The sequence below is a fragment of the Cynocephalus volans genome, chromosome 4 (assembly GCF_027409185.1).
Source record: "Cynocephalus volans isolate mCynVol1 chromosome 4, mCynVol1.pri, whole genome shotgun sequence".
NCBI lineage: Eukaryota > Metazoa > Chordata > Mammalia > Dermoptera > Cynocephalidae > Cynocephalus > Cynocephalus volans.
In genome coordinates, this window is record NC_084463.1 from 4097925 (window position 1) to 4242103 (window position 144179).

General features: G+C 39.5%; 2 protein-coding genes and 1 long non-coding RNA gene across 4 annotated transcripts; all 3 read right to left on the reverse strand.

The window, feature by feature from the left end:
- Positions 1-553: 553 nt before the first annotated feature.
- SLN (sarcolipin) lies at positions 554-11128 on the reverse strand. Of its 2 annotated transcripts, none has more exons than XM_063093954.1 (2): positions 11038-11128; positions 554-1184 (listed from the first exon to the last, which is right to left on the reverse strand). In XM_063093954.1, the coding sequence occupies exon 2, from the start codon at positions 1108-1110 to the stop codon at positions 1015-1017; it is 96 nt and encodes a 31-aa protein (XP_062950024.1). In that variant the 5' UTR covers positions 1111-1184; positions 11038-11128; the 3' UTR covers positions 554-1014. The 2 variants fall into 2 exon arrangements, with proteins under 2 accessions (XP_062950024.1, XP_062950023.1); XM_063093953.1 differs by lacking the exon at positions 11038-11128 and adding an exon at positions 4776-4885.
- A 1538-nt stretch (positions 11129-12666) lies between these two features.
- Positions 12667-34621, reverse strand: LOC134375488 (uncharacterized). Its single transcript, XR_010023397.1, has 3 exons — positions 34573-34621; positions 34397-34461; positions 12667-12754 (listed from the first exon to the last, which is right to left on the reverse strand). It is a non-coding gene; the product is annotated as an uncharacterized LOC134375488 (long non-coding RNA).
- Positions 34622-59436: 24815 nt separating this feature from the next.
- SLC35F2 (solute carrier family 35 member F2) lies at positions 59437-104375 on the reverse strand. The gene is made up of 8 exons (XM_063095964.1): positions 104266-104375; positions 73887-74062; positions 71646-71773; positions 67346-67505; positions 66332-66488; positions 65731-65783; positions 64406-64560; positions 59437-59622 (listed from the first exon to the last, which is right to left on the reverse strand). Exons 1-8 carry the CDS (start codon positions 104373-104375, stop codon positions 59437-59439), a joined length of 1125 nt encoding a protein of 374 aa, XP_062952034.1.
- Between the last annotated feature and the right edge of the window lie 39804 nt (positions 104376-144179).

Sequence of the window (144179 nt, forward strand, 5' to 3'; positions counted from 1 at the left end):
TGTCTAGTTCATATGTCTCTTTTATAAACATCTATGTAAAGTTGTATTTTCTATTTTCTCTTTTTCTAACTTTTTAAATTACTAGCTCTCTTTGCATAATGACAATACCAAGCTGGAATATGCTCCTCTTAGGAACATGACTCATATTCGAGTTTTACTCAGTGTAAATCATTTTAAATATTTATATTAAAACAAACATGGAAGTATTATAGGATAGAATATACATTTCTTGCGAGTTCTACAGATGAAACACAAGATTTCAAAGAAATTTTGCTCTTTTAGCAGGCACTTCAGGCTATGTCCCAGACCTCTAGTGGAATAGATTTATTCTCCATCTGCCCTTGGGACTAGTATAGGGGGAAAGTTTGAAGAGCACTGAACCAATGGAATTATTTGAAATGTGACACTCTTAGTTGATTTGGTTTCAAATCCTCAGCAGTTGGAGCATCTTGGCTTATCTCAAATGCTAGAAATACTGTAACATTTGTCACTTCAATCCCAGCCAAGGGTCAAATGATGTATCCCACATGGAAGCTAAAATAAATTCTAAAGCTTGTTTTTGTGGTTGACTTAACTTTATTCACATGATAGCTATAGGGGCTGACAAAGATTTCCTCTAACATTTCTTCTGACGGGTTGAATTAGGGTTTGGTTGCAGACAGCCCGGGTTGAAAGGGATATGTGATGAGACAGATCAGGGGCTCGTTACATCCTACATCATCATGAATCCAGTTTAATTTTAACCTTGTGTCTTGCCTAACCCATTTGCAGCGAGAGTTGGAGAATAAATCTAATGCTCACTGGCAAGCCCTTGACAACCCTTGAGAGCAGCCTCTTTAAAAAACACAAGATCAATCCTAGTGCTGGGACAAGTCAGACATTGTGAGTGCAGGTCAGAGGTGCCTTGGGGTGCCAAGAATGGCATCCCATGACAATGACAGCAGTGCAATCTCAGGGCATACAGCAGGCAGCTCTGGAGTATCTCGGTCAATCCCAGCAGGGTGGCATGGCCTCTCAGGACTGATAGGACCTCACAAGGAGCCATATAAGGATAACCGTAATCAGGACAACGGTGAAGTTGAGACACAGCTCCCGGGTGGATCGCTCCATTCTCAGAGTGGCTTGGTGAGAATGTCAGGCAGACTTCTGAGGACACACTGAAGACTTCTGTTTGTCCTCACCTCCTAACAGAAAGGAAGAAAGAAAACACGGAACGATTAGTGAGCATTCCTATGAAACAACTCTTGTTCGTTCCTCAAAGGAAATAGAAGTGTTGTGGAAAAGAAAAGTATTGTGGGCTGAATTGTGTCCCCCCAAGAATTCGTATGTTAAAGACCCAGCCCCCAGTACCTCAGAATGTGACTGTATTTGGAGATAGGGTCTTTCAAGAAGTAATAAAGTTAAAAATGAGGTCATTATGTTGGGCCCTAATCCAATATGACTAACGGCCTTGTAAGAAGAGATTAGGACACAGACTTGTACAAAGGGAAGACCATGTGAAAACACAGGGAGAAGATGGTCACTTACGAGCCAAGCAAAGATGTCTCCAAAAAAACCAATGCTGCAGACACCTTGATCTCAGACTCTAGCCTCCAGAATGTCTTTGGGCTAGAACTTCAGCTCTTCCCTGCCAGCCAATCCTGAAGATTTTGGATTTGCCAGCTTTCACAATCACATGAGCCAATTCCTTAAAAATATATATACCCACACTCTGTTGGTTATGTTTCTCTGAAGACCCCTGACTGATACAGAGAGCCTGGCTTCTCTCCCTGATGTCATAAAGACCAACATTTTTGTCCTGATTTTTTCCTGTGATGATTGTGTTGATGCTCTTCATAAAATACAAAATATTACATTTTTGTCTCTTCAATTTCTGTGTTTTTGTTGTGTGTGTTTGCTTTGCTAACTTAGAGTATCAGCAAGCAAGGTCACCAAAATAGAAAATGTTACAGTTTAGTATTGTTCTTGCTTTGAATTACATATACGAGGGTCACACCATAATCTTTCAGGTTACAGGCTGCTGTAGGTCTTCTTCCAACCCTGGAGAAAGCATGAAATTGTTTCAACAGCTGCATGGCCTCTTACAAGCCCTGCATTGGGCACAGAGCCTACTGGGGTCAACCAAAAGTCCCTCACACAACGGACACTCAGTCCAAAGAGCAAGTGTTAACCTTATGGGTACTTCTGTTTCAACAAGGGCTTGTGCCAGCTATTTTTAGTCAGGTCCAGGATGTGCCTAGATTGTAAACACTTCAAAGAGCAGGGATGGTATCTTCACAGTGTGTACAGATTATACATGCAGGAAACCATACTATAAAAACATATGCAACTCAGTCAATCAAATCATTACCTTCAGTGACCAGTGACATAGTATAATTGGCACTTTGCTTATGCAATCTAAATGAAATTAAAGATTTCTATATTTTAAATATTTTAGATAATTTTAGATAACTATATATCTATATTTTAGATATTTAGGAGAAAATCTACTATGAGTGAAAAAGTTTGGCAGAAAGGGTGTTTTGTTTCTGAAAGGGTTGTTAGCAAGCTTCTGGCCTGAATGGTATATTTAACCATCTAACCTGACTGAATTATTAATTGTAATTACTGTATTTATTGTTCTATCAGTGGACCAAATTATTAATTGTATAAGTGCCAGCTGAATAATCATTTTTCATATTATGTAGGTTGTTAGATCTTAGTTTAAATATGGCCCATGATGACAGATTTATGTTTCATTTCCTTTTTAATACTTATCCATCTTTTGGCCATCAGCATGAAAGAAATAGTAAATTGCTAATGAAAATCTTTACAAAGATTTATTTGGAGGAGAAAGTTAACAGAAGAAAATAAATAGATAAAGGAAGAAGAAGGAATATGTCTGAATGCACATAAGAGCAGAGGGCAACAGCACAGTCCTGAGTCCAGTCAAGCAGCCTGGAGGCAAAGGGATGAGAATCAAAGACAGGCTCTTCCTCATGAACTTAACAATGAAATCAAAAACTGGTCCAAATGCCCATTTATTTGGGTAAGTTCTCAAGAAATGCAGAGATATACAGAAAAAATATAATACCCAGTTTATAACAATCAAAACAACCTAATTTAGGGAGAGCAAAATAACTGTTTCACCAACTCTGCTTATTAGATTAAGCTCTTAAATAAACGAAATCATGGATAGGTGTCCAACAAGAACATACTCAAGAAAACAAGGACAATGCTATTGAAAGCCATTCCACAGCTCTGTTCATGTTACCTTCACAACAACTCGGGCAAATTATTGCGATTTTTGTCATTCCCAAGATTACAGCTGAGAAACTGACTTTTAGAGAGAAGTTGTTTGTATAATGACACATAGCAAGTTAGAGGTAGAACTAGGACTGGCAGAATAGAACTAGTTACTAGAATTGTGGCCACTCCACAGAAGTGATCGCTTATTACTACAACTATTTAGCCTGGCTAAACAAAGTTAATGTAAAAGTTCAAACACTTTGGAAAACAATTTGACATTTTTTTGTTAAGGTTGAAAATGCTCATTCCCTAATAGCAATTTCACTTCTACCTTAGGTACTCACACACATATGCACCAGGAAACATATATAAGGATGTTCACAGCAACATTTTTACAATAACCCCAAACTGGAAACAACTCAGATGTTCATCAGCAGTAGAACAGATGATGCGTTGCGATCTATTCATCTATTTGAATACTATAGAGCAAAGAAAATATATAAACTCTAGCTACTCACAACAAGATGGGTGGATCTCACAAACATAATTGTTCGGTGAAAAGAATTTACAAAAGAAACCGACTATGACTCCATTTATGCAAAGTCAGAAACAGGGAACTTAATCATATTGTTTAAAAATGCAGACACAAATGGTAAAACTATAAAGAAAGGTAAAGACAAGATGGGGCAGAAAGACAGAAGGGGGAAAGGATCAGGAATGGACTTCTGAGGTGCTGGCAATGAGCCATTTCTTGACCTGGGTGATAGTTATACTGGCGTTGCCTTATAATTATTGTTTAAACTGTATATATTTATGCACTCTTCACATATTTGTTAGTCATCTCTGAATGGACAGGCTACCCATCGCACTTCTTCCTTTCCTATGCTTTACCTCTTACTATTTCTTGCACTTTAATGGTGACCTTAAGTATCTGTTGTTTTATGTGTTTTTAAATGAATAAAACATAAAGAGTTAAGGTGGGATTTTCAAATGAATCCAACTCAACCAACACATGTACCAACTGTAAGATGTGGACTTGACTTTGACATACACTTATATCCTTTACGAAGAATGAACCAAAGTTAGGCAGAAATCCAGATCAGCAAAATTCTTTTTTTCTGCTGTTAACCCATAAAGATGGTTTTGGCTTCATTGTAAACCTTCTCTGGAGTCAAGTTCACGCCATATGATCCAAAGTGATTGCCAGATGGATGAGCTAAAAATCTGAATAAATTGTACAGGAAGTTTGACTGGCTTTCTTTGAATGGAGACTTTGAGAAGACAGAAGACAGACTTTCTTCTATGATATGAAAAAAATGTTTTTAAATAGGAAGGGAGAAATTTGCCATGCAGAGGGAAAAAAAAGGAAATCAGGAATCAATTCACTTTACATCTTAAGAAATACTGTATACAATGGGCATTGAGTATTTCATTAAGAAATGTAAATATCTCTCTGCCTTTCTCTTTTGCAACGTGTATGCACAGACACACACACACACACACACACACACACACAAACACACACACACAATATGCTAGGCTGTTACCTGAAGAGGGTCAAGGACACACCCTGGCTGCGGTAGGCTTCTCTTAGCTGTCTCCAACTTGAGCTCAAACTCCTGCTCCCGTCCCAGGCTGTCTGCACTCCTGGACTCTGGGCAGGCCCTAAAGTAGTCCAGGGGAGGTGGCAATCACTCTGATGTCACTGATGAAACATCTCGAAGGAACAACCTCCTAAGGTTCGAGGCTATTTGTGCTCAAGGGAACATAGAAATGTGTTGACTAAGACTGTTCCTTTGGCCGCTGATTTGTATTAACACCGCAGGGACTTAAAAACCTGTTTCTAGTTGACTTTTAGTGCAATTGATGTGGATTTTAAATTTATCTTTTACATCTTTACGAATATCTTTAGCATGTCTTTAAGACATCATAAACCAAGAGCGATAGACTAATTTTAACAAATCTGTGCTGCATGTGGCTGCTCTCCCAGCTCAGCATATGAAGGTGTAAAAATGTGACTTATTTTACCACCTATTTCTTTAGCTATTTAAAATGTGAAGAGTTCTCTGCCTTGCACCCACACATGCACACACCACACAGTCCATACCACACAAATGCACACACACACACTCCAGAATTTAATAGGCATCTTCAGCTCCTTCAAAACTGACTTTAGTCCAAGCAGTGAAAGCTATCCCCTCAGTCACCTGCTCCACAGAACTTCCCAGCTAAGCTGTGTATTGCAAGTTTACACTTTAATCTACAGTTTCATCTGAAACAGCTGAGGAAGCCACAGCTTGTACAAGGGTACTTCAAAAAGTTCGTGCGAAAATAGAACTAAAAGATAATACGAATCTTTCCACGAAGATTTGAAGAATCCTCTTATATCTCAGTAAAACAGCAGTAAACTCCAACAGCAAAATTCAGTCATTTGGATAAATTGGAGGTGGAAAGAGAAAAGGGCAAAATTAGTGAAAAATGTGAGTTATAGAATATATCTGAAAGAAGTAAAGTTATCTAACTTTCAGATGTAAACACTGACTAAAATTAAACTAAGATGAATTTGTAATCAACAATCAGATGTTTGCAGGAAAATGGAGCCTCTGAAGTGTTTCACTGGCCTTGAAAGCAGATCAGCTAAGCACTTTGTGTTTGCTCAGCAAATCTTTTTTTTTTTTTAAGATAATAGAGTAAATCTCCCCTGTGAATTCCCAGTTAGGGTTCATAAAAATAATGCATTCCCGGGAGGCATAAACAAGCAAAATTCTCTATATAGTCGTGTTCACAGTCCAACCTGTCCTACCATTCCTCATACCCCAGAGACATTACTAAAAGAAAGACTTACTTTCTATTCCATTTCTGCATTTCAACATAAACCCAACAATATATCTTAATACAACATTCTGTCACCACTTGCTTTGTAAAAAGATAGCTTGCTGAAGTGACAGATAGTGTCTAATAATTATAGTACAATCGAACATTGGCAGTTATCTGTTGCCATCTGGCAAAACTCCTTGAATTTTAGTCAGATTTCTGTCTTTTGCCTCCAAGCCTCTGCCAGATTGTTTCAAATGCCGGGAATGTTTTCCTAGTCCCTTTTTTAACCACTCAAAATTATTTTTTGTCCAATTAAAAAAGTTATATATTTATCATAGAAAATTTGAAAATATATAAAAGTACAAAGAACTTTTAAATTACCTTTAATCTCACCACCTATAGGGGAAAAGAAAGCTTTACATTACTTTTTATTCATATGTTTGAAGCTGCATAGCCACAATCTCAAATTCTCAAGATATTTTTGGTAAAGGAATCTGATACTTGAAAAACCTTTCTCTTTCTTGATTCATTTAGAATCAAATTACTCATACTATACCATGTGTTGGTAGTGGTTTTATGGGCAAGCATTTATTTTGTACCTGTCGGAACATGAATTACCTCTACAATTTTTAAAATGTTAAGTACAATGGGGAAATGTTATCGTATCACCAAAACAGCTGGCCACTACTGTCAATGTGGTTGAACTGGTCAATTCCAACGTAACTGGGAAAATCCTACTGCTTATTTGACTGAATTGATGAGTCAGTTCAGTTTATCTCTCTGGTTGTCTCATTTAAAAATGTCAAAGGACAAAATTACAACAAATTTAGTTAAAGTTCTCAATTGTCTTTATCAGGATTCTAGAATCATTCCATAGAACAGAATAAGTGTCCCAATGAGCTGAGCAGAGGAGGTTGGTTTTATAGGCAGAAAAGGCTTAAGAAAGCAGAAACAAAGAACAAAAAGAGGATTGGTCATTTCAAAATTACTTTCCTTGTAAAGTGGGGAGAGGGAGATGGAATAATAGAAAAATAACAATATTTGAGATCAGTTTACTTCAGTCTATCCTTTTTGTATAAGGATTAAAGCAGAGGGAACTTCATTATAATGCCTATTGAAGATTTAAAGTGGCCTGTTTGGGAAATTGGCTATTTTCTCTCTCTCCTGATTTTTCAGAAGGTCAGACCACAACTTGGTTTAGATTTCATCGCATGGAACTTAGCAGAGATGACACCGTTTTGATTTTTAGTCTGGTTTTTGGGGGCCAAGTGCAGGAGCTTAGTCCAAAGCAATGGCCTCCCATAATTTAATTTAACAAGCATATTTAATGCTGTACCAGGGACTACTGTGCCCAGGATGTTGTCAAATCCCCATACTTCAGAAGCTTCTGCATATTAGTGATTTCTTCTGTGATTTCACAAGAGAGTGGGATTGAACTCAGAACTTAGCTTGTCACTCACTAGTTTGGCCTAACCCTCTCCAGAAAAATATGCAAGCCACCCAGAATTACCTGACAACTATTCAGAGGCCTAAGGGAGAGTTTAACCCTGAGGATCTGCAGGTTCATTGAAAAAAAAAAAAAAATCAACATTATTTTCTCCCATGTAAGAAGCTGAGAATGGCGAGATTTTAAAAGTACCAACACAAATTCGTTCCATACAATTAACCTTATTTAATGCTGTTGATACTTTTCATGCCTAATTCCCATGACTTAGCAGCATTCATTCCATACCAGCTTTCTTCCAAGGTGCTGTTCTGCACAATCAGTATGAGAACATACTAAATCATCCTTGATGTTATTTCTAAGCCTATCATTCTAGAATTTAACCAAGGGCCAAAAACGTCAAAAGTAAATAAATAAATAACCAACATTCACATCGACATCGGCACTGAAGCTCTAATTGATATTTTCTTCCCCACAACCATCACCATATACATCTTCAGGTGTAAAATATTACACCCTTTGAGAATTAATGATGAGCTCTCATGCCTGATTATTTACTAAACTGGTTTGTTTAATTTATTCCCCACTTCCATCTACCTTTTTACTTTGAGAACTGAAAAGTGAAGACATACGTCAGTACCTAAATGCTACACATTTTTGAGACGATGGGAGAATTCACCAAGGCCTTGATGAAAGGCGATAAGCTCTTCACCCACCACACTAATGAGCGTGATCATCACGGTGCCTTTCTCACCTTCACGTCTTCACATCCAGCGGGTCCTAGAGCTGCTCAGAAAGCAAGCAGCAGCTTTCTACTAATTCTTTCTCACTATCCCAAACTCATGAGTCCAAGCCCAGAGAAAAAGGAGATTCTACCTCTCAGAGTTCTCTCCATGTCACTGTTGCCACAATCACCATGTAAGCTGAGTTAAACCATGCTAGTTTTTTTTTTCTCCTTCATTCATAATCATTAAAAATAAATAAATAAATCACAAGGAACACCTTTCTGTTGGACAAGTACAAAATTTCTCTGTTCATTCGTGGCTAACGGAGAATGGGCTGAGTACCACTTAGTGTAAAAATCCTCTGAAAATAAACATATGTATAAGAGGTGGCTATAAATGGGATTGAAGCAAGTGTGAATTCTCTGACTCTCTCTCTCTTGCCATTCTTGTGCCCCTCGGACACTGCCCAGTAACTGTCCCTACAGAGTCGGGGAAGTGAACTGGGAAGGCCAAAGTCATGACCTTTGCTGTTACTCATGAGGTTGTTCAATTGGTATAGAGTGAACACTTTTACATCCAAACATTGTTCTAGGCACATAGGAAGTCATAATGACACAGAACAGGGCCACTTCCCCGCATGATAAAAGTTAGGAAAAGTGCACAATTAGGATATAAAACAGAATGAGAGAAGTAGCATCACAAGGACATCAAGAAATACTATAAGAGTCCCAGGGTGGGAGAGATCTCTTTCTCCTGAGATGCTGACAGATCAGAGGAGCTGCCTACAAAAAGTAGACAAAAGTGTTGAAGATGAAGTAGACATGCACAACCAACCAGAAGACTTGAGCTGAGCCTCAAGAGTGACAAAAAGTCTACTTAGGGATAAAATAATAATAATGATATTAATAATAACAACCACAACAGTATCAACCAGCACTTACTAAACATGTATCACCTTATTTAATCCCTACAACAGCCTGGTGAGGTGGATACAATATTTTCATTTCACAGAGAAGAACATTCAGACTCAGAGAGTCTGTATCTTCACAAAGTTCAAAGAGTTAGTAAGTGATGGAGCTAAGATTTAAAGGCATGCCTTGGAAGTTGCAGGATACAAAATCAACATATGAAAATCAGTAACATTTTTATACACTAACAGTGAAATATCTACTAGAAAAAGAAATCAAGAAAACAAGCCCATTTATAATAGCTACCAAAAGAAATAAAATACTTCAAAATAAATTTAGCCAAGGAGCTAATAGATTTCTACAATAACAACTACAAATCACTGCTGAAAGAAATTAAAGGGAATACAAAATGGTGGAAGGATATCCCATGTTCATGGACTGGAAGAATTAACATTGTGAAAATGTCCATACTACCCAAAGCCATCTACAGATTCAGTGCAATCCCTTTCAGAATACCAATAACATTCTTCACAGAAATAGAAAAAACAACCCTAACATTCATATGGAACAACAGAAGACCCTGAATAGCCAAAGCAATCCTGAGCAAAAAAAATAATAAAGCCAGAGGCATTACACTACCTGACTTCAAATTATACTACAAAGCTGTAGTAACCAAAACAGCATGGTACTGGCATAAAAACAGAAATGCAGACCAGTAAAACAGAATAGAGAACCCAGAAATCAATCCGAGTACTTACAGCCAACTGATCTTCAATGAAGGTATCAAAAACATACATTGGGAAAAGGACAGCCTCTTTAATAAACAGTGTTGGGAAAACTGGGTAGCCATATGTAGAACAATTTAGACCCGTACCTCTTGCCATATACCAAAATCAACTCAAAATGTTTAAGACTTAAATATAAGACCTCAAACTTTAAAACTTCTAGAAGGAAACACAGGGGAAACACTTCAGGATGCAGGACTGAGCAAAAACTTTATGAGTAAGACCTTAAAAGCACAGGCAACAAAAGAAAGGAAAAAAATGGGATTATATCAAACTAAGAATCTCTGCACAGCAAAGGGATCAGTCAACAGAGTGAAAGGACAAACTACAGACTGGGGGAAAATATTTGCAAATTTTGCATCTGACAAGGGATTAATATCCAGAATATACAAGGAACTCAAACAACTTGACAGTAAAAAACCAAATAATCTAATCATGATTGTGGAGCCCAGCAGCTGGGTCCGCCTCCATTATGTCACAGTGAGAACTGAAAGGTGCATTCTCTCAGCTTCCATCCTTACATGCTACCCATTCTACTACTGAGGCACCATACTCACCCGGCTGTGTCCTGCCCAGCTGTGGCCATTAGGCACCCATACTTGCCACGCTGCACCCAGTTCTGCTATTATACTTGCCCAGCTGCATCCCCACCCTACCAGACACTGCTGTAACCCCCCCCACACACACACCCACCAGACACTGCTGTAACGGAATTTTCCACCTTGTCTCTCCCCTGCTGTAATTTTCCACCCTGAGTAAAAACCAGAAATACAACAATATAAAAGTGACAGCCCCGCTGCATTTGGGGCTAAGCCTTTGTGATGATAGTCCGCTGAGCCGGTGCAGGCACATCAATAAACTCTGCTTCCTGCCACAAGCCTCAGTGTTTCCTGCCTCTCCCTGCATTTTGCAGTAACACACTGAAACACCGTGGGTAAAAATTCCACTCCGTAACTCTTTATTCTTTAACATTGAACCTCAACAGTGAGTGACACTGAAAAAGAGAGAGAAGTTCTCCCTGCACGGGTCATCTTACAGACCTCAGCATATCCATGGAAGCAGCCATGTAATGTCCTTCAGCTGAAGCATCCTAGAGCCTGACAGGAGCAGCAATACAGACCAATACTTACTTGCAGTTTATATTAAGCTCTGCAGGCCTCAGTAGCAGACAACAGCAGAGCAGAGAAGAGCTGGAGCAAAAGAGCAAGAAAATGTCAGGCACTACGTGATAGCTGACAGTACTTGTTCCTGAGCACATGTGGGCCACCCCCTGAAGTTGCTGAAAATAATCAGGAGGAACATTCTAGGGGTATGCTGTCTTGCATAATAGGTAGGAGCAAGAGCCAAAAAAAATTTGTGTTACTCCTATTTATAATAACCCATTTTAAGTCCTGGATTGGTGAGGTGACACCTGTTAACATCATTTGACTTGGAACCAATTAAATTCCTCTTCTCAAGTATATTCTGCTCTATAATAAGATTCTGCAAACAAATGGCCTTCTCTCACCACATTGAACATAGCTACTGAAGGGAGGGGGAAAGAAGCAGCCAAAAATATGTTTACTACTAGGCTAGTACCATCTGCCCTCAAAACACTCCCAGATTTCAGATTGGCTCTGTTATTTTTCTGATGGGAAATAAAAATTCAGTAGTCTTTTGATGTGCTGTTACTGAACTGTTCAGGGAGACTCTAGCCAGACATACCCACTTGAAACATTCTGTTCCTTAGTGAATTTGATCAAGGGTGTTTTCACTGAATCTCTTTGGAGAATCTGTCAGTCTGAATAACACAATTGCTGTAACAGCTAGAATAATAATGATCAGACAAAATTGCTTGCTGTTCACTACTAACGAGTTCATTTGGCTTTAGCCTCTGGCTATTAAAGGAGAGAGCACAGAGTCATAAAGAATCATGAAAATCCATCTCTGCTCTCTGTAAAGGTAAAGAGAAAACGAAAGTGCCTGGTCACAGCAACGTGGAAGATTAGCCGGATGCAAACTACAGGCTAGGTTTCCTTCTGGATTAGGGATGCGCAAACTCAGAGGGCAAATGGGCACTTGTTCGACAGGCAGGGGAGTAACCTAACCTTTTACACTTTTACAGTAAGAGTGAATGTGGAGTTGCCCAGGGCTAGTATTCCGGGAATTTGGGCAGCTTATCCAGAAGAAGTGGCTCAGGCCTACTCTATGTAGCTTGCGTTTCATTGGTTCTTGCCCCCATTGCCAGTGTAGAACAAAAAACCCCACACACACATCTCTCAGGCCACCCTGTGTCTTCAACAGGGTACACCTTTTGTCCTAACAAAAGACCCATCAGCTAACACTTTCTTCCTCCTCTCCTATTCTATTTTTCTTTTGCTAGATATTATAGCCCTTATCAGGCATTTACCGTCATCCTTGCAGTCCTGCCACTCCCATTGGATACCAACACACGCACCAGACATCCCTGCCAATTCCTCCACACACAGTCACATCAGCCAAGCACCACAACCGCTTGCCTTGGGTATTGGCCATGCCGACAAGGTTCTCTTCCTCTGCGGCCACCTACACTGGGTCTCACAGCTTGTGGCCATTGCAGGTACCAAAGTACACTTACTTGGAGCAAAATGGGGAGTGAGGGTGGGGAAGTATGCCTCTTTCTGTGTGTCACACCCTGTTGAAGAGTCCTGTATTAGTAAGGGATCTCCAGAGAAACAGAACTAATAGAATACACATAGCTACACAAGAGGAGATTTGTTATGAGAATTGGCTTACATGATTATGGAGGCCAAGAAGTCCCACAGTATGCCATCTGCAAGCTGAAGAACCAGGAAAGCCAGTGGTGTAATTCACTTCTAGTCCAAAGGCCTGAGAATACCTGAGAAACAGGAGTTCCAATATGCAAGGGCAGGAGATGGATGTCCCAGCTCAAGAAGAGAGAATTCAAAATTCACCCTTCCTCCACCTTTTTGTTCTATGGGCCCTCAGTGGATTGGATGATGCCTGCCCACACTGGAGAGGGTGATCTTCTTACTCGGCCCACTGATTCAAATGCTAATCTCTTCCAAGACACACCCACAAATCATGTTTTACCAGCTATCCGGGTATGACTTAAGCCAGTCAAGTTGACATAAAATTAACCTTCACAACTGCAGTCATGAACCTCATAATGATATACGTGGCCAATGAAGAACCACATATACAACAGTGGTTAGAGGAAGAGGCTAGGTGTGTAATAGGCTATACCATCCGGGTTTGTGTAAGTACACACACATGACGAAATCGTCTAATGCCACATTTCTCTGAATGTATCTCCGTAGTTAAGTAATGAATCACCGTGCTAAGGCATACTACCTTGCTCTCATGCCAGTCTCTGCCCAGACATGACTTCATAGGGAAGTTCAGCCAGGGAATACATAGAAATACTAAGCATCAGTTTCCTTGTCTCTGCATTAATTGTGTCTCAGGAGGTGCCTGAGTTCCCAGAGCAAACCACCTTCTATCAGGTCTGCTCCATTGCATATGGACATGCGCTGACAAATCTTGGACACACAGACTCAAGCTGAGGCCCCACAATATCAGTGTCCTTGCACAGATAAGTGCAGCATATTGTGGTTTCTAGCAATTAACTTTCAATGGGGATCCAAGTAGAAACTGGCTTCTCTGCACTCCATGTAGAAAGCATCTCGTTCCTTATTTGAGTGGTTTCTCTAGCTCCCAGATTAAGTTCTAAATCTTCCGAGGTGAGATCCTATGATGAACTAGATTCTAAACTCACTGCGCTCCTCTGCAGCAATTCCAAACTTGCAGTTCGTCTCTGACTTTGTCTCTGTGTTTGCATATGGCATTGCCTTTGGTTAGAATGTCCTCCTTCCTTCCTCCACCAGTTCCCACCGTTATTTGCTGATTAACAACAGTACTTAATTCAAGTGTCACATTCCCTGGTACTTAAGAGTAGGATAGATGGAACTCTGTGATCTATGCAGCCCTATTTAGTATAGATTTCAACATATAGTCCTCACTGACCTTTTTGTCCACTTTCCCTCCTGTATTAGTCTTGTTGCTTCTAACAAAATACATGGAACTGGCTAATTTATAAAGAAAACAAAATTTATTGCTTACAGTTTTTGGAGGCTAGGAAGTCCACAGTGCAGGGAACACATCTAGTGAGTTTCTTGGTGGTGGCAGCAGTGACCCAGGGGTCTCACGTGGCAAAAGATAGCAGAGGAGAGACAGCGAGTAACCTCCTCATTCTCTCCCTTTTTAAAGCCCTCAGAACCATGCCCCTGACCACCATTATTAATCCATTCAGTACTGCAGGGTCCTACAATCTAGTCACCTCTTCAATGCCCCACCTTTCAATTACCGTAATAGGATTTCCCACCCTCAACAGTCACAGTGGGGATTAAGCCTCAATGATGTTGAGGGGACATCCAATCTACAGTACCTCCTGAAGAAAAGGAAATATCTCTCTCACCTCTGGAGACTCAGTGTCTAGTCATGTAGTACACAGTCTGTAGTGGGTACTTCACAAAAAAGTTTGAATAAATATATGAATGAATGTAACAGCTTTGACTCTGGAGAGTCAAATGAATGTTTTAAAAATAAAACGTTCTACACTTTCTTCAGCCTATGTTCAGAAAAGATGGTGGTGTTTACAAGAGCTGTAGTAATTTGAACTACTCAGGATTTCTTGATCTAAGAATAGTATATTCTACGCTTCCTACCACTAAGCTGGTCTGACAGCTGTTTATTAGGTTGGCATATAACGTGCTTTAAAGGGATGGTTCTCTCTGCTGTTGAAATTGAGCAGCAAACAATGTAATTGTTGTGGATTTTTTTTTGAGAAAATTTAAAAATTTTAAAAAGCAAAAAATAATTAAAATGTTTCTACTACACAAAAATTAATAATTCTCAAAATATTTGTCATATAGCTTCATGCAAGGTATATTAAAATCTATCAAAGTAACTAAAGGTTTACACGTTTTCCCTCATAATTCTGAATGTTTTTATTTATATATTTGAGCCTTGTCATATTTTTACATTTCTGGTGAGATTTTTACCTATTTGAGGATACTTTTTTTCTTGTTGTTAAATATTTTTAACTATATTTTATATTATCTGGTTTAAATAATGCTGTACTAGCTGTCTTTTGATTAGTGTTCACCTGGTAACTTTAAATCCCTTTATTTTCAACATTTCTATATAATTTTATTTCATATGTATCTCTCTAAGCTGAACATATCTAAATTTTTAAAATTCAGTCTGTGTTTATATTCAAATGAGTAGTTTCAACCCATATATATTGATTTGATTTGATTATTCTGAAATGTTTCTAACAGCTTATTTTGTGTTTTCTATTTGCCACTTTTTTTTTTTTTTTTTTTTTCCCTTTACTGCCTGGTGTCATTAAGTTGTTTTTGTTGTTGTTTGTTTATTTGTTCATTCATTTGTTTTTCTCTTTATTGATTTGGAAGCTGTATATTCAATTTCTGTTCTTTGAAAGCTTATTATTATTTACACAAACAATTATTCATCAAGTTATCTTCCAGATTTATTGTCATACTCAGGATTCTTGCATCCCACTTCTTCCTTCTAGGTTCACTTTTCTTCTTACTAAAGTTCATCTTTCAATAGCTCTTTCAATAAGAGTCTGTAGATATTAAGCCTTTTTAGTCCTCATATACCTGAAATGTGCTTTCTTCAGACTTCCCTTTTCAACGATACTTTTTCTATCAAATTTTCTTCACATTTATTTCCTCTCAGTACTTTAAAGCAATAACTCTAACCCCATTGTTTTCTGCCTCCTAGTGCTATGGCTGAGGAGTCTGCTATTGATCTGATTGATGGATCATTGTAGGTAATCTGTCCTTTCTTGCTACTGATGTCTAAGATTTTAACTTCTTTCGTGGCTTTGCATTTCAGTCTGTCTTCCATATTTCTCAAATGCTCTTTTATTTTTCACATCTCTTTATTTGTCTTTGTATCCTGGGAGATTTCTTCTGTCCTATTTTCCAATTCATTCTCTCTTTGGTTCTTTCGGAATTACTATTTAGCCCATCCATTATATTTTTAAGTTTTATGACTATATTTTATTTTCAAGATTTCCAATAGTTACTTTTTAGATCTGCTTCTTCTGCTTTCATAACACCTAGTTTTGTTGATAATAATTTTGCTTTTGGCAGAGTTCGTTTGTTGTTTTTTTGACAATTTTAAACTTCAAGGCCTTTTCAGATTATTCTATTAGCTCTCTTTCCTTTGTTGTGAATCTTTTTATTTATAGATTCTGTTTTTTATGATACTGAACATCCTCATGTTCTTTTTGTTTGAGTTCATCTTCAGTAAAGGGTTTCTCCTGTATTTGCCCTGAATGTAGAGCAGTGTCAAATGTACCTCAGTCTTGCCTCACCAATTGTCTGGCCTCAAAACAAGTCATATACTACAGTCTTGCTTTGGAACTCCCACCGATTTAGGTTACCTAATTACAGCCACTGTATATTGTATAAGCTCAAATTCTAGTTGCACATAAAAACTTCTACCAGGCTCGGATAGCAGTAGGTTTCACATGGGAGGAGGATTTATTTCACTTGCCATTTAAACACAGGACACAGTTTGATATTTGAAAGCACAGAAAATGGTTGCAATGGATTGAATGCCCCCCACCACCACCCCCCACCCAAGTCATTGAAGTTTAATACCAACTGTAACTGTTGAGGGTGGGAAATCCTACTACGGTAATTGAAAGGTGGGGCCTTGAAGAGATGATTAGATTGTGAGGAACCTTCATAGTGAATTGTTTAATGGTGGTCATAGGCATGGTTCTGAGGGCTTTAAAAGGAGAGCACATGAGGAGCTATATCTCTCTCTCTGCTCTACCGTTCTCACCATGTGAGACTCCTGCATCACTGTCGCCACTAACAAGGCTTTCACCAGATGTATTCCTTGGACTTTGGACTTCCTAGCCTCTGAAACCATAAGCGGTAAATTTTGCTTTCCTAAAAATTACCCAGTTTTAGGTATTTTGATATAAGTAACAGAAACCGACTAATACAATAGTCCTTGTCTCCATATTGAAGAAAAACCCTGATCTCCATCCTCATCATGACTGGGGCATGTTTATTTAACTCTTGATCTCATGAAGGCATTGAAGTCTTCATCCTGTTTCCAGCCCCAGCTTCCTGAGAATTAGGTGTCTTTAGGTCCTGCTATCTCTGTAGTTTCCCTCTCTGGATTTATCTATTGTGGGTTTTTTCAGTTGCTTTTAATGTGATTATATGTATTGTTTAATATTTTATCTCTCATTCCTATGTATTTAGTACAGAAGGTGAAGATTTCTGCATGCACTCCTTCAGTCATGCTGACCCAGAAATTTTACTTCTATTTTTTAAATAAATTATTATTGAAATAAACAGCAAAATATATTTTTATAAACTTAAAAATCAGGAAAGTTGAACCTGACTCTCTGACCCTGAGGTTGAAAGATAGGGTGAATTATTTTTTATAACTCTCTCATTATGCTTTATATCATTATATGAACAATTGTGATAATTGCTATCATTATAGTAGCGTCTAATATTTTTAAAGTATGTGGCTTCAAAGCACTTGAGACTCAAAGTTTCTGTAGGAATAAGTGCAGTTTGCATTACTGTCTCTATTTTTTAAATAAGGAAAGGTAAATGAGCCATACAACTAAATGATCAACCCAGAATGGAATCTTACATTTTTATTTATTTATTTATTTATTTATCGATCTATCTGTTTGTTTATTTGTTTGTTTGTTTATTTTTGGCAGCTGGCCAATACCGGGATCAAATCCAGACCTTAGTGTTATCAGTACCAAGTTCTAACCAACTGAGCTAACCAGTCAGCCCCTGGAATCTTACATTTTATATTTAAAGCAATATTTATGGTCATTTAAAAATACATATTCTAGATTAAGTGGTCATTTCACTGCATAAATGATTCCCAATCTTGTAGAAAATATTTATTGGCAAAATGCATACTGACAAAATAGTTTAATAGTTTTAAATGAATTCACATTATATTAAACCCTATAGCATTTACAAATACTTGAAAAATAGTAATCAATATTATGTATTCAGTCCATAGGCTGCACATGGTATGAATAAGGATCACAAACCTTGGCAGCAACTCCATGACACCCAGGCATTGATCCAGCCTACAACATTCATGGAACCTCCTCTGTCCCTTAAAGTTTTATCAACAACACAATATCATGAAACCCTACCTAAACATCTCAAAGAACTAGCATAGCACTGATAGAATTTGATTATGGTTTGATAGCACTGATAATATTTGATTATTTGAAAATACATCATTCAATGGAAATACAGATATACAAGGGTATTTCAAAAAGTTCATGGAATGATTTGTATTAGCTTTTAATTCTATTTTTCCACAAACTTTTAAAAATACCCTCATATATATATATATATGTGTGTGTGTATCTACTACTGATCTTCTTATAATTCATAGAATGTAGTAAAACCAAAATAAAACCAAGTTAAAAGAGAAAAAAAATATTAGACAAGGATGGGGATCTATCATCCATCTTCCAAGGCTGATAAATCTTCCATTCTACTAATTACTGAAAAATGTTAGAAAAAAATGTTTTTCAAAGAAACCTGCCCCTGAACTCATTACAAAAAGAAATACCTTGCTGATAAAGTACAGCATTTCTTTTTATGAATATTTTATATGGTTATCAGAGACTGAAACATGACCTTGCTGTCACATCTTTTAAAACTAACAGAATAAACTTTCACAGGCAATTTGGTTGCAGCAAAATATAATTACTAGCTAGAACTATCTCCACACAAACTTTCTAATCAAATGGATAGCTCTCTTCTCTCTTTAAGAATAAAACGGAGATAATTTGCTTTTGTTATTATTTATCTTGACTAACATTATTGTATGCAAATAAAATTAACTTTTTATTATAAAAGTAATATGCAAAAATTGTGGATGGATGCCGGAGGAAACAGTCTGAAGTAGTGATGGACATCCCAGTGGAGGTTAGTGGGGGAGGAAGAATGTTTCACTCCTGGCTTTATCACTTCTAAACAGTATTTATCATTTTCTAAAAAAAAGAAAGATTAAATTCAGTAATAAAACTATATAGTAGAGACTAAAGGGAAAAAAAGTCTGTTCTCTTAATTTTTAAACTTGTTTATAATGTTCTGCTCTAAATTTTCATAGACTTCCAGAAGCTGTGAGTCAAGAGATTATTTTGTCCAACCTGTATTTTGTAGATGAGGACATTAAGGCCAGGAGAAGTTATATGACTTGAAAGCAAGGTCACATCTCTAATCACTTTGACCTGTATGTCACAGGTTAATATTAATGTACTTTGAATGGTTAAAAGGTATGTGGATTTTACTGATCCATGCTGACATTAGTCTGTATTTGGCATTTGCAGTCTTCTCACTCAATAAGAGATTTTCCCAACAGACTGATCCAAACTAATTCTCCCTTCTTATTCCCTTTCATAACATTTTGTTCTTTCTCTTTCTAGCACTTACCACAAATTTTAATTACATATTACTTGTGCTTATTTATTGTTTTCTCCCCCGCCATACTCCAAACTCCTTGAAGGCTAACCTTATACATGTTCTGTTCTGCATTATATACCCAGTGCTTAGCACAGTGCCTGGTATGTAATAGATTCTCAACAACATGCAGTCAGAGGGTCATGAAGTCATATACTGTGGGTTCTCTTTGCTGACTGTCCTTTCATGTGCACCCAAGTTATCTTGTCTTATTGAACATTCACTATGTTCTAGAATTTAGACAATATAAGAAGCACATTATATATGTATATATAGTTTAAGCTCATAAATTAGCTATATTATTATCTCTATTGTCAGATAAAAAAGACTGAGGCTGAGAGAGGTTAGGTAAATTTCAAGAGGTCAGAAACCTAGCAAATGACAGACACAGGGTTTAATCTCAGGTTTGGTTCCAGAGTCCATGCTATCTGCTTGCTAATTTCTTGTCTTCAATTGGGGTTTGAAATTCAATAATAGAAATAGCATCTCTTTACCATCAAGTTAAAAGTTTTCTGGGCTTCTGGGTTAATATAATAATAATAGTAGATCGAACACATATTTCTAATTTTAATCCCTCTCAAACTTCTACTAAAATGACAATAGAGGGATTTTTTTTTAAGGCATATGAGGACAAGGAGAACTGAGAGAAGAAAGTAGCAAATAAATGTTGGAAGCTATCCAAGCAAAAGGACAGGCATAACTGATTCAGCAAAGCTAAGAAAGCTGAATCCAAAACTGGTAGTAGGGAAAGCCCAGAGCCAACCTGATTTATACACTGTTCAAATTGGTGGCGGTGGGGATCAAGATCCGAGCTGCTAAAATAAAGAGAACTGGTTGAGAGCTTTTAAAGCAATTGTTAGGTTCCAAGATCCCTCCCCGCTCCCTAACCTTGACACAGCCAATAATTGCCTTCCCCACTCCCAAACAGAAGACTGGAGTTTTATTCCCTGAAGAGAATCCCTGGTCTGGGAGAATACAGGCAAAGTTGAAGGCAGAAGTGATTTACTGAAAAGGGGATTTAAAAGAATGTATATATGATTGGCGAGCTTTTCTCCCACCCCAGCCCTCTTCCCTTACTCAGCTCTCAGAAGAATGGAAGAGAGGCCTTGGCCTGAAGCTCCGGGCAGAAGGTTGGGAGAGCCTCTTCTGGGGAATTTGAGCAGCCCAAGGGGAAAGGGGTACTGACATTGGAGTTCCCCCAAAGAAACAGCCCCAACTTTTCATCTTACAAAGCAACATAGAGTCAACAAGCCTCCCTCATGTACTCAGAGAGTCTTATCAGTTTTTAGTCCTACACACAAACATTAACAGAAAATGTGGAAGTTGAGTCCAAAATAAACAGAAGAAAAGCAATTTGAAGAAAATGGGAATTACACAGGGAGAAGAAAATAAGCAAAGCAGAAAAAATTCAATTGGTTTCCATCTTCTTGTCAGCAATACTGAAAACTAGAGGGCAATGGAGAAATTACTTTAAAATTCTTAAGAAAAACTACAGATAACTTAGAATTCTATGCTCAGTCAACTATCAAACAAATGAAAGAGTAGAATAAAGATATTTTCAGACACCCTTGGATTCAAATAATTCACCTCCCGTAGATTCAGCCCCAGAGGATTGCTCCACCAAAATGAGGGGGTTAGCCAGGAGAGAAGACATGGGATTCAGGAAACAGGAGAGGCCAGGGGAATACCAAGATGATAGTGAATGGACATCTCAATTTGACTTCTGTGTACCCATACTAAAGGGCAACCAGTCCAGATTGGAGCAGGTCAGAAGACCATGAAAAATGCCTTTGGGTAAATGCAAACCACCAGGTAACCTGATGCATCTGAACATCTTGAGGGAAGTCTTAGAGCCTTGGCAAAGTTGGGGGTTGAATAAGAGATGAGTACATAGAAAATCAAGCAAACAAAGCAATGGAAATATTTACCCCTAGGAAAAAATTACAATTTGTGCAGGAAAGGAAACATGGTTGCAGTTTATTACATGGCTCAGCTATGAATAGCGTTTTCATCATCCTGATGTAAACAATGAATAATGTGCTAAGTAAAATTAAAATGTAACACTATTAAGACATTGCGGAAGGAGTAGTAAGGAGAAATAAATTATTTCTGCCACAGTGGGAAGTCAATATAATGCCTAATAAAAAGATTTCAAATACACAACCTAACACCACACCTCAAAGAACTAGAAAAACAAAAACAATCCAACCCCAAAGTTAGTAAATGGAAAGAAATAATTAAGATCAGAGCAGAACTAAATGATATATAGACCCAAAAAATGATACAAAAGATCAATGAAATAAAAAGTTGATTTTCTGAGAAGATAAACACAATAGACAAACCAGGGAGACAAGGATGGTTCAACATATGCAACTCAATAAATGTGATACACCACATCAAGAAAATCAAGGACAGAAACCATATGATTATCTAAATAGACACAGAAAAAGCATTCAACAAAATTCAACATCCCTTCATGATAAAGACTCTCAGCAAATTAGGTATAGAAGGAAAGTATCTCAATACAATAAAAGCCCTATATGACAAATTCACCTGCAATATCATCCTGAGTGGGGAAAAGCCAAAAGCTTTTTTAAGAATGGGAGCAAGACAAGGATTCCCATTCTCACCACTCCTATTTAACATGGTGTTAAAAGTACTGGGCAGAGCAATCAGGCAAGAGAAAGAAATAAAGGGCATACAGATAGGCAAACACAAAGTCAAACTGTCTCTGTTTGCAGATGACATGATCCTATATAAAAAAAAAAACCCATAACCTCTATCAAAAAACTCTTAGAGCTGATAAACAATTTCAGTAGAGTTGCAGGATACAAAATCAACACCCAAAAATCAGTAGCATATTTATTATCCAGTAACAAACTAGCAGAAAAAGAAATCATGAAAGTATGCCCATTTATAATAGTCAAAAAATAAAATACCTAGGAATAAAGTTAACCAAGGAAGTGAAGATCTCTACAAAGGAGGTACAAATCACTACTAAAAGAAATTAAAGCAGACACAAAAAGGTGGAAAGACATTCTGTGCTCTTGGACTGGAAGAATCAACATTGTGAAAATGTCTATACTACCCAAAGCAATCTACAGATTCAATGCAATCCCCATCAAAATACTAATGACGTTCTTCACAGAAATTGAAAAAACAATCCTAACATTTATATGAAACAACAAAAGGCCCCACATAGCCAAAGCAATCCTGAGCAAAAATAAATAAATAAAGCCAGAGGATTAATACTACCTGACTTCAGATTATACTATAAAGCAATAGTAACCAAAACAGCATGGTACTGGCATAAAAATACTGGCATAAAACTCAGACCAATGGAACAGAAGAGAGAACCTGGAAATAAAACCACAGACTCACAGCCGACTGATCTTTGACAAAGGCAACAAGAACATACATTGGTGAAAAGACTGCCTCTTCAATAAATGGTGCTGGGAAAATTGGATATCAATATGCAGAAGAATGAAACTAGTCCCATATGTCTCACCATATACCAAAATCAACTCAAAATGGATTAAAGACTTAAGTATAAGACCTGAAACTATGAAACTACTAAAGGAAACACTTCAGGAAGTAGGACTGGGCAAAGACTTTATGAATAAGACCCAAAAAAAGCACAAGTAACAAAAGAAAAAATAAATAAATGGGGTTATATAAAACTAAAAAGTTCTGCACAGCAAAGGAAACAATCAACAGAGTAAAAAGACACCTACAGAATGGCAGAAAATATTTGCAAACTGCACATCCAACAAGGGATTAATACTCAGAATATACAAGAAACTCAAACAGCTACACAGAAAAAAACCAAATAACACAACTTAAAAATGGGTAAAGGAGCTGAATAGACATCTTTTGAAGGAAGACATACAAATGGTCAGCAAGTACATAAAAAATGCAAATCAAAACAACATTGAGATATCATTTCACCCCAGGTAGACTGGCTATAATCAAAAAGATTGAGAATAACAAATGCTGACGAGGATGTGGAGAAGAGGAACTCTTCTGTACTGTTGATGGAACTATAAATTAGTACAGCCACTATGGAAAACAGTATACAGGGATGAATCCCACTTGATCAAACAACTGCAGATAGATCTACCATATGATCCAGCAATCCCACCTCTGGTTATACACCCAAAGGAATGGAAATCATCATGTCAAAAGGATACAGGCACTTTCACGTTCATTGTGGCTGTAAGTACAATCGCCAAGATATTGAACTAGCCTAAATGTCCTCAGTCATAAGTGAATGCTAAGAGAGAAAGAAGGAAGGAAACCACAGTGGTGTGTTAGACTTGCAGAGGGAGAGAGCAGACCTAGTGTTGCTTGGGGGAGAACGAGATGAGGGGGCGGGGAATTGGAGAGAGGCTGGGTGGGGAACACGGGGACTAATTGGGATTCACGGTGGTGGGAAAACGCTGATAGTGTTGATCTGAGCATCACATTTTGGGCACAGATGCTGATAGTCAGCTCTGTGCCCTGTGAGTATGTATAACAAATTAAATACATATATATTAATTAATCAACTTATAAAATTTAAAAATTAAATTAAAAAACAGAAATAAGTTTTTGAGTTCTTTCATGTTGACAAGTTTGTGGGCTTTATTCTTTAAAGTCAGTTAAGCCGGATATAACATCTTTAGCTCACGTTTTCTTTACTGAGCACCATAAAGATATTATTCCATTTTCTTCTGGAATAAAGAATTACTATCCAAAACTAAATATATATGTCTGTGTATATATAAATGCATATAAATATGTATATATGTATATACATATATGGTGCATAAAATTGAAAATTCAAGGAGTAATGCAAACACTGTATTTAGAAGTGTAACGTGTAAACATGAAATGAATCAGCAAAAAGGCGAGGGTGGCTGGGGGTGGAGGGATGAGATTAAAGTGAATGGAGAACTGCTGCTGTTTACTGTGAAGCTATTAATCTCTTTAAACTATTGCATATATAACTTAAAAATTAAAACAAACAAAATTAAAAGAAAAAATGTAAAGAAATATTTTTAAATGGTAAACTCTGTCCTTCCTCCATCTCTCCTCTGTCTCTAAAATTAAAAACCTTCTGCTGGTCCCTGCAGCCAGTCGTCTGGAGAATAGGGCTTGTTTTAAATACCAAGTTGCACTTGATCTCAGCCAAAAGGCCGAGAAGCGATAAGTTGCCACCCTGAGGACACACGCCGATGGCCCAGGGAAGGAAGCCTGAGGCAATTTCAGATCACCTGTGCTCATTCCAGCGGCAAGATGGCGGTCTGAAGGCAGCGGCAGCGGTGGAAATTCAAGACACAAGTGGCCCCAGGGACTGGAAGAAATCACAGTGCCTACTTGGAAAGAAGAAAAGGTAGCGACTTGGCCCAGCCCAACCCCAGAGCGGGCCCCTAGAAAGGTTGGAGCCACCGCGACTTGCAGTCAGTGACTGCGCAACGCTGCACCCGCCTGCGGAAGTGGCAGCGGCGGCAGTGGAGCAACCGCCGGCAGCGGAGCCGGCAGCAGTGGCAGCAGTGGAGGAACTGGCGGCAGTGGCAGCGGCATCAGCAGAGCCCTTGACAGCAGCGGAAGCGATGCCAGCGGTAACGGCGGCAGCGGCAGCAGTGGAGGACCAGCAGCAGCGGCAACAGCAGAGGAGCTGGTGGCGGCGGAGGCAGCGGGGGAAGCAGCAGTGGCAAGAGCAACACCCTGTGGTACCGCCCCGTCACTCAGCAGCCCGGCAGAGTCCAAGCTGACCAGAGAGGTGGCTCCCCGGAGAGGCCCAAGGCCCAAGGTAACCACACATGCAAGGCACTAGTGGCCAACTGAGTAGTCACTGAGGTAGCCATACCAAATTGGCAACCCCAGCAACATCTTAGTCAGACAATAGTGTCAAACCTGTGGACTGTGAAACCCCCTGCCACAATGAATAAACATCAAAGAAAAGATACCAGAAATACGAAAAATCAAGAAAGTTCACCACCCAGAGATAATAAATCTCAAGCTCTAGATCATATAGAACAAGAAGCCCTTGAAATGACTGACAAGGAATTTCAAGTGATAATTCTAAGGAAACTGAATGAGACACAAGAAAACTCAGCTAGACATCATGATTAAATGAAGAAAAGTATACAGGACCTGAAAGAGGAAATGTACAACGAAATCAATGCCCTGAAAAAAACGTAGCAGAACTTGCTGAGCAGAAGAAGTTATTCAGCAAAATAAAAAACACAATGGAGAGTTTAACCAGCAGGCTTGTCGAAGTCAAAGAGAGAACCTCTGAACTTGAAGATGGGCTATTTGAAATAACACAAGCAGACAAAAAAAAAAAAGAAAAAAGAATCAAAGGCATTGAAGAAAATCTGAGAGAGATATCAGAAAACCTTAAGCGCTCAAATATCCGAGTCATGGGTATTCCAGAAGGGGAGGAAAATGGAGATTGCGTTGAAAACATATTCAACAAAATAGTGGCGGAAAACTTCCCAGGTATAGGAAAAATCACAGATCTTCAGATCCAGGAAGCTCAACGATCTCCAAACGTATTCAACCCAAAAAGGTCTTCTCAAAGACATGTTATAGTCAAATTGGCAAAACTCAAAGACAAAGAGAGAATCTTAACAGCTGCAAGAGAGAAGCATCAAATCACCTATAAGGGAGCCCCAATCAGGCTAACATCAGACTTTTCATCACAAACCCTAAAAGCCAGAAAGGAATGGGATGATATATTCAAAATACTAAAAGACAGAGACTGTCAGCCAAGAATACTCCACCCTGCAAGGCTATCCTTCCAAAATGAAGGGCAAATAGTATATTTCTCAGACAAACAAAAACTGTGGGAGTTCACCACCATACGACCACCCTTACAAGAAATTCACAAGGGAGTACTGGGTTTGGCTCCTGAAAAATAACTACCACTGCCATAAAAATTCAAGAAAAATCTAAACCCACTAGTATAATAAAAATGGCATTCATGAAGAGAAAACAAACAAACAAAAAGGCTATCTACAACCTAAGGAACCAACAAACACAGAAAACAAACAGTAAATCAGAAACCAAGGAACAAAAGACACCTAAGACAACCAAACAACAATCAATAAAATGCTAGGAATAAATCAACATTTTTCAATAACAACTCTTAATGTAAAAGGCTTTAATTCCCCAATCAAAAGACACAGACTGGCTGACTGGATTGAAAAGACCAGTCTGCCTTCAAGAGACCCACCTCACCAATAAAGATTCACATAGACTAAGAGTGAAAGGATGGAAAAAGATTTACCATGCAAACAGAAAAGAAAAACGAGCTGGGGCCGAGCCCGTGGCACACTCGGGACAGTGCAGTGCTGGGAGCACAGCGACGCTCCCACCGTGGGTTCAGATCCTATATGGGAATGGCCGGTGCACTCACTGGCTGAGTGCAGGTCACAAAAAAGACAAAAAAAAAAAAAAAGAAAGAAAAAAAAGAAAAACGAGCTGGAGTAGCTATTCTTATATCTGACAAAATAGACTTTAAACTAAAAACCATAAAAAGAGACTATGAGGGACACTACATAATGATAAACGGACTGATCCATCAAGAAGACATAACAATCATAAATATGTACGCACCCAACGTTGGAGCAGCCAGATTTATAAAACAAACTCTATTAGACCTAAAGAAGGAAATAGACACTAATACCATAATAGCAGGGGACCTGAACACCCAACTATCAATATTGGACAGATCATCTAGGCAAAGAATCAGCAGAGAAACACAAGATCTAAACAATACTCTAGACCAATTGGACATGGCAGATATCTACAGAACATTCCACCCAACAACCTCAGAATATTCATTCTTCTCATCAGCACATGGATCATTCTCAAGGATAGATCACATATTAGGTCACAAATCAAGTCTCAACAAATTCAAAAAAATTGGAATTATCCCATGTATTTTCTCAGACCATAATGGATTAAAACTAGAAATTAATAACAAACAAATCTCTGGAAACTATACAAACACATGGAAATTAAACAGCATTCTACTTATTGACTTATGGGTCCAAGAAGAAATCAAGCAGGAAAATAAAAAATTTATTGAAACTAATTAAAATAATGATACATCATACCAAAACCTGTGGGATACTGCAAAAGCAGTATTAAGGGGGAAATTTATTGCATTAAACGCTCACCTCAGAAGAATGGAAAGATGGCAAGTGAACAACCTAACACTTCACCTTAAAGAACTAGAAAAACAAGAACAATCCAAACCTAAAGTTAGCAGACGGAAAGAAATCATTAAGATCAGAGCAGAACTGAATGAAATTGAAAACCAAAAAACAATTCAAAAGATCAACGAATCAAAAAGTTGGTTTTTTGAAAAGAAAAATAAAATTGACAAACCATTAGCATGGCTAACAAAAAAAAAGAAGAGAGAAGACTCAAATAACAAAAATTAGAAATGAAAAAGGCGATATTACAACTGATTCATCTGAAATACAAGGAATCATTCGAGACTACTATAAACAACTATACGCCAACAAATTTGAAAATCTGGAGGAAATGGATAAATTTCTGGACACACACAAGCTCCCAAAACTGAACCGTGAAGACGTAGAAAATTTGAACAGACCAATAACAATAAAGGAGATTGAAGCTGTTATCAGAAGGTTCCCAACAAAGAAAAGCCCAGGACCAGATGGATTCACAGTAGAATTTTACCAAACATTCAAACAGGAATTGACACCGATTCTTTACAAACTATTCCAAGAGATTGAAACGGACGCAAATCTCCCAAACTCATTCTATGAAGCAAACATCATCCTGATACCAAAACCAGGTAAAGATATAACCAAAAAAGAAAACTACAGGTCGATATCCTTCATGAATATACATGCAAAAATCCTCACTAAAATACTAGCAAACAGAATACAGCAACACATACGTAAAATTATTCATCACGATCAAGTGGGATTCATCCCAGGGATGCAAGGTGGGTTCAACATACACAAATCAATAAACGTGATACACCATTTTAATAAAATCAAACACAGGACCATATGATCATCTCTCTAGATGCTGAAAAAGCATTTGATAAAATTCAACACTCATTCATGATAAAGACCCTCTATAAGTTAGGTATAGACAGAAAGTATCTCAACATAATTAAAGCCATATATGATAAACCCACTGCCAATATCATCTTGAATGGGGAAAAGCTGAAAGCTTTTCCTTTAAGAACAGGAACCAGACAAGGATGCCCACTCTCACCACTCCTATTCAACATAGTGTTGGAAGTACTAGCCAGAGCAATCAGAGAAGAGAAGGAAATAAAGGGCATCCAGATTGGAAAAGATGAAGTCAAACTGTCCCCATTTGCAGATGACATGATCCTATATCGAACAGCCTAAAGCCTCAACAAAAAAAACTCTTGGAGGTGATAAATGATTTCAGCACAGTAGCAGGATACAAAATCAACACACAAAAATCAGTAGCATTTCTATTCTCCAATAGGGAACATGCAGAAAGAGAAATCAAGAAAGCCTGCCCATTTACGATAGCCACCAAAAAAAGAAAATACTTAGGAATTGAGTTAACCAAGGATGTGAAAAATCTCTATAATGAGAACTACAAACCACTCCTGAGAGAAATTAGAGAGGACACAAGAAGATGGAAAGATATCCCATGCTCTTGGATTGGAAGAATCAACATTGTGAAAATGTCCATACTACCCAAAGTGATATACAAATTCAACGCAATCCCCATCAAAATTCCAATGATATTTTTCTCAGAAATGGAAAGAACTATCCAGACATTTATATGGCATAACAATAGACCACGCATAGCCAAAGCAATGCTGAGCCAAAAAAATAAAGCTGGAGGCATAACACTACCTGACTTTAAACTATACTACAAAGCTATAATAACCAAAACAGTATGGTACTGGCATAAAAACAGACACACTGATCAATGGAATAGAATAGAGAATCCAGAAATCAACCCACACACCTACAGTCATCTGATCTTTGACAAAGGCACCAAGCCTATACACTGGGGAAGAGAATGCCTCTTTAGCAAATGGTGCTGGGAGAACTGGATATCAATATGCAGGAGAATGAAACTAGACTCATACCTTTCACCATACACTAAAGTCAACTCAAAATGGATTAAAGAATTAAATATACACCATGAAACAATAAAACTTCTTAAAGAAATCATAGGAGAGACACTTCAGGAAATAGGACTGGACACAGACTTCATGAATACAACCCCAAAAGCATGGGCAACCTAAGGAAAAATAAAGAAATGGGATTATATCAAACTAAAGAGCTTCTGCACAGCAAAAGAAACAATTAACAGAGTGAAAAGACAACCAACAGAGTGGCAGAAAATATCTGCAAAATATACATCTGACAAAGGATTAATATCCAGAATATACAAGGAACTCAAACAACTTTACAAGAAAAAAACAAGCAACCCAATGAAAAAATGGGCAAAAGAGCTAAGTAGGCATTTCTCTAAGGAAGATATACAAATGGCCAACAGAAATATGAAAAAATGCTCAACATCACTCAGCATCCAGGAAATGCAAATCAAAACTACACTGAGATACCATCTCACCCCAGTTAGGATGGCTAAAATCCAAAAGACTCTGAACGATAAATGCTGGTGAGGCTGCGGAGAAAAAGGAACTCTCATACATTGTTGGTGGGACTGCAAAATGGTGCAGCCTCTATGGAAAATGGTATGGAGGTTCCTCAAACAATTGCAGATAGATCTACCATACGACCCAGCTATCCCACTGCTGGGAATATACCCAGACGAATGGAAATCATCAAGTCGAAGGTATACCTGTTTCCCAATGTTTATCGCAGCACTCTTTACAATAGCCAAGAGTTGGAACCAGCCCAAATGCCCATCATCAGATGAGTGGATACGGAAAATGTGGTACATCTACACAATGGAATACTACTCAGCTATAAAAACGAATGAAATACTGCCATTTGCAACAACATGGATGGACCTTGAGAGAATTATATTAAGTGAAACAAGTCAGGCACAGAAAGAGAAATACCACATGTTCTCACTTATTGGTGGGAGCTAAAAACAAATAAATAAATTCACACACACACACACAAAAACCGGAGGGGGGGAAGAAGACTTAACAGCTATAATTCCTTGTAGTTGATAAGACTAGCAAACAGAAAGGACCTTGCTGGGTGGGAGGGGGGAGAGGGAGGAGGGAGGGGGGTTTCAGTAATGGGTCACAGTAATCAACCACATTGTATATTGACAAAATAAAATTAAGAAAGGAAAAATAAATAAATAAACAAATACCAAGTTGACTTAGGCAAATAAGCAGAACCCAATTAGACAAGGAAGAAGTTCATTTCCTTTCTAGCACTTCATATGAATCAGTCAAAAACTTGCAAGAAGTGCAAATTGCAGTTTTGCCATAAAACAAGCCCTTTAATGATTTATCTTTCACCTCCACATAACCCTGCATTTTTTCTACTGATCTCCATAAAAGCTCTGCACAATGGTGTGTGTTGATTTATGGACTTCCTCCAGCCTTTATTCCATTTTTATTTTTTCTTACTTTGTTATTTTCCTTAGTGGATGCCAGTGTTAATATTTGACCCATGCAAGGGGTGGTCAGCCAAAGACAGTCCTCAGTCAGATTGTGGCCTGAGACAGGTGGTAAGGCCCTGTCGGTGCCTTGGGACAGTCAGATTACATTTCCATGGCATTCTCTTGTAACAGCTGTGTGCCTTTGATCAGAACATTGAGAAACACAAACCCTCAAGTCTTCTTCAGTGCAAAAAACAGCCAGGACCCTGTTCTCCTGGATCAAGGAGAGGAGTGTCACCTACTTCACAGGACTTCATATGCAGTAAATACCCACATTCTCATGAGAGCTGCAGAGGCACAGGATGACATGTGTTAGTACAGAAAGAGGACCTCTGCAGGGAGTGGTGAAGGACTCTACAAGGGCTGTTTCCCTTTGTACCTGTTATATATCCTAGCACCTTCAACAGTACTTGGCACATAGTAGGGGCTCAATAAATATTTGTCGGATTGATTATTGAATAAATATGCTGCTTCTGTGTCTGGCATGCCCTTTACTTTTCTCAGATTGACACAGTCCTACTCGTACTTCAAGATACAGTTCATCTATCTCTTGTAGAGTTTTATTTGACCCATTCAAGCTCTTTCCACTTCATATAGAGGTTGAGTAGCCTTTATCCAAAATGCTTGGGACCAAAAATGTCTTGGATTTCAGATTTTTTTGGATTTTGGCATATTTGTATATACATAATGAGATATCTTGGGGATGGGACCCAAGTCTGAACATGAAACTCATTTATGTTTTATCTATACCTGATACACATAGCCTGAAGTTAATGCTATACAATATTTTTAATAATTTTGTGCATGAAACAAAGTTTGTGTAAATTGATCATCAGAAAGCAAAGGTGTCACGATCTTAGCCACCCATGTGGACAATCTGTGGTCGGTTGGTCACCATCATTCCTGACTGAATTTATATGCTACTGAGAAGCAATCATTTCCACACGTAAGTACGTAACAGCGAAAAATACGACATACCATTCATACAGTGAAAAATAATGTGTACAGGGTAACTGAGCAGCACAGCATCACCAGAATACCTGTATCAGCTGCTAAACAGCAGCACCAACAATCAACAGCAGGCTTTCAGTCTCCACCTATGAGGCTGTGTTTTGATTAAAAGGTTACTATACTGTGTGGGGTTTTTTTTTTAGGTGAGAAGAAACATCAGAAGCAGTTGTGGAATAAAGAAGGGGGTCCTGTAGGGATGAGGAGGCATTCTGCTGGATGAGTTTTTTAAATGTTTTCTCCAGAGTCATCTGCCTCATTAACAAGGATTTTTGTCTTAGAAATCTCTCTTTGGTCTTATAAACTAACATGATTTCTTCTTTTTTTTATCCATTTATTTATTTGTTTGTTTGTTTTTAATTTTATTGAATTAAAATTGATTATACATATTTTGGGAGTTCAACATTGAGATATGTTGATCAAATCAATATTACTAGCATACGTATTGCTACAAATCGTAATTATTCTTTATGCCCCTTGTCCAATCTCTCCCCATCCCCCTCTCCCTCCCAAACTGACATGGCTTCTTACTCTGTTATGAATGGATGCTGCTCCAGTCCTGCAATAAGCCCATTACCCATTTTCACCATGTCATTGATAGACACTTTTTCTGCAGTGCAAACATCACTTGTTGTATCACGTTAGTCCTCAAAAGGTTTCAGATTTTGGAGCATTTCTAATTTCTAATTTTCGGATTAGGGATGCTCAACCTGTATCTGCACTTTGAACAGATTTCTGCTGCTTGTTCTTGTAATACAGCATTGCAGTTACTTGGGTGCATGTCTCTCCCTCCTGTGAGACTTATAGTTCCTTAAGAGCTAGGGGTGTGTCTTCTTTATCTCTGTACCCATGCTGCTTAGCATAGTGCCTGTATATTTATTCATTCATTCAACAGGATTTGAGCACCTGCTATGTTCCAGGCACTGAAATAGGCTCTGGGGATATAGTAGTGAACGAGACGTGAGCCCTTCCTACCCCCAACTTTATGTTGTATTAAGGGATGGAGACAATTAAAATAAGTGTAACAAGTGCAATGATGGGGGTGTGAGTACATGATGGGAGCACATGGGAAGGACACCACACCCAAAATTTGAGGGATCAGAAAAAGTCTCCTAGAGGATGCTTCCCAGAAAAACAAAGGATATCTGAAGAATAAATAGAAGATAGTCAGGAAAGGGAAAAAGATTGTTCCAGGAAATATAGAAAATATGAGGAATGGAAGAAAGAGAAAGAAAGAAGGAAGGGAGGAAGGAAGGAAGGACGGAGGAACACAATAATATGTTGAAGTTTCAGAAGGAAAGAATAGAACTGTGGTTACTAGAGGTGGGAAAGGAGGAGGCGGAAGAGGGGTTAGGGAGAAATTGGTTAATGGACACAAAAATGATATGTTTTGTAATGATGGATATGCTAATTATCCTGATTTGATCATCACATATTGTACACAAGTATTGATAGTCAACTCTGTACCCTACAAATACGTATAATCAATTATGTTTCAATAAAAAAAAAGAAAAAGAAGAAAGAAAAATGGGCAAAGGATATGAGTAGGTAACTCACAAAAAATAGGAAATCTTAATAGCCAAAAAACACATGAAAATGCTCACCATTAATCAAGATGCACAGAAGGCAATAAGATAACCTTTCACCCCAATTAGTTTATAAAAATTTTTAAGTCTAATAATAGGAAGTGTTGATGAAGATGGGACAACAGAGACCTCCACTTTGGGAGGGAATGAGACAATATCTAATAAAGTCAAAAGTGCTCTATGAATTCAGCAATGATCTCATTCCTCTTCTAGATATATATATATATATAATATTAACATATATGACTAATATTATATATGTGTAATAAAATATATTAAAGAATCTCTCACATATGTAGAGTCATGCAGAAGGTGATTTACTGAAGTACTGTTTGCCTTAAAAAAAAAAAAAGCAAATTTTAGAGTGTTATATAATGTTAATCATTTCTATAAAATAACTACATAATATTTATTAATACATATATATGACGCAAAAGTGTAAAAGCATAGACTGAATATATACTAAATTCATGATAATGGTTAACTCTAGGAAGGAGAGGACTAAGATAAGAGGGAAAAACAGGAACTTCAATTTTGTTAGACTTTTTAAATTTTTTCAAAAATCTGAATCAGAAACTTAAAAATATTTTTTATTTTTATACAGAAGATGAGGGATGCACTTTTAGCTGTTTCATTTAAGTCAATTAAACTAAATGGTGAACTAAAAAAAATTTTTTTAATTCCTTGTTCATTTCTGCACCAAAACAATTTTTCAAAACATTTTTAATAAGCCTCACCTTTCACATGGAAGCTTCAAATACTTCACCTTCCACCCAAGTCTTAACACCACCAATTCCTTCATCTGTTAATGGAAGAAAGGGTAGATTAGATCACTTCTAAGATTTCTTCTAGCCCTGACACTCTAGCCCTCTGTGAAATCTCAAAGGCTTTAAAGAGATTGTAGATGAGTGACCTTTTGTTGAAGTAAGTTCTGGAAAGGAGCTAGGAATATACGGTCACCTGTTACAAGGGAAAGAAGGCCTGTAACCTTTTTTAAACTGTGAAAGCTGCTTCTTTTCATGGTAGCCTCATCCCAGAGGCATTCCCCAATTAGTGTTCTATTTATTTATATTCTGGGAACCCTATCTAAATTCAGCTTCCACACAACGTTTTGTACAGTGATGGGGTCAGGATGTCCTGGTACTATTTCCTGCCCCCACCCCAAAGCAAAAAGCCTTGACATAAAACTTTATTGTCACTAATTCTTGTGTAGAACACTAGGCTTAGAGGTTTGGTGACCATATATTGAAAACAAAAGCAGAACCTGTGATCTGACACAGGTCTGATGACACGACAGATTATTTTGCAATCAGGATGGTCACAGAAAATCTCCAGTCTTATGGGAGACTGTAGTAACCAGTTAACAGGTTAGATGGGAACAGTGTGGCAGAACCAAGGATTTTGTACACAGTCAAGCTGTCCTTCTAGTGCACACAAGCCTTCCCAAGGAGTCTGCTAGGGATGTCTCATTTAACCAAGAGAGAATTGAAGGAAACTTCAGCAAAAGGACTGATAACGAGCATTTAATATGTTCATTGTAGAACTAAGAATAAAACAGTGTTGGGAAATAGGTAGAAGAATAGTATATGAACAAAATAGAAACAATGCAATTAAAATAATGGGAGGAGAAGAGATAAAGGGGAAAATTTTTAAAGTTGATTCTGAAAAAAGGGTGCCATCTTAAACTGAAAGCATGTGGTTAGTTTTAAAAAAGAGAACAGGAGGTACTAGAAAAGCTTTTAAAACAAAGATAGCTATTAGAACTAATAATAGAAACTTTCCTAAATTCAAAAAAAAATTTTTTAAATAGTAAAGAAACAGATTGCCTATAACACATACAATAATTAGAGCATTAAATAAATAGCAAAGTGGAGGAGAGATTCCAGGATATAAGTGAAAAAAGTAAAACGCTAAAGAGAATAGGTAGTGTGCTGCCTTTTGTGTAATAAAAAGAAGAGGAAGACAAGAAATATATGTGTATCTACTTTAATTTTTGCAAAAGAAGCACAGGAAGGGTAAGCAGCAAACAATGAAATTGGCCAGATACAAGGAGTGAGGAGAAATGAGGAGGATTAAAGGGGGGAACGATGCTTCTCTGAGTGCACTTGTGACTTTCGGAGGCATGTTAATCCTCCACATATTCAAATAATAAAATTAAATCAATGAGAAGGGATGGGACCTAAAACTGCATACAAACAGAAGCAAATGAACCCAACTGTATCTCAAACAAGTAGCATAACCACAGTAAGGGGCTGGGCTTGGGGGGCGGGGAGGACTAAGTGACTTTGAACACAGCACTTTGAGAGTGTGGGGGATAGCAAACAAATTTAATAGATTTGTTTTTCCTAGTGGTACGGATGTAACAATTCGGGACCTATTTTATACTTACTATAGGAATGAGTAAAGAATAAATGTGATTATGTTTGAGGAAGCCAGGGTTTTCACTGTGGAAGAAAGGAGGTACAATTATAGAGTGGAGGAAAGAAAGGAAGATCTCTGTGGAGTTGAATTAGCCCTGGAGGTCCAAGTATGAACTCATGATTTCTAAGACAAGCAAACATGCCAGTAGCAACGATCATTTCTACTGCCCAGATTTGGGCTGGTTTGCAGTAGAAGTGGCATTATCATACTAGAGGGAAAGATGGTGTTGAAAAAAATGGCTCATGATATGGACCAAAATTAACATGAATCCATACTTCACATCATAAAAGAAGGTAAATTCCAGATGAATTAAATAACTAAAGGTAAGTCCATAAAGCAAATAAGAAGAAAATGTAAGAAAATATAAACTAAGTGAGGGATTTCTTAAACAGGACCCAGAAGGCAAAGACCATATGGAGAAAAGTTGATGAGATTTGACTGCATCAATATCAAGGATTCTGTTCAACAAAGCACAAAGCACACTGTACCAGCAAGTGGTATGGTGACTGATTAGAATATATTTGCAACATATAAAATCAATGATGAATTAATTTCTAGGGTATACCAGGGTAACCTGGAAACATAGAAGAAAAAACATCCATTTTTTTTAAAAGGTGACTAATATGAATAGGTGATTCGCAAAAGAGAAAAACAAAATAACAAACAGATATATGTCCCTCAAGTCAAGGACTTTCTCTTCCTCCCACATGCCACATTTCCTTATCCTAGACATTGAATCTGTACCAGGCATTGCCTAAGTCTCGAATGCTTTTCCCCTAAAGCTTCCTATGACTGACTCCTTCTTGCTATTCAGGTCTCAGTTTCAATGTTATCTCTTCAGAGAGTTCTTTCCAACCCACTCCCCCTAAAGTAGCTCCATCATTCTCTATTATGTCACCCTCTCATATTTTCATCATATACCTATTATTCGGTGACATATTCATATTTATCTGTTAATTAACTCTTCTCTCATCAAGTTAGACCCATAGAGTAGGAAATTTGCCTGTCTTGTTCAACCTTTTATGCCCAGTGCTTACTACATAGTTGGTGTACCATAAATATTTGTTGAATTAATGAATATATTAATGTATGAAAAAGGTAATACAATCACAATTGCTGGCATAGTGAGTTTTTCAAACCAGGATGTTCAATCACAATCAAATGACTAATTAATAGAATCTTGTTAAGCAGTGTCAAACTTCAGATGGAGAACTGGACAGGATGACCATTTAATATACTCCTTCTAAAAATATTTTATGAGTCAAAGGAACACAGTTCCCTTGGATACCTTTGTTTTGACCACAGTGCCTAGAGCTCATTATTTAAGTCAAATGGCTTAAGCTGATTGAAACTCAACCTTTTTTAGGACTGTGCACATTCTAAAGACCATCACCCAGAGGGGCCCTGGTGTGAATTCCATCAACAGGAGATGGTGTTTGTGCTGAATGTTCCAGCAGGCAGAAATACTCTAACCATGAATCTTTGTGACTCAGGGTCACTGACAGTTGCTTTCCACTGCAAATCCTGTGGAGTGACAGTCACCACATGATAATGGAAAACTGTATTTTGTTAACCAGGTCCCATATGAGAAAATGTACTGAGTTTCTTATGATCTGTCTCAGGAGGAAGCAAGATGTCATGGGTACTACATGTACCATTTCAGCTACGACACAGAAGTCTTGATTTAACAAATTGTTGAATTTATTTCAACAGAGTGCTTACATGCTTGGAAAATCTGTCGTACAACTTCTCAGCGTGCCATGAGATTTCTAATGATCCATTTATGTAACCTTTGCTTGCCCAGTGTAAGATAAGCCTCATCCCTGTGGATTTACAGGAATGTCTGTTTATGAGGTTTTGTTTTGTTTTGTTCTACCTTTGATGAAGAGTTAAATTAAGCATAACCCTAATTCTTAGCACATTATCATGATCAGTTCATGCAAACCTTTTTTTTTTTTGCTTTATCTTATCTCTTTACATTTTCCCTTTATTCCTGACCCCAAAGTCTAACTCTCATGTATTATACATAATGTCCTGAAATAAGCATATATTCTCATGAAACTTGAGGTGTTGAGAGTGCGTGTACTTCTAATATAATTTCAATCTGTTTCTTACTTTTATCACTTCAATACCATTTCTAAGATATATCTATTCCTGCATGAATATCTATTTCAAAGCCTTTATTTCGATCTTTATTCACGATTTCATATGGATTATGCCCCCCCCCAACTTTTATGTATTAGTAGCTCGGTCTCCACTGTGACTGTTAAGAGAGTGGGAAATCCTGTTATGGTATTGCACGGTGGGGCCTTGAAGAGGTGATTGGATTGTAGGACCGTGCAGTAGTCGATGGATTAATAATGGTGGTCAGGGGCATGGTTCTGTGGGCTTTAAAAAAGGAGAGCACGTGAGAGCCTCTCTCTCTGCTCCACCATTTCACGATATGATACCCTGCCGTCACAGAAGTCGTCACCCAAGAAAGGCTTTACCAGATGTGTTCCCTGAACTTTGGACTTCCAGCCTCTGAAGCTGTAAGCAATACATTTTGTTTTCTTATAAAACACCCTGTTCCAGGTATTGTGTTATAAGCAACTGAAACAGATTAATACACTATTTTAATTATCCATCTGCTCGTACAATTGTTATTGCTACTATTGACAGAATTTTACTTTTTATATTATTTTTAAGTTTTTTATTACTGGTCCAGAGAGGAACAGTGTTGATTTTATAAGGTGACCTTGTATCTCACAATTTTGCCAAATATTTTTGTTAGTTTTAATATATTTGACTGTTGAACAGATTGGGTTTTGTCTCTTTCTTTTTGGTCCTTATACCTCTTATGACTTTTTCTGGTTTTAGCACTGGCTATTTCCTCTTTTTCTACGTTAAAAAGTAGTAGTGAACAAGGATATCCACTGCAGTCTTTTACTGCATTTGGATAAACTATGGTACTTCCACCCAAGGGGGTGATGTACACCTGTAAAAGGAAATGAGGACCATCTCTTATTTTGCTACAGAATAACCTCAGGCATATTTTGTTGAATGAAAAACAAGGTGAAAAACAGTTCTTCCTTTTATCTAAGAAAGAGAGGAGATGCAAATGAGAGAAAGAGAGAGAGAGAATTTGCCCCTCCAAAAACCAGGATTTGGTGCAAGCTAGAGCCAGCGCCTTAATTCTATGCTTCTGCAAATTTCCTGACCTGGTACTTTAACTCAGTAATTATTGTCAATATTCATTCTGCTAACTGTCATACCTGTTGATTCCATATTTCAAGATAATCTACTTGGTTCTTCTTGTTTGCATTTTGTTCCTGCTTCATTTTAACCAATATAATCTATTTCTTTGAGGATATTTGTTAAGCTTAGTTTAAAACCTTGGTCCATATCTTACATTAATTCTGTTTCCTCTAATAGAGGTCACTTGGGTGGTGCTCTTTCTCTCAAACACACTGGATTTCTCCATTATCTCAATATTTTTTGCCTCTGAGCTAATTTTCTCCTGGAAATGTATACCCAGAGTGAAGAGCTAAGGCCCAGACTCTTGCTTGCATCATTCCTGGGGAGTTGAGAGGGATGTCTGTTCCACATTTTGGACCTTCACCAGGTGACCCTGACTCCCATACCAGGTTATTTTACAGAAGTGACATAAACTTTTACCTTCAAACATTCCCACTGAAAAGATCTTTTCTTTCTGCATTGCAGTTGTCCAACCTTGGATGTATGGAGAGAGTAGAAAACACACAAAGGTGCCACTATTTGACTGTACCATTGTTATCCAACCACCCTGCTGTTATCCCACTGACACTTGGATCCCTGGGCTGGAGCTGTTACATTTCTGTTCTACAGTACATTAGAAACATCAGTGATCCACCCAAGGCAATAGACAAAAGAGCATAATTCAAGGTGCCCCAGCCCCACCATTCCACTGAGCTTCACCTTCTTCTACCCATGCTGAGTTTTCCTTCCCATACCAGGTCATAATCACTTTGCATCTCCTCCAGGGTTTATCATGGATTTTGCTTTAGTCCTTCAAATCCAAGTGCTTTCCTCTCCTTTCTGTGGTATCCTTACAGTTTAGTTAGAAGAGAGAGCCAGCAGCCCCAGTAATTCACCATCTTGTCTAGAATCAGAAGTAGCTTCTGTTCCTTAGCAGAACTAGTTAAAAGTCTCAACTGACCTATGATTTTCGGAACTATAAGTTTTACACATTTTGATTTTGCTTCTTCCACGCATTGGCAATTTGATTCGGGGCAAGTTAATTAAATTTCTACAATGTCTGCTTGCTTTATCCCATCTCATGTAATAACATGAAAATTAAGTGAGATAACATGCAAAATCATTTATGAAATATGCTGCACAAAGTAAATAGAGAGTAATTTAGTGGAAGCATAGTGTAGTCAAGTATCAATTCACTTTTGTTGCTTAGCAAACCATCCTGAAGCTTACTGGTTTAAAACAATTTAGCTCATGTTTTTGTGGGTTGGCAATTTGGGCTGGGCTCATTTGGGTGGTTCTGGGAATTGTCTACTGTCAGCCAGAGCCAAGGAGGTAACTGGGCCAAGTGTCTCTCTTTAACCAGAAGGCTAGCCAGGGCTTGTTCATATGGTGGCAGGCTGAGTTCTCAGGGTGAGAACAGAGGCATGTGTGGTCTCTTGAGGCCTAGGCTTTGAACTGGCACAGTGCTGCTTCTGCTGCTTGTGATTGGCCAAAGCAGGTCATAAAACTAGTCCAGATACTACCTTTTGAAAGAAGGAGGTGCAAAGTCACATTCTAAGCTTTGGATACAGAGAGAAAAACAATTTGTGCCCACTTTTGCAATACACCATAAGTAGTTAAGAACAGTCTCCAGAGACCTGGGTTTGAATGCTGAGTCTATCACTTAGTGGTTGTGTGACCTTGGACCATTATTCAACCTTTATGTGCCTCAGTTTCCTCATCTGTGAAATGAGGATAATTATAGCACATGTGCCATAGGTTTGTTGTCTGTGAGAAATGCCCTCACCCATGCAATGCCAAAGGATGGACACGGAGACACAAGGTACAGCAAAGCGAGACTTTGATGGTGGTCTTGCAAGTCAGGTGTCTGTTGGGTAGGCATGCTGGAAATGGTTAGGTCAAGCAATTTATTCCCTAGTGCACAAGTCTCTCCTCAGTTCCTCATTGGCTGAGTACTATGGGTTGTACAATCTTCCCAGACATCACCTAAGTTTTATTATTTCCTTATAAGGCATTTATTGTCCCCTTACCTCTGGCAGAAAGGGGTGGGCTCAGGACAAGTCCATGAAAAAGGCCCACAAGAAGTCCTGAGGAGGAAGAAGAACCAGGAAGTAAAAAGAACAAAGTGACCAGCCACCATCTTAAGAAGTCACCCACGGGAAAGTGCACTGTCAGGGTTATCACACCATGAGGTAGTCAAGCAACCCTTGTTAAGCTATTCTTGAAAATGGGGCCAGCCTGTGGATCACTTGGGAGAGCATGGTGCTGACATCACCGAGTCAAGGGTTAGGATCCCCTTGCCAGTCATCTTCTAAGAAAGAAAGAAAGAAAATTAATCACTTAGGCTATTTTCCCACATTGTCAGATTAAACGAACGAATGCTTGTAAAGTGCTTGAAGCAGTGCCTGCCACAAAAAGCCTACATGGATTTGCTCATTTTTGTTTCTGTTCTTTAGGTTTATCTTTCTCTTGCCTCTCTTCTTCCCTATCTGTGCTCATCACGTTTCCTCCTGCAGCAAAGGATCAATTTCCATCACCTCCCCTCTCCCCTGTCAACATTCTCCCCATCTCTCAAGGCTTTGCTGAAATGCTTCCTTTCCTCAGGACCCTCCCTTTTTCCTCTTAATCCACATTATGTTTTGCATCTTCTGCACTCCAGCATCACTCTTTATCTCTCTGACAGCAGTAGTTATATTCTGCCTTGCACAGATTGTATATATATATATATGTATGTATATATATACATATTCATCCAAAAAGTAACAATGCACTCCTACTATACTCCAGGCACTGGATATAGGGTGATGAACACAACAGACAGAGTCACTGGGTTTATCAGCCTACAGTAGAGGATACAGTTGTGTGTGTGTGTGTGTGTGTGTGTTTATATGTATATGTACATATTTGTCTCTTCTAGATATACCTCCTAAAGTCTCATTCATTCTTTATCTTTCACACACCCTAGCCACTGAAGGTACTCAAAAGCTGTTCATTGGATTGAAACATATTGAATGGAATTAAACTGTATTGAAGATTATCAAATTGACAGCATTTTATTTGGGGTCTCCAGTTAACTCTATTGTTGGTTGCTTGTGTCCTGGAAGAGAACTAAATTGCCTTTAAACCTTCAAATGTGGCCTCTCCCAAACCATCACCTCACGCTGTCCCTATTCAGGCCCTGAGTTTAAGACAGACATCTCCGTTTTCTCCAACTAAGGCCAGAATGGAAAGTTCCCAGAGTGAGTGTCTCTTGTGGGTTTTCAGAGTCTGTGTGAGCAAAGCTGCTTCTCTTCGCCTTGTGCCGCTTCCCGTAAGATGAAATCTGTCTCCATGACTCAGTGCTATAATAGACCCATGGGGTCACTGTCAGTGAGTGTGACATGACTGAGCTCTGACTCTGAAAATACCCTCACATCCTAAATCACAAGTATTGTGATGGCACTTCACTTTAAAGAGCCTCTATCATGGAGTGGTTTGAGAAGTCATTCAAAGTGAATTGAAGTAGTTTGAGAAGATAAAAACATACTTATTCATACAGTAAATATAAAGTAACTCATAAAGTTATGTTGTTCTCCATGATGGCTTTTTTAAAAACAGAAATTACCAAATTCCTTCAAAATATTTCTTCTCATTTTTTGTAGATGGGCCCTAAGCATATGTTTGATCTATGTATTTAATGCTCCAGAATGGAGCCAGATGTGTGTGTGTGTGTGTGTGTGTGTGTGTGTGTGTGTGTGTGTGTGTGTGTGTGTGTGTGTGTGTGTGTGTGTTGGGGTTGGGATGGAAAGTATCTACAAAAGCAAGGTAACTTAATCTGACAAAGGAAGGCTGGAATCCTGAAGGTCCAGGTTGACCTTCTCTCTCTGTGTGGACACCGTTGCTATGGGGAGTATACTTTCCTGGAAGACTTGGATCAAAGACCCTGGGGCTTAGAATCTCAGAGTGAAGCATTGACTCCAGAGAACCCTGGACAGACAGGGAGTTATTTCTTGCCTAACTGCCATGGAGCAGGGCTTCCTCTGCAGCAATGAAAATGGTGCAGGAATCAGACTTGATTTGTGGGGGTGGGGAGGCAGCAAAAGAGTCAGTCCATCTGCTGTGTCTGGTATGGGGGTCAGGGAGAGAGTGTGAAAGAGCTGGCAAGCAGTTTATCCCTTCCATAGAGAACAAATTTTCGGTTTCACAGATGGACGATAAAACCAATCTGAATGCAGTCTTAGACATCTTTGAGTCAGGAGCTGATGTTTGCAGTCCAAGCTGGGGGAATATGAAGCCTCCAAAGTAATACAATCTTAATCAGATAAATGTTCTTCCACCATTATTAATTATCAGGATGTCAATAACAGGATTCAGCTGAACAAAGTCCCAGGTGCCTGTTGTTCTTGCGCCAACTCAGATATTTTTCCAAAATTTTTATTTCAACACCGCCATCTAGTGTCCAGCTCCCCAATTTACCAAGCCTTAAGAGATCCGTTCAAGGGAATGTTATTCAATTCTCAGGAAGATCAATATTCTCCGATTTGGAAAGATGTCTAGGACATTTGTTGGGTGCAAAAAACCAAATTACAGGGCCGGCCCGTGGATCCCTCGGGAGAGTGTGGTGCTGATAACACCAAGGCCACGGGTTCAGATCCCATATAGGGATAGCCGGTTAGCTCACTTGGGAGAGCGTGGTGCTGACAACACCAAGTCAAGGGTTAAGATCCCCTTCCCGGGCATCTTTTAAAAAAAAAAAAAAACAAGTTACAGAATGGTATACACTATATTGTTCCATACATTCACACTGTGTGTATGCATTTGTGCAAGCTTTTTTTTTTTTTTTTTCCTAACCGGTAAGGGATCGCAACCGTTGGCATAGTGTCGTCCGCAGTACGCTCAGCCAGTGAGCGCACCAGCCATCCCTATATAGGATCCGAACTCGCGGCCTCGGCGCTACCAGCGCAGCACTCTCCGGAGTGAGCCACGGGGTCGACCCATGTGCTAGCTTTTTTATATGTGTATACGCATAAAGATCTAGAAAGATATTCTCCAAATTATTGATGGTGATTGTCTCTGGTTGGTGGAATTTAAGAAATTTTTTATTGCTTCCTTATTCTTATCTGTACTTCTTTTTATAACAACGATCAATCATTTATGTAAATAGAGGGGAAACTTAATTTTTAAAAAGACCAAACGAGTCCCCACAGTGAGAATCTACCCAAAAAAGATTCTTTTCTGAATGTAATTTTATTCAACAGATATTAATTGAGCATCTAAGTACAATGTATTCTTCTGATCTTCAAGTATGCTAATAAAGTCAGATCATGTCCCTCCACCATAACACTAGCTATCATTTATTGAGTGTTTACTACATGTTAGGCACTGTGCTAACCTCTGCAGTCTAAATCTTAAAATATGATGTTAAGTAATTTGTCCAGGACTTATGCTAGTAAATAAAAAAAAAAAAAAACCTAGGTTTGACTAACTCCAAAGCTCACCCTTCCCTGTGATGCTTCCCTGGGTGCAAGGTAGTGCTCAACCAATATTTCAGATGAATAAGTGAAAGATGAGGTCCCCCTCGTCCTCACTTTACAGAAGAGGGTCAGGGCCCAGAGACTTAAACTCAGTAGCTCTTCATGATCACTCAGCTAGAGGATGAGATTAGAAGCCTGACTCTCAAGCCTCTCTTACCCCTGCCCCACTTGACCCGTGGACTCGCCTACACTCAAGTGTATGAGAACTGCAAATGATTAGTGTGTTGGTCTTCTATTGGAGCCAACTACCACAAACGTAGCGCCTTGAAACCACACAGGTTAATTATCTTACACTTCTGTAGATCAGAAGTTTCCAATGGTTCTTGCTGAGCTAAAATCAAGCCGTAGGCAGGACTATGTTCCCTTGTCCTCTCTATGGGAGATTCGTTTTTGTGCCTTTTCCAGCTTCAAGAGGCTGCCTACACTCTTCTTCACAGACCCCTTCATCTTCAAAGCCAGCACCGGCCAGTCCAGCCACTTTCACATCATCTCTCTGACTTCTGCTTCCATTGTCACATCTCCTTCTCTGACTCTGACTCTCCTGCGTCCCTCTCTCACTTGTAAGGACTCTTGTGATTACACTAGGCTTGCTCACCAATCCACCATGCCTCCCCATCTCAAGACCCTTAAGTTGATCACATCTGCAAAGTTCCTTTTACTATGTAACATTTAATTCACAGGTTCCGAGGAATAAAATGTGGACCAAGGAATAAGATCTTGGAAGGGACGGTGGGGTGGGGGGGGTCATTATTCTGCCTAACAAGTTATCTTACTGATCTTTAGGGTTTTTACCTATTTAAAATTACAATTTTAAAAAAATGTACCTATATATAAGAACATGTCATCTGCAAACAAGGACAGTTTGACTTTGTCCTGTCCAATCTGCATTAGTCTGTCTTCACTAAATCAACAGTGAGGACTTGGGGGGTTGCTATTTAGAGTGTGAAGTTCTCCTCTCACAGAGAAAAGACCCAAATTTCCTTACTTGTTCGGCGGTAGGCTCCTAACCCTCTGGGAGAATTCTGAGGTTGGAAGCTTGTATCCTACACGCTCCTGGACTGCAGACTGTTTACCACTAGACCAGGATCTACATGGAGCTGTTCCACAACTCACTGTAGTTTCCCATCCTGGGAAGCATCACGATAAATCACAGCTGGAGGATAAAAAGTGGAATCTGGTAGGTTATATGGAACAAGGAACACTGAGATCACATAGGTTTGAATAAAAGGAGTCATTGAGCACAAAAAAGCTATTGGACATCCATGTAACCAATACTCCTAGAAAGTTCCTTCATGCCTCTTTCCAATGACCCCTGTACTGCCCAGAAGCAACCACTATTCTGATTTCAATTCCCATAGATTAATTTTGCCTGTTTTTGGACTTCACATAAATACAATCACACAGAATTCTCTTTGTTTCTGGCTTCTTTCACTCAACATGTTTTTGAGACTTATTCCTGTTATTACATGTATCAGTAGTGCATTCCTTTTTATTGCTGAGTAGTATTCCATGCATGAATATATCACACTCTGTTTATCCATTCTCCTGTTGATGGAACATTTGAGTTGTTTTCAGTTTTTGACTATTATAATTAAAGCTGCAATAAACGTTCTTGTTAATAGAAAGCTACTGGACTGATGACCTCTGTTATTCCCAAAGGCCCCAGTTAGTAGTCCCCCACCCGGTAGCACAGTAGGGCTGTATGTATGTGATTGGAGGAGACCCAGTACATATGCCACTTGGACAGTTGTACTTGAGGTCTTGTGCTTACAAGCAAACTTCTTGAACGAATCCTCGGCCTGTCAGAAGGTGGAGAAGTAACAGAAATACAGTAGGACATTTGAGTGGAGGAATGCAGTCACTTGTTGTGCACTTAGGAAGTGTCGTACATTTGATAGGTGATTCGTTATCTTATTGGTAAGAGGCATAAAAATATAGGGATACCTCCTGCACCTGGTGATGTCTTCCATTTGCTGTCAGTCTGGAGACCATTGAACATGGACTTTGGACTCTCCCAAAATCAAAAACAAACTGGGAGTCAATTGCCAAAGTCACATAATTTTGTAACTCCCAGAGCTGGAAATTATCAAAGATAAACAACCTGACAGAAGAAAAGGGACCTATTAGAGTATATAAAGTGCCACCCTGTGAAGGATCTATCATCAAGACACTTTGGAGTAGAAAAACAGTTTAAGCAGTATTTGGCATCCCTTAGTCAAGTAGCAGGTATAACATATGATGGCCCTAGCATGGTCTCCAGAGGTTCCTGGGAGTACTCAGTACCTTGACCAAGATCTAGTGATCTACAGAAGGGAAAACCAGGACTTCTGAATGGAATGCTGCTGCTGCAAAGAACATCAGGACCTACACATTCTCCTCTTCCTGAGAAAGTTAATATTGGAGCTGTTCAGATGGAAAAGCCTATGGGAGCTGGCCAGTTAGCTCCGTTGGTTGGAGCATGGTACTGATAACACCAAGGTCAAGAATTCGAGTCCCAGTACTGCCCAGTCACCAAAAAACAGACAGCCTAGGGAAGCCAAAGAACAACAGGATATAGTTGATTCGATAAGGAGGATATCACTACAAAACTGCTGTGTATCACCCTTGGCAGGACAGGAGGTGACCCAGAAACTGCACCCTGGCCATTCTCCAGCACACTTTTCCTAGGTAAGACCGGAGACAATTTTTTTTTTCCTTTTTTTTTTTGTTTTATTTTGTCGATATACATTGTGGCTGATTATTGCTCCCCATCACCAAAACCTCCCTCCCTTCTCCCTCCCCCCCCCAACAATGTCCTTTCTGTTTGCTTGTCGTATCAACTTCAAATAATTGTGGTTGTTATATCTTCTTCCCCCCCCCCGGTTTGTGTGTGTGTGTGTGTGTGTGTGTCTGTGTGTGTGTGTGTGTGTGTGAATTTATATATTAATTTTTAGCTCCCACCAATAAGTGAGAACATGTGGTATTTCTCTTTCTGTGCCTGACATGTTTCACTTAATATAATTCTCTCAAGGTCCATCCATGTTGTTGCAAATGGCAGTATTTCATTCGTTTTTATAGCTGAGTAGTATTCCATTGTGTAGATGTACCACATTTTCCGTATCCACTCATCCGATGATGGACATTTGGGCTGGTTCCAACTCTTGGCTATTGTAAAGAGTGCTGCGATGAACATTGGGGAACAGGTATACCTTCGACTTGATGATTTCCATTCCTCTGGGTATATTCCCAACAGTGGGATAGCTGGGTCGTATGGTAGATCTATCTGCAATTGTTTGAGGAACCTCCATACCATTTTCCATAGAGGCTGCACCATTTTGCAGTCCCACCAACAATGTATGAGAGTTCCTTTTTCTGCGCAGCCTCGCCAGCATTTATCGTTCAGAGTCTTTTGGATTTTAGCCATCCTAACTGGGGTTAGATGGTATCTCAATGTGGTTTTGATTTGCATTTCCCGGATGCTGAGTGATGTGGAGCATTTTTTCATATGTCTGTTGGCCATTTGTATATCTTCCTTAGAGAAATGCCTATTTAGCTCTTTTGCCCATTTTTTAATTGGGTTGCTTGTTTTCTTCTTGTAAAGTTGTTTGAGTTCCTTATATATTCTGGATATTAATCCTTTGTCAGATATATATTTTGCAAATATTTTCTCCAACTCTGTTGGTTGTCTTTTAACTCTTTTAATTGTTTCTTTTGCTGTGCAGAAGCTTTTTAGTTTGATATAATCCCATTTGTTTATTTTTCCTTTGGTTGCCCGTGCTTTTGGGGTCGTATTCATGAAGTCTGTGCAAGACCGGAGACAATATTAAGCAGGTAATTGAGGACTGCATTGGTCCAGCATTAATGCAGCATTGAGATTTTGCTGTGCAAGATGTGGGTCCAAGCAAATGAAGGGTGTAGGGGAGAAAGGACGAAGTCCAAGCAATCGAGCAAAGACTCCAGGCAGAGTAGAGAGCAAAAAAGGTATTCAAGAAGGGAGAAAACTAAAGTAATTGGAGAATAATAGTTTAGGAGAGTTTGAAAAACAGATGTGCTGGTTTTGAAGGAGTGAATTTTGCTCAAAATCTAAAATATAGGAATTTAAGACACAGAAGTAAAGTACTTCTAAGTGCTGATAAAATTTAAATGTAATGTGGGGGTAACTGCTAGAAAGAAATTAAGGTAACAGTCATCGGCATTAAGGAGATAAAGAAATTGTTAATGTCAAGTGTGGGTAGTTGGGCATAGATCATTCCAATGTTTGAGGAAGTTGGGTGGGAAACCTGTAAGCCAGGTTTCAAAGTCCCTACTGAAGTTTAGGGAAATTGACCACACTAAGAGACAGGGGGTATAAAACTAACAGGAAGCAGGAAAATAATAAAACAGAATGTACAGTTGTATTGGTGGAAATACATTTTATTGCTGTGAGAAAATCACAAATTAATTTTAACATTGAGATAAAATTGAAATAAAACTTGAAAACAAATGTTATTGCTATGGCAATAAAGCACAAATAGTTATTAATCCCTATCAGAAAAAAGGTAGATATTATGCTTTTAAAGAAAAGCAGCCAGATTTTTCAAACGTGGTAGTTTATTCTTAAATATAAATCATCCTAAAATGTAAAAAAAAAGAAAAAAAAAGTGAAAACACCTTCCCAATAACAAACTTGTGGAGGGTTTTTTTCTCTTTTGTAGCAAGGGAGGTACCAGAAAATTGCCATAGATGCATTGAAAGCATCTTCCCTTTGAAAGGGAATAGGATAGCTTAGATTCATTGAAAATAGTCATTGCCACAGAATTTGATGTGGACACATTAGAATCTCTTGGGGGCGTTGCCCCTAAAAAGGTGAGTTACCTTCACAGCATGGGCATCCCTAAGGAGGATTGACGGTTTGGGTGCTGGGTAGTGGGGGGAGGTATACTCTGTGTCTTGAGGATTGAAAATTTTAGAACTGCTTAACCCATAAAGCTGTAAACCCCTGGGCCAGAAAGGAAGTCAGTAGTTCTGGGCAGCAGACACTTAAATCAGTCCTATTTAAGTGCCTGAGGCCAGCTGACACTGTAAGAGATAATTATATACAAATCAAAATGCTAAGTATTAGAGTATTAGGAACTGCAATATACCTGGCAAAGCTTCAGCAGCCCTGCATTGTTCATTCTCCAACAAAGAACCACATCAAATTTGTGCAGATCAGGATAAGCTCAGGCCTCACCCCAGAAAGAAATGGCATCCTCTATCAGACTTTGGAGGACCAGCTTTTCCACAGTAACACGGTATGTTGGGGAGATGAAATGACAGAGGCTGACCAATCAGAAACAGCTCCTCCTGCCTGAATACAAACATTAGACAAAAGCACCGCTCAGCCATTCTGACCTGCTAAAGGCCCCACATTTTCAAATAACTCAGAGGAAGGAGAGAACCCCTAGAGAGAGAATGTCTTACTAATAAGGACTATGAGTTCTAGCATGATTCGTTAGCAAAATAAACATGATGTAGCTTTTATGAAACAGTTTATACCCATGACATAAGTCACTTTGTGCTTCCTTTATTTCTGGATCTTCCTCCTTCTCTGTCTACCAAGGAAACAGCTGGGTATCTCTAGATAACAAGGGAGGTAGTGTGATTATGAAACTTGAAATTGCCAAAGTGTATGAAGAGTGTGACTGCGAGGCAGACCAGCACTCTCAGAGGACAGGGGCCCCAAATACTGCCAGAGGAGGAGTGTCTCGTAGGGCTCAGCACTTGATGTCCACTTTCTCACTTAATCCCCACTTTTTCAGAAGAGGAAACCACAACACAAATTAAGTCATTTGCCCAAGACTCACCCAGCAAGAGAACCAGGAATTGCACCCGGCTGTGTTCACAATTGCGATGCTGGGCTGCTTTGTGCTCACAAGTCTAGTGATCTTAAGATCTGGCCCTGAAGACGCCAACTTATTTGTGAACTCCAATTCACCCAGGGTTTGGGGGGTTTTTTTAGTTTTTTTTGTTTTTAAGCTTTAGATGAAGAACTCCATCTCTCACAAGGTTTAACAAGGCAGCACATTAGTTATATGGGCTGGCATTTCTAATAGTTCCCTGGGTAGCAGGCCTGTGTCTGGGAAGCAGCCAAAACCTGAAGCTGAGAACTTATTTTCAAATTCCCAGGGACTACAAACATTCTCTGGCAGGTTGGGGTGCTACCAGATCGAGTACTATCAAATGGCTGCACTTGAGTGCCACCACTTAAGATGCAACAAAATGTCAGTGCTCAAAGCTCACAACTCTCTTGGTTCTTTTTTTTTTTTTTTTTTTTTTTTTTTTTTTTAAAAAAGATGACCGGTAAGGGGATCTTAACCCTTGACTTGGTGCTGTCAGCACCACGCTCACCCAATGAGCCAACCAGCCATCCCTATATGGGATCCGAACCCGGGGCCTTGGTGTTATCAGTACCACACTCTCCCGAGTGAGCCACGGGCCGGCCCATAACTCTCTTGGTTCTAATAAGACCTCCATGTACCTAATAATAATGATTTTATTTAAAAAGTTAAAAACAATACCTTGCAATTTGGTCACCTGTTTTTTTTCCTTCCCATATTACTGATTTTATTATTTCAACAATGATAGACAATACAGGTATTATTCTTTCACCACAGCAGTGTATCGCGTTGGCCGAGAGCGCAGATGCTGGACTCAGACAGATGAGGGTCTAAATTTGATAAAGTTGTTTAACTTCTTTAAACCTTCTGACAGTCTTGGGGATGCACATGAACACCTCAGGTTTCTCCTCCTCCAACCACTTCATAGATTGCATTTCTACACCTCTTTTAATTTAGATGTGGCCGGGTGATTTGCTTTGTTTGATGAAATGTAAGAGAAAGTGATATATGTCACTTCTGGTCAATCTTTAAGAGCCAAGGACGAATTTTCTATGGTTTCTTCTTTCTCTCTGCCATAGTGGCACTATTGGCCTGGGTTCCAGAGAGAGGACAACTTGTGGCAGACCCACAGTGGAACTGTGGTATGGCTAAAATACTAAATCTTTGTTGTTTTAAACCAATGAGATATTTGGTGGTGTTCATCATAGCAGAATAAACTCGCCTATACTGACTGATACAAGCCTCAATTTCCTCTTTTGCTAAACAGGTATATAAATAGCATATACCTCCTTAGGATATTGCGAAGTTTATCACCCTTTTTTTTTTTTTTATGACCAGTAAGGGGATCTGTTTAACCCTTGACTTGGTGTTGTCAGCACCACACTCTCCCAAGTGAGCTAACCGGCCATCCCTATAGGGATTCAAACCCTTGGCCTTGGTGTTGTTATAAGCACCACACTCTCCCAAGTAAGCCACGGGCCGGCCCTAGGATATTGTGAAGTTTAAATAAGATAAAGCATGTTTAAAACTTAGTACGTTGTCAGGCACATACTGCTGCTAGATCAGTGAGAGCCATGAGAGAGGAAAGTGGCAAAGAATCACCCCAGATCATCCAGCTTTTTAGTGATAGAATCAGTTTCTTCACCCCCAAGTAGTTACCTGGAGGGTCTATAAATGTGTTAATCATCTATTCAGATATGCAGATTCTGGCTTCCAAATATAGTCATTTTCACCAACATTCATGTTAACACTGGAGTGATGATACTTTCCTATATTCCCTTTCTATGTAATTTGCTTATCATTTGTCAATAACATATGTTCTAACCGTAGGAAATATAACCTACTTATGTAGGCTTTCCTTTTTCCAAACTGGAATAAGATTTCCTCATTGAGCATCTTCCAAAATTCTGTGTTCTGCCCCATTTAGCTAATGCCAAGAATGGGACCTTCTGGGAGAGATTAACATGCAGTTCATAAATATCATATTTGGGCAATGTCTTAAATATTAAGTCATCCTTTGGTTTCTTACATTATAGAATTATTACTAATTACCCAAACCATAAATTGTGATTCACAAATTTAAAATCTGATAGAACATGGAAAAAAAAAACAGTTAATCAACAAATACAAATGCAGTATTACTGAGTCCGTGTTATTTTTAAGGCTTTATGTTTGGTGATATGTTGAATATTTAAAAAGTGTTTGTTTGGTTATGGATATTCAATGCTGTACCCCACAAATATGTACAGCATTTCAATAAATTTTTTTTAAAGTGTTTGTTTCTGTTCTCATTCCATTAGTGTTTTGGTATGCCACAAAGTAGGACAAGGCATGCCTCAGTCCATTCAAAAAATACCGTAGACTGCCTGTTTTATAAAAACAGAAATTTATTTCTCACAGTCTAGAGGCTGGGAAGTCCAAAATCAAGGTGCCAGCAGATTGGGTGTCTGGAGAGGGACCTCTCCCTGGCTGTCTTTCATGGATGGTTTCTTTTCACTGCATCCTTACTTGGTGGAAGGGGAGGGGAATTCTCAGGACCTCTTTCATTAGGGCATTAATCCCATTTATGAGGGCTTCACCTTTATGACCTAATTACCTTCCAAAAGGTCCCACCTTCTAATGCTATCACACTGGGCATTAGGTTTCAACACATGGATTTTGGGGGACACAAACATTCTCTTGATAGCAAGGCACAATCTCTATCCACAAGGATCTTGTAATCATTGTATGATTGATATGAATCATTGATCAATGATATGATTATTATACGATATCATAATCATATGATTACATCATATGAATATATTATCATTATGAGGATAATATATTCACATGAATTATTAAATAGGTACATTAGCAATGCAAGGCAGAAGGGAGACCTCAAATTCAGTATTTTCATAGATTCCCCACTTTCCTGTATGATATATTAATACCCCAAACCAACTTTTGAAAGCCTTATGATGCCATAGCCTAGAACAGTGCCCTACTCAGTTGCTCAGTAAATAAATATATTTTGGAGTGAATAGATGAATGATGCTACTGCCAGCCAACAGTTTAATTCCAGCATTATCCCCACGGAGCCATTGGTTTTATGTAACTGTTTGATTATTTTATTTCATTTGCTCATCTTATTGTATAAAAAGGAGTGAGAATGAGGTCCCAATGATGAGTGCAATTTTTATAAATGTAATACAATAGAACAAAAATGAAAACTGTTTCCATGTTCAAAAAAAATGGAAATCATGAAAGTGGCACATCTACAGCCTCGGTCAGGATCCCTGCACTATTATGCTATGAAGGGGAAAAGAATAAAGAATGCGTACAAGATGCTTACAAAATGCTAAAGATATATCACTAAAGTATGTGTCTAAAATTTGAGAGGTAGTTGGATAGTTTTCATGTCTTGCTGTCTTGGAATGAATCTCTTTCCCCTTTATAACATGTAAGTATATTGTTTGACTTCCACATTCCACTTTCTGAGGAACACAGTATGTTTCTGGTAGGGGATGATTTGTGTGTTTCAACTGAGTGGGACAAGAGAGTAAGTGCTATGGACACTCTAGAGTCGGAGAGAACCTTGTGGACTTTATCATCTAGAAAGCGGGAGGTGGACTTGAGCTGAAGCTTGGAGAATGAAGCAAGCACGAGATACATAAAGATTAAGTGGAACAAGGAATCGTGCCTGAGGAGAATTGCCTATGAAATAGGTGAAGCCGGAATGCACAAAGCAGTGAGCACAGAGCAGGGAGGAGTCTTGTTGACTGAGCTGGTGTGAGTCAGCAGCAACAGATAAGATTGGGAAGGTAAGAACAGAGTTGGTTAGCCTCGGCTTGGACTTTATTCTAAGAGTAATAAGGAACCATTGAAAGTTTCTGGGTCAATTAGGGATATTTCGAAAGGTTCTTCTGGCAGAAATAGGTAGGATTGACAAAGTTTTAGAAATATGTAGAAAATAAAGGAAACTGGAGACAGAGACTTGAGATAGTTAGAAGGTGTGATGATTAATTTTATATGTCAACTTGACTGGGCTAAGGGATGACTATAGCTGGCAAAACATTATTTCTGGGTCTGTCTGTGAGCATGTTTTCAGAAGAGATTAGTATTTGAAATCAGGGGACTGAGTAAGGGGATCACTGGGCTGGCATCATCAATCCCTTGAGGGCTGGAATAAAAAGGTAGAGGAGGAGTGAGTTCAGTCTCTCTCTGCTCAAACTAGGTGATCCATCTTCTCCTGCCCTCAAACACCAGACTCCCGGTTCTCAGGTCTTCAGACTCAGACTGGGACTTCTACCATTGGCCCCCTTTGTTCTCAAGTTTTGGGGCTTAGACTGGAACTACAGCACTATAGGGATCCAAGCCTGTGGCCTTGGTGCCATCAGCACCACACTCTCCCAAGTGAGCCACGGGCCGGCCCTGCTACTAGTTTTATTGAGAACAGCAGTTTCTCAACAAAGTAGACCTCAGTAGGGTTTGTTTTGGTGACAGGGGAGGGAGGGTTCCCCCATCTAGAAGTATGTGCACTGAACTAGCAGGCTTTTCATAAAGACCAAAACTGATAAGGTCCCACATGGAATCACAAGACTAGAGTCAGATTGTAGATCTGAAAGTATGTAAAAGAGGGAAAAGTGGAAAAACGCAGTCACCAGCCCGATAGAAAGTAACATCCAAGGTCAGGGAAGGTGGGGCTTTGCAAGGAAACTCCAGCTGCTAGCACTGTAAGTCCTCTAACATCACACCTTGTGTACAGGCTCTGGCCTCCCCACTGAGTGGACATCGAGTGGTAATAGCAGATTGAGTGATGAGTATATGGAACCACCTGAACGCTTGTTTATGGGAGGTTAGAACCAATAGTTGTTCAAATGGCTTATATTTTTTTCTATTGGTATCCACTCTCCCTCCCTTTCAATCTAAATTTTTTTCTCCAAAAATGTCTGTATTTTAAATTAAGACTGCGGAAGGGCCGATCCCGTGGCGCACTTGGTAGAGTGCTGCGCTGGGAGCGCGGCGACGCTCCCGCCGCGGGTTCGGATCCTATATAGGACTGACCGGTGCACTCACTGGCTGAGTGCCGGTCACGAAAAAACGACAAAAAAAAAAAAAAAAAAGACTGCGGAAGAGGGTAATATTTAAATCAAGGAATAAAGTGCATGGTAAAAGTCTGAACTTTGGGAGAAGAAGCCTTGGGACATTAACTTCTACAAGTTCATGCACAGAAGGGCAAGTAGCATTTTGCTGTTCTGGAGAGGCTTTGCTTCCCCTGATATACCATTTATATATTGCCAGATTTTTCAAAACACCCTTTATATGACTAATGGAGAACTGCATGTTCAGCATTACCTAATTTTCTCATAAATCTCTTGCCTTTTAATCAGCTAAGTAGCTATCTGCTGAATTTCCCTGATTTATTGATATCTTTTGAGGGCTGAGGATATGTCCAGACACTAAGTGATTAAATGTGGATGAAATGGTGTATCACCATAATTATGATAGAAAAGAGAATCGTGACTAGGCATACATAAAATTTCACAGAGACGAACTGAAGACAGCTTCTTAAAAAGGCAGGCTCCAGGGCCTCAGAGAAAACTGTACTGTCCAGCTAGTTTTTCCACAGAAATCTTCCCAACAGCTCTCATTAGAGATGCATTTGCATTCACTGGCTCAGCAGTTCCACAGGAACCATGACCCCCTCAGAACTCACCAAGTGGGGACTTTGACTACTGACTAAACCGAAAGGTTAAAATCCTGGATCCTGTTTTCACCTTAGCCACCAAACTCTGAACTGCAAAGGATGAGACCCCAATTCTTCAACCGTTGACCAAAGGCAATCCCTGCTGAAGACAGTCGTTGTAACACCCTCTTTAAAAAGAAAACACTTTGATTTAACAGGACATTATGGATGCGCGGCGCTATAAAATGAGAAAACTATTGTTTGTGTCACAGGTCTTTGGGTTGTTACAATTGTTACAGCGCCACCTGCTGGAAATTCTAATGAAAAATACATAACAATTCGATGAGCGGCTGGTATCAGCGCCTGTCCACAAGAGAACCTCGTTTCAAAATACAAATAGCAAAAATGACACCAGCAAAGCCCTCTCTTCTTACAGTGTTACCACAATCCAGTTGCACAATTTATTACGTCTATACAACACCAGGGAAACATCTAGCAACTCTATTATACTACTCAGTAGGGGGTTTTAATGGCATAAATATCTACACAAAAACTGAAAAATCAACAGTGTTCTAATAAGCCAAAAAAGGACTTAAAGGAAGTTCTCACTTAAGAATGTGTTGTGTTTCAAAAGAGCCTAATTTTAGCCTCAGGAATCAGCACGTATTTTGATAGATGATTTCATATTTTTATTAATGGATATTATACTAAAATACTCATTGGAAGATTTTTTATGAAAATCGATGTATTATTTTCAAAGATATTTGTGATCTTAAAAGTCATAAGACTCTTTAATCTCTGCAATAAGACAATATATATTATATCAACAATCCTCGGATAGACTAATTTGGAGAGGTTAAGCTTGCACTATTCAGCATTGTAGTCACAAGCATGTGTGGCTTATTGGGTGCATGAAATGTGGCTAGTCACACATGCTGAAATAATATATTTTGAATATATTGGGTTAATTAAAATATATTATTTTTTTTAAAGATGTGTATAAGCCAGTTGCTTGAAAACACATTTTTCCATGGAAGTAGTTATTATACAAGCTGGTTAAACTCCCAGTCCTTACTAATTTCTTTAAACCGGGATGCACAGCCTTATAGTACTATTATTTAATAGCTAGCTGTCATGCTTAGCATTGCTTCTCTGAGATATTGAATTCTGAGTTTTAACTCAGGATGCCACATTTGAACTCCTTTGCCCCTCTCCGATGAAAAGCAGGCAAGGGAGAAGACTGGGATTAAAGAGCATGGGTGAAAAGAGAACATAATGGGTTGTGACAACTCGCTAACATGTATCTGCATAAAAGACTTAACTTTAGGTCAATCTCCCCTTCAATGTTCTGAACTGCAACCAAAGGCAAAGTTTATTTAATATAAAACACCCAAGAGGTGAGATGACCAAAGGCTAGAAAGATGAAAAAAGGCCCTTGATGACCTGCAAGAGCTCAACCTGTGGTGAGGAGGGGCAGGTAAACTGTAAATGACAAAAGAAGTTATGAGCAAGGGTCAGGGGAGCTTTGAAGAGGGTGGGAACCAGCCTGGATGGCCTGAGAAAGCTTCCTAGAAGAGACGACATCTGAGCTCAACCTTCACGGACATGTGGAATTTTGTCATATGAAATTCTCTACTTCACCACTATACATATAGAGAGATACAGGTTTATTCTTACGCAAGATGTCTTAAGAAATAATCAGTGCACTAACCAAACTGAAAGTTTTCCAAAAATGACCAAACATTTTAACATCACCTTTTACACTCAATGACAGTTGTTAATGTAGGGAGTGAAAACCAAACATGAACTGACAAGACATTTTTATGTGGTCGCAGAGAATGAAAGTTTCACTCAAATAAGTAAAGAAACCATTGTGGTAATTGAGAATTGGAAAACGTTTATTCCTGCAAGTGATCCGTGAGCTCTGAGTTCCTCTCAATCCCACCGTAGCCCCAAAACAGATCAGTTTGCCTCACGCTACAGGAGACGTGATTCTGAAAAGCTGATTATGAAGAAATCTTGAATATTCGTATATTAAGTCATCTAAATCCACACGGGGAACTGGTTAATCAAAGAAAAGATACAGTGACTATTTTTCCATGAACTGAAAGTCTTTTAATAATATGAACACTTACCCCTAATTTCTTTATTATATTTTTACAAAAAATTTACATAGAGTTTTCTTAAGGTGGCATTCTGGTGGTTGATATTATACTGATGCTACATGTTAACACTTTGTATTGAAGAAGTATCATAAAAATCTCGCGGACTACAAATATTTGGTAGAAAGTAGTGTAGTGACCTCTTTTAACAACTAGGGGCTCCCAGGGCTTCTGGATGTACTCTTCACTGAGAAATTATTAATTTTGTGTTTTCATTTCGATGATAATCTATTTTTTTTAACCCATTAAAAAACAAAGCTTTCTCTTCATTGTGATAGTTTGCAGTAAGACTTAGCTTCCTGCGCTGACACTCAACAAAATGAGATCAACAGGAATATTCCAGGGGGTCGTGAGAATTTTTAGAAAGGATGGCGTCCAGTTTAATGCTTCTGCAGTACTCACACTTGTATCTCAGGATTTCACAAGTGGTTTTCCACTGATTTTCCAGCCATATGCAATCAGTCCACCAGGCGTCATCTGTGCCCAAAGGTCGCAAGGCCTGAGGACATTGACTGCTTCAACAGGACAAAAACCTAAAGCCACCAACCCAGGAAACCTACTCCAGAACCACGCTGGACTGCCCCTACTCCTGGCCACCCAGCCCAGCCTGGACAGCTTACTTTCAGGCCCCGTCCTGAGGCTGGCTCTCTCCTAGGCACCTCCCACATCCTGTTTTCCCACTTGTGCCTCTGAGACCCCAGCCCGTACCTCATCTCCCTGACCCTAACAGGTGCCAGTCCTCAAACACAGACACACAATCCCAGCCTTGGGTTCTGCTCTATGTGGTACTTCCACTTTTGATACAGTGTGTAATGTTCCTTTCTAAAATCTAACCACTGGATCCAATCTAGTGCTGGAGAGTGCTCACTCTGAGTCTGATCATGTCCCCAAGTGTTCCCTCAGCAGTCAGCAGGCTCTGCTTTATCTTGGTGGTACGTGTGAGTGCACCATCTTCTCCAGCTACAAGGCCACAGAGTGGGTCTCCTGGAGGTTTTCCTCAAGCTTCAGCCCCAGATTGTCGATCCCGATGGTGGTGACCGGAGGCACGCTGCTTGCAGCCGGCTCTGCGGTGCGTGTCGGACTGGAGCAGTACAGGATAAAGCCCACCATGATGACAGTGAAGGACAGGATGTAGAGTCCTGAAAACTAGGAGGAGAGAAGAACAGACGGTGGTCAATGCTCCCTCCCATATATATCTTTGCTCCTACCTTTCGCCAACTGTGCTTTGAGGGTTACCGTCTCATAGTCTTTTTTCTGAAAGTTGCCTAAGGAGATGCTAATGCCCAATACCCTCCCCTGTATACTTGTGAGCGCACAGGCTCTGGCAACAGAACCTGGCACATCGGCCAACTGGGGTCCCTGGATCTTTAGGAGAAATGGAACCTTTGCCTTTATCTGTGATAATCCATCTGCACCCCACCCTGTGAGTAGTCCCACTTAGTGGAGAAAATAAAAGGTCAGCATGGAAACCATGAGAGAGCCCAGATCATACCCCAGGCACAGCTTACAACATTGGTATGAAACACTGGAACACTGGACCAAAAATGAAATGTGGACATACAGATGCAACGTCTGCTCAACAACCTCTCAATGTATGCTATTCCAATAAAATTCACTTTGTTAAAACTTAATAAATTATCTTGTCTCTGTAAGCAAGTGTTACATAGCAAAATTTATGGCGGACTGAGCAGATTCAGATTTTAAGAACTAGAAAGAGGCTAAGGACATCATTTTTCAGAAGAGCCCAAAGCCCAAAGAGGTGACAGGTATAAGGTCCAGCAAGGAAATGGAGCCCTACATGAGACGTCTCTGACTTTTGCTCCCAGAAAAGCCAATTATAGCAGGATCCCACTGTGAGAGACACACCCCAAGGATGGATGGAGTTTTTGGTGACCTTCCCCAAGCTGCCCCTTTTGAGGACTGAAAACAACCACTCAGAGCAAAATGCAATGAGGACAGGACACTAATTCACTGGTTACGTGTACTGAGAAGGATGTTCTGACCTACCCCCAAAGTTTAAATAAATTATATTAAGTACTTTGTATATTTGCTCTTACTTGGACTGGGGAGCCATATAAAAGTTCAAGTATTAAAGGAATCAATATTTGTTTTTATTGCATAATAAATAAAACACAGAGAGAGAGTAGCTAAAGACTGACCAAGAATAGTATACTAAAAATTAGGGAAACCATGTAGCATAATTAATGTGTAATTAAATACCCAGAATCTTTTTTTTTTCTCTTGGAACAAGCAAACTCAACTGATAAATGGTCCTAATAACCTGATTTGAAAATTAAGAATGGGGGCACACTATTTTATTCAAGCCAATAAGTATTTTAAAATTAGTTCAGGTTTCATATTATGCCGAATAAAAAGAGTTCAAATAAGGGGATGATGGAGAAAAGCAATAGGAAAACAGAATGGGCTGGGGAAGGGGAAGAGAGAGAAGATAGATAGATGGGGGGGAGAGAGGGAGGGAGGGAGAGAGGGAGGGAAGGAGAGAGAGAGAGAGAGAGAGAGAGAGAGAAGAAAGCAAGACACACTCCCTAAGGTAGAAGGAAAAACTACATAGGTTTTTGAAATGAGTATTAAGTAAATTGCTGGCTGTACCAGCTGCGGGCTTCTGTGGGTCACCAATGCTTTGACATGTTAAATTCCCGCAGATACTCAATTATTTCTCAACCTTAAACCTTGACAATTCTTAAGAAACGAAACAGCTACAGACTCCCCAAGTCAGGAAAGGCTTCACTGGATTCATCAATGATGCAAAGCCAGCGACAGTGTCAAGCTGAACAGTCTACTATAATTTCCTACCGCTGGCTTTAACTCTTGGATCTAATAGTGAGCACGCACTCAACACATAGCTGGTGTTTCATAAATGTTTGTTCAAAAAAAATTGACTTACAGAATGTCAAGGGAAGTTAGAGCTATTTAGAGTACCCTAAACTTTTTAAGTCAGTATTATGAAAGGTAATCATGCTGTGCCATAAAATGTTCACTGTTACCTGTGGAATATCTATATAACTCGTTTGAAAGATGTCCTGTTTGATTTGGTGGTTTTTAAATGTTCAGATTAAAAATACTGTGTCCCTCTTAAGAAGACAGATGATTAAACGGAGACATCTCCTGAATTAGAGGCTCTTACTTTTTTCCTTTTCCTAAGTTCTACCTTTGTGTCTGAATCTATACAGGAAGTTTCTCATGGCTATTTTTTTTGGTAAGTATTTACTTAAGATCAATTCCAGAGAAGGCAGAGTGTTTAAGGTCTGGCACAGATGAGTGCAAAAAAATTTAAGCCTCTTTTTCCACTGTCTGCTTCAAAAAATCAGAGCCAAAGTTATATTACATATTACAGTTCTTAAAATTGGTGGTATATGGGGCTTATGAGTCTCTCTTTAAAAACTACTTATAAAACACTAGGTATCTTCGTTATGCTCCGAATTTTTTTCTACCTGTGTAATTTACTGAAGACCACAGCAGACCTGCTCTTTGCTCTATAAGCCTTGAAACGGCCTTTGACCAAAAACAATAAAATCTGATCTGAGAGTGAGCTTCTAGACATGCAGGGACAAAGGAACACAAAACAAAGGAACCGGAATAGTAGTTTAAAGTCATATGGCCAAAAAATGACACATGAAATGGCTTTTTCTTATTAAACTTAGGAGCAACTGAAGAGCAAATATTTAGAGTAAGGGAGTTTATAACAGGTAGTGACAAGTATACTTTTACTTAGAAGTTCTTCAACCTTAGCTCCTCCTTGGACATTATTTTACTTATGATGGAAAATTAAATAATAAACTCCTGAAGCTAAATCAATATGTTTGGGTTTTTAAAAAAGCACAGATGAGGGGTGTCATAGTATTCTGCTGAGCTCTCAGGCTTGCTTTGGGTAGAGACAGCTATCAACTGGCGGGGACCTGCAGCACAGAAACACCATCACCCCCTAGTGGTGGCCATGTGAAAAGCAGCCACAGCACCACAGAGCAACTCACTACCTTAAGGCTGACGCTGTAGCCCTTGACAATTCTGCTCTCATAAAAAAAAATATATTAAAAAAAATATATATATATATATCATTACTTTTTCATAATGCCACCAATAAGCTGTAAATACTCCTTCGGTCTTAGTTCAGAAATACCTTAATCAGCAAGTCTGCAAGGATAACAGCTGGTTCTTGTCACATGTAACCTTGCAAGGCAAAAAGGTTTACACTTCAGAAATTTCTAAGAACCCACTGTGCTTAATGTATCAATAATTCAGCTAAGCATTGTGAGTTCATGGCCAATTCCCAGGAATAGCGTAAATCAGCATCAAGGATTTCTGTCTGGATACAAAATTTTACAAGGGCAATGAAATATAGTTGATATCTCTGACTAAAACTAAAACTATCAGGTAACAGCCAACATCCTAACTATTTGCTCAAATGACTGTGGGAAAAGATAGCAAGCAGGTTAACGAGACTTTACTGAAGGTAAGCTGAGAAAAGATGGATTTCTAAGGCACCAGTTCTCAAAGTGTGGTCCAAAGAACCTTGAGGGGACCCAAGACCCTTGAAGGGAATCTATAAGGTCAAAACTATTATCACAATAATACTAAGATGCTATTAGCCCTTTTCACTTTCATTGTCTTTCAAGTGCTCAGTGGAATATTCCAGAAGCTACATGACATGTGACATCACAATGAAGAATGAAGGCAAAATCAAGAAGCAGGTGTAAGAATCCAGGTATTTTCTATTAAGCCACAGATTAAAGAGATTTTCAAAAATGTAAACAAATGCCACTCTTCTCAGTATTTTTTTTATTTTGGAATATACAGTTTTTTCCTAAAAATGCCATTTTTGTTAACATATAATAAGTTTATTATTTTCTTAATGAGGTGCAATAGAAATATTTTTAAAATTTCTCACATTTAATTTCTGCTATGGTAAATAATAGGTATAAATGACTGGAGTCCTCAATTTTTAAGTATTTAAAAGGGTCCTGAGATCAAAAAGTATAAGAACTGCTGCCCTAGGAGTTTTCAAATTAGTTGTGAAGTCAAAGACAAAAAGATCTACTTTTTAGATTCTGTCTGATGTCTGAGACATTAATATGATGAATTTATAAGCCTGAGACTCTCATCTTAATAAAAATGGGTTTGGGGAGTGCAGTAGAAAGAAGACTGGGCTGATAGAAGACTGAAGAAGACTGATAACTGAGATTTAGTCTCAACTTTATCACTAACTAGCTGCTGTCTAAGAGTAAGTCACCTGACTGCATATAACCTTCCTGGGCCTTTTTTCCCCCATCTCTAAAATGAAATGGTTCAATCAGTAATTCTCAAGGGAAGTTGTATCAGACTTGATGGGGATACTATTTTTTCAAACTACATATTTGCTCTCTTGCTTTCACTAAAGACACTGATACATTCCATTCTGCTCTACCTGCCTAGAGAATTAGTATATGTAACAGAAGCTGTTACTGATGGGAGTAGGTTACTTAACATTTGTGAATGCTGTGATGCTGTGGAGATAAAAAAAAAAAAAAAAAAAAAAGGCTGAAAAACCACTAGACTGAATTACCTTTCAAGTCACTTCCAGATATAAAATTACTACCAGAGATGGAACCATTCCAATCATACATGAATGATAATACACCCCTCTCTCCTTCCTTTCCATCAGGTACTCCAGACTTTTTGTCTGTGCACAAGGGCAAAGAGAGTGAATAGAAAGCTCATATTGCCCAGTCTAAGTGAGATTGTCCCTCAAGGTCAACAGCAGTTCTGGGATTGCATGTTTAACAGCTGGCAACATTCATTAGCATTTTCATAAGCTAGTATCCTGGGCCATATCATCAAAGATGAAATCCACTGTTATTTCACCCTTTAGAAAAAGCCTAGAAAGGCAATTCTTCCAAGCAAGTTCTTATCTGAACATCATCTATTTGCTTACCTTATAGCCAAAGAGAAAGAGACCAACGAAAAGGCTGTAGAGGTCAGCTGTCAGGATGCCCAAGTTGACAGAAGTAGCACTAGTGACTTTAATCACCAATGGCATGAAGCTGTACAGGCAAAACATACAGAGGGCAAATGCCACAAACAGCAGGGCTGTAAAAAATGGGACATCTAATATTATGGGAAGAAATCAGAAGACAAAGGAACTTAAGGCTTGGCTGCTATATAAAACTCCCTGAATCTTTAAAATACAACCTACAAGGACCCTTCTTAGCAATCAGCATTGCAAATGAGACTACAAAGCTCTCTGGAGAAAATAACAACAAGTTGTGATGGAGATGTAGGACCTCAAAAATCCAACAGGATGTTGAATGTTCAAGATCATAAAATCTTGCTCATGGTGTGATTTGACTCATTAGCTCTTATCCCCATGCTATCCACCCTTCCAGGACAGAGCGATGCCTGTGATAACAGGTTGATGAAAGCAGTTTGCTTTTATTTGTTTGCTTGGACATGATTTGTGTAATCAGATTCAGAATAAAGTATTTTTAGGGCATCAGAGACAGTTATTAGGTTCACTGTATCTTGTTCATCTCATTAAATTAAATGCTCCAAGATAAAACAACATAACTATCCTCTTTCGGACAATGCTAGTTCTGTAGATGCTGATACATGAGCAGGATCTCTGCTTTGCAACCACTTCTTTAATCTCACCCCATACCCAACACACACACTCACACCCTTCCTGGCAATCTAAGTTATTTAATTGAATTAATTTATCCAAGCACAGTACACAATTTTTGATGACTTTTACATACTATTTAACTTCTTTCCACCTGTCATTAAATAAGGTTCAAATCTTTCCTAACTGCCCCATCACCATATCCTCCTGCTTTATTTATTTGTGCAGATGCCTGGGAATATCAGATGAGATGAACAATGGGCGGTGGTGGGTAATTACACACCATCAGATGATTCAGGTAAATGTTTTGCAAATTATATCAAGTAGATGACAACCTTCACAAGAAGTTTGAGGACACAAGATACAGATTTAATTGAAAGCTGGTGCGACCAAAGGTCAGTCTACAGTCTTTTTAAGAATTCCTCGTAAAGAAAGGTTATTCTGCAGGTAAAGATTAAGAATTAACTTCTATAAAGGTTCACCTACCAATTCTCAGAGAAAACTCAATGTAAACTACTCTAGCCGGTGTGATTTTACAAAGATGTCTAAATATTATCAAAATGAAATATTTATTTCTTGATGTACATTTTTATCAGTTATAGGGGAAAATACTGATTAAAAAGAATTATTTATTTACATACCAATTTTCCAGTCCCAGTGAATGCTGGCAATATCCTTATATTCCACAATCAATCTAAGATTAAAACAAGAGGTCACAGAGAGATCCACACTAATTTTCCCTACTTTATAAACATTTTAGTTGTTATAGTTCAGTTAAGGTGGGCAATTATGCTGCCTTTTGAATTTTTCTTAGAATATAAAAATAAATATCTTTAATAACAAAGACAAAATAAAACCAAGGGAGTTCATAAAGATGTGTGTGACTTCCTTACAAGGGCTCTTTAATAGCGGTCAGCTATAGGAGGAAAACATGACATTATGCTTTCTCTTTGAATATACTTAGGAAGTTAATGTGTTAATATTTTCCGGAAATAATCAAAAAAGAAGTCCTTACTGGTAATGCTTCTACCACATTGTAATTAGGAATCCTAAGCATCACACGTGTATAAGAAAATAAGGGATAATTCTTGACATTTTGACAACCCTCTAATAGACATTTAGCAAGTTACTGATTTCAAATGTGAATTTGGGCCAAATAAATAATGAATATCAGTAGTTAGAAAGTAGTCATTTATGACATATTTGCTTATTTTGTTTTCAAGAAAAATTTTAGACTCTTACAGCTGTATGCCACTGATAATTGTTCCAAATAAGCCCAACATTCCTAAAAACTCCTGTCTGCTCAGCTTCTTCACGATGTATTCTTCACAAACATTAGAAATGGCATAGAGGGAGGCCCCAAGAAGAACCAAGATGTCACCAATCAGTACATCACTCCCTAGGGGAAGACAAGCCACAGAAGGAATACATGGTCAGTAGGTGAATCTCTATAGCTTGCCTCCAGAACTTCATCTGACTCATGTCCATTTAAATAAGATTTTACAGAAGGAGAAACCACCCCGGTTTCTAGAAGTTTAGAGTCCCTTACTCTTCTCTCTTTCTGGCACAATTGTGCTGTGATTTTTCATTATTTGAATCCTGTGTTAACACCAGAATATGGTGGTATATACCAAGGCCTCAGAAAATGATTCTATGATATGACAAATTAATGGAATTTAATGAAGGGTTGGGTCAGTTTGAAAACTATAAAGAAGGAACCTGTTTTCAAGGTAATTTTCTCTGTTAATCCAAGGCAACATTGAAGTCACTTGTAGATTGCGTAAATTCATAGACCTTAATTAGATTTTATACTATCAATTGTCTGAATTTGACACAAAATATAGCAAAGTGTTCTCATTTACAGAGTGACTTAAAAAGAGGTCATCCAGTGAACACCAAGTCTCCTTTTTGATAAAAACAAGGCCAAGAATCTATAGTAAGTTTTTCCAGTAACTAATCCAAATGTATGGGCCATGAGAGATTATTGCAAATATATAAAGAAACCTCTGTCATGAGACAAAACAAAACTATTTAGTGTCACAAAAAGGAGCAAGGACTGTGGGCAGGTAGGAACATAAAGACTGTTTTATGGAAGTGGTCACAAAATACCAGAAGTAAGTAAATCTGAAAATGAAATTGAAAATGTAGTTAACCAGGACTTATTTTCTGCCTTTTACTATATCTTTGCAAAATAAAAGTGAAAACATGAGCAAAACATTTCCATGACTGAACCAGAAACAAGTAACACAGTCTTACCTGAGTTGTCTTCCCTCCCTGCTAATATGTCTGCACCAACCATGGTTCCTACGCCCAACAGACACACAAACACAGCGATGAAGTGAATCACTCTATATCTTGCATAAAGAATAAACCACGAGAGAGCCATCAACACAGGAATCCCAAAGCAATCCAAAAGCTGCATGGAATGAGAAATAAACAGCTTAAAATATCTCATTAGCTAAAAGATGGGTAGTTAAGTAATAATAGAAGCCAGCATGGGCCGGCCCGTGGCTCACTCGGGAGAGTGTGGTGCTGAGAACACCAAGGCCCCGGATTCGGATCCCATATACGGATGGCCGGTTCGCTCACTGGCTGAGCGTGGTGCTCACAACACCAAGTCAAGGGTTAAGATCCCCTTACCGGTCATCTTTTAAAAAAAAAAAAAAAAAAAAAGAAGCCAGCATTTATTGAGCATTTATTGTCAGCTCTGTACCAAGTGCTTTACCTGTATTAACTCCTTTAATACTCATAACAACTCTATGAGATGGAATTACAATCCCCACTTTACACATGAGAAAACAAAGGCACAGAGATGTGAAATGAGTTGCCCAGAATCACACAGTTTAAAATGGTAGAGCCTGGGGGCCTGTGAAATTTACCTCTGCGCTCCCACCTGTGTTTATCCTTAAGTACAGTAGGCAAACTTTCCTTCCCACATGCATCCATTTATTCGGCCAACAAATAATGATTAAGCACTGTGAGAGGAGCCAGGAATACAGAGGTGAACAAGCCCTGCCCTCAGAAGCACACACAAGGCTAGCTGGACATAGAATAATCACATAACCAGATACTTAATTGCAATCAGGCTAAGTGCTACAAAGAAGTACAAGTCACCCCGAGAAAGCAAACAGACACCATCACCCTGGCAAAGTGTCCAACTCTACCATATGCAACAGTCATTCACAGCTAATACTCTCGCTCATCTTCAACATATGCTTCTCCATCACCTGTGGATCCTGTGTCCAGAAAACACTTGCTGCCCCCCTGACATTGCCCATCTGAAGGGTGGGGTTCCAAAATGATAGCAAATCCAAAATCACTGGCAAGCAAGATAAAGGAAAAATAGAGATTTCACTCACTCGATTCCTAAATTCACAAATTTTATGTGAATTCAAGGATAAAACATATTTAAGGATAATTTTTGATGCATTCAAGTGTATTAAAGGATAAAATATATTGCTCATACTAATAATGTTTCTGAAACTACTGTTTTATTGCTCACCCTGGGTTTTTTTGTTTTTGTTTTTTAACCTTGTCCCTAATTCTCTCTGTATCTTTTTAGGCTTGCACAAAGCAGGCCCCTAAATCTCCAGCAGCCTGTTGGATCCAGTCCACAGCGGTTTACTGATTGCCTTTCATTGCAATGTCATCACTGGAGTCCAACCCACCATGTGCAGGAATGGGCACCTTGCCTCGTTATTTATTCCAGCTGCAGAATTCTAATCTCCTAAGTGCTTTATTCAGCCTGCCTGAATAACAAACCATGAAACAATGCAAATGATAATAGCCTGTCCCGGAAGACACCAGCTGAATCCAGCCATAATGGCTTAAAGTCTATGCTACATTTTTTAAACAGAAAAAGCCATGCTAAAAACTGTCACAGACGATTCCCTATTCCTCAAATTGTGTCTTAAAATCAAACTTAAATTTGCTCTATCTTTAACAATCTTCGGTGGGCAAGGAATGGCCTATAAGGTAGCTGCCTATTGTCACAGTGAGAACTCCAGAGGCCTCAGGCCCCAGCCCTGCTACTGATCTGTGTGATCTCCAGCCAGTCACTCTCTGAATCAAAATATGAAATGAAGAGATCAGACCAAATGATCTCACAGGCTCCCACCTTCTCTAAAATTCCACAACTTCTGATCTGATACCTATAACCTTCAGTCATTTATCTACATGCACCTCCTTTTCAAAATGTACTCTTGGTGATGGATGTCTTCTCTTTGATGTTTTCAGTTCCAAGAGTTTAACTTACTCTTTAAAAATTATTGTATAGTCACAGTAAGCAGAGGACTAAGTAAGACCCTGGACACGAACATAAAAATGAGTTAGACCATGTTTTAGGTAGAATAGAGTATACAAGGGCTGGCTGGTTAGCTCAGTTGGATAGAGCAAGTGCTGTTAACACCAAGGTCTAGGGTTCGATCCCTGTACTAGCCAGCCTCCAAAAAAAAAAATAGAGTATAGAAGAGGAAGTGAAATCGAATTAGGCCTTAGAGAATGGGCAGGCAGGGCTTGAAATAGGATTGCATTTTAGAAAGAATAGAGCAGCATAAGAGAGAAGAAGCAGGCCATGAGTGGGGAACAGTAGACATGGCAGTAAAGTGGGAAGGGACATAAGTGGAAACCTTGTCCACGGGATGTCAAGGGCCACATCATGAACTTCATGTAAACTACCACATGACTATTTGTAATTACAGAATCTTCAAAGGAATCCTTAAGAGGTTCAACAACCATCTAATCCAAATTTACACCCTTTCAGATTACCCAGACCAGAGATTTACTAGAGTAGAAAATCAGCTCTAATAATTCCAGCGACAGGCATCCCTGCTGCTGGAGGGAGCGTTAGTTGTTAGATGCTTTTTTTTTATAACATATTCCTTGCTAGGACCATAAGTACATGACTAATGACCACCAAATGCTTAGATTTTTCTAAGAAGCTAGGATGACAGAAATTGTTTTCGATAGTGCAAGGCATGAACTTTGATCACAAAAATCCAACTGGAAATGTTTTGTTTAGCTGCATTTAGACTTTTCACCAATTCAGAACTTTTAATCATTATCAGTCAAAGTTTCTCAAAGTTGTAATTAAGAAATTAAAAAGTGTGTGAGACTATGAGAGTAGGTGTGACTAGAAATGCCATTTTCTACATACTTATACCCTCATAACCCAATGCTAAAAGTACACCTACTCAAATAAGTAAGTAGGGCCTGGCTGGTTAGCTCAGTTGGTTATAGCGCAAGTGTTATAATACCAAGGTCAAGGGTTTGGATCCCTGTAAAGGCCAGCCTCCAAAAAATATAATTAATTAATTAATAATAAAAGTACACTTACTCCTATTTGTGATCAACTTCATCTTCAGGTTTTAATTTTTATGAAATTTTGGGTTCTTTGTGTGCCTCCTATGATGTCTGTCTTAAATCACTTCCTATTTCAGCTTTTTAACACATACTGGTCAAAAACCAAGAGTAAACACTGAGGACAGTGCTTAGCACAATGTTCGAGAAAAGAAAGTGTTTATTTAATAATAAAAGGCATTCTGGTAATAACATTTAATGTATGTTCACATTGGAAAAATACTGAGTTTTCATCAGTCCTTATCTTTTCCAAGTGAAATAAGTCTAATTTCACTTTAATCTTTCCACCATTCCTCAAATTTGGAGATCAAATAAGAACATCTCTGAGTTCTGGGTAGTGAGAAAAGTTATAAATTCATTGAACTGCAAAGTCTAAACCTGGCATTAGAGTCTATCTCACTTTCACCTCCATTTATAAAACATTTTATTGTTAGTAAAAGTGAGTCAGTGTTATCATACATCCCATAGTTTGCTGACATTAAGACAACTGAAGTCAGTCTTCTTCAACTCCACGAAGTTTAAAAGTACTGCTATGTTGGAACATTTTTCTTTCAACCCAGCAAGAATAAACTTAATAAAGAAATAAGGGGCTGGCCAATTAGCTCAGTTGGTTAGAGCACACCCTTCTAACACCGCGGTCACGGGTTCAGATCCCTGTACTAGCCAAACAAAATAAATGAGTAAATAAAAAGAAATTTTTTTAAAAAAAAGAAAGAAATAGGGATGGGAGTTTTACTTTTGGCTACCATCTCTCCCCAAGATAGCTGGTAGGTTCCTTCCAATGGTTCCTTTGTCAAGAATATCTACTTTGTTTGCAAACCTCCGATTTTTCTGTAGTACAAAGGTATGCCATGTGTATACCTTTCATATGCCATGTCTGAGCAACACATAAAACAGAGCTCTTGTCAACACCACAGCATCAACTGCCAACTAAATATTTATGCTTATTTTGATAGGAACTATTCAAATCACTATAGCATTAGCAGTTTGGAAACTGATTGACATGTGTACATTTTCACCAATTCCAGAAAACATTACTCATTATAGCATATGCTCCACTAGAAAACAGATATTATCCACCTGTGTTCAGGTTTTCTTCAAGTGAACAGATTTTCAATAAAATTAGGTTAACACATATGAGTTCATGTTCTCCCCTTGAAGCTGTCAAATCCAAAGTGGTCAGAGGGCTCCCTCTTACCTGGACACTGGTTAGAGTCGTGTACTGATATGCTCTGACAATCAGGTAATTTGCCTCCACATCTGCTAGTCCCAGCAAGATGTACTTCCACCATTTCCTTTTCAAGATTTCTAAAAGGTTATCGCTGCCTGGTTGAAAGAAATCTGGTTTAATACATGTTACTTGAAAATGATATCATGCATTATGATTTGAAGATTAAAGAGTCAAAGCAAGGGTTTATTGAATATTTCAAATGTGACCCCTCCGAATTTCCATTGCTCATAACCCAGATTCCTGCAACAGCTCAGGAGAGTCAGTTAGATTTTTCCTGGGATGAGATCCAAGTTAAGGTGTGGCTCAATGGACGCACCAGAAAGAAAGTAGAAGAAAAGGGATTAAATTAGCTTTCCTATATAATATAATATCTGGATATGATATAATATCTGGATATGAGCTTGGATGTCTTCATTTCTGATAAGCCACGGACTCTCCTAGGAAACTAAACGTTTTCCTATGAATTAATTGGTTATTTAACCTACACTCAGGGTCTTCCTCAAAGAAAACATTGGATGTGGTCATTGTTTGTAAGATATGTGCTTTCAAGTGAAAATTAAGTCAGTGATAAGCTTGGGGAAAGGCTTAGTGGCACCATTGATGAAACATCTTTTTTCCCCCTAAATTCTATTTACTCAAATTAACTAGGATTCACTACTTTGGAGAAGCCAGCATTACAGGAGAGAGAGAGTTGGCACATATATGAAAAGATTTTATGGTAAGATAACCTACAAAAGTAGTGAGAATCATAACCAAATAAATATCATTAAAACCCAATTCACAGGAACATCCTGAAAACACAGAATTAGTCTTTCTCAACATAAGAAGGCATGGAAAGCATCTAACAGCCATCCCTTAGAGGAACCACACTGATGTGTTTATGAGTCACACTGACTTCCTTAAAAACCAACGCTTCCAGAGAAGAGCAAAGTGCAGGACCATCAACCATGTACCAGTTCTACTTCCAACTCCTAAAGCTTTTGCCAAATTTGGTGCTGCCCCTGTAAGATGTTTTCTCCTCTCCCACAACTGGTTTCTATTTTCTTTAAAAAATGATTTATTTATCCTGATGCACAGCAATACCATTGATGCATTAAGGTTCATTTTAAAATTAAAGGATTAACAAACACCACACTGGCGATTTTATTATATGCCTTAAATGTGATGAAAATAGAAGTACTGCACCCTCCAAATCAGTCTGGGTTACTCATTTCCTTCACATTCCTGAATTTAATCTCATTTAATTGATTTGATAATAGCATGCTCTTCTCTTGTGGGAAGGAGCAGTAGTGACAGCATAGGCTCTGGGGCAAGCTGCGTGGGTGGAATCCTGGCTCCACTAGTTGCTACCTGTACGACTTGGAGCAAATTATCTAAGTACTATATGCCTCAGTTTGTTCATCCACAAAGTGGGAAAATAATAATACTCCCTTGAGTTGTGAGGCTTCAATTAATTAATACATAACTTAAACAAGTTAAGCAATCAAAATGATGCCTGGCACAAAAACATTAGTTAGAACCTAGCTTTTCCCATTTTTGTGTAGCCAACTAGAAATAACGATTCTGTGTTGGCTCTAAAGTAGCACAGACAGCCAGTGATAAAGATGGTAATTCCTTGCCAATTCCTTATCTTTGCTTCTCTCAAAACACAGATGTAATCTACATGCAATTGATCTATTCAGCATTCTCCACTTAGTTGGAAATATATATTTTGGAGATTGAAGTTCTAAATGTTTTTAATATTGTCCCTTAATTTTATCAACCAAGAGGGAAAAAAAACCTAACTTGTAATGACGTTTACACTTTTTTTATATAACTTCCGCTCTGTTACAGTTTGGGGCTACTTATTTTAATCACCAATTTCAGAGAATTATGCATAAATCTCTAGTCACTAATTTCATTGCATTTAGAAGTGTCATATTTTTCTTTTAAAAAAATACTTAATTTTTTTTTTAATTTTTAAAATTTTTTCTTGGCAGCTGGCTAGTACAAGGACCTGAACCCTTGACCTTGCTGTTATAACACCACACTCTAACCACCTGAGCCAACCAGCCAGCCAGAGTTGGCATGCCTTTCTAATAATTTTTATAAATACAGCTATAGTTTCCTGTTCTTGGTTTTGCCCTGTTTTATCTTTTAAGTGTCTAGAAGCCAAAACTTTTCAAGAAGATAATTTTGCTGAAAAGGTAATTCCCACATCTGACATACCTGATCGAAATGCCAGCATCACTGTATAAATTAGGAACAGCAGGCAATAGTTGACAAAGCTCTGAAGCATAGGGGTGTTCACTTTGTATCTTTCTGCCAGATACTGGCTGGTGATGGCTGTCCCACATATACACAAGGACAACAACTGACCCAGAGCAATTGTTTTCAAAATTTTCCTAGAAAATAAAGGAGAAAATCAGAATAACTTGCAGGTTACATATTTATCACACACAGACACACGCGCGCACACACACACACACACACACACTCTCACACACACACACACACACTTTAGTACTCTACATAAAATGAATGCTCATTATTCCAGGTGGTTCTTCATTTTATTGCTTACTTCATGTGCACAAAAATTAAATTGTTGGATTTTGAGAGACTACACCTTTTATTCTCTTTTGCATTTCTGATTCCTCTCTCATTCCCACAAAGATATATTCCATTGCACTGATCATCCATGTAGAAACCATCATGGGAACTTCCAGTCAAGATGGCAGAATAGATGGTCCCCAGTGTCACCCTCTCCCACAATCAATCAGCTTGCAACTATTAAAAAGCAACAACAGCCAAGCTATGGCTGCTACAGCTCAGGGGAAGAGGAGGAAAGACCTACAGAGACATGAAGTTGGGAGAAGCCACAAAGAGAGAAAGAAAGGATCGCTCCAACTGTTTCAAGCCCTGACCATTTCAAGATTGGAGCTGCTGAGCACATGGAGCAGGAGCTGGCAAAAGTTGCAGCTGTGCCCTTCCTTTGAAGTTGCTTGGAGATGGCAGGGGAGAAGAGGGCCTTGGTGGCCCCCAGGCCAGCAAGACCACCAACAGGGTTTCCTTAGACCCACATAGGACTGAGGAGCCACAACAACTGAAAAAAGGAGTCACTCAGAGGCTGGTGAGTCATCGCAAGGGACCATCACATGGCCCACCCCATGGGAAGTGTTTGAAATGCAGGCAGTGGGGGGAGACAGGCCCACAGGGGGAACACTGGGGCACAGTATGGACAGCTGAGCTGCCCCCCAATCAGCACAGGACCACTCAGTGGAGACTGATCAGGAATATAGAACTGCATGGGGTGCAGTTTGCTGAAAAATCTCAGGTCAAGACCAGAGTTTCCACACAACCCAGGTGTACCTGAACTCACGAGACCCAGAAGTGCTTACAAGGTCAGCAATTAAAACCTGAGCTGCACAAAAAGTCTTCCCCAGGGAATCAGCAGCAAAGCAGCAATTTAGCTCAACCACAGAGCTCAAGTACTGGTCCCCACAGGAAGTTCCTCTATTTTAGAAGTAAGCAAAGGACAACAAATTAGTTCCAGTGCAGAGTTTAAGTGGTGGGAGTAGGTAATAATCAAACACAGAACTAAAAGAAAAAACAAAACACCCACAGATCATAGATAAAATTTTGATATTAACCAGTAAAGGTCTACACCACCAAAGAACACCTATAAAACCTAGAAGGTCCAGGAGAGAGGGCTGAGGGCCTTAGCCATGCCCCCTGATGTCTTTATCCAGCCCAGCAATGACCACCAAGCCACCACTAGAAGTGCCCCAGGCTCCCAAGCGGGAGCGGGGAGAGCTGAGGGCCTTCAGCCACGTCCCCCTGACGTCCACATCCACTCCAGCCACAACCAAGCTGCTGCCGGAAGCCCCCTGGGTTCCTCTGTTGGAATGAGAGGGGTGCCATGGGCCTCAATGACACTCCCGTCCCTGCTTCCTCATCCTTCCACTCTATCCCCCTCACCCTTCCTCTCTCCCCTTGCACCCCAACTGCTCTGCAACATCTTAGAATGTAAAAAAATAATAAATAAACTTTTTTTTAAAAAGAAATTATGATTATTTAGCTATGTCATATAGTATTTGAAGTGTGTATGTGTGTGTCTGTATGTGTGTGGCATTTTTTAAAAGCGCAGCCTTAACTCTAGTTTTAGATTCTCCCGCTCAGTAAATGTTTAACATTTTCTTATGCTTTCATTCTCCCAGAAAATTGATTTCCTCACCTGCCACTCTAGAAGCAATGATTTTCAATATTGGCTGTACATTAGAATCATGGAACTTGGAAGTGGATCCTACCCCAGCTGAGTCTTCAGATAAGACTCCAGCCCCTGCTGACACCGTGATTGCAGCCTTGTGAGAGACCCTGAAACACAGGGCAAAGCTAAGTTGTGCTCAGACGCCTGGTCCATAATAAGTGTGTGTTGTTTTAAGCCACTAAATTTGTGATAATTTGTTACATACCAATAGATAACTAGCACTTTGTTGTCACTGGATAAATATTTATTGAATAAATGAATGTAAATGGATAAGGAAATTATCATATATGCCCAAATATATGATACTTCCCCACTTTCCCAATGAGACAGAATAGTCAGAAAAAGTAAGAAATCATGAGTGTCATGACACAGAAGCTAAGGGTGGAAAAACATTTTAAGAAGGAAGAGCTCATCAATACCATAGTGTCAGAAACTGCAAAGAGAAGTGGTATTATGGCTAAAGAGACACAGCGTGACTGGCAAGCTGGAAGTTGCTAGCTCTCTGAAGGAAACTTTTCATTAATGGTCGTGTCCAAAGTCAGATTTCAATGGGCGGAGTGAGCAGAAGATGAGCAAGAGAATGCACCAAACACAAATAGCTCTTTTCAAAAATGGTGATGAGTGTGCAGGGATATAGACGGGGAAAGAGTTTGAAGGATACGCAGCAGTGTCGAGGACAGGGTTTTTATTGTTTTGTTAAAGGATCAAGGAAACTTTACACATGTCTGGAAGAAGAAGGCAACAAGAGTGAAAGCCTGAAGACTTACAAGGAAGAAATTTAAAAGGGATGGTGAAGTTCATCTCAGCAGGGTCAGAGACCAGGACTGAGAACACTGCAACTTTTATTTAAAATGTTCTTTATACTGGGCTTGCTAGTTAGCTCAGTTAGTTACAGCATGGTGCTGATAACACCAAGGTCCAGGGGTTCTATCCCTGTTCTGGCAAGCTGCCCAAAAAAATTTTTTTAAATAAAATGTTCTCTATACTTCCTTGAACTTTAAAAAAAAAAAAGAGAGAGAGAGAGAGAGAGAGAGACATAAAATGTGAATTTATTAGATGAACCTTGGAGTTCATCTAATTCACTGCTTCTCCACCCTAGCTGCACATGAGAGTCTACAGGAGAGATGTTTTAAAAATACTGAGCACGGTGTAGGGTTTGGATCTCCGTACCAGCTAGCCACAAAAAAATAAAATTAAAAAAAAAAAAAAATACCGATCCCCAGGCCTCAAACCAGACCTCTTATTTGACAATCTTTAGGGTGGGGCCTGGAGACTGGTATTCTTTCAGCTCCCCTGGTGATTCTCCCAGAGAGCCAGGTTGAGACCACTAGTCCAACCTTGTCACATTATGGCAGTCAAAACGTCTACAGGAGATGAGGTGCCTAAGATTGTCCAATCTGACTGATTTCCAAACCTCCATTAAATTACTAGAACGTGTAATTATTTTCTTTCAGGGCCTCCTTGAAAGAGTTTCTTCTGCCTTCAGAATTTTACACAGTTCACTCCTTCAGTTTTTTTTTTTTATCTTTGTTCATTCTTTCTCTCATTCATTAAACATGTACCTTGTGTCCAAAGCTGCTAAGCAAAATGGAAAACAGCAAAACAGCAGAAGACACAGAATATCTGTCCTAAGAGTTTACAATGTATTCTTTCCTCTGGAGTATTTGTTTCAGTAATTTGCAACTAACCTCAAACAATCTTAGCACAAGGACAAAAAAAAAAGGTGAAGCCTGCCCAGAAATACTAGGGGTCTTCAGAAAGTTCATGGAAAGATTTGCAGACCACCTACCACTGCCAGGCCATGAAGAGACAAATGAATAGGCATTCTCTGCCTCAGAGTCTCAGAGTCTACTGGGGACAAACAGGCATGCAAACTAGTAATTAAGGCACAGCAAGACAAGTGCTAAAATGGGCTGGTTTAAAAAACTTCAAGTTCACCAGATAGGCAAGGTAAGAAAAGGCATTTCAAACAGAAGGAATATCATACATCAAGGCACAGAGCCCTAAAATAATATGGCACATTCAGGGATTTCAAGCAGGCTGATGTCACTGCAGCATCGAGTATAAGAGAAATGGCAGCAGATGAGGAAGGAAAGTCAATAGAAACCAAATCAAGAAGGGCCTTCTATGTAATGCTTTAATGCTGATATTTTATCTTGCTTGTGGTGAGATCATTGAAATCTTCTAAATAAGAGGGAGTAAAGTGATTAGCAAGAGGGGAATTGAGCATTCCTGGATCCCTAAATATGTCACAGCACATAGCACCAAAACCCTGCCCATAATTCGTAACATTAGGAAACCAATTAAAGAGGCAAGTTGACAGAGGAATCTAGAATAATACCTAGTTTTTTAGATCAAACAACTGGATAGATAGCAATATGGTTAACCAGATCCTGAAGGCAGAAGGAAAAGGCACATTTGAGAAGGATAACTCCATTCAGGACATGCTGGATTTTGTTTAATTATGAGACAGCCAAGAAAAAATGTCCAGAAGGCGGCTTGGAGCTGGAAGAAAAAAGTGGATTGGAGAAATAAATTTGGGAATTGTGAGCATAAAGGTGGTAGTTGAAGTTGGGGATATAAATGAAATAATTAAGGCATATAACTTCAAAGTTGATGGGCCGGCCCGTGGCTCACTCGGGAGAGTGCGGTGCTAATAACACCAAGGCCCCGGGTTCGGATCCCATATAGGGATGGCCGGTTGGCTCACTGGGTGAGCGTGGTGCTGACCACACCAAGTCAAGGGTTAAGATCCCCTTACCGGTCATCTTTGAAAAAAAAAAAAAAACTTCAAAGTTGAGAAGCAAAGAAAGCAAAAAAGAAACACTCTGGGAAACAGCAACATTTAACAGGCTGGAGGAGGAAGAGGAATTAGATATGGAGATGAGAGGCAGAGCCAGAGAGGTAGGGAGAGAACCAGGAAGGAAGAACATTCTGGAAGCCAAGAGAAGATGGTGTTTCAAGGAGGAAGCTCTATAGTCTGGACTGCAGCAACTCTCTCCGAACCGCTCTTCCTGCTCCACTCTCACTCTCCCCAAACCCAGTCTCCACACTGCAGCAGGAGCGACGTTCTGAATGTTAACAGGATGGGACCACTGCCCACGTCTAAAACTTTTCAGTGGATCCCCTTTGACCTCAGATGAAAGCCAAACTTCAAAATGGCCTACAAGGCAATCTACCACCTGACCTCCTACCTAGATCTGCAGCCTCATCTTGGACTACTCTCATAGCTTTTTTAATTTTTAAAATTTCTTATATCTAAAATATAACAAAGTATAATGTATAATCAACATGTATCCATTTATTAACAGGCACCTTAAGAAAGAAGATATTGACAATATCAACATATCCCCCTTGGGTTCTCCCCAGTCTCTTAGCCCTCCTGAGGTAACCATCTAGAACTTGGCACTTATTAATCTCATGCATGTCTACATATTTTAATATTTATGGAAGTAACCCTAAAGCAATAAATAGCACTGTTTTACTTATTTTTAAATTGTATAGAGATGGCATCATACTGTATGTATATTTGCACAATTTGCTATTTTGATCAACATTATCTGAGAGTGTTGTCCATATTGATGCATTAGTTCTAGTTCCTTCCTTTTCGCTACTGCATAGTATTCCATTGCATGAATACATCACACTTTATCCATTCCCTTGATAGATTTTTAGATTGCATACCAATTTTTTGCTGTTGTTCTTGCTCTTATAAACAATGCCTTTACAAACATTCTTGTATGTCTCCTGGTATATATGTCTAAGAGTTTTTCTAGTTTTTAGGAAACTGGTGCGTGTGAGTTACAGATACGCTAAGATGTAATCTCCTCAGCACTCAGGTTGGCCTGATGGGGGCCACCTGAGTCATCTGGAGAGATTCCAACCAGTTGCTTTCTGCTGGGAGCAGTAAATTTAGAGTATCCTACAAATTTAATAACTTTATATTTCTGTAATGAAGTTTAAAGGAATCATTCCTTTGCTTGGGAGATGTATCTAAGAATGGAATTGTTGGTATTAGGGCATGGGCATCTTCACTTTACCTGTTTTGCTAGATTGGTCTCCAAAGGGGGTTATATGAGGGCCCTTCAAAAAGTTTGTGGAAAAATAGAATTAAAAGGTAATACACTGTACTTGCCAGCTGTCAAAAACAAATAAGCAAAAAACACAAACAAAAAAAGATAACATAAATCTTCCCATGAACTTCTTGAAGTACCCTCATGTTACTTCATATAGTTTAGTCTGTTACTTCCAAAAGGGAGGAGAATGATGTCAGCAACTGGCTGAATCCAAAGATGTTTTATTAGGCTGTTGAAGGAAATTTTCACCAGGATGAGCAAAGGCTGAAGGACGTGCTCCAGTACTCCCATGGCACTCTCCTTAGGCATGCTCTGCCTGCCACAGGCTGACGAGGTAAACCAGATCCAGGGCTGCTGCCTCTTTCTCTTGTGCTCACTTCTTTCTGAGTGAGGCATGGTTTGCACTGATTCAGGGTTTTAGGCTGCCCTGTCCTAGAAAAAAGAAATTTACCACGTGGTCTTGCACAGTGCACTAGGAGTCTACAAGAATATGGCGCCAGCCAGGGTCAAAGTGCTCATTTGTGTCATTGTTGCCAGCCACATACTTTCCTCAGGAGTCACGTAGGGAGGGGTACCTGGGCAAGGAAACAGTTCCAATTTTCCCGTGTTTGATTGTTCAATTCGTACCCATCATAGCACGCATTCTCAGTAACATAATCCTCACAACAACCCTGAGAAAAGTATTATTACATTCATGTTACAGACTGAGAAAACGAGACTTGGAACGGTCCCATAATTCACCAATTTTAGGAAGATTCAAGAATAGAAGAAAGGCTATAATATGGGTTTTTACCTAATTCAACTACTACTTTGAGATAATGTATACATGAGATACGATGATGAGATTCATTCATTTCTTTAGCTCTTCTTCATTTACAACTTCAAGTTAGACACGTAGTCCTCTACCTGGATACATATTAAAAAATCATTGGGGTTTTAGAAAAACACTGACATCAAGAACCCAGACTAGACGAACTGAATCAGTTTCTCAGGAGGTGGAGTCCAAATATCAGCCTATATTAAAAGTCTCCTAGATGAATCTAAGATTGAAGCAGGATGGCAAGCCATTGAATTATTCTCTTCTTTTTATTTGAAGGAAAAAAAGAGTTCCAAATGACTGGTAAAATTCATTGTTTGAATGCAAATCACACTTTTCCTTCCCTTTATGTCTCAATAAATCTGTGCTGCTAAGTTGCATGTAGTACACAGTTAGTAAAAGGCAGAGGAAGTCAGTGCTTCTAACTATTGAAAGACTGGATCAGAGGGTTCAAATTCACTTACAGAAAAGGATCTAGCAAACTTTCTCTCATCCCTTGAAGAAGGTCTCGGAATTGCAGAACTTTGGGACTAATGCCCACTTTTTTAAGTGGAGGAGACTTGGGGTCCAGAAGAAGGAAGTGTTTTGCCCAAGATCATGCAAGAGCAGAGGAAATGCCCACATTTCCTGACCTTTAAACACTGCTCTACCCCTTACAGCACATAGTCTTAGGATAATAGGTAAGGTCATCTCTCACAGTTGCTATCTTCCCTCCTTCTGTATCACTTTCTCCTCACTGTCCTTCCCCCATACCCCTCTCTTCACGCTCCTTCATCTCTACGTTGTGATTTTATAACAGAGCTTATTATACTAGAAAACACCTTCTTCAAAACATCCTTGCCCCTCACCTTGCTGTCAGGAAAGAAGGAGCGAGCCTGATCTCTCTCCTCCCAGTAATAACACTGCTTTCCTGTAAATCACAGGGGAGTCAATGTTCAAAGTACAAGGCATGGAAAATCTATCAAGTGGCTGATAACTAATCAAATTCAGAACATTTTTCACATTCCATAATAGACTTGAAAGCAATTATAAATTTGAAATAAGTGAGAATAAGAAGTGTGGAAGCACTAAGCCCTCTTCACAAATTGACAAAATTCCTTCAGTAATCTCATATTTGCATTCTAAAGTAGCACAATTAAGGTATAACCATCTTCTAAAAAAAGGAGAGTCACAAATTGAGTATGGAGATTTAAAGTTACAGGAATGCACTCCTCTTGGCTCCAAATCATAATGACCTCATCTATAATGGAAGAGCAAGAGAGCGAGAGAGAGAGAGAGAGAGAGAGAGAGAGAGAGAGAGAGAGAATGAGCACGCGAGCAAGAGAGGGAGAGAAGCTAGAGGGGGTGGAGGTTGCACGAAGGAAGGAAGAAAAGAAAAACACTCAGACTTGTAGAGAAAGACACCAATGGCCCCAAAACAGTTGTTGTTACTTATGGCTTCACATGCACATTCACATTTCACCGCAAGGCCCCAGTTCATATGAACTGAACAGAGGAGCTCTTTGCACCATAACAAACCTGTTCCTGTCTAAGGGAAGCAGCCAGAAGCAACGTGCATCTGACCATGGGATATATCCTGCTGTGGATTTTCAAACGGAACCTCCACTAAAATGAATTTCAATGGCAGGATATGGTCCAACTCCAAGACGCGTTTCCCAAGGCGGCTTCACGCTGTGGGCCAGGTTACCAGCAAGCACAGCAAGCAAGAGCTACGGATCATTGGGGGCAGGGTGGGAAAACAGGTGGAAGGTCAGTAAGGTCACTTCTGACCACATTACTGTTTAGATATAGCCTATGAATTTAAGAATTTAAGGAACGAAAAGATGAAAAAGATTTTAAGGCACTTTACTCACCCCCCCGCTTTCTTCCAGGAAACCGAAAGTCCATATCTTAACATCCTTCCATTCCAAAACACATACTCATGCACATGCTTTCCAAGGAGATTATGCCTTCTGTTATTCACTGATTCAGTCAGTAAACTCTTCAGTCATGAATTTGCTGAAGTGTATTGGGCATTAATGTGTGCCAAGCACAAGGAATTTAGAATTTAAGAGAACCACATATTTCCCAGTCACAGACCCTCTTCTCTTCTCCCCAGAACAGATCAGCCCCGACAAAATGCCACATCCCTCTGTCAGCACCCACCGCACTGCTGTGGCTCTCTTCTTCCCCCAACATTCTAAGCTCCATGAAGACAGGGATATTATATCCTCTGATCAACACAGCGCCTGGTAAGTGCATAAAGTGCAGTAAGTGCATAAAGGATATTTGCCATTATTGGACATCCTAAGGAGCTTTCTGTCTCGTTGACAAGTCAGGCCTGACAACACAGAACCACAATAAAATGGGAAACTGTTAAAATAAGAATTGTGCATGCAACCAAGGGGAAGGAAGGATCAAGACTTCCTGGAGAATTCACAAAGGATGAGATACTTGATCACAGACCAGAAAGGTGAGCAATTTTAGGAAGATTCAAGAACAAAAGAAAGGCTATAATATAGGTTTTTGCCTAATTCAACCACTACTTTGAGATAATACATACATGAGACACAAAGATGAGATTCATTCATTTCTTTAGCTCTTCTTCATTTACAGCTTCAAGTTAGACACGTAGTCCTCTACCTGGATACATATTAAAAAATCATTGGGGCTTTAAAAAAACACTGACACCAAGAACCCAGACTAGACGAACTGAATCAGTTTCTCAGGAGGTGAAGTCCAAATATCAGCCTATTTTAAAAGTCTCCTAGATGAATCTAAGATGCAATCAGGATGGCAAGCCATTGAATTATTCTCTTCTTTTTATGTGAAGGAAAAAAAGAGTTCCAAATGACTGGTAAAATTCATTGTTTGAATGCAAATCACACTTTTCTTTCCCTTTATGTCTCAATAAATCTGTGCTGCTAAGTTGCATATTGTCGGCTAACGGCAGGCTTTAGCATTAGAGCTAAAAGACTTTTATGGAGCATAGACATTTGGGGGTGACTTTAAAATCCATCACATCTGCCACATGTAAATACCTCGTAGAGAATAATAACTTCCACCACATCTATAAAAATCCTATTACGAATGAGAAAATAAATAGTCATTTAGGCCAAGTCCTCACACTTAGCACATAGGCTATCCAGTTTTTATTTCTAGAATATTTTAAATTACATTGGAAGCAAGCTTGAAAATAAATTATAAGAAGTTTTTCTTTACATAGTGAGTACCAGCCTAGATGACCTGTTTTATTTCCATCTCTACATTTCTACGATGCAAAAATTTAGCCATTGATATATCTTCTAATTCTAGTGAGAATAAGTAGCTAACAGTTTTGAAGAACCCATATTCTGATATAATAAAAGCATATTCAAAACTCAAAGTAGCTAAGAAAGCCAAATTTCAAAAAGTAGAAAATGGTGTGGCATATTAACCTTAACAGGCAGGCAAGTAAAAAAAGGAAATCTACCTGGCTAGCTCAGTAGGTAGAAGAAAAAAAAAAGAAAAGGAAATCCATGTCATCTTTTTGCCTACTATGTTATATCTTACTCACAGTAGGTGCTTAGTAAACATTTACTGAATGAATGAATAAATGCTAAAATTAATTATTAAGATGCCACAATGTTAAAACGCAAGGTAGACAAATACTGTAGATAGGAGATCCTTACAAGTGAACTCAAAGAATGTGTGGTGGAAAGAACACAGCTCAGGATTCAGATAACACTGGGGTATAGATTTAAATTTAAAACATGAAAGAGAAGAGAAAAAGGTGCAGGCAAGTGAAAACAGTAGTTCACATCACATCTTGTTTTGTAAAAGGCTGGTAGAGATTGCACCTTGAAAGTGGCCTTCCAGAAAGGAATGTTCCTTCTGAACACAGTGGAAAAAATATTAGATTTTCGATCTGAAGTCCTAACTCCACCCCTTATTAGTGTTGGAAAGTTGAATGTTAGCCTCAAAAACTCAGTTTCCTTTTTTTTTAATGGGTATAATACCACCCTTATGGGTTTAAGGCTTAATTGATGTAACCTATGTAAAAGTACTCAGCACATCCACCCACCTTAAGCACTCAATGAATTCTATTTCCTTCCTTCCTCTGCTCGTCCAGGCTTTTGGTGACATCTGACCAGAACTGTCCAATAGAACTTTATTCAATGTTGAAAATATTCTATATATACATCATCTAATACAGTAGCCTCTAGCCATAGGTAGCTATTGAGCACCTAAAATATGGCTAATGTGAATGAGGAACTGAATTTTTAATGTTATTTAATTTCAATTTAAATTAAAGTAGTCATATGTGGCTATTGGCTACCAAATTAGTTCAGCCATGGAACAGCATTGTGCAATAGAAGTTACTGCAATGGAAATGTTTGAGAAGTAGCTACTGAGCACCTGAAATGTGTCCGGTGTGATTCATTTTCATTTAAATAACCACAAGTGGCTGCTGTTTACAGTATTGATAACACAGCTCTAGCCCAGTGTTTCTCAAATTTTAATGTGATATGAATCACCTAAGGCTCTTATTATATTGTCCCTACTGATTCAGTAGGTTTGGAGAGAGGCCTGAGCTTCAGCATTTCAAACAAGCCCCCAAATGATGATGCCTATGCAGTCCAGGGACCACACACTGAGTAACAAGGCTCTAAAACTATGCTTTCAATTCTGAAGTCTCTCAACTTTTAGGAATCCATGGAAGAAGTAACAGCAACCCAGGACCTGTTTTTGACACTTCAAAAAGCTTAACAGTACTGTATTTTGAAAGGTAGTAAATAAAGCAAAAGCAGCAACACTTATCCTACCCTTCTTATACAAATTATACCTCAGGGTAATCAAAGAGTTGATGAGGGGGAGTTTGTAGAAATAAGTCTGGATAATAAATGAAAATGGAATGACAGAAATATCACTTTTTTACAAGCCACAATAAAATGTATCGAGACAATAAACATGAATACCTGGTAACATAATAAAAAGAGAGACAAGCAAATATTACATGCCCCTTGATGGCAATACACAACACCTATGAAATATTCTTACTGAAAAAAATAGAATCACAAGAGTTTTTAACCTGCGGTGCATGGACCAGGTCTCTGAAAATATTCTGGGGTCTATGAACTCGGATGGAAAAAAATACATCTTGATTTTCAGTAATATTTAACTGAAATTTAACAATCCCTTTGATTATGAATGTAGGCAATGAACTACAATTTACTGTAAATTTATTGCAAAAAAAATTACAATTTGCAACAGTACTAGCAATACCTATGACTTTGCTGCCAAAAGAATTCACAGCATGGCAACTGTAGCTGAAATTTTAAAATAAAATTTATATTCATCACTACTCCAAAATCATCATAAAGATGCGTTGTAAGATTTTATTATTTAATGTACTTTCTGTTTTGTTTGGTTTTTAGGGTTTTTTCTTTTTTTTGGCAACTGACCAGTATGAGGGTCTGAATAACGTATTTTTTAAAGAAAAGCAGCACATATTAACACCTATCACAGTTTGTTTTTAATAACTGATAACTAAATATACATAATTGATTTCCATTATAATACTATGTATTTAATATTGTACATTTAAAAACATTATCCTAAGAAGGAAATACTATAAACTCATCAGAAAGATACAATCAGCAGAAACCAGAATGTAGAAAATTCTGCATAACAAATTAACTGATTCTTTGAAAATAAACCACAAGCAAAAAAAAAGGCGAGAAACCTACAGAGAAAAAGGGCTGTAGATATAACAACCTATTGAAATTTTGAATCTAGAATTGAACTATTAAAAATATTATTAGATAATTGAGGAAATTTGAATGTGAACTGCATATTTGATATTAAGGAATTACTGTTAATTTTAGATGGGATGATAGTATCATGATTATGCTTTTTAAGTCCTTATCTTTTAGAGGTTAACACTGAAATATTTATGCATGAAATTATATGATGACTGATATTTATTTTAAGATCATCCAGGAGGGAGGAATGGAGGGGAAAAAATGAAACAAGATGAGTTGGTGATATTTATTGAAACTGGATGATAGGTACATCCAGTAGGGAATAGCCTCTAGTTTTATTTGAAAGATATCATAATAAAAAGGTTTTTTTTAAATAAAGCCTAATAGAAACCCTATAATTACTAATGATAAGGCTGTTCAGACAAACCAAAACATCACATATACTTGCTTTCTGCTGTAATTATACCAACCAAGTGTGGTAATGCTTTTCTCTTGTTAATCAGAAATTCTAGTGTCTGATTAGTTAAGAGAGAAAAACAAAGAAATTCATTATTACTTAACAAATGCAATTTGGGGGAGGGGTCAAAATCTTTCAAAACGTAGGATTCCTGGCAAAAATAATAATAAAAGAGGTTCATGATAGAGGAAAAATCTGAAGATTGCAAATCTAATATAAAATATCTCACACTGTGTTCTAATTAGTATATGTTTGGCTCCTTGGGTAGGTCATAGGCTCCTAAAATGCAAAAACAATGTCATATTCATCTTTGTTTATCCAGTATGTGAATCAATATGGGCTGGCTGAATCGTTGCAAAGGTAAAACAAAAAATAAATAAATAAATAACAACAACAAAAAAAACACAACCAGAGAAAGCTGACCTTTCTGAAACCTCTGTTACTCCAGAGGACTAGAATGGATTAAAAGAAGAAATCAACCTACAGTATAATTTAGAAATGTGTCAGACCAAACACCATCAGAAAGCATTCAACTTAAAAATAAAAATGTAGGCCAGCTGACAAAAAACAAACAAATAATAATAAAATAAAAATGTAAAATAAATTGCAATTCTTAATGAAATGGGTCATAGTGATAGTGATCTGCTCTGACGGGCAATATAAATGCTAGAAAAACAAAACTTGGCAAATTATCACATTTTCTCCAGTCCTATACAAGAGCAAGAGTCTCCTGATCCGATAACAAGATAATCTTATCTGCTTGGAAGGCAGATACCAAGAGTAAAAGAAAAGATTTCATGAAGTGGGGGGACATGTAATTTCTTTTGTCCTTGTTCTAGACTCACCAAGCAACTTCATTTCTTATGTTTCCTATATAGGATTTTCTGTTGGAATGGTCTTATTCTGACCAACTGTAAAATTTAGTAGTGACCATTCTCTTATAAACTAACACATTCATTTTCAAGTATAAAGATGAGTTTGAACAGCTAGAACCACTTTCTCCAGAGCCTGGTCCCCCCCATATGAACTGACCGTGATGTTCCAGACATATAGAACTGGAAAATTCCAGCAAGGTACAAGAATCCAGAGGTTCAGATGTCATCCTACTTATCTACAACTCTAGAAGCAGATTCATAAAGTTCTGCCAAAACCACAGTCTGGTATTTAATGAAGCAATAAAGCAAGCTTTTTCAAAAATTACTCCATAAATTATAACACCTGTTGCATTTTCTTATATTTATAATTATCAACAGGACATTTCTTTTTTTTAATTAGCGTATTTATTATTACAAATTGTAATTTTTCTTTACGTCCCTTACCCAACCTATCACTCCACAACCCCCCGCTCTCTTTCCCCCCATCTCTAGTATCCTTAGGTTTGCTTTCTCCTTCTGAAAGTTCAATGTATTATTGTAGTCTTTTCTTTGTTTCTCTTTCTTTCTTTCTATCCCTCTTTCTTTCTGTCTTTCATTCTTTCTTTCCTTCTATCTTTCTTTCCTTCTTTTTTAGCACCCAGTTATGAGTGAGGACATGCATTATTTCTCTTCCTGTGTCTGGCTTATTTCACTTATAATTTTCTCCAGGCTCATCCACATTGCTGCAAGTGACAGAATTTCATTCTTTTTTATGGCTGAGTAGTATTGATTGTGTATATATACCAAATTTTCCTTATCCAGTCATCTGTTGATGGACATTTAGGTTGGTTCCATTTCTGACACTGGCGAAATATTTTTTTCTCTACTGTTCTTCATAATATGTCATATTGAACTTCTTAGGCTAGAGGACGGGGGGAAAGCTAGGCAACTTCTCAATATCTATAGCAATACAACAGAAGTTTAGAGAAGAGCAATCTTAGTGTGGGTCAAGATCCAGCAAGTAACTCATTCAATTATATCTGGTCACTTTAGCTGTAGTTCAGGATATCGGCAATCAAGACAAACTTCGACTTCTGGGCATTTCCAACTCTGAAAGTTCCTGGAACTGTTTCGTTCTGTTCTGAATCTCTGGAAACAGGAGAGGGCCTAGAGCCAAAAAATGCTAGTGGAAGGGGCAAGAAATCAATGACTGGATGAATTGATTAATGGATCAAATTGCCTGATTGACTGAACCTTTAAAGAACCAGAGAATCTGGGTAGGATCATAGGACTTTTTGGTTGTTTTCTTCTTTATCCATTCTGTATATACTTGTCTTCTAATGATAAGAAGTCCATTTTAAAAATCTACACTCTTTCTTAAAAGAACCAGGAAAGTGAAGGAAAAGAAGAAAAAAAACACTAATGATAACATTAGAAGACTTCTTGACTCTTCATTTTCCATCTTGTGCTGATTTAATTTAGATTTACAGCTCACCTTTCCTCTTTTGTTTCTCCCCCAACCTTCTTCTGCCCTGTGATGCTCTGTTGACAATTCAAGGTTTCCAAACTGCTGACTTAAAGCTCCCTGGAGCTTGCCAGTGGGGCATCCATCATCATCAAGTATTATTTATTTATTACATTCATGCTAATGGACCCCATCAGAACACCTCACTTTATGTTTTTTATAGTGCCTCACAGTTTACAAAGACTTTTCTATACCCCATCTTATTTGATTTTTGACCTATTTGCCAATGCTGTGAGGTTACAGATGAGGAAACTGAGGCTGAGAGACATGAAATGGGTCATCTAACTGAAGTTGTTCAAAAGTGTCAGAACCAGGTGCAAAATAAAAACTCCTGGCACTAAGTAGAGTGCTTTTGCTAGCCATATTCCCTCCTATGTGACTGTTAAAATCAGTCCAAAATAGAGGACCAATCCCTCTCTTTTCTCTAACCAAATAGTTGATGAAAATGAATAAAGTTGCAAAATTCAGGTTGGATCTTACCAACACAATCTCTTTCTATAAATACCCAACCTTTTTCCTGATCATTGAATATTACTTGAGTATTATATTTTTCCATATAGTTTATCACAGATAACATTCCATAATAACTGCAGACTCTGTTATTACAGAATTATAATTATTTTACATTTTATTTGGAATTTTGCCTGCAAATATATCCTAACACACTCCAATCAGTTTAATAAATATTGTCCACATTACTGATGCATACAACATTCTACAATACCTGGCAACTTTTTTTTTTTTTTTTTTTGTGACCAGTAAGGGGATCGCAACCCTTGGCTTGGTGTTGCCTGCACCGCGCTCAGCCAGTGAGCGCACCGGCCATCCCTATATAGGATCCAAACCCGTGGCGGGAGCTCCACTGCGCCGCACTCTCCCGAGTGAGCCATAGGGTCAGACCCGACCTGGCAACTTTAAATCATCACAATATTGTCTCATAGTCAATAAGATAGAAGCTACCAATATCATATCCTTTAGAAAATTAGAGGTAAGCAGAAAATCAAATGGATGTCAGTTGAAGAGGCCAACATTCAACACCTTAAAACACACACACACACACACACACACACACTCACATACAAAGACTGAGAGAGAAGTGTGGAGAAAGAGCAAAAGACCACTTGAGGTATTTAGGTCACTGTACCTGTGGACTGGACAGAGCACACCTGGTAAACTGTAGCTTTGTCTAAGGGAGCTGATCTATCTCAGGAAAAATCAAATCAAGGTTATACCTGTGTCTTTTTTTCAGAAGAGGCCTTTGCAGTAGCAAACCATTCCAAAACTTCTATATAGAGGATGGAATGTGTGAGAATTTTCCTTGACTGCTTGGTGGAAATAGTCCAAACCTGGAAAGCAACTTCAATAGCCCACTATCTTCTCAAGAGCACCCAATTCAATACAGCAAATGTTACTTTAGTACCTAGAAGGGTCCTAACACTCTGCCAGGCTCTAGGAATACAGAGACATGGAGCCTCTGTCCTCGTGGAATTCACCATACATCAGTGAAGAACAGCAAAGAAACAGTTACAAGTGTGGCAGGTGTGATCAAAGAGATGTATAGGATAGGATGGGATCTAAACTAATCTGGGATTTCACAGAATGCCTTACTCATGAAGTGATACTTCATCTCAGACTTGAAGAATGAAAACAAGCTGTCCAGGTCAAAAGAAGGGCTATGGGAACTGTCGTTCCAGCACAGGGAACAGGATCGTGAAGTCTCCAGCGTGACTGCAGCCTGGAGATAAAGGTCACCCGAAGGAGTCAGCAGTTATCTCATCTCTTCTGTGGTACAACTTGAACAGAGTCAGTGGCAATTCTTGGTTGATTAGTTCAACACTGAGAATGTGTAAAAGGTTGTGGGTTAAAATAGCTGAGAAAAGGTTTCCCTGACATTTTCTGAATGATTGCTTACATTCTTACCAACATCCATGTGGTCTTATTTCTTTATGCTCTGAAGATATTTTTTATTAGATCCATTTTTAGGTTCTATCACTAAATGTGGAGGGGAGAATAAAGGCCCTCCAAAAACATCCACCCTATCCCCACCCCCCCACCCACCCCCGCCCACAGCCCTCAAAACTGTAAATAGGTTACCTTATAAGGGAAAAGGGACTTTGCAGATGTGATTAAGGTTAAGTACCCCGAGATGGGGAGATCACCCTCTGGATTATCCAGGTAGGCCCAATCTAATCACATGAGTCCTTTAAAAGGAGAAACTTTCCCAGCTGTAGTCAGAGGGAGATGTGACTACAGAAGGGTCAGAGAGATGCATCATTGCTGACTTTGAAGATGGAAGAAGGCGACAAGCCAAGGAATGTGGGTAGCCATCAGAAATTGAAAAAAGCAAGGACATTGATTTTACCCTAAAGCCCCCAGAAAAGAATGTAACCCCACTGATACTTTGATTTTAGCCCATTGAGACCTGTGTAGACCTTCTGACCTACAGAACCGTAAAATAATAAATTTGTGTTGTTTTAAGCCACTAAATTAGTGGTAATTTGTTACGACGGCAATAGAAAATTAATACACCAAGTCAATAACGAGTGTGATACTTTAAAACAATACTTGAATCATAATGTTGTAACTATTTACATTCATCTCAATGAATTTCCTTAGTAACAAGATAATCACATCAAAAAGTCTATTTAATAACTGCAGGAAAAGGGGCCGAGCCCATGGTGCACTCGGGAGAGTGTGGCGCTGGGAGCGCAGCGACGCTCCCGCCGCGGGTTCGGATCCTATATAGGACTGGCCAGTGCACTCAATGGCTGAGTGCCGGTCACGAAAAAGACAAAAAAAAAAAAAAAACAATAACTGCAGGAAAAGCTGATTAGGAGCCACTCTGGATTGAAACACTTTTATCATTTGCCAGGGGGAAAATAAAACCATGCCATCAGGCCAAAAACTATCAATCTAGTTTTATACAAACCAACAAAAATTAAAATGGTAAATCCAGTGATTTCTTATACACTGTGGCCTGCATGACTTAGTCAAGAATACGAGGGAACCATATTAATACTTTCTCACTCCCTACATAATAAAAGGAGGGGGGGCAGTACCAGCCACTGTACTGAGCTCTTATGTACTAGATTTTCACACAACACTGTAAGGTAGGTATCATTTTGCCAAAGTCTTTTAACCAAGTTCATTAGCAAATAGCAGCACTGGATTAAAACCCAAATATGATTCTAAAGCCTGTGTTCCTTCCACTCTACCATGCTAAGAAAATGAAATAACTGTGAGAATAAATATAATAAGAAAGGTGCCCAGGACCAGAATGATGACCTCTAAATTCCTATGGCATTTTGGTTGTAACCCTCTTTTCCCATTTTCTACATTCTGCCTGTAATGTTTTATATGTTGCACTTGCTTTACGATATTGTAAATGCAGAAACTGTGTTATGAATATTTTTGTCACCCCCCCATACATACACATAGCCTCACAATATCTAGTAAAAATAATGGTAATAATAATAATTATAGTAATGGTAATAATAAATATGACATCTAATATGAGGAATCTTCCAAAAGTTCATGGAAAGATTCGTATTATCTTTTAATTCCATTTTTCCACAAACTTTTTGAAGTACCCTTGTACTTATGGAGTGTACAACTATACAACAAGCTAACAATTTCAGATTCCTAATTAATTTAATCCTCCCAACAATCCTATGTGGTAGGTATTGTTGCAATTGCCATGTATAAATAGAGAAATTGAGACACAGAGATGTTAAGCAAATTGCCCAATATCACACAGTTAGCAAATGGTAGAACCTGGAGAACAACCCAAACAGCACGCCTCCAGAGGCTGAGCTCATAACCACTGTTACAATGCAAGTACACCACTTGCATCTATTAGGGATTCAAAAAAAACCATTTCTTCTTATCTTAACAAAAGTGAAGTGGATAAAGCCACTAACGCAATTATACTTAAAAAAAAAAAGTGGTGACAATAAAAATAACTGTGTGCAGGTGACTTACTAAGTGCTTACATATGATGTTTCTTTTAAATGTCACAAAAATTCTTGTGAGATAGGAATTATTAGTGCAATTATACTGTTAAGAAACTGTGTTTCTGCTGTTCAGAGAAGTAACTTGTCCAAGGTCAGAAAATTAGTAAGTCTATATTTCTCCCATTCCATACACTGAGTAAATGATAACAATAATCAAATATATAATATTGAGGGTTATGATACCACACAGGGTGGTTAACTGATACAAATTATCCTGCATCTCCAACAATGGTTATTAATTAGCACAACACATTTAATTATATGTCCCACAATTTTTTTTTTCTTTTGGCAGCTGACCAGTAACAAGTATCAAACCCGAGACCTTGGTGTCATCAACATCATGCTTTAACCAACTGAGCTTACCGGCCAGCCCTTATACTTATTTTAACAGGGGGGATTCTGACTAAAATAAGGGAAAGAGTATAAAATCTACTTATGATACCCTTTTCTTTGTTCTCCTATTTTTAATTGGCTGAAATGACAAAGTATGAAACACTTTTCAAATCACCTGTACTCCTTAGATACATATCAGAGGAACGTGAGAAGGGCAGGACTAGAAAGCACGGGTTAGTATTGGGTAATAAGGGCACTGCTGTTTCGAAAGTCTGGGTGACAGCAGCTTCTGTCTGTGAGACAGATATACAACCCTCCCTCCACCCATCCCAGTCTGGCACAAGACCTGAGGAGAACAGACTAACCCTGTTCTCAACAGACAGCCAAGAAGCCACATCCCATAAGTTTTAAACTCTTAATACTGCCTGCCCATTGGGCTAAAGAGAAGTTTTCGAAGGACTGTTTTTTTAACTACTGTAAAATCGAAATTTACCTCTTTGTGGATTATCAAAACAAAAATAGTTTCCAAAACCTGAGTGTTTTGTTTGTTTTTTTGTTTTGTGTGGTTTAAACTATAAAATGTAATACTCAGATGAAGATAATTAACTGGACTGCAGTTAGAAGAATGAAACCACCAGCGAACACAAATCACAAATAGAGACAGAGGGTCCTGGTGCGGTTTAGGTTCCCGGCTCCTGCTGCTTCCAGGGTCTCTCTGTGGTTTGACAGTGTAACCCTTCCTGATTCTACAAAGGCATAAATACTCTTTTATCCTGCGCCAGTGGTGAGCTCGATTTCTCTTACAACCAATCTAATACACTAACCAAATACCAACCAGGCACCTGAAGAAAACAGGAACCTAAGCCTGTTCTAGAAAGACCCAGCCAAGCAAGAGAAACGGAGGCACAGGGGAGATTTCCAGTGAGTCATGACATCCTTCCCAGCCTTTCAACATCCCACCAGGCCTCAAACCAGAAAAACTGACATACTCCTCCCTCAACAGCATTAACTGCTGCTAATTTAATCCAGCCAACTCTCAATACTCGCAAACTTTTTTTTTGGAGGCTGGCTGGTAATACTCTCAAACTTTTTAACAAGGAGAAGTAAACAAACATTAGTGGGGAACCTGATACAACCTCAAAATTTTTTCAATTCTCAGGTGGTATCTTTAAAACCCATGTAAATTGCAACATATATAGAGCAATCTGTTTAATATAAAAAGAATGTGCAAAGGTGGGTATTTCACAGAATATTGGTACTTCGCAGAAATGGAAACACATAAGGCCAATAAATATACACAAAGACCCAACTTCATTAGTGATCAGGCATATGCAAATTAAGAGATACTCTTTTACACTCATTTGACTGTCAAAAATTTAAGTCTGGCTGGCCATTTAGCTCAGCTGGTAAGAATGGTGCTACTAACACTAAGGCCAAGAGTTCAGATCCCCGTACTGGCCAGCCACCAAAAAAAAAAATAAATAAAATTTTTAAATTTGACAATATCAAGTGTTAGGATGTTGTTTCACAGGATTTCTCATACACAGCTAGTAGGAGTTTAAATTGGTACAGCCACTTTGGAACAGAGTTTGACATTACTTTATGGAAGTAAACAGTCACGTGCCCTACAAATCCACAATTCCTCTCCTAGATATATGTATATGTGCGTGTGTTTGTATGACAGAAGCTCTTAACACATGATCAATAGGAGACATGTAGAAGAATGTCATAGAAGTCCTGTCCACGGTAGCAAAAAACCTGGGAAAAACTAAATGCCCATGAATCAAAATGAATGAATAAAGTGTGGTATATTCACAGAAAAGAATATTATGAGTATATAGTATCAAGGTGAGTGTTCTATACCATCATATGGATTAACATTAGCAATACGATATAGGGGGAATAAATCTCAACAGATCACGTATAGCATAATATCCTTTTTATAAAAAAGTAAAAAAGTGATAATAAACATGTAAATTCCAGTTTGAGGGCTGGTGGTGGGTTTATGGGAAGTTACCACATTAAAAAATTAATTGAGACACTCATGGGCCAACAATAAGTGTGTGTCATGAACAAGGGATCATGATTAATTCTCTTCTGTGCAACTGGAGTAAAAAATAAATTAAACGATGCTCCAGGAAGGTGCATTGTATTTATCCTGTAACATTAAATACCTCTGGCCCCCATGGAGATACAAATAGCCTAAAGCGAGCCCAGGGGAAGATTGTCCAAGGCCTGTTTCTTGTTTGCTGCCTATCTCGCAAAAGGCAGGGTAGCACAACAGTTAAGAGCACGGGCTCTGGGGCCAAACTGCATGGGTGAGGAAGCCTGTGTGACTCATCCTGTCCCGGAAAACTACTTAACCTCTCTGTACCTCAGCTTCCACATGTGTCAAATGCAGCTAGCAGTGATAGTATTATAATATGTAGTGGAGAATATTATTTAAGGATTACATGAGTTAATCTACCCTGAGGTCCTAGAATAATATGGTTACTCTAGGTGCTCAAAATAAGCCTAACTCGACAAAGATTGGCTTTTATTATTATTTTTATTTTACCTGATAACGCTGTGAAAAGCTTAGGAAATGCTCTTCTCTCCAGGTATATCCTAAACTCTTCTGGTATGGGACGTCCCCATAATTCTCTGGGAAGATCTACTGCACCCAGCACAACACCAGCATCAAACTCTCAGAAAGGACTTGTAGGACTGAAGAAACTGATTGGTTTGTTCCTCAATTGTCCAATTTTTAAGAAATGACTAGAAAGAAACTTTGGACTTAACTGTGTTTTTTTTTCATGGAATCTCTGTTTGCATCATTAACATAAATCACCAAGTTTTTATGACATATCACTTGTGTGATGACTTTAATTAACATAGACTCCAGTAACCATCCAAAATAAACACTCCAAAATCTGTGGACTAAAAGCTTTTATCATTTATTAAAACAAAAACCATTCAAATCTTTATTCAGGGCATATACTTTCACTACAAACAATTCTAAGAAACTCAGTTATCTGGTTTCTGCAGTTTAACAGGTCAGAGATCATAATTTAGAAAGAACACAGGCTTCCAGAGATATGCTTGGAAACACAAAAAATCATGTGACAACCTGGGAGAAAAAAGAAAAAATAAGACAAATAATTTTCTTCAGGGCTAACCGGTTAGCTCACTTGGTACTTGATAACACCAAGGTTCAAATCCCCACACCAGCCAGCTGCCAAAAAAAAAAAAGGCACATTGCTGCCATTCAGCTGAATAATTAAAGTTCATAATGATGATCCCAAATCACGAAGAAAAGGTGATACCATGTCGAATGCACTTTGTTTATTAAAAGGAGAATAGTCTTGTATATTTGTTTCAAAAGTGCCATGAAAATTTTTACGTTTTATTTTTTCTTGGCAAAATCTCCAGGATTAGTTGTTAATGAACCCACTAAGTAATTAAATGGTTGGCCTACCCTAGAGAGGTGTTCAGTACAAACCAATTAGACATCGAAGAATTGCTGCCAAAAATGATGAATAAATGAATTAGCAGAAGTGAATAATCTATTACACCAAAAGTGCCATTCCATTGGATTTTAAAATAAATTTTAATGCTTAAAAGAATGAGTTTTAAGTTATCTGGAAAATTAACCTGTGTGAAGTGATTAGTTCTCTCATGATCCTCAATAGATAATAACACAAGGAAGTTTTTACAGCTTTTTAATAAACTTACCAAAACTTAGATTCACAAACAGGTTCCTGAGGAGGCATTTCGCTTCTTCCACAGATGTGGCTACCTTCAAAACACCTCCGAAAGCTCCTCTCCAGAAATAGCCAAATTTTGTTTCAGTCTTAACTCTCTCATCTGATCTAACAAATCTGGCTGCAAACAGGATTTTGCTGTTCCTAGAAATCAATTCTACCTCCAAAATGGGAGGAATTGCTACCATTTCAGTTCCATGCCTGGCACAACGTACTACAGGGACTTCAAAGATGAACTACTGCCTCTGCCCTTCAGGCACTCTCCCAGGCAAGTGACAATTATATTTGATGTTACAATATGGTAAGTGCACTGAGGAGTTAGGAGCAGGTACGTGAAAGGTACAGAGGAGGCCCAACCCAACGTGTGTGTGAGGAGGGACAGCATGGAGTCAGGACAGAAGATTTCCTAACTTGGTGCTGCCTATGAAGAGTCGTTCAGAGGAGGCTGCATTAGCAAAACATCCCAAGAGAGAACTACATGGCACAGGCCATGATGTGCACAAAAGAGCCACAGGCATGTCAGTGTCACTGGAGCAAGTGGCAGGCGAGAGATGAACATTCCTGAAGATGAGCCTGGAGAGGGAAGGGGGCCAGTGATGGAGGACCTTGTAGTTCATGTTGAGAAGCTTAGCTCTCACAACAGGACAAATACCATATGATTCCACCTGTATGTGAGGTATCTAGAGAAGTCAAGTTCATAGAGACAGAAAGTAGAATGGTAGTTGCCAGGGGCAACAGAGGGGAGATGGGGATGTAGACTTATTTCTTCATAGGTATGGAGTTTCTGTTTGGGATGATCAGCAAGTTCTGGAAATGAATAGTGGGGATGGTTGCACAACATTGTGAATGTACTTAATGCCCCTGAATTGTACACATAAACATGGTTAAAAGGGTATTATGCATATTTTACCACAATAAAAACCACTTAAAAATAATAACTGTGTTCAGGTAAAGAGGAAAAAGAAGGAGGACGAGCAGTCGCAGCAACAGCAGCTTTGAACTCTATCCAATAACCAGTGGTGTTCAGACTTGTTTTAGCTACAGAACCCTTTCTTCAAACAACATTGCTGCCATCTGAATGTCTCCCCATAATGCATATGTTGAAACAAATACCATACCAGTGTGATGGTATGTGGAGGTGGGGCCTTTGGGAAGTGATTCGGTCATGAGGGAGAAGCCCTCATGAATGGGATCAGTGCCCTTAGAAAAGGGACCTTAGAGAATCCCCTTGCCCCTTCCACCACGTGAGGACACAGCAAGAAGATGGCCAGAACTAGTATGTGGGCCCTCACCAGACACCGAATCTGTAGGTGCCTTGATCTCAGACTTCATAGCCTCCAGAACTGTGAAAAACATATATTTCTGTTGTTTATAAGACACTCAATCCATAGTATTGTTGTAATTGAAACCCAGACAGACTAAGACAAATCTCTTCCAGAAAAGCCCATCTTGCATAAAACAGGCAACAGTAACATAACCTGGTGGATGCCAGAGGCTGGCCCAGAAGCCCATGAGCTCCTATTGCCCACTTGTCCCCCATGTTGAACCCTAAGGAACCTCCAGGGAACCCCAAGAGCTCCCCTAGTGCAGCTCCACTGGTGCAGGTGATTGATGGAAAGAATCCTGAAAGGCTTCAGCCTGAACATGAGTGGTCAGATTTCTGAATCAGTAAAGCAGGTCTGTGTTTTAGGATCAAATGAAACTCAGCTTTGTCTCTCACCAGCCATGTGTCCTGGGCAAGTTACTTACCTGCTGTGTCAAGAGGGGCTGAAAAAACCTATTTTTATAAGACTGTCATAAGGACTGAGGAAATGTAAGCAGGATGCCTGATACATGGTGAACCCCCATTGGTAACAGCTATTGATTCTCTTTCGTTTTATATGGCATCAGTCTGATTTCTGTGCAGTGAGATAATGGGGGGAGGGATGTATATGGATGGAAGGTGTTGCAAGAATTCAAGTGAGAAATGATAAAGCCTTTAACTGAAGTAGTGACAATAGGATTGGAGGGGGAGGTGGACTCTAGGAATATTCTGGAAGTTCTGTGCTGTCAAGATGGGGAATAAGTACTGGCAGCCAGCCCTCTCCTCTTCCTTCAAATCAACCTGAAGAAAGGAACAGAGATAAGCAGGAATAACCCAAAGGTTGTCTAGAACTGGTCTGGGGGAGGGAGAGGACTACAGCCTGGGGCAGAATGTCCAGCATAACCAGTGGAAGCCATGCTGGAGAAAAGCTTCCAAATTCCACTCTTTCCTCTCCCCAAGAAAGCATGAGGACGACTGCCTGCCCCTTTAGCAACTCCCTGCAGTGTGGAGAAATTAATAACACAGGTTCAGGCTGTCCAGCCAGCAGCTATTCTTCCACCCACCCCTTCCATGCTCTTTGGGCTAATGGGGCTACAACCCGAAGGACTTCCTCCTCCTCCTTCCAGAACAGCTAATAGAACCGCCTAATGAAGGGGCCCCAAGCAAAAGTGATCAACATGGTTCTGTGGTGCCCAGGGCTGCTCCATCCTGGAGTACATCCCCTCCCCTCTAGCAAAAGACACCTGGAGGGGCTCAGACCCAGGCCTGGCCATCAGTGCTTTTTCAGTATGTGAGGGGACAGTATGAGAATGCTCATCACAATGTTGTTTGTGGAGTCTGGGAGTCGGAAATTATCTGGTTGTTTATCACTAGTGGACTGTGGAGCAACGAGATACTCTGTAGCAGTTGGAAACAGTAGGCTGGATCAGTGGTTCTCAACCAGGAGTGATTCTGTCAATGTCTGGAGAGATATTTTTGATTATCACAACTGGGGATCAAGGTTGGGGTGGGAGTGCTATGCTGGCATCTATCCGGTAGAGGCCAGGGCTGCTGCTATGTCCTACAGAGAACAGGATAGCACCTCCCAACAAAGATCTGTTCGACTCAAAATGTCAATAAGGCTGAGAGTGAAAAACACTAACTAGATGAACAAAACAACATGACTGGGTCATAAACATATAGTGCTGAGTGGAAATTTTTTTTAAAAAAGCATGATCTTTTATACAATTCCTATTTGGAATTAGGAATTCATTCAGTCATGCATCCAATATTTACTATGTATCTATTGCAAGGTAGGTGCCCTAACAGAGTATACAACAGTGACCAAAAGTAGACTTGACTCCTGACTCCTGGAGTCTAGTAGAAGAGGCAGATATTAATTAAATAATCTTAAAATAAGAAGGGGGAAGAGAGGAGAATTTATGGAGACTGGTAGGATCTAGAGTTCCCCAGTTCCCCTAGGCCACAAAAAGTCCCTCACCTTACATCTTTGCTTAAATAACACTACGGAACAATACCCTTCAGCAGGGCTACATATCAGCTTAGGATTGGTGCTATGCACACAGTGAGTGCTCAATAGATGTTGGTTGAATGAATAGATGAAGTCTGTATGATTAAACGCAACTAAATGACTCCTCCAAAATGTCTGGGCCTTACGCTTTGAAAGGAGGAAACCAAAATGAAAGGAAAAACCAAAGGGCCAGGACAGGCCCTTTGCTAGACAACAAAAAAGACTACACATGTAGATCGACAGACCACTGTTGTTCATCCCTCCCCCAGACCATGTCCCCTTCCCACCAAGCTATTTAAGTAAAACACTCTCAGGCACTTCCAAGTCTGTACTACTCTTCCTCACCTAGTGTACCTGGAAGACTCTTATTCATGCCTCAAGACCCCGATCACCTTCTCTCGCAAGCTCCCCAGGCCTACCCCACCCTGGTAGATTTGGTCTCTGCCCTCCTTTGTGTCATCACTGAACTTTGTACTTACTTCTATAGCACTTATCATAACTTCTTACCATAATTTGATTATGAGCTTTCTTGACAGCAGGAACTAAATCCTATTCATTGTTATAGCCAAAGAGACTAGTCTAGAACATTACAGATGTTCAAGGTTTCATGAAGAAGAGAATGAATGAATCATGTCCAGTGGTGTGCTACAAAAGGAATATGATAAAATCTGTGCCCTCGAAAAGCTTACCATCTATTCAATAGGAAAAAGATAAATATATGAAATAGTAATTAAAGGTTTTTGCTAGAGATATAAAGTTGATGGTTATAAGGAATATGCATTTTTTTTAAATACAAGAATAAATTAGGGTCTATGAGTCAGAACGTAAACTATCTGAGGGCATACAATTTAATAATAAGTATCCTTAGGTACTCCTTGAAATCCATGACCTTCTGTTATAGTATTCGTCATTTGATTTGTTAGCAATAAATGACAAAAGCCAAAATTACATGCAGAGTCCACTTGGGAACATCTGGTGTTCATTATCATGAAAGCCTGGCACACAGTAAGTGCTCAATATACTTCTATTGAATGTGTGATCAGATATACTCAATCATAGAGAAAAGTTGTCTGTGCCCTAAGGGAGGTAGGGAAATCAGGAGTTGGAGTCACCTAGAATATATCCTTCTCATAATGAAAACAGAACCGGCTCTAGACCCCCAAATTTTCCCATTTTTAGTATCCAGTTGCCAAAAGTGCGACTCTTGCCCTTTTTGGTAAAAGGAAAAGAAAAGAGCTGTGTGTTTACAAACTATCCCTGTCTCCTATCCATATAGTGGCAACACATCACATCCATTCACCAACCTCTCTCCAGCACCCATGGTTTCCTGGCCACGGTTGGAGATTCATAGAGCTAAAATCAAACTTGGGAGACGACTTTTAATAATGGAGTTTAAAAATATGAAGTATAAGGAGTAGTGAATATCTGGTAAACTGCACTTTTCTGATTGCTGGATCAGACAAGAAGAAACTGCAATCCAGAATCCAAGCACTTGGATGGCTGCCAGAAGTAGGGCTGAAAACCTTAATGAGCAAAGGAACCCAACCAACCGAAAAAGAAGCTCCAGCCCAAGACACTTGGAATAAGATCAGTAAAGGGAAATGTTCAGGGAGGATGGCAGAATGGAAAGGCACCCTCAAGAACCTTTGTCATTCTTCAGTCACTCACTCATTCATTCTTTCTTTCATTCATTTTTGTGCTAAGGGTTGTGAGAAATACAAAAATGAAAAAGACATAATTCCTGCTGTTAAGGAACTGCAACCATCTGAATATAAGATGCCCGGAAACAGCTATCATGGAAGGAAGAAAGCAAAAATTTCCCAGGGAAGTACAAAAAAACAGTACATTCAGAGACAGAAAAAAAAAAAAAATCTCATATTTAGAAGGCTACTAGGCACTCTTGACAGCAAAACCTACCAGGATTCTAAAAATATTACAAAATTAGGAGAAAAAATCATTGCTATTTCTTAGTGCATCTTGCTAAACTGACATCTGCCGTATCATCTGCCCCAGCCTCAGGGCAGTTGGCATCTCCCAGAGCAATCACCACACGTTCCCATCATCCAGGAATGGAGAGTGAATGACAACAAATAACCCATGCAGAGCACTGAGGTGAGCCAGGCTGTCTGCCCACTCCTGTGTAGTGACCCAATTAATCCCCACAATAGCCCTACAAGGTAGGTACTTTTGCTACCTCCATTTTACAAATAAGAAAACTGGACAGAGAAGTTAAGTAGCTTGCCAGGATTTGAGACCAGAATCTGTGCCTTTAGCCATTACACTACACTGCCTCCCAGCTGAGAACTTACAGCAAATTCATCAGGACATACACAACTGGATGATGCAAGGTGATTTTGGTCAACTTTCCCCTTTAAACACATGCATCTATTTAAAACTATACTTATATAACGAAAATGCATACACTTTTATCGATCTAGTTTTTAAAATGGTATGGCTTTTCAGGGCATAGCTTTCACGCTCTTTAAAGGGAAATTCGCTTCGTTAATATGAAAAAAAAAAAAAAAATCAAATGCCTGTTTCATGGGGTGCCAGTGGCAGGTGCAGTTTAGATTAGAGCTTGCAGGCACCACCCCTTACCGGTCATCTCGTGGTAAATCGCTTAGCCTTCTTTGTTCCTCCATCTGCAAAGTGGGTATAACAACAGTGCCATCTCCTAAAGTGGTAAGGATTAAATTATATTATCCATATAAATTGCTAAGCACAGTACCTGACACAAAGTGAATGCTCAGTAAATGGCTTTCATTATTTAGGTCCTGGGTTATCTGTATTTCCAGAATGCAAGTCCTCTGGTGACTACAAAAATGCTTTGCCAGAGTTGCAGCCAATCCCTTAAGAACGTTTTTCCCTACTTCCCCCAGAGCACAGTGACACTAGAAACAGCCTTCCCTGGATCCCCCAGCCCCGGAGGTGGCCGTGTCACCTCGCTCAGGCCCAAGGAGGAGGAGGCTGACTCTGTTCTTCCGCCCGGCAGCAGCACAAAACTTAACCCGGATTTCTCACTTGGGTGAACTCCTGTTAGTGGAGGATCAGCGGGCCCCGTCTGGCGGGCTCGGCAGCAGAAGGAATGCGGGAGCCAGCGCCAGGAAGTGCAGCTCACCCATCTGCCAAGCCCAAGGGTGGGCACCCCTCCTCCACAGCATCCCTGGGGACTTCGTCCCCTCCCCACTGGTAGAACACCGGGGACCAACCTAACAGTGCCAACAGGGTGAATTTCCCCCAAAATCCTCTGAAATGCATTGCCATGATTTCTAAGAGGGAGTCGAGGGCCAGTAGAAACGCAACATCGCCGGTGCGCGCGGTAAGTCCCCGCACCAAAGTCCGGGCAGCGGCCACCCTCGGCTCCCCGCTGCGGCCGTGAGTGCGCGCGCTCTGCAGACACGTGCGAGCCGTCCCCAGCCCACCTCGCCCCGGCGCGCCCCGCCGCCTCCCGCCGCTCCGGCGGGGCCGCGCGCTCCTTCCACTCACCAAGTGAAGACTTTGCCTTTTACCCCGCGCAGCAGGCTGCCGAACGCGCCCGCCGCTCCCCGCGCGCCAGGCTGCGGGGTGCCGGGTCCTGCCGGCGAGGCTGCCTCCATGGAGGCCCCTGCGAGTCTGCGGCGCCCGGAATCCCCCGAAGTGCCGGGGCCCGGAAGACGGGAGGCGGCGCCTGTGCGGCCGGCGGGGACTCGGCTCGGCCCGGCGCTCGCGCTCGCGCTCGCTCGCTCGCGTCCCTCTCGCTCCTCGGCCTGGCTCCTGCGACAAATCATTAACTGTCAAGCCCCAAGGGCCACACAATACATTTGCAGATTCCCACGTGGCACCTCCGGGGTAGCAGGAGGAGAAAGGGCTTTTTTTTTTTTTTTTTTTCTCCCCTTGGCAGTCAAGCCTCGGTGTTGGGTGACACCCAATGTGCATTTCAGGTTTTTACGGTTCCTTGTTTGAAATCAGCAAATGCGGTGATCCGAGGCTATGACTGATTCCCAAGGTGTCCCAGTCGAGGAAGCAGTGCATTAGCAACCGCCTGAACTTTGCTAACTAGCACAACTGCGGACCCCTCCCCTGATCTGCCAGTCTCCCTCCCTCTGATAGATTTATCGAGATAGCCCCATGTAAAGGAACTGAGAATAGTAAACAAATAAACAAAAAAGAAAGACACAACAATCACGATAATTCTTTAAACTTTCAAAAGGAGAGAACAGAGCTGAGGCCACCAGAGGTGGGAAAGTGGAAGGGGGGGTTAGCGAGAAATTCCTAAAGGGCCACACACACACACACAAAAAAAATGATTACATTTTGTAATGACAAATACAGTAATTATCCTGATCTGAGTGTCACGTGTTAAAGATCAATAAATATTAAAAATAAATTAATTTTAAAAGAACCGAAGACGCTTCAGTTCTGTTTCTTTTCCTTGTAAAACATGGGTAAGATCCTAAAAGGATCTTGGAAACGTGATTTTGGGGCGTGGAGCCAGGCGCGTCTCCTTCCTTGCGGGTGTGTTGGGTTTGCCTGTTAGTACCCAATTGTCTCGGCGGTGCCCGGGACAAAGACTGTGGCAACCCCCGGCGCTCGGCCAGGATGCCCTGGTCTGGGCCACGCCTTCCGAAGCTTCCGCGGACCAAGGAGGGACTCCGAGACCGAAAAGTGCCCCACTTTCACTGACAGAAGGAAGTCGGTGGGTCTAGTCGACCCCCTGCTTCCGGAAAGGGGGAGATCAGGAAGACAAAAGAAGAGGTGTTAGGACCATTTTTTTCTCCTGTCCACCTCCTTGCGGGGAGAGGGGGACTCAGAATAAACGTATGTTCAAGAAGACAGTCAGTGCTGCTGAGTTGGCAGTTCCGTAAGAAGACTAAGAAAAAAAATATTTTGAGAAATGAAATGTAGCTTCAGAAACCCCAAGTTTAGCAGCTACAAAAACCCCAAAGTTTAAATGGAATATTTTTTTTTAATTGTAGAAATGAGATGGGGGGCGGAAACACTGAAAATTAAGAACACGGTCAAACATACGAGACTGATTGAATATTATAGTACAACCACATCATGAAACATTACGGGTCCATTAGGAGCAAATTTAATATGGTCTCATTTTTGTAAAACAAGCAGCCTGTTGAACCCCTACCTGCTGACGATGTTGAATTTTACCTGAGCCCTGTACTCCTAGAAAATAGTGATGGTTAAGAAACCTCCCACGTTTTGTGTTCCCATAAATGGCTCAGTGCAAAGAAAACACCTTTCCCTTATCATTCAGTTAAGACCCAAGGATGCCCACTTGTTACCTAGGACAAGGCTAAACACAAACCTCCCAAAGTCCCAATTTTTTTTTTTTTTTTAAAGATGACCGGTAAGGGGATCTTAACCCTTGACTTGGTGTTGTCAGTACCACGCTCTCCCAAGTGAGCCAACCGGCCATCCGTACATAGGGATCCGAACCTGTGGCCTTGGTGTCATCAGCACCACAGGGCTGGCCTTCAAAGTCCTATTCTTTGCTTCAGAAATGATTGGCTGAACTGCTTGTCCCCCCTGGCCAATAGGAACAAAATGCTTATGCAAATTTTGGTTGTTTCTATCCTCTTCCCCCTCCCCCCCATGAACCTTCACCCATACTCAACCTAAGCCAGCATGACCCCTCCCTACAGCCCCTCCTGAGAATAGGCTGGACAGGGTGAAACGTTCTCAGATCTACTACCCAATCAAATCACTCTTTCATTTCACTTCCCCACAGGCAGGGAATGTCCCCCTCCTCCTATTAAAATAACCCTTCCCCAGCCCCCACTTGCAGTCATCTTTTCAGATAAAGTCTCTCCTTAACTAAGTCAGATTCGGTTTTTGATTTGACACTAAATATATGGTTATGTGAGTGTGGAGAAAAGTATAGGATACATGTCAACACAAGTAACCTTAAAAGAGGGTGGAGATGCAGAAAGCAGGAAGAAAAAGAAAACTGCACTTAAAAAAGAACAGCATCAGTATGTATGATATAGTCTCTTTTATGTAAGGTGTGTGCTTTTATATAAATATGTGAAATTAAAAGATTGATTTAGATGTTGTGACAAGCTGAATAATGTTTCCCCAAAATACCCAGGCCCTAATCCCTAGAACCTGTGAATGTTACCTTATGTGGTGTTAAATAAAATTTATAGGAGGCCATTGGTTTGGATTGAGCTCCTTGTACTAGGCCCAACAGACCAAACCAATTAAGATCTTTATATTTGTTGTAATTTTGTCTTTTGACAGTGGCAAAATGAACTTTGCAGATTTAATTAAGCTACACACTATGAGATGGGGAGATTATTCTGAATTATCCAGTTGGCCATAAGGTAATCAGGCAGTCACTAGAAGTTCAGAGCCTATAGAAGTACTCCTGCTGAGTTTAGGCTTGACCAAAGCCCAGTGAAACTGATTTTGAAATTCTGACTGCTACCGGACTCAGGTCCGGCTGCCCGCCCCCTTGAAAAGGAAAGAAAAAACTCAGAAGTCAAATGGTTGGTGTTAGAAAAGCAGATGTAGTCAGCTGAGGGAGATGGTAGGCTATCCCAACTCAAAGATTTACATTTACTGAGGGGTTTTTAAAGGAAGGCTTGAGGGAATGGAATGTGGGAGGTGAGAAGCAGGAGAGAAGGAGATGTGAGTTACGAGGGGTCCGTTTCTGTGAGTCAGGTACAAGGTCCTGCCAAGGCCTCATCTGGTTTCTGCTCACATCTTTGCTGCAGGACCCTGCAACGTTTTGATTTGCGCTGGTGCACTTGGCTGGTGCCTGAGGTCAGCTTCAGTCATTTGGCCTTGATCATTTCTCACAACTCTACAAGTCTCAAAGAAAGAATTGTTAGCTTTGCAAAGAAATAATTAGCTTCTCAGCTTTGTTTTCCTACTTAGCAATTGAGATAAGAAAGTCAGGGGATGGGAAGAAAGAGTGGAGAGAACAAAACTGTCCTTTTTAAAATCCTCCCGTCCTCCATAGCCCAGGCAGCTTTAGGTCCCAACATGGCTTCAGTCCTGCTCACTCCAACGTGACCTCCAGAACTGTAAGAGGATAAATTTGTGTTGTCTTAAGCCACTAAATTGGTGGTAATTTATTACAGCAGCCTTAGGAAACAAATGCAGATGTATAAACACTAATTTATAGAGATCATGATATACTGTCAAGTGAAATAAACAAGTTACAGAGTAATTGTGTAATATAATACCATTTTAATAAAAGCCACCAATTAAATAACTAAATATCTTTATATATACATATACATCTGTAGACACATTTAGGCTTGCTTGTGTTTATATAAGCAAGAAGGGTATAGAAAAATACATACCAGGTATGATTTTTTTTTTCAGGTATGATATTTTGAAATACGTATTTGATCTTCATCCCTTTCCCTTTCCTAGTATATAACTCCTAAAATCCTTAGAATCTTCAAAGTGATGTCTTTTTGTATGCTAACAAGTTGACTGATGTCTGGCAGCCCCTAGGTAGTTTCAGACTGGAAAGACCAAAACAGGATTAAGAAGGTTGGGATTTATAGTTCTACCCCCAACCTCCAGGGAGTGGAGAAGAGGCTGAAGGTTAAGTTGATCACCAATGGCCAATAATTTAATCAATCATGCCTAGGTAATGAAGCCACCATAAAAACCCAAAAGGACTGGGTTCAGAGAGCTTGCGGCTGGAGAACACATGGGGGCTTACACATCCACATGCAGGGACGGGGGTGCACCCCAACTCCACAAGGACAGAGCCTCCTATGCTCCAGACCTTTCCAAACCTCACTTTATGTACCTCTTCATCTGGCTGTTTATTCATATCTTTTATTTTACTCTTTAAGACCCATAAAGACAAACACTGGATATTTGTATATTTTAGAATATCTTCTGTAGTAAACTGGTAAACGTAAGTAAATACTTCCCTGAGTCCTGTAAGCCACTCTAGCAAATTAGTCAAACCCAAAGAGAGGGTTCTGGGAAGCCCAATTTATAGTTGGTTGGTCAGAAGTTCCAGATGTCTGGACTTGCAGCTGACATCTGAAGTGGAGGCAGTTTTGGGGACTGAGCCCTTAACCTGTAGCTATCTCCAGGTAGATAGTATCAGAATTGAATTGGAGGACACAGCTGGTGTCCACTGGGGAACTGATTGCTTGTTTGGTGAGTGGGGAGAAATTTCCACACATCTGGACACAGAATTCTTCTGTGTTGAGTATGGTGTGAAAGCAGAGGGAAACAGGGTGTGTTTTTTCCACACTAGGCTACTGACAACAGTTAAATCACTGGAGTGGTTGGGGATGAGGGTGAGCAATGGGTAAGGGCAGAGGGACTGTCTTACATATCTTCATTTTGTGTTCTTACATGGGCATATACTACTTTTGCAATTTGAAAAATATTCAATTAAGGCATTTTTCAATAGGTCGCATTAATCTTAATTTAAAACATGTTAGGCTCAACATATCACCCCCAAGGGACAGTGGGGCCAGTAAATCTAGTCAACCACTGATCTGGATTCTAAAGTTAAGGACAGAGTTACATATATTTTGCAAACACAACATCCTCCTCAAAAAGTCGGAGTAGAAGTACTGGCCTGGCATTGCTCCAAAATGAGCTCATCCCCCTACTGAAGAATATTGATCAGTCTATGTTATTTTGGTATCAGGACTAAAATACATTGAGTGGATCTGTGGGCACCTATCCAACAAGTTTTTATCAAAGGAAATTCACTGGGAAAAAAAATTTAGGTGTTGGGAATTTTGCACATAATAACCTTACTTCTTATAACTACAAAAAACCAGCTACCACTTACCGAATACCTCTGGTGTGCAAGACACTTTATGTTCTCTGTTGCATGTATCAAATCACCCCGAATCTTAGCGGCTTCAAACAACAATCATTTTATTATCTCTTGAGGTTTCTGTGGGTCAGGAATTTAGGAAGGTATGCACCACGTGGTTGTGGCTCAATGTCTCTTAGATGGTTGCAGTCAGGAGGTAGCTGAAGCTAGAAGGCAGGGGATGGAGTGGGAGATTTGGGCTGGAGTATCTGAGCCTGACCATGTGGTCTCTCTTTGTGGGCTAATTTGGATTTCTTCACAGCCTGGTGACTTCAGGGTAGTTGATACGCTTACATGGCCACTGGTCCCCACAACCCCAAGCAAGTGCCATAAAGAAAAAAAGCTAAAAAGCAGATTGTCAGGCTGGCCAGTTAGCTCAGTTGGTTAGAGCTCGGTGTCCTAACACCAAGGTCAAGGGTTCAGATCCCCATACTGTTCAGCACTGACCAAAGAAAAAGCATATTTGTCGGGCCTTAAAAACTAATGCCACCTTAAGTGACATTACAAGCGGTGCCATTATGGGCCCACAAGGGCGTATTAACGTGGCAGCCTAAGATGGCCCCGGGAAGAAGTAGGGTGGGAGTGTCTGCGGGAACCTTGCCTTAGCCCTTATTGGCCAAATACTGCGCTTCCGCGCTGGTGAACACGCGGGATTGCAATAGCTAGGCATTGAGACAGGATGAATGCTCTCGTAACCTTTAAGCTGATTGGAGGATGTATAAAACCTCCCCTCCCCATCTGTCTATAAAAGCAAGTGCTTGTGTAGTAATAAACGGAACTGCGCGACAGAACCCCCACCCAGTCTGAGTGTCCTTTAACGGGCTGGTTGGGGCCGGCGGCCGCGCTCACCTCTCTTCACTGCTCTCTTCCCCGTCTCCTTCCAAAGGGGACAGGAGGGAAAGAGTAATCCGGGCATTTGCTCGCCCACCAAAAGGAATGAGGCTAGGGCTGTTCCGGTCGGCCAGCAGTGGACCCGGCACATATTGTCAATGTCCTCCAACCAAAGACCACCATGAATATATATGTACTTATACAAGTTGGACTTATTACACCTTGCAGTGGGAGAGAATACACAGCAGGGGAAGCATGGATGTCTCAGTAAGAGGGTGTTAGAAAGAACATGTAAGTTTTGGGCTTTGAATGATATGAGGGAGGGACTAAGGAAGCAGGGATTCACCCTAGATTGGATGCTGTTGGATTGGGTGCGATTCTGAATGGTATCTCAGTAAATCTTATCCATACAGGGGCAGACTATAGTGAGGATAAAACTGTAATTGGTAAAGAAGTAGCAGTCACACAATTTGGCCAAGAGAGGAGAGCTGGTATTTTATGGGTGGCACAGTGACCTTGTTTTTGTGCTTAGATAAGATTACGAGCTGACCTTGCTTTAGTTCATTTTATCATGGTCAAAGAGTAATCTTGTCTGAGGATAGTATTCTATGAGATTGTTTGTGTCCAATGAGAAAATAATATGGCCTAGCTATGAGTGCCAGGCCAGCTTCCAAATGTTAAAAAATGCTTTTTAATTCATTTCTCAGTATCACCTTTTATTTTTTTGTTTTTGATTTTATGGTATGCTGATTTAGAATTTTTAAAAATGAAAAAAAAATTCAAAGCAAGCAATATTTAGGAGGACTCCTTTAATATAGACCAATGTTTAAGCTAGTTAAACAAAAGTCATTTTTATAAACAGTCAAATGGGAACTTTACACATGTAATCTATACTTAAAGTTCATCTTAAAGCCTTTATTTGAAAAGCTTTATTTTAAAAGATCCTCTTTGTGGCACCCTATTGAGTACATTTATTGCCACTACTCTTGAGACTCACAAAGACAAACAGCTGTCTTATTCAAGCTAAGCCTTCTATTTTCTCTTTCAGAAATGTTCTGAGAATCCTGGTCAGTGCCAACCTGTCTTCGATTTGAATGGCCAAAAGTACACAAGGTACCAAACAAATGAAAATGTCAGAATTATTTGTCATTAAGCAGAGTGAATCAATAAGACTGTGTGTTTAGACAGTAACTTTGTTTGGAGAATTCACATCATTACCATTATCTTATTATAGGATATATTGCAAATCAATCAACCAGGTATTGGCAGAATGCAACTTGTGTGCAGACCACAGTTCTAGATGTGATCTGTGAAGTTCAAGATGTGAAAGATGATTTTCCTTTTCCTTTCATCTTTCCTTGTTTCCCTTAAACATTTTTAGAATTCCTACTATGTTCAGGACCTGATGCTAGGTGGCAGGGAGAATGTAAGAATAAGTATGATTTGGTTCTAGCTCTCAAATTGTTTACAATTTAATAAGGAAGAAAAGACTTATACACAACCCCAAATAACCTTACCATCTATGTGAGAAAAAAAGACTCCAAGATATGAGCTTTTTCCTGATTATTCCTTAGTCCCAGCCAGCTCCTACTTCACCCCTTCTTTTCTGCCCACAGTCCTAAAATATTTCCCTTCCCTTCACCTCTTTTCTGGATGTCATTGCTTAAATCCTTTTTCCCAAGGTCATCCAACCTCTGAAATAAGTACTGAAAGTATAATGAAAAGGAAACAGAGATAAGATGTAGAAAAAAAATAACCAGAAGGGCTGGCTGGTTAGCTCAGTTGGTTAGAGCACAGTGTTACAATGTGGGGGTGAGCAGGACCAAAGCCATGTTGGGAACTAAAACCACAGGGGCTCTAAAAGATATTAAAAGAATACTTTTTTTTTTTTTCTTGGCATGGATTTCTCTGAGTTCCCTCTTTTCCCATGATTATTTGATATTTTAAACCTTGGTTATAGGTCAAGATGACATTATTTACATGAATGTAACACTGTTTTCCAGTCAGCCTGGAGCTGCAGACTTGCTCCTACTATCCAGACCATGGGAAACCAAGAAAGACATCAGTAAAGCTATGCTGATTCCATCCCTCCAGCAGGACCCTGAGAACAAGGACGGGAACAGAAACCAAATGGAGCCTTGGCAAGACCTTGCAACTGGCTCCTTGCACAGTTTCCCTACAGCTCATGTCCGCCTCCTTCCTGCTTTTCATTTTCCATGTTCCATTCTCTCAGCCCCCTCTTTAAAATCCCCTCAGTAAATCTGAGTCTTTAAGATGGCTTTAGTCTGGCTGCTCTCCTTCAGGTTTACCAGGGAGATGGATTAGCCTGACATCTCTCCTCAGGTCACCAGTATTCCTGAATAAAAGTTGCCTTCATTTTCACCAATATTTGACTTTTGAGTGGTTTGCTTCTGAAAGGGGGCAGGCAGCCAGACCTGTGCCCAGTAACACCACCACCAAGGTCAAAAGGTTTGGATCCCCATACTAGCCAGTTGCCAAAATTATCTGAGGTTTTAAATTTTGTAATTAACCACAGTTGTTCCTTACTATCTAATTCAGTGGTTTTTAAATACAATTGTAGGCTGACAAGTCCCAATTTTTTAATTCCACTTTTAATTCAGGCTTCCCCTGAACTCCAGACTCTTATATCTGTTTATTTGATATTTCCACTAGGAAGTCTTAAAGGCATCTCAAAATGACCCAAACAGAACTCTTTCTGTTCCCCATTTCTTGCTTTTTCCCATCTTACTCCCATCCCAGTATATAGCACTTCAGGCTATCAGTTCCCATGCTATGAATCTAGGGATTATACTTGGTTCCTCCTTTTCTCTTTTCCTCCCCATTTAACCCAATAGCCAGTCTTTTACTTTCATTTTCAGAATAAAATGAAATAAAATGGTCTTAAATCCATTTATTTTCTGTCTTTACCACCCTAGGCAAAACCATCAAAATCCCTAGCCTACTCTATGGCAGTGGACTCCTGTATCTTCTTACTTATTCTATTCTTGCCTATCTACAATCCATTATCCAAAACACCTATGAAATAAGGTCGCTCATTCCCCTGCTTATAAGCCTTCAATGCCTGCCTATGACATTTAGAATAAAATTTAGGCTCCTTGTTCTAGCTTTAAATGCCCCTGCCTGAAAGAAAGTGAACTGAGATGCTGGGTACCATTCAAGCTTTATTAAAGGAAAAGAATCTGCCGGGCTGCACCCAAAGTGGGAGCAGGGGCAGCCCAGGGCTGCTGTGAAAATGGAGGACAGCAGCAACAATGGATTTGTGAGAGTTTATATTAGCTTTTGGGCATAAAATGTACGGGGAGAGGGACCATTAGATTGATGTAAATGGATGGAGAACTGCGCCAATGCGATGCAGAAGCCGGAAAGTTGTTTCTAAGTCAGGAGGCTTCTTGTAAAGGGAAGGGGAGAGGTTTGGTGCTGCAGTGGAAGAAAAGGCCAGCAGCTATTTTCTGCTGGTGCTTATTGTTTACACAATGGCGCCAGTCACATCCAAAATCCATCATTCCTGCCTTTTAAGTATAAGAAGAAGGGAAAAGGGGCAAAACTCTCATTTTCTGATGCTACTTCCTGCTGGAGATGGGTGAAGTTATGAAAAAAATAAAAGATTTATGTTGGCAGGTAAAACAACTAGGTGGCGGGGTACTGGTTTCATGTGGGGAGGCTGTATTCCTCCAGTGAAGGGTCGCTGATTCTGCGGGGCTGATATCCTCCTCGCAGGAACAAATTGGTGACATTTTGGTTGGCGAAAGCCTGTATACATTCCTGCAAGAAATTAGAGAAACACCAAAACAGACAGGGACCAAAAAGTAGTCTGAGTCCCAGCACAGTTACGGGTCCTAGTAGGGGCATAAGGCAGGGTATTCAAGGGTTCAGTGAAATGGTTTAAGTTGTTTTGGATCACCCCGGACTCATTTATGTAATAACAGCATTCCTCCCCCAAGAAGAGGCAGGTGCCTTCCTTCTTGGCTGTAAAGAAGTAAAGGACCTGATGGTTCTGTAAAGAGACTATTATGAGTGATGTGACCTGTCGCCGGAGGGAGGAGATGTTATTTATGCTTAGTTCTTCTGAGAGTGTTTGATAGAATTGAGAGGCAGTGGCAGGGCCCGCTATGCCAGTCCCAGTTGCAAGGATCCCTGCCCCAATTAGAAGGTACAATTAGTGCCCTACGGGAATGGGGGGCACTTCCTGAGGTGGGGGGCTGTGGAGTATACTATAAAGCAAATATATTTCACAGGGCCTAGTTTCTTGTACTTTCAGGTTTAGTCTAACTTCTTAAAAGTACATGTAAAATGTTGACTTTGCAAAAAAACAGGAAATTTTCCCCAGGCTATAGTCTCTGTTGTAAGATAAAGAATTGGGGGAATTCCGGTCAAGATGGCGGAATGGACGGTCCCTAGCGTCACTCTCTCCCACAAATCAACCGATTTAAACTATAAAAACATAACATCAAGTGCATATGGAACGGGGAGACATCCAGCGGGGGAGGCAGAAGTTCTGAGAAGACCACATGCCCTGCGGGGCCGCCGTCACACGATCCGGCAGATAGGCTTCACCACCGTCACCTGGCTCCATTCCCAGCCCAGCCTAGTGCGCTTGGAGTGGGGAGACGTCCGGCATGGGAGGCGGGAACTCCACGGGGACCACACTGCTGCCACACGATCCAGCAGCCCAGCCCAATGTGTACGGAGCACAGAGTCATCCAGCAAGGGAGATAGAAGCTCCATAGAGTCCACACACCCTGTGGGGGGGCGGCCGCTGCGCAATCCAGCAGCAGGTAGGCTTCACTGCCACCACCCGGCTCCATCCCAAGCCCAGCCTAGCATGCACAGAGCAGGGAGACATCCTGCAGGGGAAGGGGAAGCTCTGCAGAGACCACACGCTCTGCGGTGCCTCGGCCAGAGCTGAGGCCAGAGCGCACGGAACAGGGAGAAGTCCAGCATGGGAGGTGGAAGCTCAGCAGACACCACACACCCTGCGGTACTGCCCCGTGACCCAGCAGCCCGGCAGAGTCCAAGCTGACCAGAGAGGTGGCTCCCCGGAGAGGCCCAAGACCCGAGGCAACCACACACGCAAGGCACTAGTGGCCAACTGAGTAGTCACTGAGGTAGCCATACCAAATTGGCAACCACAGCAACATCTTGGTCAGTCAATAGTGTCAAACCTGTGGACTGTGAAACCCTCTGCCACAATGAATAAACATCAAAGAAAAGATAACAGAAAAATGAAAAGTCAAGAAAGTACACCACCAAAGGATAATAACTCTCAAGCTCTAGATCCTATAGAACAAGAAGCCCTTGAAATGACTGACAAGGAATTTCAAGTGATAATTCAAAGGAAACTGAATGAGATACAAGAAAACTCAGCGAGACATCATGATGAAATGAGGAAAAGTATACAGGACCTGAAAGAGGAAATGTACAAGGCAATCAATGCCCTGAAAAAAATGTAGCAGAACTTGCCGAACTGAAGAAGTTATTCAGCAAAATAAAAAACACAACAGAGAGTTTAACCAGCAGGCTTGCGGAAGTTGAAGAGAGAACCGCTGAACTTGAAGATGGGCTGGTTGAAATAACACAAGCAGACAAAAAAAAGGAAAAAAGAATCAAAGGCATTGAAGAAAATCTGAGAGAGATATCAGACAACCTTAAGCGCTCAAATATCCGAGTCATGGGTATTCCAGAAGGGGAGGAAAAAGGAGATTGCATTGAAAACATATTCATCAGGGCCAGCCCATGGCTCACTTGGGAGAGTGCGGTGCTGATGACACCAAGGCCACGGGTACGGATCCCTATATGTGGATGGCCAGTTAGCTCACTTGGGAGAGCGTGGTGCTGACAACACCAAGTCAAGGGTTAAGATCCCATTGCCGGTCATCTTTAAAAAAAAGAAAACATATTCAAAAAAATAGTGGCAGAAAACATCCCAGGGATAGGAAAAATCACAGATCTTCAGATACAGGAAGCTCAATGATCTCCAAATGTACTCCAAAAAGGTCTTCTCAAAGACATGTTATAGTCAAATTGGCAAAACTCAAAGACAAAGAGAGAATCTTAAAAGCTGCAAGAGAGAAGCACCAAGTCACCTATAAGGGAGCCCCAATCGGGCTAACATGAGACTTTTCATCACAAACCCTAAAAGCCAGAAAGGAATGGGATGATATATTCAAAATACTAAAAGACAGAGATTGTCAGCCAAGAATACTCTACCCTGCAAGGCAATCCTTCCGAAATGAAGGGCAAATAGTATATTTCTCAGACAAACAAAAACTGTGGGAGTTCACCACCACATGACCACCCTTACAAAAAATTCTCAAGGGAGTACTGGGTTTGGTTCCTGAAAAATAACTACCACTGCCATAAAAACCCAAGAAAAATCTAAAACCACTAGTATAATAAAAATGGCAATCATGAAGAGAAAACAAACAAACAAAAAGGCTATCTACGACCTAAGGAACCAACAAACACAGAAAGCAAACAGTAAATCAGAAAGCAAGGAACAAAAGACACCTAAGACAATCAAACAATAATCAATAAAATGCTAGGAATAAATCAACACTTTTCAATAAAACCTTTTAATGTAAAAGGCTTAAATTCCCCAATCAAAAGACACAGACTGGCTGACTGGATTAAAAAGGAGGACCCAACTATATGCTGCCTTCAAGAGACCCACCTCACCCATAAAGACTCACATAGACTAAGAGTGAAAGGATGGAAAAAGATTTACCATGCAAACAGAAAAGAAAAACAAGCTGGAGTAGCTATTCTTATATCTGACAAAGTAGACTTTAAACTAAAAACCATAAAAAGAGACAATGAGGGACACTACTTAATGATAAAAGGACTGATCCATCAAGAAGACATAACAACCATAAATATGTACGCACCCAATGTTGGAGCAGCCAGATTTATAAAACAAATTCTATTAGACTCTAAGAAGGAAATAGACACTAATACCATAATAGCAGGGGACCTGAACACCCCACTGTCAATATTGGACAGATCATCTAGGCAAAGAATCAGCAGAGACACACAAGGTCTAAACAATACTCTAGACCAATTGGACTTGGCAGATATCTACAGAACATTCCATCCAACAACCTCAGAATATTCATTCTTCTCATCAGCACATGGATCATTCTCCCGGATGCATCACATATTAAGTCACAAATCAAGTCTCAACAAATTCAAAAAAATTGGAATTATCCCATGTATTTTCTCAGACCATAATGGATTAAAACTAGAAATCAATAACAAATGAAATTTTGGAAACTAAACAAACACATGGAAATTAAACAGCATTCTACTTAATGACATATGGGTCCAAGAAGAAATCAAGCGGGAAATCAAAAAATTTATTGAAACTAATGAAAATAACGATACATCATACCAAAACCTGTGGGATACTGCAAAAGCAGTATTAAAGGGGAAATTTATTGCATTAAATGCTCACCTCAGAAGAATGGAAAGATGGCAAGTGAACAACCTAACACTTCACCTTAAAGAACTAGAAAAACAAGAACAATCCAAACCTAAAGTTAGCAGACGGAAAGAAATCATTAAGATCAGAGCAGAACTTAATGAAATTGAAAACCAAAAAACAATACAAAAGATCAATGAATCAAAAAGTTGGTTTTTTGAAAAGATAAATAAAATTGACAAACCATTACAATGGCTAAAAAAAAAAAGAAGAGAGAAGATTCAAATAACAATAATTAGAAATGAAAAAGGTGATATTACAACTGATTCATCTGACATACAAGGAATCATTCGAGACTACTATAAACAACTATACACCAACAAATTTGAAAATCTGGAGGAAATGGATAAATTTCTAGACACACACAAGCTCCCAAAACTGAGCCATGAAGATATAGAAAATTTGAACAGACCAATAACAATAAAGGAGATTGAAGCTGTTATCAGAAAGCTCCCAACAAAGAAAAGCCCAGGACCGGATGGATTCACAGCAGAATTTTACCAAACATTCAAACAGGAATTGACACCGATTCTTTACAAACTATTCCAAAAGATTGAATCAGACGCAAATCTCCCAAACTCATTCTATGAAGCAAACATCATCCTGATACCAAAACCAGGTAAAGATATAACCAAAAACGAAAACTACAGGCCGATATCCTTGATGAATATAGATGCAAAAATCCTCACTAAAATACTAGCAAACAGAATACAGCAACACATATGTAAAATTATTCACCACGATCAAGTGGGATTCATCCCAGGGATGCAAGGTTGGTTCAACATACGCAAATCAATAAATGTGATACACCATATTAATAAAATCAAACACAAGGACCATATGATCATCTCTATAGATGCTGAAAAAGCATTTGATAAAATTCAACATTCATTCATGACAAAGACCCCCTATAAATTAGGTATAGATGGAAAGTAACTCAACATAATTAAAGCCATATATGATAAACCCACTGAAAATATCATTCTGAATGGGGAAAAGCTGAAAGCTTTTCCTTTAAGAACAGGAACTAGACAAGGATGCCCACTCTCACCACTCCTATTCAACATAGTGTTGGAAGTACTAGCCAGAGCAATCAGAGAAGAGAAGGAAATAAAGGGCATCCAGATTGGAAAAGATGAAGTCCCCATTTGCAGATGACATGATCCTATATATCGAACAGCCTAAAGCCTCTACAAAAAAACTCTTGGAGGTGATAAATGATTTCAGCACAGTAGCAGGATACAAAATCAACACACAAAAATCAGTAGCATTTCTTTTCTCCAATAGTGAACATGCAGAAAGAGAAATCTAGAAAGCCTGCCCATTTACAATAGCCACCAAAAAAATAAAATACTTAGGAATTGATTTAACCAAGGATATGAAAAATCTCTATAATGAGAACTACAAACCACTGCTGAGAGAAATTAGAGAGGATACAAGAAGATGGAAAGATATCCCATGCTCTTGGATTGGAAGAATCAACATAGTGAAAATGTCCATACTACCCAAAGTGATCTACAAATTCAACGCAATCCCCATCAAAATTCCAATGACATTTTTCTCAGAAATGGAAAGAACTATCCAGATATTTATATGGAATATCAAAAGACCACGCATAGCCAAAGCAATGCTGAGCAAAAAAAATAAAGCTGGAGGCATAACACTACCTGACTTTAAACTATACTACAAAGCTATAATAACCAAAACAGTATGGTACTGGCATAAAAACAGACACACTGATCAATGGAATAGAATAGAGAATCCAGAACTCAACCCACACACCTACAGCCATCTGATCTTTGACAAAGGCACCAAGCCTATACACTGGGGAAGAGATTGCCTCTTTAGCAAATGGTTCTGGGAGAACTGGATATCCATATGCAGGAGAATGAAACTAGACCCATACCTTTCACCATACACTAAAGTCAACTCAAAATGGATTGAAGAATTAAATATACACCCTGAAACAATAAAACTTCTTAAAGAAAACCTAGGAGAAACACTTCAGGAAGTAGGACTGGCCACAGACTTCATGAATACGACCCCGAAAGCATGGGCAACCAAAGGAAAAATAAACAAATGGGATTATATCAAACTAAAGAGCTTCTGCACAGCAAAAGAAACAATTAACAGAGTGAAAAGGCAACCAACAGAGTGGGAGAAAATATTTGCAAAATACACATCTGACAAAGGATTAATATCCAGAATATACAAGGAACTCAAACAACTTTACAAGAAAAAAACAAGCAACCCAATTAAAAAATGGGCAAAAGAGCTAAGTAGGCATTTCTCTAAGGAAGATATACAAATGGCCAATAGACATATGAGAAAATGCTCAACATCACTCAGCATCCGGGAAATGCAAATCAAAACTACACTGAGATACCATCTCACCCCAGTTAGGATGGCTAAAATCCAAAAGACTCTGAACGATCAATGCTGGCAAGGTTGCGGAAAAAAAGGAACTTTCATACATTGTTGGTGGGACTGCAACATGGTGCAGCCTCTATGGAAAATGGTATGGAGGTTCTTCAAACAATTGCAGATAGATCTACCATATGACCCAGCTATCTCACTGCTGGGAATATACCCAGAAGAATGGAAATCATCAAGTCGAAGGTATACCTGTTCCCCAACGTTCATCGTAGCACTCTTTACAATAGCCAAGAGTTGGAACCAGCCCAAATGTCCATCATTGGATGAGTGGATACGGAAATTGTGGTATATCTACACAATGGAATACTACTCAGCTATAAAAAAGAATGAAATACTGCCATTTGCAATGACATGTATGGACCTTGAGAGAATTATATTAAGTGAAACAAGTCAGGCACAGAAAGAGAAATACCACATGTTCTCACTTATAGGTGGGAGCTAAAAATAAATAAATAAATTCACACACACACACACACACACAAAAAAAAAAAACTGGGGGGAGAAGAAGACATAACAACTACAATTCCTTGAAGTTGATACAACAAGCAAACAGAAAGGACATTGTTTGGTGGGAGGGAGGAAAGGGAGGAGGGAGGGAGGTTTCAGTAATGGGTCACAATAATCAATCACATTGTATATCGACAAAATAAAATTAGAAAAAAAATAAAAATAAAATAAATTTATTTCTTCCTAAATACAAAAAAAAAAAAAGAATTTGAAAAGGATGTCCCATCCCAGTAAGGGGACGGGGCATTGAGGCATTATTAAGAATTTGTGTGTGAATTGGGTGTGATGTAGGGTGCAGGAAAGGGGTTGATTCATCAATGGGCAGTATTCTGATCCCGTGACCCCTACTGTTGTGATAGAGGACAGGGTTGTTGGTCCTGCATATTCAGGAAGGGTAAAGTAAGTGGCCCCTGTATCGATGACAAAAGAGATCAGCTTACCTGCCTCGAGGCAAGTTACCCTGGGTTCACATGTAGTGATCTCTGGGGACTTTAGGCCCTGGGCATCATCAGTGCTCCTCCTGGGCAAAACCAAGCAGCTCCGGTAGGGATGGCTGTGAAGTCAAAGGCTGTAGGCTGGGGACTGGGTCACTCCCTCTCTGGCGAGTGGCACAGTCAATTCTGCCTGTGACCTGGCTGTTTGTAGTGAGGATGGGGCCCCAGAAGGAGCTATGGATTGGGACATGCTCATGCCCAGTGGCCTGGCTGACCACATTTGAAGCAGTTCCCAGGTGGCTTGCCCCTAAAGGAAGCCAGCTTTGGAGTATGTGAGCCACGGATGGCATTAGCCAGGAGCTGGTATTTGGCCTCATCTCTTTTATAGTTTTTTCGAATATCAGGGGCTGATTGGGTAATGAAATGAGAGTGTAATAGAGCCATGCCTGCAGGGGAGTTTGGGTCTATACGCGTGTATTCATGAGGCGGGTTAGGAACTCGCTGGGATTTTCCATGGATCTCTGTGTGGTCTCTCTAAGCTTGTCATAATTGACTGACTTGTGTGTAGCCTTTTGGAGGCTGTGAAGTAGGTATGTGATCATGTTATCCCGGAGATCCCCATCCCTGTAGCCAGCCTGGTAGTCCCAATTTGGGTCCGTGCAAGGAACAGCAACAGTTCCCACAGGCCACCTATTATTTTGAGCATGTACCTGAGCTGCCATCCAGACCTGCTCCCTGTACATGGACTTGGACAATTCCCTCCATCCCAGCTACTTCACGGAAGGGTTATAAAAAGCCAGAGCTGACGCGGGGTTGTTACCTGATGAAGGGGGAGAAGGAGAGGAGTTGGGTGGCTGAGGATGAGCCTCTTGATACCAGGTAGAGGGAATAGAGGGAAATGTGGACCGGCTGGTGAAAGATTTGGAGCGTATGGAAGTAGTCAAGATGGCCCTAGTTGAGATGGCCTGTATGGGTAACAGAGTAGTCTGACAGATCAGAGGATTGATCTGAGTCCAGAAGGGGAGGTCGAGCACGAGCTAGGAGAATTTGAGACATAGGACAGTTTTGACAGAGAAGAACGCGTTCAGAGATACAAGATGGCCTGAACATAAAAGAATCTGTCTTGCCACTTCAGTGAGTATCTAAATTGAGAGTGCCATCTTGTGGCCACTGCGATCCATTGTAATGAGTCACTCGAGTATTAATGCTCCCTGGAGGCCAAGAAATTGGCCAGGAGACGGCCCAAGGGCATAGAACATAGAGGTTTGGATCGTGAGGATCCCATGTAGAGGGTGAGAAAGGGTGTGGGCAATCCTGGTAGAAGAAGAATGCTGCCAAGGAACATCCTCCTTGGTGTGCATCTTCTTTTCGAGAAAACAGCCACCACCAGCTAATGAAGTGTCCTTCAATAGCTGGGGGGGCTCGAGAAAAGTTCCCTTGGGCAGGTGCCTGGGCTTGGTAGAGACCAGAGTCATAGAGAGTAGTCGGGGGAAATTGTAGAGGGCAGGACAGACCCACTGTCTCACCCCGAATTGAGGCTGGTGTTGGATGCGTTGGTCTGAAATGGCAAAAGTAGAGAATCCTGGGTGTACCCAGTTCGGCAGGTCCAGGAAGGGTGGACGAGAGCCAATCAATACAAGAGAGAGAGGATTGTCCAACAGTAAGGCCAGGACCCTTCCTGGGTTTCAGCACCATAATAGAAGAAAGTGAGCCGAGATGCTGGGTACCATTCAACCTTTATTAAAGGAAAAGAATCTGCCAGGCTGCACCCAAAGTGGGGGCAGGGGCAGCCTGGGACTGCCCTGAAAATGGAGAACAGCAGCAACAATGGGTTTGTGAGAGTTTATATTAGCTGTTGGGCACGAAATGTATGGGGGGGGACCATTAGGTTGGTGTAACTGGGTGGAGAACTGCACCAATGAGGAAGATGGAAAGTTGTTTCTAAGTCAGGAGGCTTCTCGTAAAGGGAAGGTGGGAGGGACTTGGTGCTGGAGTGTAAGATGAGGCCAGAGGCTATTTTGTGCTGGTGCTTATTGTGTGCACGATGGTGTCAGTCATGTCCAAAGTCCATCACTGTCTATCTTTTCAACCTTCACACCGTGCTCTGTTTCTCAAACTCCAAGTTTTTCTCACTTCCTCCACCTGGAATAATCTGCCTCCAGATCTAAGCACAGTCTTAGGTCCAATGTCACTTCCTTAGAGAAGACTCCTCTCACCTGAGTTAATCCATTGTCTGCCAGCCTCTAACTATCAAATTGATTGGTTACATTTTTTGTTTTGTTTTGGTGGCTAGTCCAGTATGGGGATTTGAACCTTGGGGTTATCATCTCCACGCTCTCACCAAGTGAGCTAGCCAGCCAGCCCTGTCATACTTTCATCATAGGAATTGTTATGGGCTGAATTGTGACTCGCAAAATTCCTATGTTGAAGTTGTCCAGAGCCCAGGGGACAGGCCACCACTTTGGTGGGCCCAGAGGGCAGAGCACCAAGCCAAAGAGGGTTATCTTTGAGCCTTTGAATCTAATGGAATTTGCCCTGCTAGTCTTTGGAATTGCCTGGGACCTGTCTGTCATTCCTTTCTTCCTTCTGATTTCCACCTTTTGAAATGGACATGTCTGTCCTCTGCATGTCCCACCATTGTATTCAGAAGCAGATAATTTGTCTGGTTTTATAGGTTCACAGCTGGAAAGTAATTTTGCCTCAGGATAGATCTTACTCATTTCTGATTTAGATGATATTTACTTGAGATTTTGTACTTGGAATTGGTGCTGAAATGGGTTAAAACTTTTGGAGCTGTTAGAACTGGGTGAATGTATTTTGCATGTGAGAAGGCATGTATTTGGGGTCTAGAGGACAGAGTGTTATGGGCTGAATTGTGTCCCACCACAATTCACATGGTGAAGTCCTAACCTCCAGTATCTCAGAATGTGATGGGGTCTTTAAAGAGGTAATGAAGTTAAAATGAGGCCATTAGGGTGGGCCCTAATCCAGTATGATTAGTATCCTTATAACAAAAGGAAATTAGGACAAAGACAGTTACAGAGGGAAGACCAGGTGAAAACACAAGGCAAGGAGAGTGGCCTCAAAAGAAACCAATGCTTCTAGCATCTTGATTTCAGACTTCTAGCCTCCAGAGCTGTGAAAAAATAAATGTATTGTTTAAGGCACCCAGTCTCTTGTGTGGACCTTGTTATGACAACCATAAAAAACTAATACAGAAATTATCTGAAATTATCTTCTTCATTTATTGGATTACTTACTCAGTGTTCCACCTGCCCCCCAAAGAATTTATTTGACAGCAGCCTCATAAGTGTTTTGATAATCATGTTAAAGCCCAATAAAAGAAGCTAAACCATAAAGCATTCAAGTGACTCCCCCCAAAAGATTTCTTTTTATCTTTTTATACACATCTTCTACAAATGTTAATGTATTCATATCAGTGCCCCTGTCATTGCCTTTTTCTGTCTTCACTCTCCTGCACCCACTTGCAACACCCACCCCTCTAGCCAGACCAAGTTACTTGGAGTTCGTGAAACATATCATGCCTTTTTGCACAGCTATTCCTTAGCAGATACTTTCTCTTTGCTTAGAATGGCCCTAGTTGACTTCTTAGACTAGCTAAAGCCTTCTTATCATTCAAAATGAAGCTCGGGGATTCCCTCCTCTGGGAAAAATTTTAATCCTCTCTACTTTATATTTACTTTCTATTTCATTAATTTTTGTTCCAATCTACATTACTTCCTTCCTTCTACATTATTTGGGTTTATCTTGCTTCTTCTCTAACTCCTTAAGTTGTATGCTAAACCCATTAATTTTGAGCTGCATCTCATGAATTTTAATAATAGTTTCACTTTCATTCAGTTCCAAATATTTTCCAATTTCCTTTATGATTTCTTCTTTGACCTGTAAGTTGTTAAAATATACCCCTCAGTTTCCAAGCATAATAAGAGTTTTTAGTTATTTCTCTGTAATCTGTTTCTATAAGTGCATGATAATATAGTCCAAATGATACCAATACTTTAAATTTGTTGAGTCAAGCTTTAAGACTTGGTACATGGTCGATTTTGATAAATATTTCATGTGTGTTTCTTTTTCTGTTTCTTTTATTTTATTTACTGATTTATTTTTTGTGTGGCTGGCCAGTATGGGGATCTGAATAACGTGTGTTTAAAAGAATGTGTATTTTCTAATGTTTTAATATGTCCATTAAATCAAATATTCCATCTCCTACTATTTTTTGACTGTTTGATCTATCAATTACAGAAATATTTATAAAACCAGTGGTTCTCAAAATGTGGTTCCTGAACCAGAATTACTAGCAGTACCTGAGAACTTGTTAGAAGTAGAAATTTTCAGACCCCACCCTAGGCCTATTGGATCAGAAACTCTGGAAGTGGGTCTAGCAATCTGTTTTACCAAGTCCTCTATGGGATTCTGAGGTATACTAAAGTGTGCGAATCAATGCAGTGCATACTAGTTTTAAATTGTTATACACCCGTGGTGAATTGAATATTTTATCATTATGACACACTTTAACACAAAAAGTAATACTTTTTGTGTTAAAGTCTATTTTTCCCTGATGCTAATATAGCTTCTCCAGCTCCTTTTTAGTTAATATTGGCATGAGGTATTTCTTTTTCCTGTTATTTCCTTTTTTTTTTTTTTTCTTTAAAGATGACTGGTAAGGGAATCTTAACCCTTGACTTGGTGTTGTCAGCACCACGCTCTCCCAAGTGAGCCTGTAGGGGAACCCTGAGCATTTTCTGATTGTTATACCTGCCCCCTTTTGCTGGAGAAACTGTTCTAGAAATTTTATGCTTGGCTGTCTTAATCATGAACTTTAGCTTCTGTAACCTTGCTTGCTTCCTGCACCCATGCAAATTAGGATCCAGAACTGACCAATGAACTATGTCTCATAGCCAACCAATCCGAATTAGCAGGGCTGCATCCCTCATTTACATAAGAGGACCTAAATGGGAACTTGTGGAAAGTTAGGGAGGGAATTTTGGCTCTTTCCTTTGTTCGGGGAGACACTGATCTAGGAGTCTTCACTACCCAGTGCTCTCCTTGCTTGCAAGCAATAAAGTGCTGTAGCATCAAAAAGAGCTATAACACCAAAAAGAGCTGTCAACTATTAAAAGAGCTATAAAACCAATGTTGGTCTTGGATCCCTCTGTGCGAGCACCTCACAGCAAGCCAACCGGCCATCCCCATATAGGGATCTGAACCCGTGGCCTTGGTGTTATCAGCACCACACTCTCCCAAATGAGCCATAGGCCAGCCCTTATTCTTTGCTTTTTAATATTTTTATGCAAAAATAATGTCTGTACATTCCCTTGAAATAGCAGATAACTGGATTTTGTTTTGCTTTTTCAGTCTGACAATCTATGTCCTTTCACTGGACAGTTTAGTCTATTTACATATAAAGTGATTACTGATATATTTAGGTTTATTTCTACCAAATTACTATGTGTTTTCAACCTGCCTCACTTAATGTTTCTCTCGCATACTAAACTTCTTTTGAATTGGCTGTTTTTTCTCTTCTACTTGTTTGAAAGTTATATACACTATACCTATTTTTTATGGTTCCCTTAGATATTCTAATATGCAAACTTAACAAAACCTAAAATTAATCAAAATGTTTATCCTCTTCCCAAACAATGCAATAATCTTAGAATACTTTACTAACTCCCCCAACTTATGTGCTATTGTTGTCCAGTAATTTAGTTCTAGCTTGCTTTTTCTCCCCCACAAACTAGTTTTTATTATTGTTTCATACAGTCAATGACTGTTTAAATATACCTAGGGCCAGATTCATAGGTGTATGACCTTTGTAATCACACAGGGCCCCATACTCACATGGACTCCACTTGGTATCTTAATCCACATGTGCTGCTATAACAAAATACCTGAGACTGGGTAATTTACAAAGAAATGAAATTTATTTTCTCACAGTTCTGGAGGCTGGGAGGCCTAAGATCAAGGCACCAGCAGGTTCAGTTGTCTGGTGAGGGCTGCTCTCTGCTTCCAGGATGGAACTTTGTTGCTGCACCCTCTGGAGGAGAGGAACACTGTGTCCTCACATGGCAAAAGGTAGAAGGGCAAGCCAGCCCTAAAGCCGTGTGAAGCTTCTTTTATAAGGGACTTAATCCTGTTCACAAGATGAGGAGTGCTCTGATCTAATCACCTCTTATTACTATCACATTGGCCATTAGGTTTCAACATGGGAATTTTGGAAAGGACACATTCTAACCACAGCACTTGGTCTCATACTGTGCTGTTACCATCTTGAAATTCTTAATAAATTTTTAACAAGGTGTCCCCCATTTTCAGGGCCCTGAACTAGGACCCCAAAATTATGTAGCCCAGATCTTTTTTTTTTTTTTTTTTTTGTCGATATACAATGTGGTTGATTAGGGTGACCCATTACCGAAACCTCCCTCCCTGCTCCCTCTCCCCGCTCCCACCCAACAATGTCCTTTCTGTTTGCTTGTCGTATCAACTTCACGGAACTGTAGTTGTTATGTCTTCCCCCCCCACCGTTTATTTTTTTGTGTGTGTGTGAATTTACTTATTTATTTTTAGCTCCCACCAATAAGTGAGAACATGTGGTATTGCTCTTTCTGTACCTGACTTGTTTCACTTAATATAATTCTCTCAAGGTCCATCCATGTTGTTGCAAATGGCAGTATTTCATTCATTTTTATAGCTGAGTAGTATTCCATTGTGTAGATATACCACAATTTCCGTATCCACTCATCTGATGATGGACATTTGGGCTGGTTCCAAATCTGGGCTATTGTAAAGAGTGCTGCGATGAACATTGGGGAACAGGTATACCTTCAACTTGATGATTTCCATTCCTCTGGGTATATTCCCAGCAGTGGGATAGCTGGGTCATATGGTAAATCTATCTGCAATTGTTTGAGGAACCTCCATACCATTTTCCATAGAGGCTGCACCATTTTGCAGTCCCACCAACAATGTATGAGAGTTCCTTTTTCTCCGCAACCTCGCCAGCATTTATCGTTCAGAGTCTTTTGGATTTTAGCCATCCTAACTGGGGTGAGATGGTATCTCAATGTGGTTTTGATTTGCATTTCCCGGATGCTGAGTGATGTTGAGCATTTTTTCATATGTCTGTTGGCCATTTGTATATCTTCCTTAGAGAAATGCCTACTTAGCTCTTTTGCCCATTTTTTCATTGGGTTGCTTGTTTTTTCCTTGTAAAGTTGTTTGAGTTCCTTGTATATTCTGGATATTAATCCTTTGTCAGATGTATATTTTGCAAATATTTTCTCCCACTCTGTTGGTTGTCTTTTCACTCTGTTAATTGTTTCTTTTGCTGTGCAGAAGCTCTTTAGTTTGATATAATCCCATTTCTTTATTTTTCCTTTGGTTGCCCATGCTTTCGGGGTCGTATTCATGAAGTCTGTGGCCAGTCCTACTTCCTGAAGTGTTTCTCCTAGGTTTTGTTTAAGAAGTTTTATTGTTTCAGGGTGTATATTTAATTCTTCACTCCATTTTGAGTTGACTTTAGTGTATGGTGAAAGGTATGGGTCTAGTTTCATTCTCCTGCATATTGACATCCAGTTCTCCCAGCACCATTTGCTAAAGAGGCAGTCTCTTCCCCAGTGTATAGGCTTGCTGCCTTTGTCAAAGATCAGATGGCTGTAGGTGTGTGGGTTGATTTCTGGATTCTCTATTCTATTCCATTGATCAGTGTGTCTGTTTTTATGCCAGTACCATACTGTTTTGGTTATTATAGCTTTGTAGTATAGTTTAAAGTCAGGTAGTGTTATGCCTCCAGCTTTATTATTTTTGCTCAGCGTTGCTTTGGCTATGCGTGGTCTTTTGTTATGCCATATAAATGTCTGGATAGTTCTTTCCATTTCTGAGAAAAATGTCATTGGAATTTTGATGGGGATTGCATTGAGTTTGTAGATCACTTTGGGTAGTATGGACATTTTCACTATGTTGATTCTTCCAATCCAAGAGCATGGGATATCTTTCCATCTTCTTGTGTCTTCTCTAATTTCTCTCAGCAGTGGTTTGTAGTTCTCATTATTGAGATTTTTCACAACCTTGGTTAACTCAATTCTTAAGTATTTTATTTTTTTGGTGGCTATTGTAAATGGGCAGGCTTTCTTGATTTCTTCTTCTGCATGTTCACTATTGGAGAATAGAAATGCTACTGATTATTGTGTGTTGATTTTGTCAGATCTTTATTTTGCAGGGGCTAGCTGGTTAGCTGAGTTGTTTAGAGCAACCAACTATAACTTGGTATTATAACCAATTGGTTATAATACCAAGTTCAAGGGTTCAGATCTCCATACCAGCCAGCCTCCAAAAAAAGAAAAAAAAATTACTTTCCTTCTACTTGAGTTATATCTTTAGAACTTCATTTAGAGGAGGTCTTCTGCTGGTAAAATCTGTCTATTCTTGTTTGTCTGAAAATATCTTTATTTTACACTCTTTGTTTTTGAAGATAGTTTTGATGGATATAGAAATTTAGATTGAGTAGTATTTTTCTCTCATCACTTTGATGTTTTTTTTCTGTCTTCGTTGTTGCAACTGAGAAGTCAGCCAATCATTTAATTACCTTTTTTTTTGTAGATGATATGATTCTCTTCCTGTCACTTTTTAGTACCTTCCCTTTTCTCTTTAGAGTTGTGCATTTCAGTATGATGTGTCTAGATATGGATTTGTTTGCTTGGGATTTATTTGGCTTTGTTGGGCCTCCTGGATCTTAAGATTGATATTTTTCAACAACTTGAAATATTTTTAGTCATTATCTCTTTGGATATTGCCTTTTCCCTATTCTTTTATTATCTTCTTCAGGAATTCCTTTTAGATGTATACCAGATTTTCTTATACTCTCCTCCACATCTCTTAATTTCTTTCATATTGTTCATTCTTTGTCTCTGAACTTATTCTGGATAATTTCTTCAGATTGATCTTCAATAACGTTAGTTCTCTTTTTAATTGTGTCTAATAGTGGTTTAAACTGTTTTTGAGATGTTTTATTTCAATTATTTCTAGAGGTAATTTTGCAAATATTTTGAAACTTCACTTTTATTTCTTTGAACACTTTAAACAAAATTATATTATTGTCTTAAAATTCCAAAAGCTTAAATTTTTATAGGCCTATTTCTGCTGTTCATTGATGCTGTTGCTTCTCACGAATGATGCCTTCTTTGTCTTGAACTGTGAGTATTTTGATATCTGGATTGGATATCTGAATTTCCCCAAGTATAAGTTACTTCTTCCTGGGAGAGTCATCTGAAATCAAAGGCGGGAGAGGAAAACTTGTAAGAATAAATCCGTTTATTGAGAGCCAAGTTTGAGGATCTACCCAGGAAGCACAACGAGAGTTGGGTGTGTTTTTCGAAGGTCTGTAAGAGTCATTGATCTTACGTAGTGAGGACGGGAAAGGATGAGTGGGGGTGGTCTCCTTTTCAGAAAATCCTGTCAATCAATGGTTACATAGTGGTGAAGAAAAGCAAAGTTTGAACATCTTTGCTATCTCAGTATGCAGCTTTTGTGTGGCTGCCACAACATAGCAAATGTTTTTGTTTTTTTTTTTGTCTTTTTCGTGACCGGCACTCAGCCAGTGAGTGCACCGGCCATTCCTATATAGGATCCGAACCCGCAGCGGGAGCGTTGCTGCGCTCCCAGCGCCGCACTCTCCCAAGTGCGCCACGACTCGGCCCAAACATAGCAAATGTTAACTAACAAAAGCAATGTACAGTAAACTTTTGTGATACATCATCATTCCAAGAGCAGGATGTCCCAACCGAGTCACAACCCTAAAGTCCCAAGGCAAATATGTCAACTTACATTCTTGCCTCCTTACTTTGATCAGATGTCGGTCAGTAAGCTAGCCTCTCAGCTTCATTCTGTTTTTGTTTTGTTTTGTTGGTGGCTGGCGAGTATAAGTATCTGAACCCTTGACCTTGGTGTTGTAACATCGTGCTCTAACCAACTGAGCTAACCAGCCAGTTCCATCAGCTTCATTTTGAAAGCTTTGACTGAACTGATGCCATTTTCCATTATCAGGAGCTACCAAACTAGGGTCACTTAAAATTAAATTCTACACTTGAGGTTTTTCAAATCACAGGTAGCATGAATTAGAACTGCAAAACTCATAAGAGCCGCTTGTGTTATGAATTCTCAAGAAATATCTTTCTCCTCTACCAAGTTCCAAGTTTGAGACAGGCAGCTTTCTTGTTTGATCCCTCTGCACAATAGATTTATTTTTTCATTTTCCCTCATACTCAGTTATAGATCTCTAGGCCTCCAGCTTTATTCTGAAGGCTTATTACTAGGTTCCTCACCTTAAGCACACCCTGGACTTTGACTTTGACATTTAATGTGACCCTCTTCAAAGGAGAGACTCACATTCTTGAAGATTTAGAAGAAACCTTCAGGGCAAATACTGGCTTTAGCACATTCTTAACCTCTCAGAGTTGCTGAGTTCACTTTGTTTAGAGGCCTCTGCAGAGTAGTAACTGTCCTACCAGCTTGGCAGTGCATTTTAAATTATTTTATATGCCTTTTATTTTATTTGTTTACTTTAGAGGGTCATTCAGGGTATGTAATTGACACCACTGCCTGAAATGAAACTCAGCATTTACTTAATCTATAACGTAAAGGTGTTAAGCCTGTCAAAAGACAAAATTAAAACAAGTTTAGTTTAAAGATTTCAATTGGTGTTATTGCGATTCTGGAATCAGGCAACATTTCATTCCATAAAATAGAATAAGTATTGTAACAAGCTGACCAGAAGAGCTTGGCCTCATAGACAGAGAAGAACTGAAGAAAGCAGAAGCAAAGAACAAACACCATATTAGTTGTTTTAAAGCTGCTTTTCTTGTAAGGTGGGGACAGGGAGCCCGAACAATAGAAAAATGCATGCAGTGATGGATATACTAAATACCCCGATATGACCATTATAAGACATACACTCGAATATACATCAAAACATCAAATTGTACTCCATAACTATGTACAATTACAATGTGTCAATTTTAAAAATTTTACAAGAAAAGAAATATTACTGATTACTTCACATCAGGTTACTTCAGGCTACTTTTTCTGTGTGTAAGAATTAAAGCAGATGGAACTTAATTATCATGCCAAAGCAAGATTGAAACTGCCCTGTTTGGAAAATTGGCCACTATCTCTCACTCTCCTGCTTTCTTGGAAGAAGAAACAACTTACCTTGGGTTTTGTGACATGGAAATTTAGCATGGGTGACTCCATTTTCATTTTTATTCTGGTCTGTTAGGACCTAGTGAGGGTCCTAACAGTTCAAACAATGGACTCTTACAATTTTTATTTAACCAGCATTAAGATAATAATAATTTTAAAAAGCCAGCAACAGACTGGGAGAAAGTATTTACACTACATATTTACAATACCATGTTCCAAGGGACTTATATCCACAATAAACGAAGAACTCCTACAAATCAAGAAGAAAAAGACAGAAATCCAAGTAAAAAGTGGACAAAATATTTTTTAAAGCTTTTTACACAATAAGATATCTGTGAGATTGTGATATAAGAAGAGATATGTATTGAGTCTTTATCCCAGTTCCTGGCACAGAGCTCCTAAAGCCCTTGGAATTTCTCAGTGATAGGGAAAAGAGGAGCATTTTGTCATTCATAACAACCCCCTTCCAATCATACTAATTTATGCTAATGATGTGCCTCTTGATAGACCCCTAGATAACTTTAGGTTGGGAGCTGATAGCCAGAAGAACCAATCATGTGATTGTAGGCTTGCATCTTTCAGGCCCACCTCCTAACCCCTGGGGAGAGGAGAGTTAATCATCAATGGTTAATGATGTCATCAATCATGCCTATGTAATGAAATCTCCATAAAAACCCTAAGCAATGAGGTTTGGAGAGCTTTAGGTTGGTGAACACCTTGAGATGTTGGGAGGGTGGTGCACCCAGAGAGGACATGGAAGCTCCATACCCCTTCCCCATACCTTGCCCTACGTGTTTCTTCCATTTGGCTGTTCCTGAGTTGTGTCCTTTATGATAAAGCAGTAAATGTAAGTAAACTGTTTTTCTGAGTTCTGTGAGCTATTCTAGCAAGTTATAGAACCTGAGGAGGGGATCATGGGAACCTTCAATTTATGGCAGGTCATTCAGAAGTATGGGAGGCCTGAGGCTTGTGATTGGCATCTGAAGTCGGGCAGTCTTGTGGGACTGAGCCTTTAACTTGTGGGATCTGATGCTAACTCCAGGTACATAACTGAATTGAATTCCATGATGCTAACTCCAGGTAGATAATTGAATTCCAAGTCAGAATTGAATTGTAGGACATCCAGTTGGTGTCTGGAGAGTTGGCGAAGTGGTTGATATGAGGGGGAAAAAACCCCACACAATTGGTGTAATAACTGTTCTGTGGGCAGAAACAGATCACAGCAGTTGACATCAGAAGTGTTATAAGTAAAATACAATTCAGAAGTAGTAATATCCAAATGGCCAATAAACATAAATATTCACCATCATTGGTCATCGAGGAAATGCAATGACATTCCACCACATACCCAACAGAACTGCTAACTTTTAAAATGACGATTCCAAATTTGATCAGGATGTAGAACTCCTGGAGCTCTCATATACTGCTGGTGAGAATATAAATAAGTACAACCACTTTAGAAAACTGCTTAGCAGTATACCCGCTAAAGCTGAATGTATGCATGTTCTGTGACCCTGCAATCTCATCCCTAGGTGAATACCCAGAAGGAAATGAGTTACATATTTGCATCAATGTTATAAGAATACAAGAATGTTCATAGCATTTTTATTAACAATAGCCCCAAACTAGAAAATACCCAATTGTTTACCAACAGTAGAATAAATTGCAGTGTACAATAGAATACTACAGTGCATGAAAAGAACAAAATGCTGCTATGTGAAACAACATGGGATGAATCTCACAGATATAACATTAAGTAAAAATAGCCAGAACATACTGTATACTCCCATTCATGTGAATTTGAAGAAGATCAAGAAGGTAAAACTAGTCCATTATGATAGGAGTCAGAATAGTGGTTACCTTTGGTGTTATGGGTGGAATTGTATCCCCTAAAAAGATATATTGAAGTCCTAACCCCAGTACTTGTGGAGGTAACCTTTTTGGAAATAGGGTCTTTGTAAATGTAACCAAGTAGGATGAAGTCACACTACATTAGGGTGGGCCCTAAATCTATGACTAATGTCTTTATAAGGAGAAGGAAATCTGGATACAGAGATGTAGAAGGGGAATGCCATGCGACTACAGAGGCAGAGACTGGAGTGATGTAACTGCAAGCTAAGGATATCCGAGTACTGCTGGTAACCACCAGAAGCAAAGAGAGAAGCATAGAACAGTTTCTGCCCCAGAGCATTCAGAAGGAACCAACCTTACTAATGTCTTAATTTTGGACTTCTAGCTTCCAGATCTGTGAAAGAATAAATTTCTGTTGTTTTAAGCCACCCAATTTGTCATAATCTGCTATGGCAGTCTAAGAAACTAATACACTATGAGGAGATATCGATTGGGAGGGAATATGAAGGAGACATCTGGGGTATGAAAAATGATTTGGGTCTCGATCTGGCTAGTGGTTACGTGGTGAATACATGAGCAAAAATTCATCAACCTACATCTTTATGTACACTTTATGACTGATTTTTTTAGTTGTTTTTTTGTTTTTGTTTTTTGGCAGCTGGCCTGTACGTGGATCCAAACCCTTGACCTTAGTGTTACAACACTGCACTCTAACCAACTGAGCCTACCAGCCAGCCCTATGCCTAATTTTTAAAAAGTAAATAAAAAGGAAAACAAACAAAAATATGTATAGTACATAAAATGAAATAAATTTGAGTTCTGGAGACAAAAAATAATGTCTTTCAGCACCTTCATTTTACTTCATTTTAGAGCTTTTACTCCATTATACTATTCTTTCTACTTTTATAGATGTTTGATTGAAAATGTCCATATTAAAAAGAGTTTTTTAAAAAACGCATAGCCACAAAGGAGTCTGGAAAATCTAATTTTTGGCTTTTGAGCCTTTGCAAATGAGGAAGGAACACGAGAAAGAAAATGGATGGAGATCAAGTGCTAAGCCATCATGTTACCACATGAATGAAACACAAAAGACGTGATATATAAATTAGAAAGTCCCTGTCCCACAGTAGATTCCATTTCTCCAGTAACTGAAGTACTTATATTTGTGAAATACAGTGTCTCCCTTCCTTGGGTAGTGCTGAAGGTTATAACTTTCTGGGTAATTTACCTAGGATTACGTTTTAGTCCCAGTGTTTATTAGCAATGCATCCCTTATTTATTTTTTTATTAATATTATTATTTTTTTACATTCTATGACGTTGTGGAGCAGTTGGGAGGGAGGGGAGAAGGGAAATGGGAAGGAAATGGGATGGAAGAAGGAGGAAGGAGGAGGGGTGGGATTGATGCCCGTGGCACTCCCCTCATTCCCACAGGGGAGACCAGGGGGCTTGCAGCCATGGCTTGGTCATTGCCAGGCTGGGTGCAGATGCCAGAGGGGTGTGGCAAAAGCCCTCACCCCTCACCACTCCAGTTCAGGAACCTGGGGCCCTTCTTGCTGAGGCTCAGTGGTCATTACTGTGCTGGTTGCAGGTGTCGGGGATGTGTGGCTGAGGCCTGAGGCCCTCCACTGCCCCAGTTTGGGAGAGCCTGGGACACTTCCTGTGGCAGCTTGGTCAGCAATACATCTCTTAGAGTAGATATTCCTGCAGCTGATATCCACTGCAAAAGTTAATTAATTAATGCATTGATTCTTTTTGGTTTTGATTTCAAAGCCAACCAACTCTGGGAATGCCTTATGTAGTCTTCTTCATACTAAACTCCTTCTCAGTGAAGAATAAACAATTAGCCATTACCAAAAATGGCAAAGGGAAAATATTAAGGGAAAAAATGCGTGAGGAAGTTAGTCTTATTACCTAAAGCTGTTCCATGTAAAATCTGCATTGTAGGTTTATTGCATTATTGTTCAAATACAGAAGTGCTTTTGAAGATTTTCCAAGCAGAAGTAAAAAGGGAAGAGGTTTGGACATTTAGGATGTAATGGAACATCATTTAAAAGTGCTGTTGTTAGAAAGTAAGTAGGTAAGCACTTGAGAAATTTGGGCATATAGCACTGAATGCATATAAAGATGATATTTTAAGGTCAAGAATGAACTAGAAGTCTTATTGAACTGCTGACAGTTTTGAAAAGTATTGAAAAACTATAGTAGCACAAAGAATTGAAAAGGCAAATACAGTGCCATCCTGTATAAATTGCATATAAATTGTCCCCTAATGTTGCTTACAATTATCCTCACAGGCTCGGCAGCCCACTTGTCAGCAAAAATTAAATGGCAGAGTTATAGTGATATTATCACTGAGATGCTGCCTACTTTTACAAAACACTCTTTAAGACATTTACTAATGCACTACAGTGTGTTGTTATAAATAATTAAAATCAAATAAATTCCAAATAGCTAAATAATTTAAATACTTGTCAAAATAAATCAGTTAAGAATATTCTGAGGTTTAATGTATTTTATTTTTGTGCTTTGATTTACTTGTTTTCTCATTAAATCAGACAAAATTTTAAAAAACAATTAAATTTTCAAATTGTCTATGCCAAATAACATCACCTTTACTGCCCTGGAAAACACATTTGTTAGAAAACAATCTTAAATACATCAATAAAAAGGATTTATAAACTGGTTATGAAATTTGGGTGGATTTTTCATGAGTCACGAGTACCCTAAATTTAAATGGCAGTCTTGTGTCCTCCCAAAAGTACAGACACATTTTCACAGACCATTTGTCTCCATTTTTGGTTTAATGTATATGTTCCTTGTGTTACCAGGCCCAAGTCTGGCTGCCTGCCCCCTTTCAAAAGCAAACTACTCAAAAGTCATATATTGGTGAAAATGGAAGTCAGCTTTTTTTGCTCAGGAATACTAGTGACCTGAGGAGAGATGTCAGGCTAACCCATTTCTCTGTTAAACCTGTAGGAGAATGGCCAGACTAAAGCCATCTTACAGACTCAGATTTACTGATGGGTTTTTAAAGAGGGGGCTGAGGGAATGGAACATGGGAAATGAAAAGCAGGAGGGAGGGGGATGTGAGTTGAAGGGGCTCCATGCAAGGAGCCAGGTGCAAGGTCTCCCCAAGGCTCCCTGTAGTTTCTGTTCCTGTCTGTATTAGTCTATTTTGCATTGCTATAACAGAAATACCTGAGACTGGGTGATTTATAAAGAACAGAGGTTTATTTGGTTTACGATCTGGGACAGCTGCATCTGACATGGGCCTCAGGCTGCTTCTACTCATGGTGGAAAGTGGCAGGCAGCCAGTGGGTACAAACAGATCACATGGCGAGAGGAAACAAGAGAGAGAGAGAGAGAGGAGGTGCCAGGGTCTTTAAACAACCAGCTCTCATGGGAACTAACAGAACGAGAACTCACTCATTAATCTCCTCACCTAAGGAGAGCATTAATCCATTCATAAGGGATCTGCATCCATGACTCAATAAGTTTCCAAGACTGCCACATTGGGGATCAAATTTCCACGTGAGTTTTGGAGGGGACAACACATCCAAACTCCATCACTGTCCTTGCTGTTATCTCAGGTTCTGCTGGAGGGGTGGAATCAGCACAGATTGGTTGACGTCTTCTTTCATTTCCCAGGGTCTAGATGGGCTGACTGGACTTGACCTTAGCCAAAAGGCTGAGAAATGATGGACAGGCTGACTGGAAAACAACATTACATTCATATAAATAATGTCATCTTGCCCCATAACCAAGGTTCAAAATATCAAATAAGCATGGGAACTCAGAGACATGCGTGCCAAGAAAAAAACTGTGTCCTATTAAAATCTTTTAGAGCCCCTCTGGTTTTATGTCCCAACATGGCTTTAGTCCTGCTCACTTCAACACTTGGGCTCAAGACATTACTATATATATTAATAGATATGTGTATATGTGTTCTTGACATCAATAAATAAGCAATTTATTAGAGAAATAAGATGTATGCATTAAAAGTTAATTGACAAATAAGGCAATAAATGTTAAGTTTAATAAATTATACTGGGATTCAGAACTATAAGGGTACTTCTAAAAGTTTGTGGAAAGATTCTTACTATTTTTTAATTCTATTTTTCTGTGAACTCTGAAGTACCCTCATAGGTGAGATAGCTCTGGATTCGATCAAAGAAAGCTTCCTGGGAAAAAATGCCCCTTTCCCTGAACTTTAAATTATAATTAGGATGTGGACAGGTGATGAGCAAGAGAGAATTTGGAAGCCAGGTAAAAAGTGGATTATCCCGTGTAACATGGAAGAATAAGCAAAACAGCCTGGCTGAAAGGGGGTATTTCATGGTAGAAACAGGAGAAGATAAGGAAAGAAAGGTAGATTGGGACCAGATTGTGAGGGTCTTGAATTGTAAGTCAAGAAGCTTCGGTTTCATTCTACAGCAGTGGACAGTCATTAAGAGGCTTTTTTGAGAGTAGAGCAGTAAAGTACTAAGAAGGTTGCTCACGTAGAATAAATTAGGAAGAAAGGATTCTGAATGTAGAGAGAGCCATTAGAAGATAATTATTACAGAACCACATGCAGCCATTATGGAAAACAGTATGGAGGCTCCTCAAACTGCTACAGATTGAACTGCCATAAGATCCAGCAATCCCACTGCTGGTTATACGCCCAAAGGAATGGAAGTCGTCATGTCAAAGGGATACTTACACTCCCATGTTTATCACAGCTCTATATAGAATAGCCAAGAGTTGGAACGAACCTAAATGTCCATCATTGGATGACTGGATAAGGAAAACGTGGTATATTTACATAATGGAATACTATTCTGCCATAAAAAAAAAAAAAAGAATGACATATTGCCATTCACAGCAACATGGATGAACTTAGAGAAAATGATATTAAGTGAAATAAGCCAGGCACAGAAAGAGAAATATGCCATGTCCTCACTCATAAGAGGGAGCTAAAAAAATTAACAAATAAAGAAAGAAAGAAAGATACAACAATCACAATAATACATTGAACTTTCAAAAGGAAGGAACAGAACTGAGGTTACCAGAGGTGGGAAGGAGGGGGTAAGGGAGGAATTGGTAAAGATCCACAAAAAATGATTACATTGTGTAATGTTGAATATAATATTTATTGAGCATCACATATTGCACACAGGTATTGATAATTCAACTCTGTACCCCACAGCTATTTACAATCAATTATGTTTCAATAAAAAAAATTATTACAGCACCATAATTGGTAACAGGTTCCACTTGAGTGGCGGTGATAGAATCACAAAGGAAGGAACCAAAACAAAGGAAATGTATATAGAATCTAAAGAGCTTGGTGATTGCTTGGCAAGAAAAAGGAGGAGATGAAAGATAACCTGAAGGTTTTGTTTGTTTATTGTGGTAAGAACACTTAATATAAGATTGACCCTCTTAACATATTTTTAAGTATACAATGCATTATTGTTGACCATAGGTACAGTGTTTTGCAGCAGATCTCTAGAGCTTATTTATTTTGCTTATCTGAAACTTTGGTTTTTTTTGTTTGTCTGTTTGTTTTGGGTGGCTGGCAGGTACAGAGATCATACCCTGGACCTTGATGTTATCAGCACTGTGCTCTAATCAACTGAGCTAACCAGCCAGCCCACTTGTCTGAAACTTTATGCCTACTGATTAGTAATTTCCCATTTCTTCCTCCCCTCAGCACCTGATGGCTACCATTTCATCCTTTAGTTCTATGAATTGGACTATTTTATATAGCTCATATAAGTGAAATCATGCAATATTTGTCTTTGTCCTCAAGGTTCATCCATGTTGTTGCAAATTGCAGGATTTCCTCCTTTTTCATTGGCTAAAGCCTTGACTAGACATTTCTTCAAAGACTTACAAATAACTAACATATGAAAAAATGCTCAAGGTCACTAGTTATCAGGGAATTGCAATCAAAACCACAGTGAGCATCTAGGGCTTCTGAGGAGTTCCATCTGGCTGTGGAGCAACACAATGGCATGACCATTTTCACCTACTTTACTGATGTTAAGGATGTCAGAGGGAAAAGCTGGTGCCCTGATTGCATGCAGGCTGAACCAGTCCTATGAGAAGGGCTGAAACATGTTAGTAAAGGATGTGTGTTCATCTATCGCCAAGTAGGAGAAAAACCTTATTGGAAAGATCCAAATAATGACTTCAGAAAAAACATGAAAGTAACTGCAGTACCTACAACACTACTCAGATATGGAACACCTCAAAAGCTGGTGGAATCTCAGTGTCTTCAGGCCTACCTCATGGAGACTCTGTTCTCTGAAGATTACGATTTGATGATGGCAATTGTGTCTTGATTTCCTGCTTTGCTCTAGTACAGAAGAAACTGCATACTTGCACTGAATTCATGTTAGCGATAAATTACAAAGTGATGATGTTAGGGCTGTCTAGTTAGCTCAGTTGTTTAGAGGGGGGTACTGATAGCATCAAGGTACAGGGTTTGATCCCTGTGCGGACCAGCCACCAAAAAGAATAAAAAAATAGAACTATCGTTTGATCCAGCAATCCCACTTCTGGGTATTTCTCAAAAAGAACTGAAATCTGGATCTCAAAGAGATATTAGCATTCCCATTTTCATCGTAGCATTATTCACAATAGCCAAGATGTGGAAACAACCTAAATGTCCATTGACAGGTGAATGGATAAAGAAAATATGGTATATACAACCTGAAGGTTTTGAGAGTGACTGACAAAGACAGAGAAAACAGAAGTCAGTTATGAACAGAATGAGTTTAATTTTCAAGCAGGCTGCATTTCAAGGCGCAGCTAAGCTTTCAGAGGGTCAGGTCTGGGCTAGTTAATATACATAGAAAAGACAATACTATAGAGAAAGATTTGGGATTCTTTTGCCTGGAAAGGGTGGCTGAAACAATAAAACTGAGGACAAGAATGTAAGTGAGAAAAACAGAACCAAACCTAGAAAATGCCCTTTCTTACAGGATGAGAAGAGGAAAAGAGGCTATTGTGGAGGCCAAAACATTTAATGGACATCAGTGCAGGAAATGGAAATATGTAACATAATAATAACAATGATAATTATTTTAGGAGTTTGTCCCTCAATATTATTCAAGAAAATATAAGATATTGAGAGTTTACTAAAGAATAATGAAAAGGTAAGAGTGACACCAAAACTCTTTTTCAGAAATTCTGCCAATAGAAGTTATAACATATAAAGAGACAGAGACAGGTAAATGTTGCAATGTTTTCAAATTGTTACTGAGTGGTGGTACCAAGTTCTTGGTCTATCTGTGAGAGAAAAATCTTTCACGGGACCAGTGAAAGGAAAGGAAGAGAAAGACAGAGAAACAAAACATGATAAGGCTTTATTATAAATCGAAGGTAACACTAAGGAAGTGCGTTGGCCTCTCTGCAAGGAAGAAATGCACACAACCCTGGATTCTTAGGGGGAGAGTTTATATGTTGTTCTGAGAAGGAGGTGTTTCTCTATCCTAACTAAGGGGAGGAATATTCATCTGTGGGGGGGAGGATCTAAGGTAATTAAGTCTTAAAAGGCTGATGCGAGGTTGCATTAGCTTCCTGTCATGTGACCCTGAGTTTCTGAAGTTACTGGTCACTCTCTTAACTTTGGCTGATCCAGTCTGAATATTTATGAGCAGCCTTCCTGGGGTGTGTCCCTATTCTGTCCTGCCTCAAAATTAAATATATATTGCTCATTTAAGTGAGATGAAAGCTAATAAGGTATATGTATACAAATATTTGAGTAATATACAAAAGTTCTAGGAAAGATAAAATGAAATTATCCATAGTAATGACTTACATAAATATGTATGGAAATAAATCAGCTGTGCTAGCTACCTGAGTCAATTAACTACTTGCACTTATTTTCAATAAATTAACCAAGTTAATTGAATTAACATAATTGACTGATTGTTTTAGAATCATGTGATCATGTGGACAAAGCCAAATAAACTCAAATGTACAGTTAAATCTTAATTATTCATTAACATGTTATAGATAATCAAACCAACTCATCTGCTGGGTCCCTGAATCTGATCGTATTGATCCCATTTCTGCATTATGTCAAGCAATAAAGTAATGTTTGGAAATAATTGACTTGTACGTTTCATTAAATTTTTATGGAACCACCAAATTATTGGAAGAATCTAAAGAGCTGATATTAAAACTAGGAGGCTGTATGGTAAAATAGCATGGATTTGGGAGTCAGGCAAACTTAGGCCCAGACAGAACATAGAGATTACATGAGTGGATATACTGTAAGACCTGTGCACCAAGCACAAATCCTACATGCCGGAGTGGCTCGCTTCACAAAGACCACAAGACTGAGACCATTGCAATCAAGCAAGAGGAATTTTATTTTCCAGCATGCTGGGGTCGCTTCGCCTTTCGGACCAAAGCAACCCCGAGCTGTTTAACATTAGAGTTTTTATACAGTTTTCTTCAGACAGACTTTCATAACAGGATGAGCTGTTAATTAGTTGAGGCGCCTTAAGATTTATGGTCAGGCTCAACAGGCTAGCACCCCGATAAGGAACCGCGCATTCCTCAATCATTTATATTCCCCGGGGTCGGCCAGCTGGCCTCTAGATAAGGAGCCGGTGAGTTCCTGGGACCGGCTGGTTCCCAGAATGTTAATGGGTCTAGGTCTGCCTGACCTCTGCCTGACCTCTTAGAAGCTGCTTTACTTAAAATGCCTTTAGATATGTTTTCCCATTTTTAGCAAGCGTGTGCAGAAGCAAATTGTGCAAGCTAAAGTTATGCTAGTAAATTGTGCAGGTTAAAGTTATACTTTCTCATTACAATCTTACAATACGCACCTGGGAGGAAAATGGAGTTAATTTAGTCAGGCCCTCTCACCTCATATCTGGCTGGGTATGATTCAGCATATCCACTGTAAACAAGTTATATAAGAGTGGTGTAACTGTGCATGTGCACCCATGTATCCCTTGGCTCATTGTCACTATTGTGTACTTTTGGTATGAGAGATGACGGCTCTGGACCACGGGAGGACGGAGCTCACATTGCAATAAAGCATGTCCACTTTGCTGGTGGCTACTCGGTTTTTCTTTCACTTACCTGACTCATGACCTGCACGGGATGGGGCAGAGGGGTCTGTGATCCAGCCCAACAATTGGCATAGTTGTCATCAGGATTCCAAGCAGGTAAGGGAGCCACTAGCCCCTTGGGAGGGGGAGGAAATGTGGCTACCCTCAAGTATATCATACCCAGCAGCCACTTTCCTGTTGACCAGGGTCTGGCTGTTGCTCACTGTACTGAGTCAACATGGACCAGGCACTCCATGAAGCAGCATGGCTTCAAGATTTGCAGCAGAAAGCAGACTCGTTGGAAGCATGGGTACTTGTTCTGGAAGCTGAGGTACAGCAATAAGTCACTCCTGCTTTCGACACCAGGGATGATGACAAACCCGATGGTGAGTTGGGGGAGACAGTACGTCCTCTGGCACGAACTGTTGTGCATCAGCATCTAAAGCATGAGCAGCCCATAGGACAAGGCGGGCAACTGGTAGGCAACCCACAAGTGACCCAATACACCACACATGTCCCCTACACTCAAGCTGAGTTGGTGGACTTGGGGAAACAGTTTTGGCAGAAACAGGGCAAACCCCTAGCTGGCAAGCCCCTTGGCTTTTGGGGCTTTGGGGCCAAGGGGTAGATGGCATAATGTGCTCTGGTGAGAAGATGGAAAAGTTGGCTCCCATCACTATGTATCCATCCCTGCAGAAGCGGCTACAGAGCAGCTGCAGATATGCACTGGAACAGGATAACCACTCCTTGATGGACTGGGTGAATGTA

Coding starts and splice junctions, on each gene's coding strand:
- SLN (XM_063093954.1), bottom strand. CDS start 1,110: ATGGAGCGATCCACCCGGGAGCTGTGTCTCAACTTCACCGTTGTCCTG.
- SLC35F2 (XM_063095964.1), bottom strand. CDS start 104,375: ATGGAGGCAGCCTCGCCGGCAGGACCCGGCACCCCGCAGCCTGGCGCG. Junction 67,506..71,645: donor CGACTCTAACCAGTGTCCAG/GTAAGAGGGAGC, acceptor CATTCCATGCAG/CTTTTGGATTGCTTTGGGAT. Junction 66,489..67,345: donor AGGGAGGGAAGACAACTCAG/GTAAGACTGTGT, acceptor GTCTTCCCCTAG/GGAGTGATGTACTGATTGGT.